The sequence below is a fragment of the Populus euphratica genome, unplaced genomic scaffold (assembly GCF_000495115.2).
Source record: "Populus euphratica unplaced genomic scaffold, PopEup_1.0 scaffold88.1, whole genome shotgun sequence".
Lineage (NCBI taxonomy): Eukaryota > Viridiplantae > Streptophyta > Magnoliopsida > Malpighiales > Salicaceae > Populus > Populus euphratica.
The window spans coordinates 78,987-188,980 of NW_011499956.1; the positions used below are offsets into that span (position 1 = coordinate 78,987).

Genomic DNA, 109,994 nt, shown 5'->3' on the forward strand with positions numbered 1-109,994 from the left:
ATTCCTTAATAGTGGCTCTTGTGGTGGTGATTCTCGACAAGATCAATGCGAATCATGATGGGGACGCGGCCCTTTACGGTTTTATCAATGGATTTGCTTCGTCGGAATAAAAAACATGCTGCGTTGGTAAAATTCACCGACAAAAACTGTCTATCGTCATTTAGATAGTCAATAATTTTTCTTTTTATTTCCAATTCTGTCATTAAAAAAAGTAAACACTGATAATCGTACAGATAGAAAAAGCATGTTAAAAACAAATTTTCATTAAAAATATACCGATGAAATAATTCGGTTTGTATTTCTAATTGTAACTCACTGACAAAAAAGTTGAGTCAATGAATATGACATAGATAGTAAATATTTTGCAACTCTATGTAAAATACCAATGATCTTTGGTCGTTGGTATAGACGTTAATGATAGTAGCATATACAGTAAATATTTTTCAACTCTCTATAAAATACCAATTATGCAAATAAAATTATATGAAACATTAAAATATAAAAATAAAACTAAATAATATTCATCCAAATATTCATTACAAATTTAATGTGTTTCCAAAAAAAAAATTAAACTAAAACAATGGCGGAGATGAAGGAGGAGGAGGAGGAGGAGGAGGAGGAAGCTGGTTTCTTCTGGGACCAAACGGCCAAAAAAGAGGCGCATATGTATCACCAATCTGTGATCTAATGTCCATGATCATTTGGTAGAGTTGTTCATAATAAGTCGAAAGTCGTTTGTATTGTTGTTTCAAGGCTATGAACTCCTCAGACTAGGTGCCTGATACTAATTTGAAGCTCCCAACGATTGAGACACTATAAGCCGCCCATAAGTTCTCAGCCATAGTGTTGGAGAGCCCGTACACTCTATTTTTATCAGGTTCACCAAACAATCCTACCTCCATCCACAAATCTGGATTGAAATCCAGATGGGTAGAAGAATTATCCCCATATCTCTCTCTCAACCAGCTATTATAGGTCTCCTGAAAATTAAAAAAGAAATCATCTTATTCAATTTAAGAAAATAATAACTTACGAAATAAAATGGTTGAACAAGCATACCATGAAGTGTTGAGCGCGATTGTCCTCGAACTGTTGCACCCCCTTTTGGCGGTCTTCACTTCGCACGTGCATCTTTACAAACAGCTTCATTGGGCTCGGCTCACATCCAAGAGACGTAGCCTATAAAAAAAAAAATGTTGCAAGTATACAAAATGGAGCCCCTAGTGTTTGTGGTCACCGAACCATGAATTTGTGGGTTCTAGTTGTCGACACTGGACTGTAAGTGTCGTGTGAACTGTTCAAGCGTCACATGCTCAATATATTACAACCATATATCCCCCGAGATGTATGGTTGTTTGAAATCCCTCCAAACCACCACATCATTTCAGCTTTGTAGACCATTATCTCTCGTATGTTTTCTAGCTTTTTTTGTATGTCATACCAAAAATCACACAACCTACTTCCATAGTGACAAAATAAATTTTAAAATAAAAAATTATATTTTTTTCGATGTTACCTATATGCCGCATGATTCTCCTATACCCTCTTCGCAACATTGTCATGTGCGCTATCCCACTCAAACTTGTGTTGTGTATAAATAATTTATTTAAAATAAAAATAGTACGAGATATAAGATTATAAAAATAATTTACTAAAGATAAGCTAGAAATTAGAAGTTAACATCTACCTATAATCTTCGAAACCATGCATCAATATAAGGTCTTCAATTGAGATGTTTGAAAAATTGGCTCTATTGAAATAATAGAATCTCCATTAACGATTTAAACGCCGATGTTATTACTCGGGTGGTCTCAATGTTTGTGAACTTGACAATAAATAAAACTAATAAAATATTAATTAGTTATTCATAAATTATGTTATAAGTATAAAAAAAACTAAAATCGAAACAAACTTACATTGAACGGTCATCCTTTCCATGTGCCTGGTACTTGCGAGTGAATTGACTCTATTGTGAAGGCACACTGCCTCTGCAATATGAAACTGTGCTAGAAGAGGCAACATTGCGAGTGAGTGCCCTCTTCTTGATCGCCACTTAAGGATAAGTCATCATCGCTGCTAGAAGAATTAGTTGCAACCATTTGCTGATGATGTGTTATTGATTTCATTCTATGCATTTACACAAATTTATACGAATAATTACATAATTAAATTTGATTATTTAAAAAAGTTCAGCAGCACCTCCCCTATACTGGAGACTACCTAAAGTTTTCAAACCTGTAAATATTGACAATAGCTACAAACCAATTGACTCCATTGAAAAATTTTATATATAACCTAGCATCTATATAAATTTAACAATAAAATAAAGCAAAAAATAACATTTAATTTTATATATTCAACTAACATCTATAGAAATTCATCAATAATAATTAAAATTAATGGAAATAATCAAACACATATCAAGCAATAATAGCGTAAAATTGAGATAAATTAATTAAATTTAATCTTATATTTTCAATTACTAACGACAAGTAAATTCAAGAATAACAATTAAAATTCAACAAGATAATCAATTACTATGGCAATAAAAATAATAAAATAGACAACAAATTAAAAAAAAACTATAGGCTTATTAATGAAAAATGGTTACTTTAATAGTGTATTTATTTCTAGACTTTATCTACATATAATAAAAGAAAACCAAAAAAAATATATTGTTATTTTTATATCTTTATATCGTTTTGATATCTTAATATCAAAAATAATTTTTAAAAAAATTATTATTTTAATATATTTATAAATTTAAAATATTTAAAAAACAATTATTATCTCAAAACAAATTATCCCGAGCGACAATCTCAATACAGGGGCTACAAAGGAAGGCTAACACATCATCACTTGCTAATTAATGAGATTAGTATATATAAATCATGGATTACAAAATCAAATGTTTATTAGGAAATGTTTGACAATACAATTTAAAATCCCCACTAGTCAGGGGGTCAATAATTCCATGAAGGAATACTAATAGAAAAATAAGAAATGATGTTCTTTCATGCCTCCATCATTGCCATTAACTAGTAAGAGTAGTCCGAAAAGAAACGAAGGTTATATAAAAACTTTGTCCACGCTTACTTTATATAATGTAAATTAAAAAATTATTCCAAATGGCGTCTTAGATTTTTTCTCATCCACTAAAAAACCATAAGGAAATCAACGCCTATGCGCAGCCTTAAGGTGAACATGGGTTTGGGTAAAATTATAAATGGAGTTTTTAAAAAATACTTTCTTATTTTTATATATATCTACTAAGTGAAGTCTTGAGCAATTTTTATTTTGTATTATTAAACAAGAGAAATCTTTATTTTATAAAATATAATTAATAAATATACTTTATTTATTTTTAAAAAAATTATTAAATAAAAATATTAAATTATTATCCGTGATATTCATATGTTCTAACTAGCTCTGCAAAAAAATAAGAGATTTTATATATATATATATTATGATTTTCAAAAATATTAAACCTATTCTATATCATAACTTTGGTTATAAATAATATGAATTAACTTGAATCAATTAAATTAATATTATTTTAAAAAAATAAAAATAAAGTTTTAATCAAGACAATAAAATTCTTAAATATGACTTAATTACTTTCCAATTTTTTTTAATTCATTGGATTGAAGTCCAAAAATTTTAATTATAAATGCATTGACAATTATTGTGCCAAAAATCAAGATGATAGATAATATTTTCTCAATCACATAATACTCTTTTTTGTCCGATCTACCATGACTTTTTATTTATTTTATAACTCATCACAGCCACCCTCTAGCCTCTACCCCTACCTTCAAATTATCCGAATAAAATTAAGAAAAAAAAAAGAACTCAAAAAGGCCATAAAAATAAAAATAAAAGATTTGCTCTCTACATTAAAAATTGAAAGAAAAATAGCAAAAGCCGGGACCAGATTCTCACTCTTCATTCCTATGTGCAAACCCATTTAATTTACTGTGTGATTGATAGTAAAGTTGAAAATACTTATTTAAAATCATTTTTATCTTAATTAATGTAGTTTTTATGATTTTAACATTAATTATATTTTAAGAATAAGTCTTTCGTATTCGCCTTTTAGGCATACTATTATCGTTACCAAACTAAGTTGTAGCTCTGATTTTTTAAAGTGGTTTTCTTTAAAAAAATAAATTAATTATTTTTAATTGTTATTGTGTAATGTAATTTAGGGGGGAAATCATTTTTAAAAGTATTTGGTGCATAATAATTTTTAAAAGTATTTTTTATTTAAAGAATATATTAAAATTATTTTTTTATTATTTTTATTTTTAATATCAGCACATCAAAATAACTTTAAAAGTATTAAAATAATTTTTTTAATTTTTAATATCAACACATCAAAATAATTAAAAAATACTAAAAAACATATAAATTTTATTTTTTTTTCAAGTAAAAGATACTTTTAAAATGCATCAAAAACATAGAAGTTTAGGCAAAATTAAATATAGTCACTTAATTAGAAACTATTGTATCATGGGTCTATTTGGGAGTTTGATGAATATTGATTTTCAAAGTATTTTTTATTCAAAATATATTAAAATAATATATTTTTATTTTAAAAAATGACATTAGCGCATTAAAATAATAAAAAAAAATTAAAATTTTTTAAAAACATAATTTGAGTTAAGTTTCAAGCACATCCTTAGACCTCTGGGACTGCATTTGTATTAGAGTTTCAATAAAATTTAAAAATGTTTTTATTTAAAATTAATTTTTTTATGTTTTTTAGTTTTTTTGATATGTTGATGTCCATAATTTTTTTTAAATAAAAAAATATTATTTTATACAATACTTAGAAACACCCCTTAACCATACATACATACATACATACATATATACATACATACATACATGTGTGTGTGTGTGTGTGTGTGTGTGTGTGTGTGTGAGAACGAAAAAATGAAAGAAAATGAAATTTCCAGGAAGAGAAGGGCTGGGAAAAAGGGGAAAGAGAAAAATCAGCGAGTCAAACTAAAACAAAATGCAAAGAAAAGTCAAGTAGAGGTGAGGTGAGAGATCCTCGAGATTAATGCACATCATATTTGTTTATTTTTATATTTTAAAAATACTTTTAAAAAAATTTAAAAATTTTATTAATATTAAATTAATATATTTTTAAATTATTTTAATATACTGATATAAAAATTAATTTTTAAAACATAAAAAAAATATTATTAACATATATTTTGATATAAAAATTCATTTGATTATATATTTTGATATAAAAATTTATTTGAAAAACAACTATTTCTTGATGGCATCAATTAATGTAGATCGCAGTGGCCAAGACTGTTTTATTAAGAGTGAAGCTGTAAAAAACATTTTATTGTTCTGATTTTTTTTAACTTGGAGGATAAATTAGTTATTTTATTGTTTTTAAAAAGTAAAAAGACACCTGTACCCCTAACAATTCTTTAATAACTAGTCAAACGATGGAAATGACTGTATTATCCCCCAACATCAACTCACCTCATTTTTCCTTAGAGAGCAAAATCATAATCTTACCATAGCAATGAATAGTGTTTTGTGTTAGAGGGACGTTTTTAGTTAATTATTTTGAAAGTAAATAGGGCGGTTGCCTTGTTTGAAACTAGAGACATTGGCTGCTAAAGGGATAGCTTAATAATTAATTAACACCATATTGCAACGGGAAGCTGTCCACTGCAACTGGAAGCGGATCAGACACTGTTTGCAATTTACTGTCATTATCTTTCTTTATCCATGTGGTGAAACGGACGAGGAAGGGATGAGATGAGACACGGTTCACCGTTTTGAAATGCAAAAGTTGCTCCAAGTTGCCTTATTTACGAATAAAACAGTGTTGCCATTGTTGATTTGCTTCTTGAAATGATTTACAGATGAGACACGGTTCACCATTTTTTTTTAGCAAAAAAGCAAGTGGGTTTTAAAGAAATGTGCAAACGCCAACAAACGAAGTAATCAAACCCAAATATAGAAGGGAGCGCTGTCATTATTTAGCAAATCCAGCGAAAGTAATCTTGTGACTCTACCAGTGACAAGTGAATTTAACTTGTAAAAGGAGTACCTATACTTGTTGGGGGGGGGGGGGGGGGGTGTGGGGTGACAAAAATATTCATAGCTCACATTACAAGTTGCATTATTTAAGAATAAAATTGTGTTGCCATTGTTGACTCGTTTCTTGAAATGATGTCCACTTGACTTTTTATTTATTTATTTAAAGACTCGACATGCCATGTAGGCTAATTGGCACTCTAAAATGCATGCACCATCAAGACCTGCATAATATAGAAATTTCGCTATTTTTCTTTCGGTTTATTTCTTCAAGTAATATTTTGTTTCTGTGATTATGGCTACTGGGCAAGCACCAGGCAACCCCATTCCAGCTATGAGAAAATACCAGCCGGTAGAGCATCCAGTGGTGGTAATAGGGCCACAGTACCTGGCACAGTACCCTGTTGAGCTCGCCGTCAACAGTGATTTTAAGGTGTCTGACATTAATGGCACCCTCATCTTCCAGGTCAAGATTAAACTATTAAGCCTTAATCGTCGTTTTCTGAAAGATGCAGCATTAATAAAATAATTAAAAATAATTATTATTAATATTAAAAAATATAATTTTTATATGATAAATTTTTAAAATAATTTTTATAAACCCACCGTGCAGGCGGGCATCCAACCTGTAAACTACAATAACAAATCAGCTTGAAAAAGAATCAACTGGGGTCTTTCTTGAGGGTAATTCATTGATTTCTGAACCACTCGAGTCGGAGCATGTGATGATGGGGCTAAGGCACAGCTTGGATATGTGAGTCAATTTCTTGCTTAATTTTCTCTCTGAGATTATTGTTTTCAGAAAAAAACAATAGTGAAAATGAAATCCTCATGAGTCTCTTATTTTAAAATGAATAGGAAAATTGTACTAAAAATATTTTAAAAATAGATTTATTTTTAAAATATAATTAATTCCTCGAATACACGCCATAAGATTTTTCCCAGTCCACCCAAAGACGCCACCCCCCCCTCCCCCCCTGCCAGAAAACAAAAATGTCTTTGTTTAAGCGTTCTATTTTCAAAATATAATTAATTCCTCGAACATACGCCATGAGATTTTTCCCGATCCAACCAAAGAATCCGCCCCCCACCTTCCCCCGCTGCCAAAAAAAATCAAAGATGTCTTTGTTTACGCACAAAAATGAACTTTCAAAGAAGGAAGAGGACAGTGTCAAGAAGAATAATTCATCTAATTAGAATTTAAATTTATTTTTTAATGATTATTTATTTGAGTTTTTATGGATTTTAGAATGACTTGATATTTATATAATTATTAATTTTAAATTTTATAAAATTAATTGAGATATACAGGGATAATATAAATATTCATATTAATAATAATAAAAAATCAAAGACTTTTTTTTTTGTTTTATTTAAGGACATGATATAGGGCTACTTGGCACTATAAAATACGTACATCATTCCTCCCACAGACTACTTCTATAACCATCATCAAGACTTGCATAATATAGAAATTTAGCTATTGTTCATTCTGTTTATTTCTTCTAGTAATATTTTGTTTCTGTGATTATGGCTACTGGGCAAGCACCATTCAACCCCGTTCCAGCTATGAGAACATACCCGCCAGTGGAGCATCCAGTGGTGGTAATAGGGCCACAGTACCTGGCACAGTACCCTGTTGAACTCGCCGTCAACAGTGATTTTAAGGTGTCTGACATTAATGGCACCCTCATCTTCCAGGCCAATAGTAAACTATTAAGCCTACATAATCGTCGTTTTCTGAAAGATGCAGCCGGTAACACCCTTGTCAATCTCAGGCAGAAGGTATGTTTTATTGCTCTTTGTCATTTGTTCTCTTCTTTTTCAATCTAACCATCACAACAACGATAAGAGTAAATCCGATATCAATTTCTTACCGCGGGTTTAATTTATCAATTTCTCCAGCTAAGGACCATGCATGGGAGGTGGGAGGCTTTTAGAGGAGAAAGCAAGGAGAAGAATGATTTGCTTTTCACAGCCAAGAAACCAAAGCTGTTCCAATTCAAGACTGAGTTAGACGTATTCTTGGGTAATAACAAAGGAGAGGACCCTGATTTCAAGGTCAAAGAAGGCTACAGCCAGAGTTCCTGCTCTATATTTCTTGGAGATTCCAATACCATGCTTGCACAAGTAACATTAACAAAACTTATTTCTGGATTATGACAATATTGAATAAATTTAACCAACATCATCTTCTCATATAGAACTATATGTCTGTGGCTGAGGCTGTCGTAGAAATACCCCAGATTTCATTACATCATTTACATTAAAACCGATTATTGTTTTAATCAAGAAAGTTGTCTTCATAATTAATATCTCATGCCAGTATTTTTCTTATTATGTGAACGCAGGTGCATGGAAGACATACTCTCGCGATTATGCCTAATGTTGATTATGCCTTCATAGTGGCTCTTGTGGTGGTAATTCTCGACGAGATCAATGCGGATGATGATGGGGACGCCATCTTGGAGGGTTTTGTCGATGGTATAGCTAGTGGAGTTATTCCATCGGCATAAAAAAACACATTTTGTTAGTAAAAGTCACAGATAGAAATTGCCTATGACATATAAATCGTCAGTAATTTCTTTTTATATAGTTAATTTTATCGGTAAAAAAAATAAATACTAACAGTTGTGCAGATAAAAGAAATAAACCAAAAAAATTTAACTGAAAATATTTTGACGAAATAATTCAGTTTATATTTCTAACAGTATCTCACTAAAAAAAGGGTTTTGTCGGTAAATATGATATATATAGTAAATATTTTGAAACTCTTTGTAAAATATTAATGGTCTTTAATTGTTGGTGTAGACATCAATGATAATAACATATACAGTAAATATTTTTCAATTCTATATAAAATACCGCGAACTATGTCTGTCTAAAAATCCATTGGTTGTGATTTAAAAAAAATAAAAAATTATTAAAAATAAATTATATAAATTAATAGTAAAAAAACAATTATGCAAATAAAATTGTATGAAACATTAAAAGTATAAAAATAAAGTTAAATAATATTCATCTAAATATTCATTATAAATTTAATATGTTTCAAAAAAAATTAAACTAATATAATGACGAAGCTGGAGAAGGAGAAGGAGGAGGCTTGGAAACAAACAACCAAAAAGATGGCGCATATGTATCACTTATCTATAATCTAATGAGTTGTTCATAATCCGTCGAGAGTCACTTATATTGTTGTTTCAAGGCCATAAACTCTTCAGAATGGGTGCTCGATGCTAATTGGAAGCTCCCAACGATGAAGACACTACAAGTTGTTTGTAAGTTTTCGATCATAGTATTAGAAAACTCATGGTAACTATACGTTATCGAACATAAAAGAAAACATTCTTTGCCAAAACAAATTAATAAAGCATGCAAAGTTAAAGTGATTTTGCATTTTTAAAATGTTTTTGAAAATATTCAAAAAATATATTTTATTTATTTATTTATTTTAAATTAATATTTTTTTATATTTTTAGGTCGTTTTAATATGATAATGTTAAAATAATTTTTTAAAATAAAAATTATTATTTTAATATATTAAAAAAACCTTTAAAAAATCATCATCATATTTCCAAAAACTTTATTTTATTGATGTTTTAATATTTAAGAGATGATATAGAAGTGGATGAAAAAAGGGAAGGAGAAAGAAAATGACATGTTGACCATATATTAACAATAAAATTAGCTAATTTTGGTGTCAATGTGTGTAATTTTATGAGAGGGGTGCAATTAAGGTGTTTTTTATCCTTTATTTTGTCATGAAAAGTAAATCAATGCTTGAGATTTTTTTTATTCAGGTTATTTTTTGTATTTTTTGATAGATTAAAAGGTGGTTTGAGATTAGAAACTAATTTATTAAGCCTTCTGAGATGTTTATTAGATATTTTCAAACAAAAATAGCTTTTTTATGTCAAATAAAAGGAATTTGATTTTCCAACCACCTCATACGATTAGAATTTGTGCGGGTAAATAATGTGTCATTCATTTGACATTATTGACGACATATTATCTACTTTGCTTTTAAGAAAAAGGATGGATGACTTATCATCCTCTTTGCAAGCAAGTTTTGCTTGAAATCTCACACATGGCTCATCTTTTTTAATAGAGTCAGCCAAATAGGCCCACCCAACTTAGTTGTTTTGGTTTTGTTTTAATATTTTTTAAATTTAATTAAAATCAATGATACTAATATAATTGATAAGATATTTAGGATGTTATTTCATTAAATACAATTTAATTTTAACTTTTTTTAAAATAATTGTTTATATATATAATTTCAAATAATTTTTTACATATATAAGGTTCGCAATGAATCTTTTTCACTCAATGTATTTTATGATAATTTTCTTCTCTTAAAGTTTAATCAAAATTCATTATAATTAAATTTACTGTCATTTATGATTATTTTCTCTTAAAATTTAGTCAAAATTCATTATAACATATAATTATATTATATTTAAAATATTTTTCTATTAAACATTTATTTTCAGACAAGATTATCACTTTTTTTATAATATTAGTGAACATTTCATTGATTATTATATAAGAACCTATAAATTTATCAAATATCTTTATTATTATTGAAACTTACTTTTCATATGATACTAAATCTTTAATTTTTTTATTAAAAAAACTTGATAAAAAATATTTTTATTTAAAAATACATATAATTTTCAATTTATTTTATTAAATATACTCATCAACTCTTCAATTCATAATTAGATTTTTTTTTCATGATATTAAAAAACCACATTAACAACACCTACCTCACATTTTTCTTCGTTAAAAATTAACTTTTAATCCTGCCGCGGCAGACAGCTACAAAAGTTGGCTAGTCTGAGAATCGAGAATAGATTTCTTTGTTTTTGTCCTTTTTCCCCTGAATCTGCACATTTTACTACAGTAACTGTGATACATGGATCCACAGATCATCAACTCCCTTCCTAACACAAGAAAAAGTAATGGAATCTCATGCAACTAAAACCATTCAACACTCCAAATGGACAAACTCTAACCCTTTCAGACAGTGAATTTCCAAGCCGTTCCACTAGCATACTGTCAGCTGTCCGTCAGCACATATTTCAAGCACATATTTAATTAACCCGTATCAGTTCAAAAGCCATGGTGTTGATACTGCACAAACCCAGCTTTTGTAGAGAGAAGTTACCTGGAACCCATTAAAGTCTGTCAATGATGGAGAACACAAATGTCTCGGACCATTTTTGCTTTATGAATTCCGGGACCAAAGAATCGTCCATGAAAGGATTCCATACAATTCCACCAGGACCACTGAGGACCCATTTTATTTTGGATGGAATGCTGGAGGGATCTAGCATTGAAGTTTCAACCTTCTTCCTAGAAACATGTTCCTTCTGAGAACTGGAGCTTTTGGAAGGCTGCAAATCACGAATGAACAACCAATGCTTATTTATATCACGAGTTCAGATTCTAAATTATAAGCTCTACAAAAAATGGAGAAGGTTTCAATGTCTTGGGCATGGTCTGATGGCTGTCAGTAAATTTATTAGATTCTCAGAACCAGAATTATGCCAGTCAAGCAAAACATGACAATCTCCAAAAGAATCTTCAACTTTCAGTGATACAACCACATTAATATCATCTGTAAAATAAGTCATACTTTACTCACAATAAAATTATCTCCGGCTTTTAGTGCTTCCAGTGTAGCTATGTGCTCTTTACCTTCAGTAAGGTATTTCTCAACAGAACTCGGGGAACGGAATCGCTTCCTAGTTTCCGGCTCAAAGTAGTGCTGCACAACAAAGTAGCATTTTTCATGATTCTTACTTCCACATGCAATTCAGAGGAAATACAGAACTCTGCAACTTCCACTGAGAAAAATCTCCTTCGCCATATCAATAGAAGAATTGACAAATACACAGGAACTCAACTTACGAAACTCTGTATTCAGACAGACAACCACCAACCAAAAGTACATCTCTATTGTGGACGGTGGTGTAATAAGATTGAATAGAGCATATTTAGTATTGGAGCAAGAAAACTACCTCTGCGCACTTGATAATTATTTAACACCTCAGTAGATATTTTTACTACATGCATCTGTGATCAAGAATCAAAAGGACCGAAGGTTCAAGAGAAGCAATCAATTAAACCAAGACGAGAAATTTAAGAGAACAAGACTATGAGAAACTGGGAATGTAGAGATAAGAAATCAATCTGTTTTATTCAACATCATACCTATTGTTACATCATGAATCAGCTTCGTACTCAGTATGAAGAACCAAATAACAAACTAAAAATATGGAACCCATAGAAGTAATGAGAATAACTGCCACATCATGATAACAATTTGTTATTCATCTTGCCAAAAAGCATCCAAACAGTTTCAGGAACTTCTTCCAAGTTTTCTTGTAACATTTAACTTTATTGGGTGGATATTGAAGTTCTGGAGCTTGGCTACCACCAATCATCAACAAAGATATTCAGTTTATGCACACTGTTTTAACCCGGAATTCACCAATAGCTTTAACATGCACATATCAAGATGCCCTTAGCAACAAAGATATGGACTGAAGAAGCAAAAGGTAGGGTCCAAACAGTACCTTGTCAATAATACCTGCATAATCCATGTTATCGTGTGGCTTTTTCTCAACAATCCAACCATTAGGCAGATCGATCAATGAGCAGCTTTTGAAAATGTATGGATCGATTTGTATCCTATTTATCTTTCTTGCTTATTTAATGCTAATGGTCCAATCTAATTCAGACTAAATAGGAAACAAAAAGTCCTCTGACATTCAAAAACAAAGTTCCTCTGAAATTTAAAAAACCTTAAGTCTTGAGTTGCTGATACTCCACAACAGTAAAACAAGGAAATATTAGAACTCACATTTTTTTTATTGCCAGGTTTAGCACTCTTGGATGTTTCTCCACTCAGGTGTTTCTGGATAGATATCAGCGAACAAAATCGCTGTCCAGCCCCAGGCTCATAGTGATACTGCATATTAAGATGAAAGTTACACTAGTTCAATGAAGATGTCTTGCCGCTAGAACAAAGTTCAATGAAGTAATCTTCTGTCATGACGAATACATGCATTTTAAGCAGTATTATAGCGGTAATAGCTAACAATTTAAGCAGCTTAGCTTCAAAAGTGAGAAATATATCAATGAAAGGAGACATAGCATAAGAAGTTTCATTGCAAACGACATTGAAATATAAGAACTTAATGATAAAAGACAGGACAGATCAGTCTGATGGAAAATTGAGTCCATTATGGATCAAAATGACCATGCAGGTGTCATATTATAATCAGGATTGCAAGGGCTGCAATTATCTGAAATCCAAGGTGCAATTTTAACAAGAGTTTTAGTTACCTAGTCACTGTGACCTCCAACAAATGTATGTATAATGCCTTGAGGTCAGCATTTAAATGAAGCAAGGTGGTGGTTAAGTGGTAAAAATTTAAAATTAAGGGGTTTCTTACTTTTATAGTCTCAAATTCGAGTTCTTGGTTGCTCATACGATGATTACTGGAAACTTACATGATTATTAACTTCAGAACTCATGGAATTAATCGTGATACGCGTAAACTAGTCCAGACACAAAAAAAATATATGTGTTAACAAAAATGGTGCACTGAATGAAGGCTGCCATTTCATCGACCCAACTAATCTGTGGGTGGCATAATCTGTGGGTGGCATTGTGTATATGGATTTAAGATTGATACATTCATTTGGTGCATTGATTTGAAAAGGGGTACTGTTGCTCTTGAATCATTTGTTTCATGGAGTTCTCTAAGATATGAGAGTATGAGACTATATAGTAATGAGGAACCGCATTGGCATTATTAAAAAGGCTTCATTTTGTGCCTTCATGCCAGAAAACAAGAAAAGCATCATCAGCATTTTGATGCTTTACTAATTTACCATTAGAAACTGCGGAAGATCCAAAAGGGTACTAATCGTTGTTTGGACTATGATGTTCGAGACCAGATACCGTGTTGCTCTCCACACCCCGGACCCCGAAACAGTACCCAAGTTTTCCCAACCTATACTCATCATTTTCAAGTTAACGAGAAACTCAAATCCTCGAAAAGTCCACATCGCAACCCGTATATCAATTCAAATACTGGCGCACACCAGGCAACACGGCACCACCATAACCACCCACGTTTGCTTAAACACTTCCTATTGGCGTGAAGTTAAAAATAATATATATATTTTTGAAATTTTCACTATGTTTGCTAATGCTACTTCGTCAGAAAAATTTTGGGTATAAAGGAGAAGTTCGAACCTAAGACAACTAGACCTCACAGGCGATGGGGAAATGGGTGGCGCTTGAAGACCGGATCACCAATGCATGCATTAGTGTAAACACAAATGTAGAAGTACTTCGTTCACACTATATCTATGGTAAGCAAAAGCACGGCAAAAGAGAAGGTCGGTATACTTTGAATTGGTGAAAGGAAAACAATCAATCACCTTGTCATTATGGCCACGGCGGTTGCCGCGTTTGCTGCGGCAGCGTCGCACGACGACCCAATCATTTGGGAGTTTGAATTGGTGGTAAAGGGTGGCTGATACCTGTAATTCGTTATTTTGATTTTGGGACGAGATTTTCGCGTCCATTGACTCTTGGTGGAAGCTATCTGATTTTGATAAGAAAAGCTTTTGAGGAAATATTTACTTGGGGCTTCAAGATTTTAAGATTGTGTGTGTGAGAGAGTGATTTTGAGTTACTCATAGATTTTGTCTTGAACTTTTCTATTTGTCACTTCTTCGAGCGGTTTCCACGTGTCTTTTATAGCACTGATCCATAGTATCATTGCGGTTGCTGCGTTGCGGGTCGAAGAAAAAATTCCAAGCATTACTATTACTAGTATATTTTCCAACAAAAAAAAATTATTCATAGATTTAAAATATAATATATATTACAAATATTTAAAAAAATACAATAATATTTTATTTACAGCTAGATCATGATATAATAATAATTTTATAAAAAAATAAATTATTAAAATTATTTTTAATTAATTCAATATTAAATAAAATAATAATAATTAATAAATAACAGAAAAAATACATGTGATAACTTGTCAAACCAGAAACTCAAATCATGAAATCAAGATAATACTATAAAAAATAAATAAATAAAAGCTACAAAACTCAATTTTTAAACAATTTAATATTTAAAGATGAAGTCGAAAAAAAACTCAATTAAAAAATAAAAAAATAATTTAGGTTAACTTACTAAACTTGTTATTTAAATCATGAGATGGGAATAATTTTGTAAAAATTAAATAAAAAGATTACAAAGTTTTATTTTCAACAAATTCAATATTGAAGATTGAAATCGAGAAAAATAAATAAATTCTTAAGACTCGAATAACTCCATATAATTCAAATTAAAAATAATTTGTGAAATTCAATTCTCCAAGAACTTTATATTGAAGGATGAGATTGAGAAAAAAAATTAAATAAAAAAATTGAGTATTTTAAGGGTGAAATTAAAAAAAAATCAATTAAAAAATCCAAAAAATAAATTGGATAAACTTGCAAACTCACGACTTGAATCATGAAATCGGAATAAACTTATAAAAAAAAATACAAAATCCAATTTAAAAATGATAAAAAAAAAAAAACAAAGTTAACTCAGGTTAATCTATTAAACCTGCGACCTCTGTTATGAAAATGAAATAACTCTATAAAAAGCAAATTAAAAAAATTACAAAACTCAACTTCTAACCAATCCAATATTAAATGATAAAATAAAAAAATTATTTAAAAAAATTACTCAAGTTAAACTGGATTAAATTGTTAAACTCATGATATAGATCATAAGATTTTACTAAAATTCATAAAAAAAAACATAAAATAAAATTATAAAACCTTAGTTCAAGCAATAATATTGAAAGCTAGAAGAAAGAAAAAAATAAAATTTATAAAACCAATATATACCCCAATAAAAAAAATCAAAAAAATTATAAAACACAATTTATAAAATAACTTAATATGAAAGGTGAAAAAAAAAACACAATAATATTTTGTGAATATAGTTTGGTTTAGCCACATCCTTTAATATTTTGTTAATCATCCTTCATCATTGTATTAATTAATTAGTTTTTTTTATAATGTAGTACTTATCAATTCATTTTCTCTATATAAATTTATAATTTTATATATTAGTTAAAATGTTTCTTTTATACTAATACTATACTAGTTGAAAATAATATATTTATGCTTAAATTAAAAGTAGAGTTCACTTTTATTTACATCATCTTATTTAAAAGTATTGTTTAATATAAATATTTTAATATGAAACATTAATATATATAAAATTAATTATGAATGAATTAAAAAATTAATTTTAAAAAATTATGCGGCGGCAAATTTTTCAAACCCAAAAAAAGTATTAATTCACATTGAAAGATAACATGTTTTTCAAGAGGCTCGTATAGTAATGCACTGTAAAGTCAAAATAAGGCTCGTAAAGCATAAAAGATTTCGAAGAGGAGAGGGCCTAAACAATGTGTGGGTTTTGTGTCAAAACCTCATCCACTTCTTTTGCTGGGCTTTGATTTGGGTTTAGTTTAATTGTAAAATGATTTTTTTAATTAATCTTTTTTTTCATCCAATGAACAATTACTTGTCCAAATTCAGTGAATTTATTAGGTTTCATATGTTGTATGATAAGTTTTTTCATAGTAGTTTTTGTTTAATTTTTTAAGAATTTTAACATTTGAATTAGTTTTAAATGTTTTTAACGTTTGGTTTAATGTTTAAACATTTAAAATGTCACGTTTTAATTTATTTTAAAATGCCAAAATTACTTCTTTTATTCTAAAATAATTCTGATAGTCTAGATCTCCTGTATAAATAAGAGTGAGAGGAGTCTTTAGAGTCTGTTTATTTTTATATTTAAAAAAAATATTTTTTATTTTATTTTTTATTTATTTAAAATTAGTTTTTTATTTGTGTTTTTATATATTGATATTAAAAATAAATTTTAAAAAATAAAAAAAATATTTTAATAATTACTATCACAATACTAAATGATTATTTGAAGCACATGAAACAAAAATGCTCTTTACCATCTCCCACTTTCCACTATCTTTTATTATATAATGTCTTTATTTTATTTTTAGGCTTGATTGTAATTGAGAGAAAATCGAGTCAATTTTGTAAGCTTGTATAACTTGATAGGTTATGCAATATTTTGAGATGATATTCTTGAAATGTAGAGGGGTTATTTTATGTTAAGACTATCTGTATTAAGAGATAAACCACATAGTCTTAAGAACAAATAATGTAATCATTGACAATAATTTTTTTTAATTTAAAGTTTTTCTAAATATTTTATTTACAAAGTTTAAAATCATACAAAAATCTAAAAAAGTTTAACAAAACATCATGGCCCAAAAAATAAAGAAATCACATATTAAAACAATGTTTCGATGTTTTGCCCTTGATTCTAAAAACAAAAACATCATATATTGAAACAATGTTTTGCCCTTGTTTTCGAAAACAACGAGGCTAGCTTACAGGGAGTGTTGTTATTTTTTCCACATAATCTATTAGTTATTATAAAAAACATTTGGACAAATTCATCTTATTATATTTTTTTTGTACATTAAAATTACTCAATCACCCTTCAAAACAAAAGAAGATTGATCTTGCATTTTTTTTTGGATTTTTTTCATAGTTAAATTACCAATTTCTGTTTAAAAAAAAGTTTTCATCCAAAGTTTTTTTTTGTTTATCATGCCTTGTTTGTAATAATAAAGTTCACCTAGGGGTTTCTTGGTAATTTAAAATTTTAAAAATTAGTAACAAAAAAAGTTAGAGATGTGTACATCCCCCGTGCTTTTTTGGCAGGACGTGCATTATTGTTTGATTGCGAAGCTCTACCTTTTACAAAGACATTTGAATTGTCTCAACAACCTTTTTATTATATGACGACGTGTGTGGCCAACAGGTCTGGTTTTTATGTTGAAGGCTTTTTTTCTTGCTTTCTTTCTTCTCACTCTCTACATCAAATTTCACGCCTGTTCCTTTAAAATTTCAAGACAACCTTTCAATTGTTTTCTTTTTCATATTTGATCTCTTTTCTTTTTATTCATATTTTTTTATATGAAATAATTTATCAAATTTATTTTTTTTCAATTTCATCATTCTTTAATTTTTTTTATATGTCAATTTGGTCTCTATTCTTTTAATTTATATTTATTTTTTAGGATAATTTTAAAATTGATTTTTTTTATGATTTCGTCCTCCAATAATTTTTTTAATGTAATCATTAACAAAAATATTCTTTATTTTTATTCTTTTAATCCAAATTTTGCTAAGCATTTTATTTACAAAGTTTTAAATCATACAAAAATCTAAAAGAGTTTAGCAAAACATCATGGCCCAAGAAACAAAAAAACCACATATTAAAACAATATTTTGATGTTTTGCCCTTAATTCTAAATAATGGCGGAGCCAGAGTATTTAAATGATGTGACAAATTATTAACAAATATTATAGTATATAGACATGCATTAGAAATAAATTAAAACATACATATTAATTCATATAAAGTAAAATTAATTTAAAAATATTTTTTTAAAAAAAAAAAACTTACATTATAATTGTTCTCTTTGAGTTTTCATATTTTTCATTATCAATCTTATCGAATATATCTTTTTCAATGTATACAACCAAACTATCATTCATCCACTTATCTCCCATCCTGTTCCACAATCTACTCTTGATAATATGCATAGCAGAAAAAACTCTCTCCACTGTAGCAATTGCAATTGGTATAAGTAATGATAATTTGATAAACATATATACTAATAGAAATATCAAATTCTTCTTTATTTTTATCATTTTCTCTGCAAAACTAGCTTAGATACTAGAAAACTCATCATCACCACGTAGATCAATAATATAAGTATCAAGTTGGTCACCAAGTACCATAAGGTCCACTATAGAGAATTCACTAGGATAAAAAAGAGCAAGGTGAATGAGTTTTTCTTTGTTGAAAGTAGATAAAGAGTTATTTAAGCTTAAACGTATCACACAAAGAAGTAACTCCATACTCATCTCGGTAAAATGATCATCCAACTCAATAAGTTGCATGTCAATGATATTGTTAAACAATTCATAACAGAAATGGTGTAAGTTTGTAATCCCTTGAGATTTTCGCCTTGAACACCCATGAAGCTTCAACATATCATTCATGTTTAAAATATCAATATCATGTTTGATACAAAAAGATGACACTTCTTCCAGTATAGATTCTCAATCATTCTCCCTCATCATTTTGAATCGTTTCTTTGATGTTTTCAATAAACTCATAATATTTTTTATGTCTTGATCTTTTTTTTGTAATGCTTGTGAGAACTCATTAGTAAATGCTAGTATCCTTCTCAAATAATGAAGCATGAACACAAAATTAAATGATTCCACAATACCTATTAAAATAACCGCTTTCGTTCTTTATTCTGAGTTCATCCCATTCTCCCTTATAATCTCAAGCACATCAAGAACTGATAAAATATTACAAGTAGAAGAATAATTGTAACATAGTGAGAGCCTTAACGGGTATCACCATACCTTTTAAAAGAAGTTTCTTTATTCAGGACTCGTCCACTAAAAATATCTCCATTTTCAAGTCCTTTAATAATTCTAGTATATTGTTTTTTCTCTAATCACCTACATTCTTTTACATGATGCTCCAATTATGTTTATAATGTTATAAATAAAATTGAAGCCATCTTCGACTTCATTATGCTTCTTTGTAACAGTTACAAGAGTTAATTGAAGTCTGTGAGCAAAACAATGTATATAATATGCACTTGGATTTTTGTTTAGAATAAGTGATTTCAAGCCATTGAATTCACCTCACATGTTAATAGCTCCATCATATCCCTGACCACGCAATCTTGATATGCTTAACTTATGTTTAGAAAAATAAAATTTCAATAACTGCCTTGAGTTAACTAGCAATTGTATCTGATACATGTTGAATGCCAAGAAAATATTCAATTATATGTTCATTGTTGTCTACATATCGTATAACAACTACCATTTGTTCCTTAATTGATATGTCACGTGACTCATCAATTAAAATTAAAAATAATGAGTCACCTAGATCAAAATACACGTCAATTCATCAAAATCAAAATCTATTTTAATTTATATCTATATGTATATAATAAGGATGTTGATTAAATTATACTTAATCATTTCTAGATATTTAATTAATAAACAATGATTAGTGTATGTGTAAGAGGAACAATACTTAAAAAACATGTTTTTTACTTGATATTTTACTTACAAACAAATCATGTGAAAATATTAAATTTCAATAAACTATTCTATCAATGCAAGAGGTGTCAAGAATAGTGGTTTTGCATGAATATTAATTTATTTCTTTATAATAAGAAAAGAAACACTTAATTGATTAAATTAATAGATTTAAACATTTATTTTGAACATATTTAAATATATTTATAACAAAACCCCTAAATTATCATAAACCCTAATATTTTTAATAATTAATTATAAAAAAAATAAAACTAAAATTATAAATGAAACAAATAAAAAAGATAAATAAAATTTACCTTAGGCATAAAGCAAAAGGCAAAAAAATTTAATTGATGAAAAATTTGGGGAATGACAGCCGAACAAAAAACCCTCTTTATTTTGTTAGACAAGGGAAGATAAAGAAACAAAAAGGAAAAGGGAAAAAATTGGGGAGCTGCAATCATATGATCTATTGGTCATTACCAAAACACTTGGAAAATTGTTCTTATCATAATTTTTTGCACATTGAAATTACTCAATCATCCTTAAAAACAAAAGAAGATTAAGCTTGCATCTTTTTTGTTGTTTCGGATTTTTTTGCATAGTTAAATGATCAAATTCCATTTTAAAATTTTTTTTCATCCAAAGGCCTTTTTTTCTTTTCATTACGGCTTGTTTTTAATATTAAAGTTCATTTAAGGATTTCTTGATAATTTAAAATTTTAAAAATTAGTAATAAAAAAAGTTAGACATGTGCACGTGAATGCCCCCTATGCTTTTTTGGCAGAACGTGCGGGGTTGTCCGATTGCGAAACTCCACCTTCTACAAAGGCATTTGAATTGTCTTGGCAACCCCTTCATTATATGGCGACACATGTGGTCAACATGTCTGGTTTTTGTATTGAAGGTTTTTTTTTTTTTTTTTGCCTTCTTCTCCCTCTCCATATCAAATTTCCATGCATGTTCCTTTAAAATTTCAAGACAACCTTTCAATTGTTTTCTTCTTCATAATTAGTTCATATTCTTTTTATTCCTATTTGTTTTATATGAAATAATTTATCAAATTGATTTTATTTTCAATTTCATCATCCTTTAATTTTTTTTATGTTTCAATTTGGTTTCTATTCTTTTAATTTATATTTATTTTGTTTGGGATAATTTTAAAATTGAATTTGTTTTGTGATTTCATCCTCCAACAATTTTTTTCTGTTAGATTTGATTCTTATTTTTTTTATTGTTAATTTTTTTTTACTTTGACAAGTTTTGAAATTTGATATTTGTTTCCTGATTTTATCCTTTAATAGTAAATTGGTTGAGAATTAAGTTTCTTAATTGAGTCCAGATCTGAGATTTAACAGATTGATAATTTAAAAAATTAACCTAAGTTTAGGAGATTCACCCAAGTTTTTTTTTAAGATCATGTTTTTTCAGTTTAATCCTTTATCATTTATTTAATTTAGACTGGACTCTATTATTAATTTTTATTTGCTTTCTATTATATTGTTCATTAATTTTAAAAATGATTCTGAAGATGTCACCCTTTAATATTAGATTGTTTGGTGATTGAACTTTATAGTTTTATTTAATTTGTTTTCACTAGAATTACTTTAGTTTATCAAAAAGGTTTGTCTTGTAAATTTTTTTTAGTTTATTTATTGTTGTTATGTTTTTTATTCATGTCGTTAAATTAATAAGACTTATTACACCTAGTTAAGTTTATAACCTGTGTCTAAAATCTTATTTTTTATTTTTAGCTTTTTTAAAAACACTTATATTATATTGTGTTAGAATTTTTGTTTTAAAAAAAAATTAAGCAGGCCTACCGAGTAACAATCTAGTTTTTACTATTGAAAGTTGTCACTTATCAATATGCTTATTATTCTACAAACAAAACAATTACGTTATTCTAAACAATTAATTTTCTTAACATAAAAGAAATGATAGGAAGCACTAATTAAATAAACACTATGTTGATTTTTCTAATAAATGAAGTTGTGGTTTTTCTTGGCTTTCAGTCTTTGTCAAAATCAAACAAACTTTGTAGAAGTTTTGCGACAATAACCCAGCAAGATGCTTCTGGTACGGCATCTTCCACGTTTGACTGCTGCTTATAGCACCGCCTCCTACAAGTTTGACCATGAATTGAAGTCAAAACAGAACTAACTCGAAGTCATAGCTGTTGGTCTCGAAACGACTACAGAAGTTATAATTTAACATGGTTAACCTCTAAATTAAATTAAATTTAGAGTTTAAATTATTTTTAAACTAGTTTTTTCAAAATATTTATCAATCCATTTTTTTTAGAAACCAAGAAGTAAAATGAAAATAATGAGAGTAATATAGAAAATAAAATGAATTGAATTATACCTTTTATAAATAAATAATAAATTCAATTTATTTATTAATTTAAATCAAATTAAATATTATAATTGAATTTAATTATAACAGGTATCGATTATTTTCAAATAGCATGTAAATGATTGCAATTATAAAGTTTTTTTTTTTGAAAATGGATAATAAAATTGTGTTTGTATTTATATTCCTTCTTTTATTTTATTTATAGGAAATATTAAAGGTACCTTTTATAAATTCATGATTTATTTTGCTACCTTGCTCTAGTTTTGTTTCTAGTTCGAATTTAAAAATATATTATAAAAAGAATTCTAATGAATACATTACTCCATTAAGGTTAGCTATATATGTGTGTGTATTTTTGAAGATTAACATTAAAAATATTCTTAAACTAGTTTTCATATATCAAAATAAAAGTTATTTTTAATCGAATCTTAAATAAACCATAGTGCATTTAAAACAAGATTTTTTTTCTGTGATCTCACGTGGGATTCGAATGATAGCATATCTTTAATATCTACAAGATCTCACACGGCCAAATCTCAAAGTCTTTGTAAATCTCGAGCAAATACACACACACACACACACACAGACACATATATACATATATATAATAAAATTTCAACCAACTCTTAGTTATGGTTGCATGAAGCTCGACGAAGACTGACAATTTATGACTTGCAGTGCATTTTCACAAAGGGTAATGCTTTTCGTTCTCTCATCCACACCTACCCTGATCCAGTAAACTACGCTGTGTTCTTCTTTAACGAGTTTAGTTGAATGATCATGAACCATGAACAGGGGTAGAATCGAGGAATTTGTCTAAGTTGTGAATGAGAAGCACAAAGCACGCCCACTTTAGATTTTACTTGGCAGGAAGGGTGTGTGAAACCAGGAAAGTTGACGCATACTGGTGATCAGCTTGATGAACCACCGCGTAGAATGGAGTATTCTACTAGGAAGACGCCGTTCCGCCTCCACGTTTTCTGATGTTCACTAGTAATTTACAAAATAACGCACCTTCTTGTCTTGTTCTTCACATTTCTGCTTTTCTCTGTCGCTTTTACACTGGAGTGGATCATTTGTTCACGCGCTTCGCAACCGTGGCTGACTCATCACCTGCTACAATATTTGATGCTTCTTTTTTCGGGATAAAAGTGTATTATTTATCAAAATGTAATTAATCCTTAATTAGGAATGATTAGTGCTTTTAGGGGATCTCTGGTATTCTATTGAAATGTAATGTTAAGAATGCGAAGTGTTGGTTTATATTAGAATATTCATGAAAAATTTAAAATGAATTTGTTATTTATATAATATCATGCCTTTTTTTAAATAATTGTATGCCTAAAATCACATGCATAATCATAACTACCGATTAAAATAATTTATTTACTAGCAAATTATATAAAATATGTACTCTATGACAAAACATCAAGTGTATATTATACTAAAGATTTTGACACTTATTATTATTATTACTAAAAGTCATGCAAGCCACTTTTATATCAATCGTGGAAGCATTTTAGTTAAGTAATCAAGGTTTCTATATTTCTCATTTAAAAAACTTAATTCCTCTCATTTTTTTTTATGAATATCACGCTCCTTAATTTGTAAGAAATGTAATGTTTTAAAACATAATAAATATCTTGTTAACTTGGTATATATTTTATACAAAAAAAAAAAATTCTCATCATCCCAATCTTAAGAACAAGAGAAATGGAGATTTTCTAATAAAAATTAGATTTATAACTGGATGGCATGTCGCTGCAACAGGCTAATGAAATAAATATAATTGAAGGTATTATGATTATAAATAAATATTAAAAAAATTAATAAATATAATTTTTTAAAAAATCATTAAAAAACAGGGGAAAAAACAATGTAGGGAAATATTATAACAATCTATAGTGTTTTGTGAGGAAAGCTATAATACTTACCTCATATAATTTAACCTTACTTGTAATTGTAATTTTCTACCAACTTAATATTAAAATAATAAAATTGATAAAGATAATTTAAAAAATATAAAAAACATGTGGTAAAAACAATGTAGGAAAATATTATAACAATCTATAGTGTTTTGTGAGGAAAGCTATAATACTTACCTCATATAATTTAACCTTACTTGTAATTGTAATTTTCTACCAACTCAATATTAAAACAATAAAATTGATAAAGATAATTTAAAAAATATAAAAAACATGTGGTAAAAACACTATAGTAATCCATAGTAATTTACGAGGAAAGCTAAAATGCTTTTTCCATAAATTGTAATTATAATTTTCAACCAGCTTAATATTAAAAAATAAAATTGATAAAGATAATTTTAAAACACTTATAAAAAAATAAAATCACTAAAACAATTAAAAAAATCATGTGAAGGAACACTGTAGTAATCCATAATTTTTTTAAAAAAATTATAAAGCTAAATTTTTAACCAACTCTATATTAAAAAAATAAAATTGACAACTAAAATTTTAAACAAAATCATAAAAAAAATAAGTGGGAAAATATTTTAGCAATCCATGATTTTTTGTGTGAGAAGCTATAGTTGTAATTCTTAACTAACTCAATATTAAATAAATAAAATTAACAAATAATTTTGAAAAACAAATCATAAGAAAAAAAATTATGCGGAGAAACATTGTAGCATTTCATAATGTTTTAAAAAAAATTATAAATTTAAATTCTTAACCAGCTCAATATTAAAAAAATAAAATCTACAAATACAATTTTGTGAAAAAAATAGGAAAACAATTAGGGGGGGACCAAAAAAATTATAAAAAAAACTATGTTGAGAAACACTGTAGCAATTCATAATGTTTTTTAAAAAAAATTACAAAGCTAAATTCTTAACCAACTCAATATTAAAAAAAAATAAAAAACATAATTTTGTGAAAAAAAGAAAAAAAACCAAAAATAAGGGAAAAAATCCAAAAAAAATAAAATGAAAGCATTGTAACAATCTACAGTAACATGTGAGAAAAGTGACAGTGTTTTCTCCATATATTTTACAATATTACTGAATATTAAAAAAATAAAATCAACAAACACACTTTTGTGATAAAAAAACCAAAAAAGATTAGAAAAAAATACTATAACAATCTACAGTAACATGTAAGAAAATATACAGTGCTTTTATCACACATTTTAGTGTATTATTTAAAAGCTTGTTTAGGAGTATAATTGCGATTGTTTTTCAAAAAATGTTTTTCATTCAGAAATGTATTAGAATTATTTTTTTATTTTTTTAAAATTATTTTTTATATCAGCACATTAAAATTATTTAAAAATATTTTAAAAATTAATTTAAAATAAAATAATTTCAAAACACAAGGCCTAATAATATACTGCAATATTAATTAATATTGTGTGAAACATATTTGAGTTGGCTACCGTGCACGCGTCTTCTAAGTGCGGTGGGGCTTGTTCTAAAAGACTCTAGAATTGTCAACAGAAGAGGATGATGTCCTTCAGGCAGGAAGATTCCTAGTGCTCACCATCAAGGACTCGACCTGAACCCCTCCTCAAGTATGCTAAACGCGGCATGTTGACGTATCAATCACGGCAGCTGCACGCTCACCATCTATTTCACTATAATTAATAGCCCACCACTCGCCCTCAATTTCCTTCGGGGCATAACCGCCATTCAATCCAAGACGTCAGTGCTTACTCGGCTGTGCTGCCAACTCGGACCAGCCTCGTATAAATACAAACCGATCTGTTTCCCCTTACTTCCATTCCATCCATCAAATATTCATACAAACACCACGTAGTGTAAACTTTGCTGCTCTTGCACACCATATATATTTTCACACACATCACGCAATTCAATCTATAAGCTATGAGCTCAATTACAATGAAGAGAGGGAGAGAAGAGGGAGAGTTAGACATGGGCAAATGCTTGATGCTACTTTATAAAGTTGGCAAAGCTGATGATCATGAGCTACCAACTAATTATAAATCATCATCACCATCCGGGGCCGGTCGTTTGTTTTCGTGCAAAACATGTAACAAGAATTTCTCTTCATTTCAAGCGTTAGGAGGCCACCGTGCAAGTCACAAGAAACCAAAACTCGTGGGATCAACTGGGAACTTGTTAATGAAGTTGCCCAATTCGCCTCAAAAGCCAAAGAATCACCAGTGCTCCATTTGCGGGCTTGAATTTCCTATCGGGCAAGCGCTTGGAGGTCATATGAGGAGGCATAGGGCTGATAATATTTATGCTACCAGTAACAGCACTGCTGATAATGAACTGGCTGTGACTTATCCACCTTTATTACCAGCCGTCCCAGTTTTGAAGAGATCGAATAGCAGCAAGAGAGTCCTGTGCTTGGATTTGAGCTTGGCACTGCCTATGGATCAGAATGAGTCGGAGTTGCAGTTAAGGAGGGCCAGCACGCAATCTGTGTTGAAATGTTTTATCTAGACTTTAATTTTGAATAGATTTTTTATTTTTTATTTTTTCTATTCATATACCACCTTCTAGTACGACTACGTAGTTGGGATTTTTTACTAATCAGATTCATTCAGTTCTTTTGTATACCGAGAGCATTAAATTTTATTTATTATAGTTTGAGATGGACAAATCTAGTTAGAAATTCTCACATAATAGTGTCTTGGTCCTTCAAAGCCATGGCCTCCTTGCTGTGCCAATATGGGTTTATTAAGCAATTGCGGCGATTGTTGTTCACATTCAAAGTAATCCGCATGAATTTGTTTTGCCTGTGGTGGATATTGTAAGTTCTGGTCTTGCCAACGGTGCTGCTCCTGCTGCTGCTCCTGCTCCTGCTGGGATATTGTAAGTTCTGGTCTTGCCAACGTTGCTGCTGCTGAGCTGCTGATGGATTTGTTCTCCGATCAAAGTTGGTGGTTTTTGTTTCTATTAGGATTTATGATTGTTTCCGTTTATCACGATGTTTCCTGCTCTGATCATGGCGTCCGAAATTAACTTCGCACAAGGGCTTTGATCAAGCACAAAAGAGCAACTAGGTGCAAGGTGGCGTCCTTCCGAGCCGAAACCTTCTTATAAATACTTGCATTTCTACTAGAGAATAGAGGACGCAACACGCTATGGGTCCGTTCCATGTTAGGCAAGAGACGGCATGTCTTTTTTTCCAATCTCACAAAGGATGAATGACATGTCGGTTCATTTGCCATGTCAAAAATATTATTTCTACTTCTATTCTATTATTTTAAAATTTCTCAAAATTACTTTCCAGGATATAAAAAGTTTCAATTTTATATCTTATGTTAAATAGGAAATAGCTAATGAATTTGATGAGTCCACTTTTTAGGATTTTATTATTTTAATATTTTTATATAGTATTTTACAGGATAATATCTTATTTAATTTGAGTATGATCCAATAATCTAATTAAAAACTATACATGTTTTTGGTGTACAAGTTATTTGACATGACCAAATTCTTTTTTAATTTGGACTTATCCATTTAATCCGTCTAATTAAAATAAATATATATATATATATATATATATATGACTACTTAGATTTTCTTGCCTCAAATGGTATCCATGAATCGAGTTTCGACGATTGAAATCGACACGTGGATGAATTATATAGAGAGCCAAAGACAGCTTGGGGAGAAACCAGCAAGATCTTAAGCATCATCGTTTGGTAACTATATAAGTCGGGGACTCATTTGTAGTTGTAAAAAACAAAGGAGGAGCAGCCTATGTGCGCTGACAGAGCAGCATAATTTTGGGGCGGCATGTGATCTGGCATGTGCATCGCCGATCCCACAAACAGTCCTACGAACCTTCATGTCTGGACCTGCCTGCTGGCCAAAATTAGGAAGCTCCTTCTTTTTACAGGACATTATCTTATTTATAGGATAAAATGAAAAAAAAATATTTTGAAGAATGTTTGTGTTGATTTTTAAAATATTTTTTATTTAAAAATATTTTTTTATTTTTTTTAAAAATATTTTTAATACCAGAGTGTTAAAATGATATAAAAACCCCATAAATATATTAATTGGAAGGAAAAAATAAAATAATTTTAAATTTTTTAAAATTATTTTTAAAACATAAAAATAAATAAGACTGTATGCAAAAATATGAAGAATAGTAATGCTAGCGACAGTGACGTGACCTAAACTAACTAAACTGAAATCAAGGAATATAAATATATAAAATTCACGAAAAAATGCCAAATAAAAACCTTGTTATTTAGTATCATAGTAGTGATAATTTTTAAAAATATTTTAATTTAAAAATATATAAAAATAATATTTTTTTTGTTTTTAATTTATTTTTTGGCAATAAAATATCAAAATATTAAAAAAATAATTTTACAAAAAACATGGTTGCACCGCGCGGACAAATAAGGACTAAATCAAATTCTTCTGCCGACATTTACCTCGTAAAAGAGTTTTATAATAGCTTGAATAGGTTTAACTCCAACCCCAATAAGAAATGAAAAGAATTCTAGACAATTAGGAGTTTCAAAAGCCAAAACTCGAAATTAAGTAGAAAAAAATATTATTTTTTAAAATATTATTTACTAATAAATATATTAATTTTTTTATTTTAAAAAAAATTATTTTTCATATAATATGTCTAAACTCTAAATAACTTAAAAAAATAAAAAAATAATTTAAAATAAAATAAAATCTCATGAAATGGCGGCTGCCCCCGTACACTAAGAAGTCTGCCCGTGCCCTGGTTCCTCGGAAAAAACAAAAACAAAAACCCGGTTTGCAAAAATATTTTACAACACTAACGGTGCATGCTCGATGCTCTCTGGCACACGTGTACGGATGATATAAATGTAACGGCGAATGCAGATGTTTCCCATTTGCAATTCCCTATCACGAGAAAAAATCGAGTGCTCCTCAGACACACATCTAATTTACTACTGTTATTTATATTCGATTTTCATCGCTGATTACTGTTTGTTAAGAAATTCAGGAGACCGGTAGTCAACATTCCGATCAGTTTCCCAACCATCTTAAAGATTTTGAGGTTTGTCAAAAACTTCAAGCTCTCCTTTTTTTAGGGTTAGGTTTTATATTATCTAATTGGGGTTTTCATATCTGTGACTTCGAGCTTGAAACAACCTCTTTTTTTTTTTTTGAAAATTTATTTTAAAGGATGGAAATGATCTGTTGAAGAAAGAAGGGTGAGACTTTGAAGAAGCAAAGCAAAATGGTATGTATGGAATACGGTAATCCTGTTACTAACTCGCTTGCTTGCATAAAAATGGGACTCATAGGTAGTTTATCTTAATGGCTCTTACTTTCATGCAAGTGAAGGAGGGTACCCGATAATTTCTCATGCAACGCTAGCAGTTGTGCTCGGCAAAGTAAATATTTTGTGAAAAGTGGTCGTGTTTTTATCTACTGTAATTAGCAAGTTTGGAGTATAGAGGGATTGCTTGACATATTAGTGAGGAAATTGCGTACATTTGTTGTTTAATAAGCCCAATTGGTTGCTTGATGATCCGAATAGAAACAAATAAGTTCCTAAATCTGCTGCTACCCGGAGGCATTTGTTGTAATCTCATTGGAGTTTGTAGTTCAAGTCTAGTTGCCTGCCACTTTATGTAAATTAAATTGTTGATAATTTCATCTTTCTCAGGAGTAAAATTTGCATGGGTGGACTGAGTTTTTTGTTGTATGATAATTGTTTTAAGCTGACAAAATTCCCAAATTGTGCATGGGGTTTATGGCTGTTGGTCGAAGATAATGGTATGGATACTTTGACAGTTGTAAAGATATGCTGGAATAATATTTTGGTGCTGAATATGAATTACTTTTCTTCTTGGAATAATTATTCCATTGTGGGTTTAGCAGAACAAGGGATTTTGGATGTCAAAGGGTACAGATGGAGATCCAGCATTTGAGAATCCATCCAGGCTTGAATCTAAACGATCTCATCAGTGGATTATAGATGATGCTGAGCCTGAGTTGTTCCCTAGCAAGAAGCAAGCAGTGCAAACTCCAAACAGCACCATGACTTCTGGAATTTCCAGTGCAAATGCTCCTTCCTGGGACAACACCCCTGGTTTTCAGTCTGTCCCAAACCAATTTATTCATCGGTTATTTGGGGCTGAAACTGCAAGATCTTACAATTTTGCTGAAAGGAATTTATATCCTGCTGGAACCGGTGACTCAAATGCATCTGTTAGCCTGTCTATATCTCATGGTATGGGAGATCCTGAAGCCTGTGTTAACTATGGTGGTTTTAGAAAAGTCAAAGTAAATCAGGTTAAGGACTCTGACAGTAGTATTTATGTCCCAAAGGGACATGGTTTCACAATTGAAAGTAATTTGGGACATGGTTTCACAGTTGAAAGTAACAGTAACAATTCCACTGGTCAGGGCTTCAACAGGGAAAGTGAAAGTAGCTTTATATCAATGGGGCAAGCATTTGATGAGGATAACAATGTCACAGTGAAAGGTCATACCTACAATAAAGAAGATGCACATGTTGGGTCAATGAGCTCCACTTACATCAAAGTTGACGACAGTGTCATTCCAATAAGTGACACATATAGAAAGGAGGACACCAATCTATTATCGTTTGGAGGATTTGAAGATGCGCATGATGTTATACCTATCTGTAGGCCAATCAACAATTATGACCACTCTTACGATCAATCTTCAGTTAAAACACGAGAAGCAGTTGATCAAAAAGAGCTGGGTGCCAAGGCAGTTGCAAGTAATACTCGGGCAACTAAATCCAAACCTGAACCTGTTTCTAAGAACAGACAAGGGTTGAAAACTACCAGAAAAGAAGCTCCAAACAGCTTTCCTTCGAATGTCAGAAGTTTGATCTCAACTGGTATGCTTGATGGAGTCCCCGTAAAGTATATTTCCTTGTCACGCAAGGTAAATCTCCTTAATATTTTAGTCCATTTTTTTCTCACTCTGTTTCTTATTTTCAATCTAGTGACCTTGTGGCTTGTACTCTGCATGTAACAAGGAGCTTCGTGGCATTATAAAAGGTTCTGGCTATCTTTGTGGGTGCCAATCATGTAATTATTCCAAGGTGAGCGTTTTATTGGCTTTAGTCTTTGTCTGGATGAATTCTTCAAACACTACTGATCCACTTTATAATTTGGGTGTAAGGTGCTCAATGCATATGAGTTTGAACGCCATGCTGGTTGCAAGACAAAACATCCAAACAATCATATATGCTTCGAAAATGGAAAAACTATCTATCAGATAGTACAAGAATTAAGGAACACTCCTGAAAGCATGTTATTTGACGCAATTCAAACTGTTTTTGGTGCACCTATTAATCAGAAATCCTTTCGCATCTGGAAAGGTAATGGAAATATTTGTTTTGACTTTTTACCTTGTATACAATTAGAATTATTTGTCTCTTATTCATTGTGCTTACAAGCACACTTGTAAAATATAAGTATCCATTTATTTAAGGTATTACCGAGTAAAGGAAATCTTGAGACAGCCATCCGCTACTAGATATTTTGCATGAAGGAAATCTTGAGACAGCCATCCGCTGCTAGATATTTTGCATGAAGTAACTTCAGTGAGTTTTGAACTTGCCATCTCTTGATTGCAAATGCAATGCATTTAGCTTTGCCTTGGTTGAATGCCCTTGGTGGAAGCACAACCACGCTTTTGCTCGGGCAATTTTAGCTGCCCTTGTTTTCTTAGAAAGAGAAGGGGGAGAGTTAAAATTTTAGACCATTTTGCATTCGATAATTTTGCTAGTAGTTGTGTTCTTACTCCCTTATATTTTCCCCTCTTTGCTTTTTCTCAGAATCGTTCAAAGCTGCAACTCGTGAGCTCCAGCGTATCTATGGGAAGGAAGAACTAATGCTGTAAAGCATTATTTTACTTGCAGCCTGCATAGAAACTAGCATGACTGGCTAGAGAATCATGCATGCACTGCAGGGAATGCTGTTCAGAGACAGGTCAAATGATGCTTTCTGTTATATGATGAACAGCTAGTTCATGTAGAACTGTATTTTGATATTGAATCAGTGAGATTGGGTGCCTAAGTACAATGTAAGAAACAAAGGGAAACTTCTGTGCGAATCACTTGGTGACACAGAATAACCTCAGTTGCTACCATGACTATTGAACTGGCATTCTTACTGGAAATTTGTGGTAAGAGTTGATCATTCTTATGCTTCACCCTTGTGCCACGATGCGGGAAACTTGTTCTTCATTGTGCTGTATTATTGTACATAACATCCTGGAATACTTGGAGGAATTTGGACACGAATGGGGGCACCATACGTTAGACCGATGGGTTAATTCTAATGGTCACGAGTTTAAGATCAGATTTATATGGTATGTTGGGTCGTTTCGACGGCAGGCAAGTTGTAATATTGTTGAGTGCTGTTGCTGTACTTCTGGCTTGTACTAAAAGCAGACAGATTCAAATTATATTTTATCAGTGAACAAGGGGGACGCTAAGCAGCTGGCTGCTTCTCGAAAAGCCAATTCTTCACGTTATGTTTGCTTACTGCTGTCCAATTACCGATCAAAATTTCCAATCGTGTACCGTGCTCGAATATCTTTACTTCCCAGAAGCTAGCTTTCACAATTTATCATCAGAAGCATGAATTTCCAATCTCAGAAAATCCCGGAGCTCGTATGAGTATATTCTCCTGAGTTTTTTATTTATCAAACCATCGAGGCTTGCCTTACTCCCGGTCATTTTTGTCTAAGTATTCTTGTCTGGAACTAGGTTTTCGAAGCCTTCGCCCAGACGAAAGACAGGGTAAGAAAACCTTGTTTGGAGCTGCAGGCGAACTGGTTTTTCATTAAATTTCAAGTTTTTTTTTTTGTTTCAAATTAAATTTTATTTAGTTTTTTAAAATTATTTTGACATCTTGATATTAAAAACAAATTTTAAAAAATAAAAAATTTCATTTTAATACATTTTTAAATTAAAAAAAAAACACATTAAAAAACAACTTTTAAAATATTCTAAAAACACATGCTGAACGCTCATGGTGCTTTGTCTTCTTCAGTGCAATTCCAGTACACCACCGGAAACCATTCAGAATTGTCTTTTTACATCGTAAACAACCCAACAGTAATGCCAGTACAAATCTCATAAGATGAAGAAAGGCAATGGATAAAAAAAAGAGGAAGAATATTTTCCACAAGCAACCCAACTGTTGACACGAATAATATTCTATAATGATAAACTGCAATTTAACACACTAAAACAAGATTGAAAAGAATGACAAATGAGATAAATTACAAGCCCCCTTTTTTTATCCGTTATCAGCACTAGTTCTTCTCCATCTCTTCCGTTTTTTCAACAAAAGCGCAACCCGTAATTCATGCCCCCACTAGGAAATGATTTGCTTTTAAGAACCGCAACAAGCTGATTTCTGGGCAGCTGGACCTGCTCCAGACGCCTGGTCTAGATGAATCTTTGATGTTGCAGGCTGCAATACACAACCCAAGCAAAATGTTCAAACAGTAACAGAGATTGAAAAGTCCCTCACTCTTGTCAAATCCAAAATAGGAGCTCATGAAATTCAAATACCTCAGCCTTGGTGTCAGTGTCAGAAAGCCTTTGCTTTATATCCCTTGCTATCGAAAAGAAAACTTGCTCCACGTTTTGATTCGTCTTTGCACTCTGTGATGCACATATTTTTCAATAAATACCAACACTATTTCAATTGGCTTCAAATTCTGCAGTGTTACTTACAGTTTCAAAGAATTTGATCCCGTACTCATCCGCGAGTGCTTGGCCCTTGGATGTTGGGACAGCCTACAGAAAAATAAGGGTTATCAATCATACAGTGATTTCACATTGATATGAGCATTAACGCCCAAGTGAAGGAAACAGAGATGAATTGCTAAAACCATAAATGAAATCACAGAACTGTAGTTTTTTCCTGTTATGAATACCCGAGTGAAAAAAACAAAAAATTCTATGTGCTAAAAACTGGGATCAATAAACGACCTTGGTAATGCAACTAAGATATAATCATATAAGCAAGACTTCCAAAATGGCAATCAAAAGCAATTTAACAGCTGGTATTAATTGATTGCAGAACTGACTAACATACCCTTTTGCTTTCATCCATGTCGGCCTTGTTCCCTACCAATATCTTGTTAACATTATCAGAAGCATGTTGCTCGATGTTGCGAATCCAATTCCTAATGTCTGAAAATGGTGATAAGCCAGGTTTATAAGAAAACCATCAAGAAAAGAATGGTGTGCGTAAATGAAAGGAAATAGTTTAGTAAAAGGTAATGCAACTTCCCAAATACTTGTCAGCACAAAAAAAAATGTCGATGAGAAGGTGCTGGTAGTGATGTAGGGAAATCAAACAGCACATTCAGAGAAGCGAAATTTCTTCCACTTAAAATCTGCACAGCAGTCTTAAGTTTTGATCAATTGAGAACAGAGAAACTTACTGTTGAAAGATGATTCATCAGTAACATCATAGACCAGCAAAATACCCATAGCTCCACGATAATAAGCTGACATGGAATGAATTTCCGGGGACATGAATTAGAAGTGAAGCACAAATCAACTTATAAGAGCAAGCTGACATGGAATGAATTTCCAGGGACATGAACTAGAAATGAAGCACAAATCAACTTATAACAATTGCATGAAAGACAACACAGATAACAATCCACAAACTTAGTTCTGTGAACTACAAAACTCCAAATGCCAGACATTGACGATAATGATCTAAGATCTAATGGTCTTGTCCTAGAGATTCCCAGAGTTAAAAGTTAGTCTGATGGTACAATTCTAACCATGTAAAGATCTTCACATACACGATGCAGTAGTCCAAGTGTCGTTAACTAGTAGGCATAAAACTTAGGCAATACCAAGCTGCAATTCATGCATCAGAACTTTAGGCTTCCCTGATGCCATTGTCAGCCATTCACATCAATACTAATTTGAGAGGATATTCCTCGAGGTGGACTGGAGCCTCTATGCAATCCTGGTAATCAACAAAACAAGCCTTAATCCCAAACTCTTTAGATTTAATTCATCCAGCCACAGCCAACCACAAATCTTCTCTCACATTGCCCCTGCTTCAAAAAGTGAACGCTCATATTTGGTTGCATAGTATGGCATTCAAAAGTTTGTTCAACCACACCCCCAGACCCACCCAAAAAAATGAAAACTGTAAGAATACCTCTCCCCCCATCACAGAAAACACTTCCCCGGAGAGTAATTAGGCTCATCAAATGGGCAGGTTCCGCATGGAAAATCTTCAAGTGGATAGCTTATGTCTCATACATGAACCCCCCCAGTTTGATGTTCTTTATGAGCAATATGAAATGTGACAAACCTAAGTAGAGCAGACTTCACAAATATCCTTTCCCTTTCTATCACTGAGAAAACAGTATCTACAAAAGAGAAAGATACCAGTTGTGATTGTTCGGAACCGCTCCTGCCCAGCTGTATCCCAAATTTGAAGCTTAATCCTTTTGCCATCAAGCTCAATGGTTCTTATCTTAAAGTCAATACTGCATGATAAAGAATGAGCTTGGGAAGGTCAGAGAAGTTCTTCAAGATAGAAAAACCAGTTAATGCGTTTTAAGCCCAAAATGCAAGGAATACACACCCAATGGTGGTGATAAAACTAGTTGTGAAGGAACCGTCAGAGAAACGCAAAAGAAGGCAACTCTTCCCCACACCTGCGACAGCAAGCAACAGGAAAGATTGAAATCTCAAGCACAATATTGTGTTGCAGAATAAACTTGAACTTTAGCAATTATGCAAAACCAGTGAAGCAGACAGCATTTCCAAGAAAAAAAAAAGCATAATAACATCAAACACAAGGAGAAAAAAACATGGCATCAAGTAGTCAACATATTTGGATCTATATCATTTTTTATAAGCTATTAGCAGCTATCATATCAATAAATGGAGAGATACGGAGGGGGAAGGGGAGGTAGACAAAGAGCTAAACTCCCGACAATCCAAATAGGTGGCAAGCACGTTCTCTCCCACCTCCTACATAGTACCGAATCCTGATAGTTACAAGATCCCAACAAGAAAAACCATCAGCTATGCAATTCATGTCAGATTGCATGTTGCTGTCTCACCGCTATCAGATATTCCAATTTTACATGAAAAACTAAAACATTTCCTATACTATAAATCAAGTGGGAGCATACATGAGTAGATAGGTTACCTGAATTGAAATCATGGGATCCTTAAAAAAACAAAAAACAAAAGATGAAAAACAGTAAACAACGACATAAAAGATCCATACCGCTATCGCCGATCAAGAGAAGCTTAATGAGATAGTCATAATCGGCTCGGGCTCTAGTTGGGGGAGCAGCCATCGAACGAAATCCAAAAAAGAAATAATAATAACAATAATAATATATAAACACTCTCTGCACAACGAAGACAATAAAAAGAAGAAGAGAAGCAGCAACTACAAAATCAATAACCAAAACGAGAAGGACATAAGAGTAGATCTGTGCGTTTGAAAGAAAGAAAGAAAGAAAGAAAAAACAAGGAAGGAGGAAGAGGAACCTTTGAGATCAGGATTCTTCGAAAATATGGAGAGAGAGAGAGAGAGAGAGAGAGAGAGAGAATGGGGGAGATAGGCGGGCAGGTCTCCGAGAGGTCAGATGTGGGAGGCCATGGGGAGTTCTACACGCATAGCTTTTTGCGACAAGGAGAGAGGGGGGTTTTTATATTTTTTTAGCAAATACTTGGAGGGACAACTTTTGTTTTCGTTTCCAAGTTTTTAAAAAATGTTTTTAATTTAAAAAATATTAAATTAATGTATTTTTTTAGTATTTTTTTGTAGTTTGGAATAAATTATGTTAATATTTTTTTATATATCTAACATTACACAAATCTCCAAGAGTTGTGCTCAGTTTGTTTTTTTCCTAGAGTTCGAATATATTGTAAGGGTCGAAAACCTTCCTCGTTAAACACAACACGTAAAAGTTAATATAGTAGATTGATGCAGAGCAGCGAAGGTAATTTATTTTTATGTGTTTTTGAATTGTTTTGATATATTAATATTAAAAATAATTTTTAATATTAATAAAATATTGTTTAATATATTAAAAAATGCACTCTCTGTCACCCCGGAGTATAATTGGTTCTGGGCCTTAGCGAGTCATCAATGATAAAAGCACATTTGGGGCGTCCATGACCTTGCATTAAAATAAAACAGATGGACAGAGAATCTAATTTTTCAGATAAATTGGACGGTGCGGAGTGCAATTGGACGCATGTTATGCGCGATGAATCATGCAACTCAAGTGGGTTTCTTATTTTATTATTATTATTGATACAACTACCTGAATTAATTTCCTTAATTTTATAATCTTTGAAATTAATAATTATATAAATAGAAACTGGATTATTAAAGAATAAATTTAAAATCTAACTAGTTAAATTATTCTTTATAATTAATAAGTTTTTTTATTTAATTTTTATTTATTGTTGTGGTTTCTTTTTTCAAGCCTGATTATTTTTAAATATTTAGAAATTTAAAAAAATAAAAAATTATTTTGTTTTTTATTTTAAATTTATTTTTTATATTTTTAGATCTTTCGATATGTTAATATAACTGATAATTTTAAAAATATTATTTTAATATATTTTTAAATAAAAACAATTGTTAATATAATTGGAGGCTTTGACCTGAGAAGGCTGTGCTTTGTAGGCTGACCAGTAAATTCCAAGAATCAGAACATGACATTCCGGTGAGTGAGGCCTCCTCATTTTCGCTTGCTTTTTAAGACAAACTAGTAATTAACAGCCTGTCTCTGCTTTGCATTACAAGGTTGTCTCGTTTTGTTTACTCCGTGGTGGAATCTGAAACTTCCATTTCAAGTCTTCTTCTTCTCCTTCTTCTGCCGTCAAATGATTGGTTTGATTAAATGGCAAGAAAAGGATGTGTTTAGCATAGGGTTTTATGGTAGTGTATTGCCTAATTTATCTGCGTCTTATTAATATAGTTAGTTAGGAGAGCGCAATATAGATATGGCGAAGAGTGAAAAAAACTGCAATGTTTCTTTCGGCTTTTTTATTTATATATAAACATCCCTTCCTCCATCTCGGTCTTATTGACCCTTTTGACTTATCAACTGGCTGGTGGGAAGGGGTCGCAACTACGTTCTTGCCAATTTTCTGCAATTTTACTTTTCAAGTGGAAACTTAATTTTTACATGTAAATATAGCATCTATGATGGTTATTAATTATCATTAATATTTTCTTTTATTTGAATATTATTATATTTAAAAAAAAAATTAAGTTCCATTCAAGATTTATAACTACCCTTCCCAACAAGTATGTTTCTTGAGAATCAAACTTATATTCTCATTTAATCAACTTGATTAATTTGATATAATTATATTAAAGATTTGTTTTTTAAAAAAATATTTAAAATAATATCATTTTAATTTTTTAAAATTGTTTTTTTCAAAATTATATATATAATGAGAGGCCATGTAGTACAGATTAAAATGAGACGGCGCAGTGTGACGGAAAACTGCCAGAAGTGTGAATCACACAAATTTCCACTCCACATTATTAATCGTAAAAATAACTAAAGTCGAACAAAAAAGATGGGGCAGCAAGTTAATGCTTCAAGCACATGCTTAGAAGCCCCCCCACAGACCTTTATTTTCGCTTCAAAACTCAGCAATCTCTCCTTCACTCATTCTCCTTGAGAAAACATTCGTGTCCTCCATTAAAATGTCATCTGCAAGACATCTATCTGATGATGATTGCAAACATTAGCGAGATCAGCCTCCGATGATGATGATGGTGGTGGTGGTGGTAGCTGAGGATCCTTCGGCAGTGCATCTGGAATGAGATGCTTATGGCTCAATCATAGTCTGGTTATGTGAAAGAGGATCCTCAGTTTTTGCAGTTTCTTTTTTTTTTTGTATTTAATGCCTGAATACCAGGCTATAATAATCACATTTTAGAAGTATACAGCTTGTTAGTTTATTTCTTATTTGTTTCTTCTTCTTCTTCTTTTGTTGTTATCTTGTATTTTTTTTAATCTCAAAATCATTTATTTATGTAATTATATACTGGGAACTTTGCATTAAATAATTAGATTTGCCTTTTTAGAGTCTATTTTGGTGTTTCAAAAATATTTTTAAATAAATTTATTTTTTTATTTTTTTATTTTAAATTAATTTTTTGTTCAAATAATTTAATATCCTAATATTAAAAATAAAATAAATGTTATAAACATGCTTTTAGTTAATATATTATGTCTCTTTTGAAATATAGATGCAGTTGTTTTTTAAAATAATTTTTACTTGAAAATATATTAAAATAATTTATTTTATTTTAAAAAAATTATTTTTAATATAAAAATATTAAAATGATATAAAAATATTAATTTAAAATAAATAAATAAATTAAAATTTAAAATTTTTAAAAAATATTTTTAAAATATAAAAACAAAAATATACTAGAAGAAGAAGGATGATTAATCTGGACGACGGCGCTACAGAGTAGAGGCTAAAATGCTATTGGTGTTCAGTGTAAATTGATAGCCGCAAATAAGGGACATTATTTATTTTGCAGCGGACTAAACACAAATAAAAACCAACATGGCATCATTGTGCGAATAGCATCTAGGCCCTCCCTAAGCCTTGGAAAGTTTAACATGTTTGACATTGAAACTCATGTAGTATCAAACTAGTTATTTAACACGTGATTTGGTAGCAGTTAGTTTTTCTTTTTTTTAGCAAAAATAAATAAATATGCAAGCTTAGGTCTTTTAGAACAAAAATTTTAATTATAAATCACAAAGTTTATACATGGATTTAATTAGATAAATTAAAAACTATATATATTAATAAATATAAAAAAAATATTGATGCATCTATTTGACAAGACTAGCTGCAGGTTGAATAATTTTTTTTAATGGAGATGAGTTAATATATAGATATTATTAACATATTTTTTGATCATAAATAAAAATATAATTGTGAATAAAAAAATCAATGCTTATTTATAATAAAATATAATGAAAACTATATACGTTAATAAAGACATATGAAATCTTGAACTTATTTTTAACATTGTGAAAAAATGGGACAATGTTGCAATTGCTACATTGAAACATCATTTTTGAGTTCCATATAAATAAAAAATATAAAAAAATAAACAAATAAAAAAAATATTATAATATAATAAAATATATATATATATATAAGCGAGAAGAATGTACCAGAACACCTAAGAAATTATCGAATACTGGTTGAGTAAGATCAAAATTTACAAGATTGAAAATTTTGAATGTGTGTTTTCGACTAATAAAGGCCTATTGATAAAAAAAATTAATTTAAGGAGGAAAATTTAAAATTAATGTTTAAGGACTTAATTGAAATTTTTTAAAATTAAATTTATTAAGGGTTTAATTGCAGCAAAAAATAATTTTTAAAGTTAATTTTGGCTTTAATTGAAAAAAATTAAAGCCTATTGGATGAATTGCAATTTTTAAGAGTTAATTTAGTCAAATCAGGGGCTTAATTGCATAAATATTAAAGTTTGATGGGTAATTAGGGACTTAATTGAAAAAATTCAAAATCAAAGACCTAACTAGAAAAGGCAAGTGAATGTAAGAGTTGAAATTGACCAAATTAGAAGCCAAACTGAAAAAATTAAAAATTTGTTAGTTAAATGAGGGTTAAAATACACAAATTCAATACCAAGAAATAAAAAGAAAATAGCGATCAACTTTAGGGATAGCAATTAAGTTTGAAAAGGATCAATTTGCATGAAATTAAAAGTTGGGAGGCAATTATGATTGCAATTAAAAGAAATTGAAACAACGGGGACTCAATTGAAAATTTTTAATCCTAAATGATATGGCATTCATATTTAATAAAAAAAAGGTGAGTGACACATCATTCATCACCTAAGCATCCCTATTTTGATAATTTTGGCTGATTGAGTTGACAACTTCAAACCAATAAATATGAAGTTACAGACCATCAAATTAAGTAAAGTTGGATCCAAACAAAAGATGTGTACCTTCTCTATTAATTTCAAGTGGTTTTAGGAGACGTTGATGTCAAAACTCCCTTAATGAGACCTTAAAAGTATGTAACTCGGTCAAACCTTATGTCGTATCCGAACATCATGGCGACCAATTAAAAAAATTTCTTTGAAAAAGAACAGGTATCTAACATCAAATTCTTTTTGGAAAAAGATATAGTTTAAAGAGTTGTCACCCAGTATTATGGTCACTATCATAACCTAATTTTGGACAACATAAAATTCAAAAAAGAAAATGAATGAAAAATTAAGGTTTGGATCAAGACAACATAAATAGGAAACTTTGAGTGGGTTTAATCAATGATATCAGGAATTTGATTGAAGAATGGATAAGTTTAAGAACTTAATTAGGCTTAGAATTAGTTAATTAATGAAATCATGTGCATAATTGAATAAATATTAAATTTCTGATTTAATTAAGAACAAAATTATAAATGATTAAGGTCTAGGCATCATTTTGAAAAAGAGGTTGAAATTTTGTTTAGGAGCTCAATTAAAAAGTGTTGAAACTTGGAGAACCAAATTGAGAGATTGCCATTTCCACCCAAAACAACATCATTCGTCAATTACTGTTCACTGTCTTCTTCCTTTGAGAAATAAAGGAAAGCTCCCTGCAAAAATGAAAAAAAAAATTATCACCAAACATATAGCAATACCCACAACTTTCATTATCAGCCTATCAGTTCACCCCCATGTCTATCATTGTCATGAGGTACCAACAACGTGGAAGAGATCACCACCAACAACCCAGTCGGGGTAGGATTGTCGGTGTCCAGTCCACCTATCCGAAGAAAAGGAACTCAAGTTCTCTGCCAACCGAAAGCTGCTGAAACAATTCTCAAATAGAAATGAGGAAAGTTCGATTTAAATATTTTTTTCATCTTAAAATTTCTTTAAAAATCAAATTTGAACTTGGAAAGAAGTTTTTTTTTCCGGATTGATTTTAAGTTATTTTTTTAAAAGGTTCTTCATGGTTTTTTCAAGGTGTTTTTGGATCAAAATTTAGTTAGAAAATAAGTTTTTAAGTAGAAAAAAGCATAGATCTTAGTTTCCAGGGCATTGCAATAGCTGAAATCTAGAAAATAGCGGGTGATACATTGTTTGAATTTTTTTTCAAAAAATATTGGGGCAAACAACCAATTGATTTTTTTTTAAATAAAACCCTTGCATAGGCTCTTTCTAAGTGCCTAACCATTTTTTATTTTTTTTCTTGAAAAATCATGCCTTTTCATGTATAATTTTTTTTAATTTATATCGAAAGTAATTCCTCTTCTTTGTTTTTTTAATTTTTGTATTAAGTATTTTTTTAATTTATTGATTTTTCTATTTATTGATATATATAATTTTTTAATTTATTTAATTAAATACATACATGAAGTTTTTTATATATATACTTATATTATTAATTTAAAAAATTATATTACACATATGTTTCTTTTTTGTTGATTAAAAAATATATCAAACATTTGACGGAGTATAGATGAAATAGCTAGTGATATATCAAATCTTCAACCCTATTTGGAAACCTGTGTTAACCTGTGTTTTTTAAAAATTTAATTTTTTTGTTAAGAATTAATTTTTTTATCTTCTCGGATTATTTTGATATGTTGATCTCAAAAATAATTTTTAAAAAATTAAAAAAATATATTATTTTGATGCATTTCTAAGAAAAAAGCATTTTGAACCACAATCATAATTATATTTCCAGACAGGCCTGAAACAACAGTCCACGTCACCAAACAAACTCGACTATATTCCACTATTTAGAGTTTGTTTAAAAGTATGGTTGCGGTTATTTTTTAAAGTATTTTTTCATTTAAAAATATATCAAAATAATATTTTTTTTATTTTTTAAAAATTATTTTTTATATTAGTATATTAAAATAATTTTAAAATACCAAAAAATATTAATGTGAGTTTAAAAAAATAAAAAAATATTAATTTTTTTAAAATTATTTTTAAAATATAAAAATAAACAGATTATATTTTTATTAAAAAACAATTCCTGAAAAATTACCAGACAAGAAATTTTATTTCTGGCCAAAATCTTGAAGGTCCATGCCAGATTTCATATTCTTTTTCTATCAAATCAATCAAGATAAGATAGGAAAAGTACATCACAAATCATCATCGTTGCCATGTTTGCAAGCAATGGAAGAAATTGTTACAAATTCTACTAAAGCCAACACCTAAAGAGATTCCATATTCCGATCTAGAAGATTTTGTATAGTATTTGACGCATGTTAGATACAAGATCCTTGTATTTCTTGACAACTAAGGTAAGGGGACTGATGATATGTCTTTGCCTAAATGGGAGGGATGGCTGCTGGCTACGCCATGGGAAAGACACTGTGATGATGGCTGCTGGCTACGCCATGGGAAAGATATTCTGATTGTTAAAATATTTTTTATTTAAAAAAATATATTAATAATATTTTTTATTTTTAAAAAATTATTTTTAAAATTAATATATTAAAATAATTTAAAAATATAAAAAATATATGCATTCAAAGCAAAAAAAAATAAATAATTTAAAAATATAAAAAATATATTCATTCAAAGCAAAAGGATTTAAATTTTTTTAGAAGTGTTTTTCAAACACAATCTCAAACGCTCTCTTCATATGAAAAGAGGTGTTGTCCAAAATTTTATAAGTAAAAAAAATATATTTAGTTTATAATTATGTAAGTATATAAAATATAGTAATAATGTAATTATTATAAAAAATTTAGTATGTATACGGTATACTAAATAAATATATAAACTTATAAAAAATATAAAAAAACAATCATAGCATGCAAACTAACTAAACAGGTATTAATTAGAGTATTAATTAAAGTTTTTATAAAATATCTAATCTAAAATTTTGTTATTTTTAATGATTAGTTATTTATTTTTAAATTTTTTTATCACTTTGTATAAAATAACTTTCTTCAACTAGTCTTTTAGGAAATTTTTTTATCACTTTGTATAAAATAATTTTCTAAAATTTAAGATTTTAATAACTCCTCCTTATTTTGGTGCTCTTGTATATAAAGTTTACCAAACTCAAGTGAATATTACTTAATATTTTTCTATAAATACCGAACAGGAGATCTGGAGTGAAAAGAAATAGTGGGAAAACAAGTTTTGAAAAAACCCAATGACAAAGAGAGAAAAAAACTCAGGAAATTTCTTGTATTTTTTTTCCACCCATCTAAAAAACTCTTATTCATAGGACTCGGAAATTAAAACATTAAAACACATTATTTATGAATATTTATGAAGGTTTATAGTTTATAAATTATTCATAATTCATGAATGTTCATGATTCATGAAATATTAATAATAATATTTATTTTCATCACATAATTAATATATTGATTCATTTACTGTTATGATATTTTAGAAACTAAAAAAAACACGGTTTTAATAACAATTATTTTTCATCATCCAAACTCAAACTCATGAGTTGACCATTGCTTGATCTAAAAAGTTATTTTAAGTTTAAAAGTTTTGTTATCTAAAAGTTTTTTTTAAGAATAATTTCTCATTCATGTTTAATTATTTTTTAAAAAAACATATTAATATTGTATGTTAAAATATTTATGCTAAATCACAAAATATAATATAATCTTAACCCAAATATAAATGAGTCTCAAAATATAATCTGGCCTTAAAAGTTTCACTATATATTTTATAAACCGATTTAAACAAGAAGGGAGAGGGTAATTGTGATCTTGACAGGAGAGAGTGGGGCGAGTGAACTGTGATTTTTGTAGGAGATTTTCATTACAGAGATGAAAAGGAGAGGGAAGATAATTTTCTTTATGTCACTAACATGATTTTTAATGACATAACATACTAATAAATAAGATAAACTATATCTAATAAAATATTATTAATTACAGTTTAAATACCATTAAAATTATCCTAAAACAAACCATTACAGTACACAAACTCGCTTCCCAAAAAACCCGGGGGGTATAATAAATAAGTGTTGGTGTTTTTTAAGGAATTTTTTATTTAAAAATGTATTAAAACTATTTAAAAATATTATTTTTTTAATTTAAAATATCTTTTTAAATTAAAAAATAAACACAATTTAGCTGCATAGATAAGCGATAGCTTGAAAACATAACAAAAACAACTAACAAAATACTTATAAATATAGTATTTTTTATAAGTAGAAAAAATGGTTATTTTACTACTTCTAATATATTCACTTGTTGTGGTTAGACTATTCTTTTTTTAAACATAAAAACATGAAGATGTTTTTAATAGTATCATTGAGTTCAATTAAGCAATTTGATCTTAAAACTTGCTAACTCGACTTTTTATATAGCTTAAATTTTAAATTAAATTGTGTGAAAGCTGATCTAAAATAAATTATTTAATTTAATAAATTAAAAAACAATATAAATTTACTGTAAAAACATGATATAACTTAAAAAAATTAAAATATTTTTTTTTATATTGAGATAATGTCAGATTTGATCGACTTTAGTCAACTGGTGACTTGAGCCATTGACTTCAATGAATTTAATAATTTTATTATTTTTATAAATTATTTTTATTTAATTTTATGATAATATTAAATATTTTCAAAATTGATCACTAATCTTGAAAAAACATTTATTTAACATTGTGATAACCTTATCGAAAATAGAAAACAACCATGAATTTCATTTTTTAACCAATATAATATTAAAAAATAAGTGAAATAAAAAAATAATTAGAAAAATTAAAGTAGTAGAAACTAAAAAATTAAATCAGATTTGATGGGTAACATGCTAACCTAGCGAATTGGGTAAGCCGAGTCAACATATTAAACCCGTAAATTGAGTAATAAACTTCATTGGAATTAATAATTTTTTTTCTTCTAAACTATTGTTTATTTAACTATATAATAAAAAAAAACAAACAATTATAAAATCAAGCATCAAACCAGCACCAAGACTTTTTTTAAAAAAGAAACTACGATAACCTCTCAAAAAGTAAAACAAAACAAATTATGAAACTTAACTTTCAATCAATATAATATTAAATAAAAAAATAAAAAAATAAATTAAAAAAAGTTAAACTCATCGTACCATCAACAAGCTCATGAATTTTCTAAAATTTAATAATTTATTTTTTCAAAACTATTCTTTTAACTATATGTTAAAAAAATAAATAATAACATAATCAAGTTAAATTAAAAAAAATAGAAGAAGATAAACTACAAAATGGGACAACTAAGATTGTTTCGCCAAACTTATAGTTTGGATCATTGATTCTAAAAAATTTAATAAACTAATTTTTTTAAATTATTTTTTATTTAACTAATTTTTTTTTAAAATAAACTATACTCCAAGGTTGAAATATTTTTTTGATATCAAATCAATATTAAAATATTTTTTTTGTTACTACCAAAATCATATAAAACTCAGGTTAAAATTTTTTTAACTTTAAATTATTATAAATATATTATATAAAAATTAAATTAAAAAAATAAAATAAAAAAGATAAAAAAACTATAAATTACTATTTCCCCATTCCTTTTTGTTTTATACTTCCTATCTCTAAGAATTCTTGCTAAAAAAACCGAATTGAAAAAAAAAGCATTATTTTTAGAATTTAGATTAAAAAATGGCAACCTTCGAAAAAGTAAACTCCCATTTTCTACTTTCTCAAAAAAGAACTCCCATTTTCTACTGTTCCGCGGCAAATGCCATCCTCACCATCCAACGCTCCAAAAACTCCACGTCGGCGATCCGTGTAAAATCTCAGTAACCAATCACACAACCACATCCTGTTTCTATAAACCATCCCTACCCAACTCTTTCCACAGAACGCAACCTCCCAAAAAAATCTCCTCCTCTTCCTCTAGACTCCTTGCAATCAAGCTCTCTCGAAATGGCACCAAAAGCCGAGAAGAAGCCCGCCGAGAAGAAGCCCGCTGAGGAGAAGAAGACGGTGGCAGAGAAAGCCCCGGCAGAGAAGAAGCCGAAGGCAGGGAAGAAGCTTCCCAAAGAAGGAGGCGGCGCTGCTGCCGGAGACAAGAAGAAGAAGCGGGTGAAGAAGAGCACGGAGACATACAAGATTTACATCTTCAAGGTCCTAAAACAAGTTCATCCAGACATAGGGATTTCCAGCAAGGCTATGGGTATCATGAATTCCTTCATTAATGATATTTTCGAGAAGCTAGCACAGGAATCCTCCAGGTTAGCCAGGTACAACAAAAAGCCCACTATTACCTCAAGGGAGATCCAGACGGCTGTGAGGTTGGTGTTGCCTGGAGAGTTGGCCAAGCATGCTGTTTCCGAGGGTACCAAGGCTGTTACTAAGTTTACGAGCTCTTGAATTGTTGTTGTGATAAAGTTGGGTTTTCCCTAACCATGCGTGTTAGTGTTAGGGTTTATAAATTGTAAGCGGGGGAGTTTGGATCTGCGTATTTACTCAAATCCTTATTCATTGCTTGGAGGCATAGCAACTCCTTCCTCTGTTTCTTCATGTATCTGCAAGAACAAAACAAAGCATAACCAAAGAAATTCCTTCCGTTTACCAATTCTATAGATGAAAAGCCAAAAAGAAAATTGATATGCACCTTTGTCACAAATTTCAATCATGCCATCTCCTCACCATATTTGGTAAAACGTGCTTTTCAATCTGATTATATGACTATCAACATCTGTAACTTCGCAGACTCCCCAAGGAATAGCAACCATGAATTAAGACGGGAGAGATTTTTTACCCAAAAAGAATAATAATAGCTGGGAAAATGGTTATGCGATCTGGTAGGTTTAGCTCGAAACTCCAAAGCTTGGCAGTGATTTCCATGGACACGCACCTCATTTATGGTAAATATGGTTTCCATTGTACAGGTCTGTTGATAGGATTAAGAGCAATGCCAATTCTAAAATGAATTCTATGCGTGCAAGGATAGGTTACTAGATTATGAAGAAAGCAGGGTTGACTGGATGGAGATTGGTTATGCGATATTTAGACTTCAGAGGACATCAGAAGAGATAACTGCCAAACAAATCTGATCATTAAATTTGCCAAGTTGAAATAAAAAGAAAAGGACAAAAAGAACTCAAATAAAAACATTTTTTTTTGTTTTAAATTAATTTTTTAATATTATATTAAAATCACCGCTCATATTCTGGCAAACACATATCAATTTACCCAAAGTATTTGTATTATTATTAGTAAAAGTAAGGTATGCTAATTAATTTAATATGAAAAATAAAGGTATTCAAATAAAAAAATATTAAATACATTAACATCTCAAATTCCCTTAATTTGAAAGGAAAATCACAATTCTAGGTTTGTCTTTGTGATAATGTCCTAAGACAGTCGATATTTATGAGGATTCAAACTTACCGAGTAAAAGAATGTTTTACATCTTAAATTACTTCCACAAGTAATCTTTATTTGAAAAGCATGAGCAAATTCCTCAAGTAAAGCTGTTTTTATTTTTTATTTTTTAAATCTATTTTTATTTATTATAGTAGGTAAGCTTGGAAAAATTTGATCACAAATACAAATGGTTACCTAATTTTTTTATTTATTAAAATCACGAATCAAATAATAATCCACTTGTTTTTTAAGCTACATGTCGTCTACTGTTCAATTACTGGCCTGTACTGAAGGAACGCCGTTTGCTGGTTCCCCGCTGGCTCCGCAGCAGTTTCACTTTGTCTGGACTTTGAAGAAGAAGATTGCAAAATGAATGGGCTTCCAGCTTTTTGTCAGTTGATCATCATCGTACACAGCAAATCATGAGTTCAAAAGTTTGTTTTTTTCACCCTTTGGTCTTGTTAAAGATGGTAAGAGCATCTACAATTGAGAAGCCACGTGGATAGTCAAAAATAAAAAAATTAATATTTTAGTATTTTTTTGTTTGTTTTGCACACTCTAATGGAAAAGTCAAACAAAATGCTAAAATGCCTCTTCTCTCCTACAAATGTTATTTCTACATATCTCTTTAAAGAGCCAAAACTAACAAAGTGGAACCACTAAAAAAATAGATCAATTAAATGTAGACATGTGAAAAAAAAATAGCATTAAACAATATTAAGAAATAATAAAATACTTATTTTTTTCACTCTAATATAAATGGCTCTTCAAATAGCTTTTTTCTATTGGAATAAATATGATAAGATAAATTATATTTATACTATTCAAAATCCTATTTTATTAATTTAGCTTTTCAAAATAGTATTTTGGACTGGAGATGCTGTGAGAGATTTTCCTTGCTAAGACAGCACCTGAAATCGTTTACTCATTCTTCATGTTTTTTCTTGTTATAAAACAAATTTGATTGTTTGTGCAGCTAGGCTAGTTGTATACCCAACAACTCAAAAGCCAAAAGGGTTTGGTTTTGTTACGGTTCGAGTCGGAGACTGATGCGCACAAGGCATTGGAGGCCATGAATGGCAGGGTATTTCTTTCTTTCTTCTCCATTTTTTCTATGTTTAACTAATAGTAGTTTATTAGATATTCGATAAAGGAAATTCTTCTCCATTTTTTTTTTAATGTTTATCTGGTAGTAGTTTATTCGATATTGGAAAAAGGAAATTGGGTTTCTCCAGCAATGGATAGGCTCTCCAGTTTTTCACTTTACTTTTGTATCCAAGTTGGATGCAAGAACTTCCACTCTTTTTTTAAGCTTTTTATAGTGGAATAAGCCTATACTTCCTCAGTTCTCTGTTTTCAAGGTGTATTTCCCTCGTTTTCTTCTGTTGATGCCTTAACATTAGTTAATGTTATGTAATGAAAGTCTTCATTGAAATATACTACCTACTTGCAGTCTACTTGCTAGGTTGAAGTAGTTGCAAATCAGTTGTTGGAAATTAGGCAACGGAGAAAAGACTGTAGATTTTGCCAGAACTATTTGGTTCTAGGATGTTGATTTTCCTCCTCTGCTCATTTATGGCGGTGAGGTTGCAGGCCTGCTAAAATGGAGATGGGTCTTGGTCCTCTAAGAAAGCCTTTATTCTAGACGCTTTAAAGCAAATATAGCATTGTTTAAGCATCTTAGATGATAATTCTTGTGAAGCCTGTAATATGGATACACATGCATACATATAGAAGAAGAGACTATTATGTTTGGGAACCTGATTAAGTAGGCTGCTATTACTGTAGATAATTTAGCAGCAAAAGATACATCAAGATCCATTAAAATGGTTTCAATCTTGACCACCGTAATGGTTATCGAATTAACTTGATGCCCTTTTCGTCTTTCATGCATTTATATATTTTTGTTAATGGTTATCGAATTAACTTGATGCGCTTTTCATCTTTCATGCGTTTATATATTTTTGTTATGTTTTTCACAGTGTGGTGTTTCAGCCTCAGATTTCTTGTTTGAACTTCTTATTGTTTGATTTCTGGAAACTGAAATGATGGAAAGCTTAAGTGTTCCCTCTGTCTCTCTCAGACTTCTTTCAGTTCTTGGATTTAAGTCCACTTTAATTTTCCTCAAGTTGCATACAAAAAATTGAAACATCAGCACCAATCTTATTCTGTCAAAACTCATCATATTACTGCTTTTTATGCATGATTAAGTTGAAATGGTCATTGCTCTTGTGAAGTATGCGACTTAAAGCATTGACAACACTTGTTTACCTGATTTTTCACTCCTGCCATTTTGGTAATTTTTCATCTGTTATTCTTTTTTTTTTCTTTTTTTTTTTTCTGTTTTGGCATACAGATTGTTATGGAAGGCTGATCTTTGTTGAAGTGGCAAAAAACATGGAGTGATCGAGTACGATTCTCTTTTATTTCCCCAATTTTGTTGGGTGGTTAGGAAACCAAAAGGGTGAGCATGACCAAATGTTGCTACAAGCGTATTGCAAGACAAATTAGGACTCTTGTAGAGAGAAGAATTTGTAAAAGGAGAAAGTTAATGCATTTGATTTTATACTTTGCCTAAGCACTTGATTGTATTCATGCTTTTGCCTGAACGAGCAACTTGACTTAATGATTGTAAAAGGAGAAGTTACATTATTGTAAAGTTTGCTCAGGTGCCAGGGTTCGTGATCTTAGTTTAAAGTTTTATCCCCAGTATTACCAATAAAACGAAATTGAGTGGATTCCAGTTAACAGAATCTCAAAAGGTGAGGGCCCTCGGCGATGGCGCCGCTCTTCATCTTCATCTGCTGCAAGGCAATTCTGCATTTATCAACAATGAAATGTTACCAAATGAAGAGAACTGTTTATTTCAGTGGGCAGAGGCTGAGAACTGTGATAATATGCTACCTCATAGACTGTGTAATGGATTGCATTATTAGAGGACCAATTTGATAGATTTTAACTTTCACCACAGAATACAAGATTCGAACCCTTTCTTGGCTTGAGAAACGGTTACTGTCACACGCTGCGTTTCTTGCATTTCAAGTGTTTCCTTTGCCCCAGCCAAGATGCCTTGTTTAGTCGACTGTGTATCCATTTTACACTCCATGTTTTGCCTCAAGATCTTTCTCCTCATGCATCATTTTTTAAAAAAACTTTGTTTTCTTCCTTGTCTTTCTTTGGTACCCAAATAATTTTTTCCTCCCAGCAAGATGATAGCAAAACTTGCTACACATTTAAACTCATAATTATTACAGTGCCTGCGGCCGTCTCTTCCAGTTTCTGTCGCCAGTATGATTACCAGCGTTGTCATTGTCATTGCGGGTACATTCAAGGGAAATTCCTCGAATAGTTGAGAACCATCTTGATGTTTGGGTACTGTGCAATTAGTGGGAGGTTTTGGAATCTCAAGTGTAAAGAAGGCCGATTCTGAGTGTTTGCATTTTGGAGCTTTTAGGTTATGAAGTAGCCAGCAATTGAAGTACCAAGAGGTCAAATGGCTTTACCAATATAATGGAAATTTCGAGAACAGATTACGGGAAAAGTAGAAGATGTTAAATAAAGAAGAGTTAGATTGCGTGAGAGATTGCGGAGAAACGGAAGGCTTTGAAATTATATGAGCTAATCATTTAGGATTCTGCTAATCCTAGAAGGAGAAGCTGCTGAGCATTTCAAGTCTGAATCCATCCATTTGTTAAGACCCGCCACATCAGGTTTCTGGTAAAGGGAAATGGATAGAGTGTCACCAATACACACCGTTCCAATTCTCATCCATTCTTTTACCTGTGATTTGTTTAACATGCAGTATACCAGAACTGATGGCTTAGGGCAAGGCTTGCAGTGTTTAGAGTCCTTGCCAGCCTACTTTCTTCAGGCAAACAGCGTTCAAATAGGAGAGGGAACCACCACCAGCACTGCTCTTAGTAGCGTGCTGGTTTTCAAGTTTTATCAGTCACACCAGGCATGGTAGTTGGTACACTACTGGGCATTTGAATTTTGAACACATCTGAAAGTGAACACAGGTCTCAAATTGCAGCACGCCCTCCCCCCTTAGAGTACAATAACCAGGGAACTCCAGACTAGTTTCCTACAGGGTAAAACAATCTGCTCCATCTCAACCACCCTGAAAACTCCATTAAGAACCTGACTAATTTTCCACTCAAAGAAACCGAGTCCCATCTGACCAGAGCTTCAAACAACATCAAACTGGGTAAGAAAGAAAGAATGAGAGACATATAGAAGTAATAAAAACGTTTCTTTCTTTCTTGACATGTTTGAGGAACCATTTCAAGGGAGGATGATCATATAGTTTCTAGTTCTGGAAGATGATCAAGAACATGTTCTTGTTATCTTGACACGCAGTAAAGTAGTTAAAAAGTAAAAGAACACATGATGATTGGGTTTTCATGGCAGAAATGTTGCTTGTACAAGCACACTGATTTTAAGGTTATGTTTATCGGGAGAAAAGTTATTTTTTAAAAAAAAAAAAATTTTGGAGAAAATGAATTTTTGGAAAGTGAATTCTGGAAAAAATAAATTCCTGAAAAGTAAATTATTTTCTGATATTTGGTAGTGCTATGGAAAATAAACTGGAAAACACTTTTCAGTATTTGGTTATGTTATGGAAAATAAACTGAAAAATAATTTATTAATATTTTATTTTTCTCAAGTTTATTAAAATAATGAGGAACAAATCTTACAAATTAAAAAGTTGAATAATAATGAAATTGAAAATTTTTTTTCATAAATTATCTCAAATAAAATAAATAATAATCAAATCTAAAAAAAGAGATGAAGAAATTAAAATAATAATAATTAACATTTCATAAAGTATTTCAAATAAAATAAATAACAATTAAAAGAATGAGGACCAAATTTGATAGATAAAAAATTTCAATAAAAAAATAATAGGAGAAAAGCAAATAACAATTATAAAAATGAGGACCAAAGTTAATATAAAAATTAAATTTTAAGAAATGAAATTGAAAAATAAATATTCAAAACAAAATATATATAGCAATCAAAAGTTTGAGAATCAAATTTGATATAATAAGCAAATAATGACATTTCTAAATTTTTCACAACTTCCAGAAAGTGTTTTCCTCCAAATTTTTTAGGAAAACACTTTTATGAAAATCAAGCCAAATTTTCCTTTGACTGGAAAGTGTTTTCCGTTTACTAACTTTCCTAACAGCAAACAAACACAAGAAAGTTTGGAAAGTATTTTCCCGGAAACTACTTTCCGGTTTCCGGGAAAACAAACACAGCTAAAAAGGAAAACACTTTTCTGAAAACCAAGTCAAATTTTTCTTTGACTGAAAAATATTTTTCGTTGACTAAGTGTTTTTCATTGACCGGAAAGTGTTTTCCGTTGACCGAAAAATGTTTTTCGTTGACCAACTTTTCTAATAGCAAACAAACACAGAAAAATTTAAAAAGTGGTTTCCCGGAAACTATTTTCCGAGAAACAAACATGGCCTAAACAAACACCAGTAGTACTGCTCTAATACCTTGACCCAGACACAAGGTTATAGCTTGAGTATTATAGATTTTAAAATTATTAAAAATTTATATAATTATTAATTTTAAAATTTATAAAATTAAAATTAATTAAGATATATATAAACTAATTCAAATATTTACCTTAATAAAAAAATATAAAAATAATTTGCATTCTATGAAACGGATCGAACGCAACACACGCGCCTCCTCGTCACCCCTTATGTGCATAATGTACACGGATATTTTTTTTTAGATTAACGTAGGTGTCCGGGTTAGCTTGCGTGTACCACGACTAATCCCACGGGCCCTGAAGTTAACGACCATGTAAACTTTCAGTGACCATCATATGAGCAACCAAGGACTCGAACATAAGGTACACGGATATTTCTGTCATCCAGCAAACTGGAATGGACCGTGGAACAAAACATTAAACAAGCAGGATAATAGTTATTAAACATGATAATTAAAGGGATCATGCCTGACCATCCATTTCTTTCATACCCGTTCTGGCTGCAGCTTCATAAGAGGACTGCACAAAGCCGTAGCCCTTGGATTCACCATCGACTCGATCAAGCATAATTTTCCCTGCTAAAAACATATATAGAAAGGCTATACAATTTCCATAAAGATATAGAAAATTACAAGAACACAGTTTTTTTTATTAATATAAATATTCCGGTTAGCTTATTTATATTTTAATTAATTCTATAAATTCTAAAATTAATAACTATATAAATCTTCAACAACCTTAAAATTTATAAAACTTAAATTCATAATCTCTAAAAAATAAATTCAAGTCTAACTAATTACAATATCATCACTTTAAACAGCTTCGTTGGTGTCATATAAGAAAGCCTGCATGCATCAACACAGAATAATTTGATAGTATTGGTAGCATGGGAAAATGCACGCAGAGATGAAGACGGAAAAAGAAAATTACATATATTTTTTTATTTATATATCTATCTATAATATATGTGTGTGTATATATAATTAATGTATTTATTGGTTTAATTTATACATTATTTAAAAGGCTAAATTTACATAATAACTTTCTTTTCGTAAAATATCATTTTCACGAAGACATCATGTGTCTAATAATAATAATTGGATGTCGGTACGATGTCCTGTTGTCATGCATGAGCACAATCATGACGATAATTACGGGGTGTTTTAATAGGAGTTTTTAAAAAATTTCATTTTTTATTTTTATTTTTGGAATATATTAATATTAAAAATAAGTTTTGAAAAATATTATTTAAATAAATATATTTGAAAAACAACGCTACCGCTTACCTATTTTGAATTCTTATCGGAAAAAAAAATAAAAAATTGGGCACGCCACCCTGTTCTCTATTTAGCTCACAATTTGAGCAAACCCCAACTCCCTCCCCTCTCTTTCTCTCTCCCTCTATAAATCTCTCTCTATATTTCCGTGTGCGATATTTATCCAACTCATTCGTAGACAACCTCCGTTCCTCCTATAACCATGGTCAGTCTCTTCTTTCTCACTCTTTACTTTATTGCATCGAACAAATTCTTGGTTTTGATCTATGATTTGCAACTACAGGCGATCAAGTTAAATTTTATAGATCTGATTTTACCTTACTTTATTTTGATTCTCAGATCTTTCGACTTAATATCTTCTGGTTTGGAGACTTGATTTTTTTTTTTTAATGTCTGATCCATTGATCTTGATTTGTTTTTTTAATTTGATCTATATATGTCGGGTGCTATTTGCATCAAATTCCATCTTGTCTTTGCTTACCAACAACGAATGAGGAATTATAGCCCACGATCCTGCAAAATTCTTGTTAGCGCGCAATCGAGTGGAAAATAGTACGTACATGGATTGGAAACTGGAAAAACCATTAACATGGCGAGAACAAGTTAGATTAGGGTATTCGGCTTATTCTGCTTTATATCTTAGTTTGGTTCCAAGATGATGATTCAGACATGATACCATCTTTTATCTGAAACTCTTTTTTTTTTTCTTTTTTTTGTTCTTAATGGAATCCTTGTCTGTACAATTGTAGTCTAAAATGGCTGATTTTGATCCCTTATTTTTTTTTTAATCTTAATTTATTATTAACATTTTGCTAATATTGCTAGAGCTTCACTTAGCTATATACATCTGTCTCATTTTTATGTAAAAATAATAATAATAATAATAATAAAAATCTATTTTTCCCTTGGCAAACGCCCCGGTTAAGTGTTTGTTTTTTACAAAGTGGCTTTGTTTTTTTACTTAGTCTTGTCAAACATCAACTAGTAGGTTACGAATTGCCACAAAATCCTATGTGCTGCAACTTCACTTCTTTTTTCTGTTCTCTATTTCTTGATAACAAACAGAGTTAAAGTGTTCAGCTTTCTTAGAAACCTAATGCCTTCAGTGATTTTATCCTTATCGTCTGAATGCCTTCTACTTTGCCTCATAGGATAGGATGTTTGTTCCAGTCATTTATGTGAGTGGAATGGCTGTGAGAAGATGCATGGTCCATTACTGAATCCGTAATGTGTTGGTAGGGAGAAAATGTGTGCTTTTCAATAAAGGTCGGTCCAGCGTGTTCATAAATTTTAAAAATCCTGGTCAATGTGGTGCTGTTATCTTTCAATCTTCTTGAATGTTTAAGATTTCCAGTCTGTAACTTCTTTCTTTCTATTCTCTTAAAAACTTTGATGACCGATGTCACAACTTTGGATATTATGTGTAGCAATTTGTTATCCATTTTGCATTAATTAATACCATAAATGTAGAAGCTCTGCTGTTTATGTTGTTTCTCCACCCCTAAGCTTATCATGTTAATAAAGTATGGATCAATCAAATAATAAGAGAGGTTCTTGTTAAAACATGTCATGAGTGGTTTCATCGCTTCTCTGTCTTACCATATATTATATCTCTTTCAATGTACAGGCCAATGCAGCATCTGGTATGGCAGTGCATGATGAATGCAAGCTGAAGTTTTTGGAGCTCAAGGCTAAAAGAACTTACCGCTTCATAGTTTACAAGATCGAGGAAGAGCAAAAGCAGGTTATTGTGGAAAAGCTTGGCGAGCCTGCCCAAAGCTATGAAGATTTTACTGCAAGCCTCCCTGCTGATGAGTGTCGCTATGCTGTTTATGATTTTGATTTTGTGACTGAAGAGAATGTCCAAAAGAGCAGAATCTTCTTCATTGCATGGTAGTGAAATCTAACATTGTTTATATGCGCACACACACACATGTGCGTTTATTGTTTTTGGGCTCTCACTTTTAACGGACGCTCATAATTTTCTGTGTGGCTTACAAAGGTGTCCCGACACATCAAGGGTGAGAAGCAAGATGATTTATGCTAGTTCTAAGGACAGGTTCAAGAGAGAACTAGATGGTATTCAGGTAGAGTTGCAGGCAACTGATCCAACTGAAATGGGTCTCGATGTCATTAGAAGCCGTGCCAGCTAAATACAAGTATACCATTTTCACGGTGGAGGGTTCTATGCACTCTACATATAAGCGGGATGTTCATAGCTTGTGGCGGTGAACCTGACTGGATTATGATACTGGTTTGTTTGTTTGAGTTTTATCTTAGAGTCCTCTTCTGGAACCAAACCAGTGTCTTTGATTATGCTTTTATGATCGATCTTGTAATGAACCTCTGCGATGTGTTTCTTTATAGCTGTGCTTACAATCTCTGGTGTATCATCATCTGATGGTAGATAAAACCTGGATTTGTTTTATACAATTCGAAAATGAATGCTTTGACACTTCCTCATGTTTGCATCAGAAGTCTTGCTCTTCTTTAATCCTAGCCAATTGGCCTTTCACAATTTTAGTTGTTCTATTTTATTTAGTCATTTTGAAAGTTTTAAGTTTTATATATACCAAATTTCTGTCCTTTATAATTATATAATACAAGAATTAGCAAATATAGAGGTAGAAAAGGAATAACCTCCTAGAATCAAAACTTTTTTTTTTAAGAAAAAAACCTGGATCCCTCTATAGCTGATCTTAAAAATGCACTCCCTATATCAATCTTGTGCATTAAAAGAAATTTAAGGAGTGTTTCTAGATACTGGTTCAAAGTCAACATCAATTAATGAATAATTTGTGTTTTTTTTTTAAATTGTGGTTTTTCTGCAAAAATAGTCAACAATGATAATGAAGGGGGTAGTTATTTCTGAAAAATTATTATAAAATGGAGAGTAAACGAGAGTTTTTTTAAAATTAACATCCACCGTAAAACATAATATTAACTGGAAATCAATTTATTAATCAAGGTAGCACTGCAATGAACTAGCAGCTCTTACCCTACCATTACCTCGACCCAGGCCCATTTTTATGCAGTCTCTGACATTGTTTCTGTTAAATATATGAGTTATAGATTCTATATGGCCCTCTGGCGCGTCAAGTAATCGATAGTATTCTCCGGGATCAGAATTTCTTGTTTCATAAGGCGAATCCATCAAACTCAATCAACCATTAACAAGTAATTTTAATATAGGCGGATTTAGTTAGGGAGACGCAAAAATAGTGCTTTAAGACCTATTACATGTACAAGGCCTTTTGTTCTTCTTGGCATCTGTTATTTTAGCATAAATCTTTTTAGTTCTTAAAAATAAATAATTTAAGAAAGTTTAATTATCCAAAATAAATTTCTAGATTATAAATTTATCAACATTAAGTTCTTATCTTTTCTTGATTTCTTAAAAAACAGAAAATTTTTGTTAGAAATTCCGTATAATAAAAAAATTGCGAAAAGACTTTTGTTTTGCTTTTGTTTGTATTGTTTTAATACCAAATTAGAGGAATTACTTATACCACATTTCTATATTTAGTATATATATTGGTAAGAAGACTATTTGACTTTATTCCCTCTTATCTAATCTAAATTAGAGTAATGCAATTATATCACTATTCATAAATTTAGTATTCATAACTTTTTTTCTATTCTAATAAAATTAAATTCGATTAAATATTGATACTAAACATAAAATAACTAAACGGAAAAGAAAATGTTAAATGAGGGAAACAAAATGTTACAGAGATATTCTTCTATTTGTCTTTTTATTCTTCACATGTAAAGGATTTTTCCACCCCCCTTTACTTGTGTCGAAATAATAATGATTCTTTATACCATTCATTAAAGATTTCTATTCTTTAAAGAAAGGAAAATTTTTTGAGCAAATAGAACTTCATATTGGATCGACAAAAAAAAAAAGAAATATATATATATATATATGTCATCTAGAAAAAGAAAATTTAGCAATTTCTTCTTTCTTCTAATAGTATTGATAGATAAGATATTACCGAGAAAAAATATTCTGAATCAATCAATGAAGTTACTTTTTTACAGGCACCACCCAGAAAAAAGTATAATGGAATTTTTTGAAATATTTAAAATATCAGAAGAATATAATTCATAAAATAGAATTTATTTTGTCATTTATACAAATAAAATATTATAATTATTAAAAACTCAGCAACACCCTTTTTTTTTTTCTATCTGATTCAACAAGGATGTTGTTGAGTTTTTACATTTTCATGTCTACAACTCAATTCATCATATTACTATAGGATAAACTTAAACTGAAATAGAAGTTATAAAAGAAAATACCTATTAAACTGATCACAATAATACGAGGTATAGTACCTATTATCCAAAGAGGAATCCTTTCACTAGTATGGTCATTTACCCCACTTCCCTTTACGTTAATCAAGTAGTTCTACTAGAGATATGAACAATCATAGATAATTATGTGTGATATGAACAATCATAGATAATTATGTGATGATATTCTTCTGACAAGATAAGAAAATTTCTCCTCTTATTTATTATTCTAATATTATCTTTTTTTTAAAAAAAATTTAAATTATTAATGATTAAGGAAGTTCCTTTATTATTTAATTTTCTATATTAAAATTGGTCAACATTTAAAAAAATTATTAAATTCTTTTAAATACATCAAATCAATATAAGATTACATTTTATATAATTTTGAAAAAAATCTTAATTATATATAAACTGATTTGAAAATACTCTTAACGTGTAATTTTTTTTATATTTTTTGAAACATCCAAAATTCACATTAAAAAGAAAAATATTAAAGAAAGTTTAATGGCTCGGCCCAGCCATAACAAGAGCTTTCTTCTCAAAAAAACCTTCGGCTCATCGAAAGCATCGTAACTTGATTGATTTTGTTGATTTTGTGATAATAATTTTTTTTAAAATATTTTTTTATTTAAAAATATATTAAAATAATATTTTTTTTAAAAAATATTTTTAATATCAATACATTAAAATAATTTTAAAACACAAAAGAAATTTCATTTAAAGTAAAGAAATTTTTTTTTTAATTTTTTTAAAAGTACTTTTAACACTAAAAACAAATAAGGTTAGAGTTAAAAAGATGAGTTGAGTTTGGTAACGTGACTTGCTATATATTAAAAAAATAATTTTAATATTTTAATATTTTAATGTTTTTTGATAGGTTGTATTAGAAATAAATTTTAAAAAATTTTAAAAATATTATTTTAATATATTTCTAAATAAAAAATATTTTTAAAAAACAACTATAATAGGAATACCACATATTAGTTAATTTTCAAAAAGAAATAACAAGTGTCTGAATACCAAATATTAATTAATTTTCAAAAAGAAATAACAAGTGTCTGGTTGTCATTGGTTATGCATACTTTATCCTTGTTGTGGCGCTGGAGCATCATGTTATCGATTTACTTGCATCAGAGGAATATAAATTAATGGAGCCACCAGAAATATCCCAAAGTTATTACTTAATTATAGCTTAGTCCCTTAATATTATCAACAATGATTGATCGATCCTCATCTTTTCATAGATTTTAGATCTCATCCTTATAGTCTCAATCTAATTATATTCCGATCAGATAACTATTGTATTATTTCTGAATTCTGATGCTATATAAATTAATTAGTTCTAGTATGGGGACTAAGTTATATTAACTCCTAAATTTATTAGTAAGACGTAAAATGAGTAAATTATAATCTAGTCCCTGTATGTTTCTAAAACAAATAATTTAATTTGTCTAGGTTAAAAAATAATTAATTAATAACCATGAAGAAAAGAAAATAACAGAAAGATCAGTGCCAACTCTACATTTCACCGATGAAAATAAACAACGGCACCAAGTTATAAGAAAAAAGGTATAAAAAGTAGAGGGAGTAGTTAATTATTTGCAAGCATATAAGAACTACATTGTTTATATATTAAAAATATAAGAACCAAATTATAATTTAATAAAATTTTCAATTCTGAATTCCATTTACTGAGAAATAAAGAAAAAGAAACCAGCAAGAGGGAGAGATACATAGGGGAGAACCTCCATTATCTCTCAAAAAGTAAAAGCTTGTGTTGAATCGAAGAAAGCAAAACCCTATAAACTGTGTCTCTGTCTCTGTGAATCTGGTGTTTTCCTTGCCTTGTTATTGTTGCCTCTGATCCCTATAAGAAGCAAAATCATGGTGAGTGTATTTTTTATTACTTTACATGTTTTGATCTCTATTATTCTTTGTCTGTTTTTAAGTGACGACTGAAGACCGATGATGCTTTAGATCTGAGATTTTATCTCTAATTTCTTTTGTCGTTGTGCTTCCACTACTACTACATGGTTAAAAATGATAGATCTTATGCTACTTCGTACTAGTTGATGCTCTTAATTTTGACCCATCGTGTCTCGTGTATTTTCTGTAAGTAAGCGTGATGTTGAATTCATAAATAAATAGTTGCTGATTTTTGTCTCATCTTGATTTGTAAATTGTTTTTTGTTTTTTGTTTTTTGTTGGCTGTGAGATGTGAGGATTAGGGTATGGTTCGGTTCATTACTAATGTACTAAAACTTCAAAATTTGAAATCTTTTTGCAATCAATGTGGTCCCTTTATCAGTATTTGCAAGATTTGATAGACTAATGTCGTAACTTTGAATATTATTATGTCTTGGTACATTAACTAATTAATTAGTTCTGTTAATTTAGAAGCTTGTGTGGTATCGATCTCGCCTACTGGGTTAATAAAGAAAGAATCAAAGAGATGATAATAGAGGGTCTTTGCTTTTTAGGAACGTTCAGGAATCGCTCACCTAAGTGAGCGCTTCCATTCTTTGTTTCCCCATCTCACCGTGTGATGTGTATCTCTTTCTGTGTACAGGCCAACGCAGCATCTGGTATGGCAGTGCATGATGACTGCAAGCTGAAATTTTTGGAGCTGAAGGCTAAAAGAACTTACCGCTTCATAGTTTATAAGATTGAGGAAAAGCAGAAGCAGGTTATTGTGGAGAAGCTTGGTGAGCCTGCCCAAAGCTATGAAGATTTTACTGCAAGCCTCCCTGCTGATGAGTGTCGCTTTGCTGTTTATGATTTTGATTTTGTGACTGCAGAGAATGTCCAGAAGAGCAGAATTTTCTTCATTGCATGGTAATGAAATCTAACATTGTTTATATTTGTGTGTGCTTGCGCTTTTATTGTTTTTGGGCTCTCACTTTTAACTGACTCTCATAATTTTCTTTGTGGTTTACAAAGGTCTCCCGACACATCAAGGGTGAGAAGCAACATGATTTATGCTAGTTCTAAGGACAGGTTCAAGAGAGAACTAGATGGTATTCAGGTAGAGTTGCAGGCAACTGATCCAACTGAAATGGGTCTCGATGTCATTAGAAGCCGTGCCAGCTAAATACAAGTCTCCCAATTTCGCGGTGGAGTTTGATGCACTCTACATCTGAGCGAAATGCTTATGGCTTGTGGCAATGAAGCCGACTGAATTATGAGATTGGTTTGTTTGTTTGAGTTTTACCCTTCAGTCCTCTTCTAGAACCGATTTGGTGATTCTGGTTCTATTCCTATGATCCGTCATGTAATGAACTTATGGGATGTGTGTTTCCTTATAGCTATGTTTGCAATCTATGGTGTATCATCATATGATGGTAGAGAAACCAGGATTTGTTTCTACAACTCTGCAAATGGATGTTTGACTCTTTCTTAGATTTGTTCTTACAACCCTGTTCTATTTCCAGTCTTGGCATTGTCATTGAAGTGTTGGTGTGGATAATTCATTTTATACATGGACTTGCTAACGAAAAGCTAGTCTGCCTTCTATAATAATTTCTTTTCCCATATGCGTGCAACTGATTGTTTCTAAATTATTTTATACGAGAATAATTGCTGGAGCGTTGGTTCTTTTCTCCTGGTGGCGGCATCAGCATCCTGATAAGTTTAAATTTACAAGTATTCTGGCGTCGCTGTTGTTGTTTGTGCTGAAAACACTGGTTCCCTGATCATAAAATGCACTTGTTGACGGCTGAATCATATCAGCATCCTCTTTCTTACCTTCAAAAGAGGAAGATTCTGAGAAAATACACTTCCATGAAAAATTATCTGCTACTTCTATCTATTCTACTTGTTGACGGCTTCCCAGGTGAGAAATTTCAAATTTCTATCCCTTGGTTTCATACACCAACAACAAATGAAAAAACGCCATTTGGAAATCAGTTTAATTATCAATTTTCCAGACCAGTGTTATGATTCAAGGTCGTGAGAAACAGTAGATTAAAAATGGAAAATAACGCTTATAAAAATCTTTCAAGCAGAGAATGTTGCTAGCCCATTTCTTATAACTCCAATTTAATTTTGTAATAGCAAATATCATATCTGAATATCGATTCTCTACAACATGATTGCTGCGAAAAATTCAAACAAAAAACAAATCAAAGTGGCACATTAATTGATCGCAAAAACATGGAAATGATTGGAACTAAATAATTTCAAGAAAATAAAAGCTTGCACCGAGAATCAGTGCTAGTTACAACAGGCAATTTAAAAAATACAGTCTAAAGGAGCCTTCAAGACACTTCCTTATGCTCTCCTCCATTTTCCTTTAGCGTAAACGACGTCACACTCGCATGAGTATATGACTGTTGACGTCGTTATGAAATTTATGTGTGTATGTATATATATATATCCACATTTATGTCGAATGATGAGCACACGGGTCCATAGCTCAGTGGTAGAGCAATTGACTGCAGATCAATAGGTCACCGGTTCGAACCCGGTTGGGCCCTTTTTATGTATTTATTTTATTATAAATTATTGTGACAGGCTTTCTTGAAAACAGTATAGTATTTTCCCTTACCATGCACTGAATTTATTTAAATATAATTAATGTAAACAAAAAGTAATTTTACCTCATCGCTCAGAATTGTTTCAGCAGCATGTTGATATTTAGATACAGAATAATGTTTGATTACTATTTTCAAAGGGATAAGAGGAAAATATGATAGAAGATGAGATGAAGATGTAACTGTATTCGGTGGTCATGCTAATGCTGTATAAGATAAAATCATTTTTTGTATTATATTTGATTATAGTGGATAAAATAAAATATAAAAAATATTTTACCTTTAATGTAATTTATAAATTTACCATTTTTTTAATCCATAACGATTAAATATATTTATTGGCTTAACAATTTTATTTTTTAATGATAGTTCAACTATGATTTCTTTGTTTGGAATATGTGCAAAGCGCGCATCAGATATGATAGAAGAAGGGAAGAGCATAGATTGATTTGGATCCATAAAAGTTGTTGTTATAGTGGAACACTGATACCAAGTTAAGGTTTTTGAATATAATAGGAGGCTGTAACTCTCCTCTTGTATTGGTATAGTCTCCTCAGAGCCCTAACACAAAAAAGTAAAAAATAAAAATAAAAATATAAATGAAGAAGTGGAAAGCCATTAAGTAATTCATTTTTCATCAAAACAAGGTAATTGATTATTCAAATTTAAAATCTATTTTTATTTTGTTTTGAGATATTTGTTCAGAGTTTTATAAAGTTTTTTTTTTTTTTTTATAATTTTGTCTTTTTTACTTTTCCCCTAGCTTCTAGTTTTATTTATTTTTTTAAATTCTTGTTATAATGAATGTTTTTTTTTCTAATTAATTGGATATATTTTATAGGTTTGTTTTAATTATATTTGAATTTTTTTATGTTTTGTTTCTAGAGAGCCACCAAAATTACTAATTTTTTCCCTTATACGACACCGGATCCAATAAACAATTAGACATAATCCTTCTAGCTAAATTGAATTCTTTGAAGAGTGCATATCCAACTTTGATTTAATGTAAGTTTTTTTCTTTAGGAAGCAATAATCCCATTTTTATGTCAGATTTGCTTTTATATATCAGTTTTTTTTAATATGTTAATTTTGCTTTTATATATGTGGTTTACATGTAAAAATTTATTTTCGGTTCTAATTATTGTTTCAACACATTGTCATTTGTCTTCATTTTTAAAATAGAAAACAATAAAAATTTATAGCGTTTTGATTTTAGGTTGAACCATAAACAAAATAAGAAAAAATGTTTTTTTTTAGAAAAAAAATATTGATAACTCACTGTCTAGTGAACTGACTCTGATGTGTAATGTTGAAGTTATAGTTGAGTAGCCCCAATGTACTTTAGTTTACGAAGAACTTGTATTGATTAGTGAGCAACCTCCTGCTAGAATCAATATTGCTAATTGAATTTGAGATCTAAACAATCACCCTCAAATTTAGAAATACCTGATTAATCAACTAGATGAAATTTAAAAGGCATACATTAATTTGGGGCCATATCATCCTTTGATGTCTGAATATTAGTTGACTGATGAAAAACATCCCTGTCGATTTTAGTCTTATTGGTTCAAAAGTTATCCATGGCTTGAATATTCAGAGAAATATACTATATTTTGTTTTCGTTTCTATCTATTTCTAAGTTAGCTATCTAGAAAGCCAGGATCAAAACATTTATTGTTAAATGATTCATTTGTTGGAAGAAAGTTAATAATGAGGAATGATGTGTTTTTTTGAATCATATGAGAAAATGTTCAAATTTAGTTTATAAATTTACTACCAGGTGCTTGGAAAATTTGAAAGATAAGTCATGTTATATTGAAAAAGGTAGTTAAGAGGCAAACTACTCAAGAAATTCTAAATAATCAATTGCGTTTTAAAGCTTTAATAGATATTATTCATTGACTCACATTTCATACATATGCTTTTAGAAGGCATGGTAAACATTCTAAATAAAAAAAAAAAACCAAAGTAATTTCTTAAAATGGTGGAACTTTTAGCACCATACAATAAACAAGTAGGTACTTTTGTTTTGGGTAATGCTCCACAAAATATTAAATACACCTCACATTAAACTAAAAAAAAATAAATTATGTCTTTGCCAGAAATGTTCATTCTTCAATTTATCATGAGATTGGTGATGCAAGATTTTGTTTAATTATTGATGAAACTCAAGATGAATCCAGAAGAGAGCAAATGACCCTTGTTATTAAATTTGTTGATAGAAATGGATTTATATGAGAATAATTTTTGGATATAGTTTATGTCAAAGATACAACTATTTTAACTTTTAAGGAAGAGATTTTCTTTGTTTTATCTCATCATAATCTTGATGTTCAAAATATTAGGGGCCAATGGTATGATGGTGCTAGTAATATGCGTGAAGAGTAGAATAGTTTGCAAGCTTTATTCATTAATGATTGCCTTTATACATATTACGTACATTGCTTAGCTCATCAATTATAATTGACTCTTAATACTGCAGCTAGAGAAATATCTGATGTTCATACTTTCTTTTAGAATTTGATTTTTATTGTTAACATTGTTAATACTTCTTGCAAGCATATAATGAATTACGGGCTTTCCAAGCAATTAAAATTGAAAGTTTAGTCAATATTAATGAGATTGAAATGAGTAAAAAAGTCAATCAAATAGGTGGTTTGCAATGATCTGGAGATAATAGATGGAGTTTGTATGTCAAATTAATTTGCAGTTTGATAAAAATATATGGGGCAACTTGCTTGACTCTTGAAAACACTACTTTAGATAGATTTACTTATTCTCTATATGGTGATGTGGTTTTTTTATTTAAGTTGTTAATGTCATTTGATTTTGCATTTATCTTACATGTAATGAAGAATATTATGAGAATTATTGATGTGCTTTACCATGCGTTGCAACAAAAATCTCAAGACATTTTAAATGTTATGCATTTGGTAACTATCATAAAGACTTTAATTTAAAAGTTAAGAGATGGTGATTGAGAAACTCTTTTAGAAGAAGTGACATCACTATTAGAAAATTGATAAATACAAATAAAAATACCGAGAGAATATTTTTGTTGGTAAATTGTCGATGAATTTTACCGATGGACATATTCCCTTGGTATTTATCGAGGGAATTACAATGAAAAACAAAATTAAAACAAAGCTAAAAAAATGATGATGTGCCATTTTTACCAATGGAATTACCGACGAAGTTTATTTCATTGGTAATTCCGTTAGTAAAATCCTTGGTAAATTATCAACATTATTCATCATGTTAATTACAAAGAAAATTGTCGATGAAACATTCCATCGGTATTTTACAGAGAGTTTTGGAATTATTCACTTTCCAATTACATTGTTAATTACGGTTCTTTACATATAAAATTACCGACGGATTGAAAATTCATCGATGTTATTTGACTGTTTTCTGAAAAATTTAAATTAAATATTACAGATGAAATCATCAACGGATTGAAAAGTCATTGGTGATATTTGGAGGTTTCTGAAAATTTTTGATTAAATTCAAAATTTAAATTAAATATTACGGATAAAATCATCGATATAATGATTAAAAATATTAATATTTAATTATTCATTGGTAAAATTATCAGTAAAATGCCCAATAAAAGTCTAGAATCCCTAATTTCACAACAGACCCGTTCCCTTTCCTTTTCTCTTCTCTCCTAAACTCCTTCTTTTCTTCTCCATGCTCATATATGTCTTTTTTTCCTTTCTTATTTTTTCTTCTCAGTTTTTTTAATTACTATACTTTACATTTTTTTTTCTCTTCTTGGCTTCACTTGCAGTTTAAGGTAAAGAAAAAAATTTCTTTTTTTTTTGTGTTTTTTCACTATATTTATTTTTTATTGTTTTTGTTTTTAATAATTTTATGAATGTTGTTATAGGATTGTTTTTATATGATATCAATTTTTAGTTGATTTCTTTATAGGATATTTAAATTTTTTTCATATGAATTTTTTTAGTTGAATTTATTTTTTTGTGTTATTTATTTGTTGCAAATTTTTTTGAGTTGATTTTCTTCTTTTTTTTCCAAGCATTTCGAGTATTATAAAGTGTTGATTAATATTAATTTAATTATTTTTATAGTTTTATAGAATATTTTTTTAAATATTTTTAAATAATTACCAGCAAAATTACGTACAGTTTTTTTCCGAGAGAATTATTGATGGAATGAAATTTTTTTTGCTCACCTTTTCTATTAGTATATCCATCAACAATATTTTTTTTTATTACCAACGGACTTATCGATTGACAAAAAATTACTGATGAAAGATTCACCGATGAAGACTTTTCGTTAGTAATTTTTTTATTAACAAAATAGTAGTACAAATATCGATGAAAAATTCCATCGGTAAATCTAAAGATTGTGGTAGTACATTATTTTGTAAGTATCAAGACATTGAAATTCCTGATATACTTGTTTTTCTAGTGTGGAACGTTCTTGCTGTAAAACAAATCAGTAAAAGTGGAACATCACTACCGAGTTGATATATTTATAGCTATCATTAATTAATAATTGCAAGAGATAAATAATAGATTCGATTAGCAGGCGATTGAGCTTCTTAAGTTGAGTATAAATTTAGATCTTAAAAATATCTATAAATTATTCAATAGTGAAAATATATGCTTAGTTGTTGACAAGTTCTATCTTGAAGATTTTTTCGACAAAGAAAAAATTCATTTGAGATTTTAGTTGCAGCATTATGAACTTGATGTGCCCAATCATCCAAAGTTAAGGAATATGTCATTGGGTGTTGATTTATGTCAAGGATTGGTTGAAATGAAAAAATCAATAATTTATCCATTTATTAACAGTTTGATTCAGCTTATTTCGATTTTTTTTTATTTCAACGACAACTATTGAAAAAGTTTTTTCAGCGATGAAGATTGTTAAAACAAGACTTTATAATTAGATGAAGAATAATTTTCTTGAATATTATTTGATTATTAATATAGAAAAAAATTATTGAAAGATCCATAATAAAAGAACGATGAGTACAATTAAAATAAATTAATAAAAATCATTTTTATGTTATTTCAAAGTTTATCAAACATAAATAATACTTTGCTTTACCTAATATTTTTTATATATTTTGTATGTTTGTATTTAATAAATATAAATACTAACAAAATTAAAATAATAACTATATTATAAAGATAAAAATAACTCCATAACGTTTAGCCGCCCCTCAGGAATAATCCTACCTACACTCCTGCACAAAATCTTTCAAACATAAAATACAATAGTGTAAGGGTGGGCAACCAGCTAGCTAGATGTTCATACGAAAACATGCATGCATCCTTTTTATCCTTATCGCTGCCAAAGCAATCAACTTGCGAACTTAATTACTAGTTTATTGGCTGGCTGCTAGAATAAAAGTCAATGATTACCAACCAATGGCCATCAATTATGAATGCTACGCTATAAATATGCTCACCTCAATCTCAACAAAACTAAATCAGAACAAGCTAGCTGGAAACAATACTTAAAGGTGACAAGGAGAAGAAATGACATCTATCTGTCAAGGTAATGGATATTCTTTCTCTCTGAAATTAAGCAGTAATTGAAAACGTCATGTCCATAGTTTGTCTTGACAAACATTTAACTTGTGTACAATACAGGTAAGAGTTCATGGCCGGAGCTTCTTGGAGTAGACGGGAAGTGCGCTGTCGAAACGATCGAGAGAGAGAACTCTCTGGTTGAAGCTATAATTGCGCCAGAAGGATCATCAATCATCGAGAATTTTCGGTGCGATAGGGTTTGGGTTTGGGTTGATAAACATGGCATTGTTTATCTAGTCCCTGTAATTGGTTAAGATCCAAAAACTGCGATATATTCTCGTGATAATTGTTTAAGGAATGCTGTGGAACTGTGGACTGTACCTAGAATAAAAGAATAAAATGGAGTAAGGAGCCATGATCCAATCTCCATGCGTGTATTGCAATCTTCATAAAAGTTGTATTTCTCAATGCATTTTCATAGAACTTAATTATAAATATAAACCACAGAGTTATATGTGATTAATTATATTTTACCAATATCTATGATCACCATGCATGAACGGCACCCTGAGTTCAATGCTATCTTTTCTACGTGTAAAGGTTTTAGATGTATTTGACCTTTTCTTGTATATGATATGTTGTATAAATAATAAATATTTTAATAAAAAAAATTGCCAAAAAAAATAAAGCGCTTTAGTGAGACAGATGTGTTTTCACTAGAAAGATACTTTTTTATTATTATTTCAAATCATTTAGTTTCATTTTTTATATTTGTTTTGATTGCTTATGAATTTTAATAAATAAAAAACATAAATTAAAAAAGATTAATAAGAAAATGAGGAATTTCCTAGCAAATTATTTTGTTTCAATTAAATTTAAATTATTACTATTCTTATAATATTTTTATTCTCATATAATTAAATAAAAAATTAAAACTCTTAGTCACACCATATCATATATTTTAACTTGTATCTATTTCTTAATTTTTAAATTTATCTTGTTAATAACTCTTTTTAATATTTTTTTATGCATATTTTTTTAAAAAATTTTAGGAATGAAAAGAAAAAAAACAGAAATTGTTTTAAAAAAACCACCTAGAGGAGTGAGATTCAAATTTTTAGGTGAGGCAAACAAAATTGCATAGAAGATGGAAAAGAGAATCCCAAAGCAGCTATAAAAGCTATGAAACTGGCGTCGCCCGGACTCGAACCGGAGACCTTCAGTGCGTTAGACTGACGCGATAACCAACTACACCACGACACCTTTATGCCAATCTTTATACTTTATTTTAATGTTTACATAGAGATATGAAAAAGAGCGTGGAAGTACGCGCCAATGACCTCCAACACTTTAAACATTTTGGGCATTCTCTGAAGCACACTCTCTTACTTCGAGGAAACACTCCTCCTCCTCCTCGTAAATCAATTTCCTCCTCTCTTGCTTTCTCCATCTTATTTTTCTGATTTTAAGTTAAAAGAAAAATAAAATGTCAAGCACTTTGGACATGTCCCTTGATGACATCATAAAAAATAGCAAAAAAATCCGGATTCTGTATGTCCCGGGCCGTGGACGAGACCGCCCTTCCGGAACCGGTCCTGCTCGCCGCTTCCCCATCCATTGATAGATGAGTAAACTATGTGCAGGGATTTTATTCCGAAGTGGGTGAACTGAAAAGGTATTCAATCCATCACGACCGGGGCGGCAGATCGATGGTATCTCACTCATGCTTGGCATACCCTACGTACTTCTGATGGATTCTTTGTGTCCTGTTGTAGTTCAGAATGCCTTTTTTTTTTTCTCAGGGAACGCAGAAGTTGTCTTCATACGGCCAGCTGAAGCTGTGGTTGCTGTTAAGAGGTACAGCAAGGTTCAGCTTGATGGGAAACCTATGAAGATAGAGATCGTGGGAACAAATTTTGCACCTCCTCTTGCTAATGCCGCTTTTGGAAATTCTAATGGACTTTCTGGACGGTAAGCCTCCCCTCCTGTTCTTCTCTGTCTTGCTTGGCTGCTGTAACATTTCTCTTTATTGTTTGCCTGTTGTCAGTTGTGTTGTTCATTATTCCTATGATCTTGGTTGTCGTCTTCTGGCAAAATATGTTGAGAACTTGTGTTTTGATACTGTCATTGGTTGCTAATTTCGTGCCATTGTGTCTCGTTGCTGCCAAATTGTTTTCAGAATTTTTGTTCCATCATTTAATTCTCTTGTTATAGGTAAGTCTTGAACTTTGTTGGCCAATTACAGTACATTATGTGCAGAATTTCACAAGGATGATTATCTGCTGCTCAATTAAGTTTTAGCATCTAAGGGCCTTTTCATTTTTCCTTATGCATATGATCTTGAAATCTTGTGTTGTGCGTGATTTTGGTGGGCTTCGCTGTACATCGGTTGTTTAGAACTTAAAAGCTAGTCTGACTGACATTCGTGTATGGTAGATGCTTTTTCTGCCTTTGAGGTCTTGGATTTGGTGGTGCCTGCTGTACTATGTCAAAATATCATAATGACCTCAATTTGTTATAAGTAAGGGTGTATCTTCCCCATCAAATAATTGAACTTTGTATTTGATTTGGTGAGATAATAAAAAATAACTGTGTGAAGAAGGTTGAAAGAGAGTTGAGTAACTAGAGAGAGAAAGAAGGAAAAAAAGAAGTTAACTGAGCATGAGTCTCAATGTACTACTACTACATTACTAGAAGTTGGAATTGCTTCTTTTGTGTGGAATCTTGGAAATAAGAACAAACGGAAGTCAACCAAAACTATCAAGAACTTTTTTTTTTTTTTAAATAATGGGTTGTATCTTCAAATAACAGCCATAACAGCTGTTACTGTTATATAATGCTGTTAGGGCTGATTTTTATATGAATCGTTGTTGCATCCTCTGTAATGGCAGAAAATTGAAGGAGGTTGTCCGAATTCATCAAATAGTGACTGTTATGTTATATAACTGCCTGTTTTTAAAACTTCTATCTGCCTTGCGCATTCATCCATATTTCAGTTTACAAACCTCATATCCTTTGCTTTGATGGAAACCCTAAAATCTCCAATTTTCCAAACTCAAAACCACCATAAATCACTTGTAGGACAATCAAATATGTCCTGCATCATGCAGATCCTCTTTTAATCATCTCTTTGTTAGTATTTGTTCTTTAATTTGGTTGAGTCATGGAATTCAGAGTTTCAAAACAAACTGTGCCTGAATCACACAATTAATATCCATATCCAGGTCACCCAGCAATTCATACTGTTTTGTGTGATTGAGTTCATGGTTGATTTTCAGATTCATAACATGAATTGTAAGATTCTTACATCTACATCTGTATGCGAGTGGAATGCAATTTCATTTATCATCCGAGCATATTTTTCTTTTAAACTAAGGAAAAAAGACCTCAACATATTATTAATGCAACTATTATTTGGTACCAAGACTGGAATATGCTGGTATGTGTCCTCACCCAGAGAAATGTACTAGAATTGTTATTGTTCTTGTTCATTCATGGGTTTCCATTTGATTATTCTGCAGTGTATGAAGTAGGGGTGGTGCATTGGGACAACTACGTGGTGGCGGCGGCGGACTTGGAAGGGGCCTTGATGTGGAAGGGGCTGTGGTGAAAAGGTATCTGCTGAAGATCTTGATGCATATTTAGAGAAGTATCGTTCAGAATCAATGCAGATAAATTGAAGTCATTTCTGGTGTCTTGGTGGTAGTGCCTACATCTTTCGTGCATTGCTTTTGTGTGCTTGATCATGCAGCAATGGAGCTATCTTCTATGTCTCATCCAAGTTGTATTAGTGATTTCGTAAATACTTGTTAGAGAAAACTATTAGAATCTTTATTGTGGAAGTTTGGGCTTTTATTGCGTATTGTTCTTTGATGTGGGTTGATGGGCAGCTATCTCTATATAATGCACCTTTTGCTTTTTGTTTAGCTTCGTGATTTTATAGGTTGGGGTCGGAAGAACTATTTTCTTTGACAGAAAATTTTGTCTACAAAGGTCAGAGAATCAAACTTTGTCACGAGCTGCGCCATGCTGTGATGTCAATTGGTTCCCTCTTCATAGTAAAATCAGGGAGATATGGAGGTAGATTTCTTCATATTTCTTCCATCGCTTTTAACTGTTCGTGCTGGCCCCTTGTTAATGTTGGTTTTTTAATGTTCAGGTTCTCGAGTAAGCTGCATCTATTCTGTCCGGTGAAATATCAGTTCCCTGATTGTTTGATGAATCATGACTGCTGATGCAGCTCATAATAGGGACTGCAACTTGCATCTCTGCTTCATTCAACCTGATGATGTTGAAAACGTAGGTGGATATAGAGCTTGGAATATGGTTTGCAGCTGGAATGTCTGGGTGCTGGTTAAACTACACTGACGAGTGAGAGCTTTGCACTGCCTTCTGCATTCTTCGAAGCTCCTGCTTTTGGGTCAGAATGCAGCTGGTTGACCCTTGATAGTCATTATGCTTGCGCAAATCATCTTGGGCACGAGAGGGTAAATCCAACACTTCTTGAATTGCAATTTGAAAGCTGCAATTGCATCCAGACCACTGCTCTTGCTAAGTCCACTATATTCCTAACCAACAATTGTATGTCATTTCGTGGAGTTAGTTTGGTGCTGTTGAGAAATATAGCAGTATTCCAATTTTTTTGGAAAGAAAAACAAATTTGAAGACTATTTCTCATATTTTCTAAATTTGTACTAAGTTTGAAAAATATATTTTTGAAGTTCGATACGATTTTCTTTTGGATGCTTGTCATTGTTTTTCAAATTAAAAAAAAATCAAAATAATGAATAATATGGTATTCTTCTTTTATATGCAAGCATATTTAATGAGTGTTATAAATTTACTTTTTTTTAATTAGAAATATAATATAAAATATTTATTTTCTTAAGCTGATAATTATAATTTCTTCTTGATAATTTTTAATTTAAATAAAATAAAAAATTTATAATTAGATTACCATAAATATGAATATTAGTTGGTAGTTTTTTGATATACATGAAATAGTTATTATCTTGACTTATTTCCTTATTTTTTGATAGGATAGAATTTTTTTGTTTTTTAACTGTTGTTCCCATAAACCTTGCAAAGGTTGTTTGATGGCTTATTTATTTATTTATCTATCTTGACAATCCATTTAACATGTAAAAATATTATTTTTATGTTTTAAAAATAAGTTTTTTTTTATTTTTTACGACAAATTAATTTTTTTATATTATTTTGATGTATTGATTTAAAAATAATTTATAAAAAAATATTATTTTAATATATTTATAAATAAAAAATACTTTATAAAATAATTATAATTACATTCTCAAAACCGGTCCATATGCTAATCGTGCAGAATTCCTTGGGTGTTCGAGGGAGAGATTTGACACGTGCACCTCAAATAAATTTGACCAAGAAGAATGATGTCAAAGAATCCAATTTATTTATGCATCCAATTATAATATATAAATGTTTTTTTTTCAAACGGGTAAGAACATATGGACAATACCCTCATAGGCTACAATGAGAGGGTAGCTAAGGCAAAAGAATAGCACTTATACAACACAAAATAACATGGAATGTTATACATCTCAAGCTGAAATTGCAAGTTCAGGCTTCAGGGGAGCCAAGACACCGGATATTTTGTCATCACCATTCAGTAGTTCTTTGGCGCTCTCAGCTTATACCAGCTAGAAAACAACAGCCCCAACAGAGAATAGAATACCGCCTTAATGCAAGATATTATGAAACTCCAACATGAAGAGGGCCAGCACCATGGATACAGGAGTCGAAAAAAGAGGCTTATGAGATGTCGAGGATACTGCCCGACCTGTGGCAGGCAATTAATATTATTGCCAACGACATGAAAGGCATGTACTAGGAATGTGGAATCATGGATCCACTGAAGTTCCTTTTCTAAATATAAATATTATCCAGGCATGATCGTTAAAGAATGCACCTAATCATCTTAAGCAGTGCATCATTTATTACAGCTCCGGCATTGCTTAAAGAGTATGGCTTATTGATTGTAAAGTTGATACCAAAATATGCACTTTCATGACATTTACTTGATGAAATTTGATTAGGAACCGTGTCGATGATGCTAACAACCAGGGATAAAAGCACTCACAGGGAAAAGCAAATCCAAAGAATCCCAGGCGGCATGACGGACAGCTCTTGTGGGATACATTGGACCACCAGGAGAAGTGAAGCTATACAAACATGCCTTCAATCTTGTACTTGTGGTCATTCTCAATTCCAAGCCTGAAGAAATTAATTACATTACCCTATTCAGAATAACCTGCAATTGTTTATATCAGGTCAATTCAATGTTAGACACTTTGATTTTGGAAAGTGACGGATAATACCACCTTGGAGAACTTTAATGTGTGAAAGGTAATGCAATAGAACTGGTTCCACCTTTAACTTTTGAAGCTGGCAGGCAAAAGAATTTGGAAACCGTATGAATACACAAATGAATTCTCTACAGGTATAAAATAACCAACTCTTCAGAAAATAAATGCCCTAAGATTGAATACACAGAATATACCTGGTCTGCAACTTCAATAACAAAGAAGTCTGCAGGGCCACCAACCAAGAAAGCATTTAGAAAAACAGGAAACTGTTTTAAGAAGCTCTCGTGCTTGTCAACTGCATAGATCATATTATAAAATGATAACCCGTTTGTTGTTCAATATTGAATCTATACAAGTTAGAAAGCTTGCCTGAGTTGTAAAAGAGGGTGAACCTTGATAGCAAAAGAAACAGTTCTCGCTGGGCCTGATTTAATGAAAGATGACATATTATTTTCAAACGCAAATGCGTTCATGGAAATTTTGAAGTCCACACCATATTTTTCTGGAAGTAAAATTGAAGGCAAGCATACATAAAAACAATTGGCATGTAAGATAAAAAAGAGTGCATCAATGCCAGACCTGCACCGGAATTTTATTCAACCGCATAGGCGCCAAGGCAACTTCATCAAGGAGATACTGAAATCAACAAGGAAAAAAGTAAAGAAAGGAGGAAGAATAGAATAATTATACAGAGACCAAGATTTTACCCATGTATATCCAGTTGAAGGGGTTAAATTACTATGTTGGAAGGACACTTGCCTGAAATAGGGACTGGAAATGCCTTTTGTTTGTTTGGATGTCAATCCTGCAAAGTTTTACCACAAAGGTTCAAGTCATTGTTGCATGGATGGAATGGTAGAAGAGAGCAGTGAGATATCTTCAAACCAAAAACATGGAAAGGGAAAATATAATGTTTGTTAAATCCTAGTTTATGATTCTACCGAATGGTGTTTGTACAGTAATCAACTGGACACGCAACTTTTATTGACAGCACTCAATAACATGTAAAAGTTCAATTGAAACTAATGATATTAAAGTACTTCCATACTTCGGTTTGCTATGACTCCCTTTGAAAAAATAGATTTTCAGTGGCGGCACCAAATTTCAGATGCAAGGGATCCAGAAATTTGGTTGGAGAGGAAAAAAAGGAAGAAGCAAGGATGCTCTCTGTTAATGCAACAATAAGACACTTTGAAATTGATTAAACTCCCATGGAGCAAAGGTTATAATAACAGCAGGATATCAGGAATCAATCATAGCACAATGAAACAGCTACAGAGGTTGATAGAAACGCCAGAAGTTAAATGAATATCAAAGTTCCTTTTTTTGTCTTCACTTCTTTTTTCTTTAACTTTTCCTCAATGAATAATGAAAAACCTTATCCTCGTTTCTTCTTGAAAAGAAAAACCCCTTCACAGAATGGTACAAGCCACAGACTCTAAGCAGTTTGAATTTTAATTAGTTATGATCCACTAGTCAAAATACTGTTTCCATGCATTGAATTGATTTCATAGATCAACCCAAATCCATCTGGAAAGAAAACAAAAAGGAAGTAACATATGGAGCAAATAGAATTTTGAATCTTGAGAGTGTCCTTCACAATTAACAATATGTCCCAGTCCATATTAAGAAAAAAAAAAAGCACAACGAAGAATGAAACTCATTTTCTTTAATAGTTTTGTGTATTGATCAGCATGATCCACAAAATTTCCAACACTCATTAGTATTTAGCAGCACTAAATGACTACCAATCTGAGCTCACTGATATTCATACCAGAAAACATCTGTAGCACCTTGAACAAGAGCAGATGAGAAACGTAGAAGTACTTCAGTATTATCCAGCTGGGCTTCAAAAAGCTGCAGAAAACATACAAGTGCAACACAGCATTATATGGCCACAACTGATGGAATATAGCATTATACTTTCCCAATAAATTTTAATGTTTCAAATAAATTTGGATGGTTAACATAAAAAAAAAAACTTTCAAATTGTATTCATGCAAAGCAACCCATTTGATAACCTTTAACTACACCTGCATCTGAATCTTATTGGAGCACATAAACCAGAACCAGTATTCACATAGATTCAGCAAACCAAATGAAACGAAAGTTTTGAATCAGGAAATATACATAACTAAGTTATGACTCAAATTTAAAACCACTCATTTTTTTCTTAATAGCAACAGCTTCCCAAAACAAGTGAAAATAAAGTGGTATTTCATTTAAGCCCAAACTTGAATTTAATAACTTCTATTTTGATCTACAACACAAAAAGTGATGAAAACAAGGCCTAATATAACCTTAGAAGCCACAAAACATAGTTTGCACATGTTAGGAGTCACTGCTGGAGATTTAAGACAGGTCAAATGTGAAAATAGGGTCTACTCTGGGATACAAGACTGTATTGGTATCTCATAAATCGAAAATTTATGTGAATTCTGGTAATAATAGCAGTCATGCACCTTAAGAACAAAACTTTTGGAAATGTAAAGAAAACTAGCATAGATTGAGAACCTAGCATTTTCTTTTTCTTTTTCCTATAGAGCTAAAAAAACAAGTTCAACCATTTTCATTTCCACCCTTGCTATTGCAAACGATTCTAGAATATATTTTCGACCAGTTTGGAACAGTCAGACTTACAACCCACCAGAGCCTAAACTGTTTTTTCTTTTTTGTTTTTTCTGATATCATGGACGCGACCCATGGGCGGACAGCCACTCCCAAGAGCCAAATCACGGGAGAGAGCCCGCCAACTCGAGGTCTCCAATCGATTACACACTTACATGTGGATTGAGAGATGCAAGTGGTAGAGTTCGAACTAGGAATGTCCTCTCCCTCTAGTAAACTGCTTACCACTTGACTATTGCCAGCTGAGCTACTAGCTCACTTGCAGCCTATACTGTTTTATCAGTGGAGCAGTTCAAATAAGTTGCATTACAAAAGGAATAGCAAACAGCAGGTCAATTCGACTATCTACTTCTGAAACGAATACAGCAGCAAAGAAGCAATCTTGACAGGGCTTCCTTGCTGCCATTCAACAAGCAATCAGGCAAGGAAAATATGGGTTTATATCGAGTTCTCAAAAGACCAATGCGAGAACTGTATTGCTATATTAAAGATCAGTAACAAATGTGATTCTTCATGAATAGAAAAGAGAGAAAAAAATTACTGGAACAGAGCCAAGCTGCATACCCATTTATGGAACAAAAGAAAGAAAATATGTGATGCAAATGACTGGCTCCAGAGTTGGAGAATCAGATGAAGGATTTGTTTTCCACTCTCAGGTACCCTAACATAATAATCAGCGAGCAAGTTGAAAAAGCACAGTTGGCCATCAGCATCATCTTCCACAGGAGAAATTGCATCTTCTTCCCTGCTGAAAATTATACCTATGTTCAATGCAAGAAAAAATCAAAATGTGCATAATATAAAAGCCAACAATGAGAAATAACAACAGACCATTAACACAGATTGATATCATCATGCAATTATAACAGACCTCGAGAGCGATCATCAACTTCCAAAGCATTGTCAGCAAACAACTCTTGTAACAAGTTACGTCTCTGAGTTGGAGAAGCTAGTGCCTGTCCTTGTCATTAAAAACATCACGTAATTTTTAGCAAAAAAAATAAAATTATCAATTCTTGATTTGGGAACACCTAAAAATCAGAAAACATATAGTTTCCTTAATCCTTTTAGTGAACAAAAGAATCCCAAGAAAAAGGAAAGGAAATTGAAAGGAAGAGGAAAGGAACGAACCCTTTGCAGCTTTTTCTCGATTTCAAGAGTGAGAGCGTTCAGATAAGCTGTGCTGCCAGTTCCAGGCGTGGGTGAACTTGTCTTTTCCATATCTTTATATAATTACACTATTTTAACAACAACAATCTTCAGCCATCTCATTTGATTTGATCCAAAAATCGCCGACCCTCCCTCCCTCCCTCCCAAGCCTGATGAATAAATTCCGATCCAAGCAAGCGACCATACAAATTCTAATGGCTTAAAATTAAAGAAGAAGCGTCTTCCTCCTGTTGTCGACAATTAAATTCAATAACGTACACCAGAGGAGTTTCTTCTTTTTATTTGGTTTTTTTAAATAGAAATATAAATATTGGCTGTGTCATTGTTTCGGTCTTACCGAGACCGTCACTAAGTTACGATAATGATGATATTAGAAGGATAAATAGAGTAGCGTATAAGATTAGTCCTCTTAATTTGTTAGCTAAATCATTTAGATCACTAACTTTTTCTCCTTTTGCTATAGATTACGAGAAGGCAATAATGTTACTGAATAAGCAAAATTTGAAAATAAATAAGGATTATATAGCTTGGATGCAATTTATTTTTTTAATAAACTGTGTACTCTGTAGCCACTGAAGTACTAAGTTATGGACTGATTTAAGAATATAAGGGTTAACATATAATTTGTAAGAGAATAATGACTAGTTAAGTTACTATTTGAGGACAAAATTGTAATTAACTTTACATGCTGGGGCGAATCTGGATCAGAACTTTAGACTTATTTTATTTCTTAAAGGAAAAGGCATGTGCAGTAGCCTGTGGTTGGCTGGAGATGGCGGCGGAATCTTGCATTTCTTACACGTGTTTTACACTTGCCATTTTTGCACAAGCAAATCAGAACAAGACCTTACTCAAGGCGACAAATGGTCGGAGAAGGGCAGGAGGGGACACAATTATTTCTTTTTTTTTTTTTTAATTAGCACAGTGAACTTATAATCTTGACAAATAAACACAATTATTTTGTTTTTTTTCACTTAATTTATCTAAAACAAGGGACTAAGTGTCGGTGGTATTTTTAGGATTGGATCCAAATAAAAGATGCATCAATAAATCAAATCTAACTGATTTAATTTTTTAAAATAGCCAACAATCTTTCACATCTGGTTGTTTATAGAGAAACCCTTTATCAAAGTACAGTGAAACAGTACTTTAGAGATCTCGTACGAATTGGACCGTGGCAGAGCAAGCCAACAAGCGTCATGAACAAGCAGCAAGTTTAAGGAAACTACTAGCTTATTAGAACAGTGAAAATGCAAGTAAATTGGTTTGGAACAATGACTGAACATACCAATTGGATTAAAATTGGCCCAGGAGCTCTCAGTTTGAGGATCACCACACACACACACACACACACCTCTGAAGTAGATGTAAGCAAAATCCTGCTCTCTGGTATCACAAATGAGTGAATCCATTCAGTGACCGTTCTAAAAATAAGAGTACAAATCCAAGATAAGCCCATCACACTTGTTTTTATTGCCTGAAAGATATCACATTTTTCCGAGTTAAAATGTCCCTTAACAATTTAATACGAAGAACATGTTCCTTGTAACGTTACCTATTCTACATCATGAGGCTAGAAAGCACCAAGCTAGTGGGATCAGGAATAGGGCTCGCTAAGAAATTCATTTTCCCAGGGATTGAAACAGCTAGCGAGACACAGGCAGGCAATGCAATTACCTAGCAAAGGGATTTTTGGACCCAAGAGGAACCGTAACTTTTAAATCCACAGGAGCTATACACCACTGCGTTGCATCATGTATTAGGAAGGAAAAGATTGGTGTCAAATATTAAGATCTGAAAACCGAAAGACAAGAATATACCATGACGAATAAGCTCAAATAATGGATGTCCATTGCGTTTCCTGAGGTTGTCTTTACATCCAGTAAAGTAGTTATCAGCAACAATATAGCCTGATGAGTACGAGGTGCCAGACATGTAAATCAAATCGGACAACAATTATTGTGTGTCAAAAACTAATTCATACTGAGCCAGAAATTAGAAAAGGGAACATGCATGCTGGGTCACCTCATTTTCCTAATTTCCCTTCGGTTTGTCTAGCAACTAAACTTTTTTGGGTGTATTATTAGAATTGTTTTTTAAATAAGTTTTTGTGTAAAATATATTTTAATGATTTTTTTATTTTTAAAAATTATTTTTAATAGCAGTGCATCAAAATAATTTGAAAACACTAAGAATACGCATCAAAATAATTTGAAAATACTAAAAATATATTAATTTAAAATAAATAAATAAATTTAATTTGTTTTAAAAATATTTTTAAAATATAAAATTAAACAGGATGGAATCATCTTATTTAATGAACAAAGCTTGAATGGAAATATCTTGATCCTAGCTTAGGTTTTATGAATTTAGACAAATTAAAATAAATTATCAATTCTAATCTGAATTAAATTAATAAAAAATAAATAACTAAAGTAATAAAAAAAAATCAATCTTTTAATTTCAACTGTTGTTACCTATCATCCGCATATTTTGTTGATCGGAGATAAAAGTTGTTTTATGATTTCCTTTTATTCCGTTTTGGCCTATCTAATAAATCACAGTTGCACTGTTTACTTCGAAGCTTTACCCATAAAAGTATTGTTGTTTTTATATTTTAAAATATTTTTTAAAATATTTTAATTTTTTATTTGTTTTAAATTAATTATTTTTTATTATTTTTATATTATTTTGATATATTAATATTAAAAATAAATTTTTTAAAATAAAAAGTATTATTTCAATAAATTTCCAAACAAAAAGTAATTACTGTCATATTATTAAACTTTACATTTCTTATCTAGTTGAACAATGCAATAAATGATTTCCGTTTTATTTTATAATTTTGATTTTAAATACAAAGAGATGTGAAAAATTAAAACATATCTTATACATGCAATTGTTATAATGTTTTTGTTTATAGACCGACGGGGATGGAAATTTCACTAATTTTCTAGCTACCCAACCAACTGGGTTAGGCAATTTTGCCAATTTATTGAGTATCTAACATCACTCAAATCCTATATATAAAAAATCAATTTAAGTTTCTATCTTTACTTTGTAATTGAAGTTTAATATGCTATTACGAGCATGTGATAGTACTGATAATTAATTGTTATTAATCAATAACGTGTAAAATTAATATGTTAATGTCCTCTAACATCGTATAATATCTATTTATCATGTACTATAAGTTAGGTAGACATTGATGTATTCTTTTTAAATTACATAATATAAATAAATTTAACAAATAATTAATAAGCACATAATTTAACATCTTATACATGATTTTTATATATAAAAGAGATCTTGAATGATTTATATATATAATCTTACTAATCATTAACAATTTACTAATTAGATTATATCACTAATGATGTTTGATGATATGATTTTATACTTTTAAATCGCATCTTCTATTAATATTTTAAATATATATGACTTAAAAATAAAATTATTGAACATGTGAGATTCTTTATATAATTTTATTAGGATATTATTATGTCAGGCATTAAAAAAAAAAATGTGGAAGAGAAATTCTTTTGAAAATATGAAAAAGAAATTAGGTCAAGTCAAGTGGGGTCCCGACAGAAAAGATCCGTCGCCAGCCTTCACTCAAGAGGGGTTGATGGGAGGAGGTCTTATCTCTATTTTGTTTTTATATTTAAAAAATATTTTTAGAAAAAGTTAAATATTTTTTATTTTTTATTTTAAATTATTTTTTTAAAATTTTTTAATGTGTTGGTATTAAAAATAAAAAAATTATTTTAATATATTTCTAATTAAAAACTATTTAAAAAATAATAAGAAGATTTCCTAACATGATTAAAAGTTTAGCATATAAAAACAACCACCTTAGGCAAAAACATCAAAAGAGGACAGCTGCAAGAGTACTGCAGATCCGAGGAGCCATCTTTCTGGTATTCTGTTTTAAAGCAAGATGAACGGCTGGATATTCAAATCTCGTCTGAAAATCAACCTGGCGAGCTGCTAGGATGATGCCGAGATTCTATCCCTTTAAAGATCATCACCTGGGGAAGGGATTTTTGGACCCATAAGAGCTATACATTATTGCAAGATCTCAATGACCTAATAGAATCTATTTTGTCTTTGTCATGGGCGGAGCCAGAAATAGATGAATAAGAAAATAATCGATTTTTGGATGGAAAACATGTAAAGTAGAAGGATATAAACGCAAACTCTTAAAGTTCTAGGACTAAAAATGTTTTTCAAATCCTTGGGGAGCCGTGACCCTCCACCAATCGACGTGGTTCCACCGCTCGTCTTTGTAGACCTCCACGCACCATCATTTTTAAAAGTAATATCAAAACTAATTAACTTCTTGAAAAAGACGTATTTATCTATTTTTTTAGAGACACTTGAAAAGAATAAGAGAAAAGCGATGAGATTATAGAAAACAAAATTATTTTTTTTATATTTTTTAAATATGTAAATTTTATTTATTTATTAAATTTAAATACTGTACACAATTGAATGAAAAGAGTAACTTCCAAAATAAATCAAAAAGATTCAATTATTGTACATTTTTAAACAATAAGACAACAGCTCAAAATCACATGGACTTCCATAGCATTACGCAAACTACAATTTCTCTGCCAAGTGGATCCTTGATGCCAGGTGCTCCCAGCTGAAACCGTGCAATTTATTTAGGCATTTTTATTTTTAAGTTTTAAAAATATTTTTGAGAATATTTAATTTTTTTATTTTTTATTTACTTTAAATTAAGATATTTTTAATGTTTATAAATCTGTTAATATAAAAAATAATTTTAAAAAAATAAAAAAATTATTTAAAAATAAATATAATTATACTGCCAAACAAACTCAAGCTCGAAATCTACTTTCATTTTATTCTTAGTGGCTTGATTTATAAGTTTGGTATTTTTTTAATTCTAATTTAATTTTTTATACTTTATATATATATAGAGAGAGAGAGAGAGAGTTAATTTTTTTTTTTAAAAAACATACTATTAACCTTTATAAAATAACAAATATTAAAAGATATATAAAAATCACATTTCACCGATTTACATTGCAATTATAATAGTCAACATTATTTAAAAATAAAGAAAAAAACTACAACCCATAACAGACCGGAGGCCAGATGAGAGAAAGATAACCCAGAAGCCCCAATATTTTAATATTTTACTCTTTTTCTCCGAGCAAGCCTTGATTTACAAATGCCGAGAAACAAGAGACTGGTATTTATAATAAGACTACAATAATAAGAGTCCGAAACTTCAAAACTTCTTCCTCCAAATATAATATAGCAAATAAATAAAATAATTTGAGCCTCCAGATTCACGTCGCCTTCCTCCCACCCAAAAAAACATGATAGCTCCTCGACAATAAAATTGAAACCACAGCACACCAACCAAATACAACAAAAGCTACGTTAGTTTTTGTTCGCAGGATTTAAATAGTACTAGGTTAATAACTTATTCAATTTATGAATTGATGCTCGAACATAAACGAAATTAAAGATTTAATTTTTCAAAATATTATACCCGAAAAAAACATGGGGCTTTTGCATTAAAATTGTAAATTGGTACAATATTGTTCAATTGTATAGAGCACGGATTTTACATGAGATTTCGTACAAATTTATGTGTTTTGAAGGGTTTTCCCATTGAAGAATTTCAATGATTCCCTTCTCAATCTTTTTGGTCTCTTTTATTAAATTGTTCATGCAAAAACCTAGAGCACTCATGCACAAGACCACCTGACTCTTCAGTTCTCTTTCCCCTTCATCATCTGCGTGAAACTTGTCTACCATTTCCTTTGAATGTTGGAGATAAGAACTGGTGACGCTATCTATCTTGTCTTCATCTAAGCCGGAAACTTTAAAAATGTTCCTGTTTGAAGATTTTCCCATTTCAAGATCATGAGAGATGTTTTTGTTTTCAAGTTCCTTTTCAAGAAATTCTAAGGATAACAACATCGTGACATCCTCAAAACATTTAACCAAGGAACCAGCCATTTCCTTGAAAATTTCAAGGTCACCATCTAGCTTAGTTACGTACTCCTTCCACGAAGCTCCAAATTTTTGTGATTCATGTTCAAGGAGTCCCACTGCATCAGCACTAAAAATCAAGAGATCCACCAGCCTTGACAAAGACCCCAAGAGATTAAAATAGCAAGGACTAGGAAAAGGCAAAAACCAGAAGTTGGGCTCCACCTCAGCTTCTCCAATGAACTTCCCTAGTTCACTAACATCCAATTTTAGTCTCCTCTGGTTCTCTAGCAAGTTGGTTTTGTTGTTGGCTGCTAGGCTTATTGAGCCAATGCAAGCTGACAATGTCTCGAAACATTTAGAAAGCTGTGTTTTGGCTAGAGAAGAAGCTCTGGTGGGTTGCAAGAGAAGGTCTACCATGATTGAGCAAGATAATCCAATAAAGGTTTCCACAATTCTTGCTATAGCAAATTCGCTTGGTGGGCCAAAATTTTTCCTGCCCAGTACTAGCACAGCTCCAATCACTGCAGAAATTCCACCTGCCTGGCCATACGTCTTGCTATGCCTCAGAAAACTAGTAACAACGAACCAAGGAAGGAGAGAGATGAACCTTATTGACAAGTGCCTTTCGAACACAAAGCAGCCAAATACTCCATATACAGTCCCTAATACTGTCCCCTGTGCTTTGGCATTGGCAACTTTGAATGTTGCCTCCCTTGCAGCAGCTAAGCTAATCGCTACAGGGAGGCCTGACCAATAACCATCATTCTTGCTATATATCAAACCAAACAGGACAGCGAGACCCAAGGAGAGAGAGCATTTGAATGCTGGCATAAGCCTTTTGCTGCTTACACTTGTAGACCAGTTGCTCATCCACGTGCTCTTGGAGAACCCAGTTTGCTTACATGGAGTGCTCGATCCTTTTTGTTGTGTGGGGGTAATTGGTTTCCCCAGTGATTTGCAGAGGAGGAGTTTCATGCAAAATAAGAAGAAAAAAGAAGGCAAATCTTGGTGCCTTGTTGAGATTGTCTGAAGTGTTTGGTGGGATTCGACAATATTATCAGCATTTGATTCTGGAACAGTTAAAGAATCTCTAGACAAACAATTCTTGATCTGTTTTTGGGCGAGGCTAACATTCTCCACTAGTTGAACTAGACCATGTTTGGTCTCTCCATCTAGAATTCTTACAGGTAATGAGGTGGTACAGCTGGTTAAAGCCATTTCCATCCCTCTTAATGGTATCTCGAGCTCTTGCAATCTCTCTCCCGGATTCAAGTACAAGTTTCTCAAAAATCTCAATGGAAGTCTCTCCCATTTCACGCTTTCCTGTACACAATCCACAAAAGAAATGGTGCATGCATGGAAGTTAATTATAAGCAACTCAACAATACTGTAACTGAAAGCTAGCCCGCCACTAGTGCGTGGTAGACACCATACAGAATCGATGGCGTTGTGTAATGTTACAAAGTTGCTTACTTGGTAGCGTGTAATACACTGAAGAAGTTTGGCTCCAGCAACAGCCAATGACCTGGCTTGAGAGATAGATGTCAACGCCAAAGCGTTGTCTTCCGCACAGAAAGCTTTTACATAAAGGTTCAGCCTCTCAGAAACATTTTCTGCTAGCCTTTCACAATTCAGTTTCAGCTGCAAAGTGATTTTTACAGGATTAACAATATTTATCTTCCACTCATCACAATTTTTTTTTTAAATATGATTATAATGCATGTTTATGCAAGGAGAATTAAGGATAATTATCAGTTACCTCCCAACAAGCCAGTCTTGGATACGGTAACAGCAAGGCAAGAACACAAGCTAAGACTCCAATAGCAGTACTAGCGGCTACATGCAAAGCATGCATAATAGCCTCGGTATGCACACCATTGATAAAAGCTACAACGTACACGATAACAATCTGACCCAATGCAATTCGCTTTGCAACTAAATGAGTCCCCTCAGGAAAAACCACCACAAATGCACCCACAGCCACTGCTAATGATATGGTGCCACCAGTAAGCATAGCTGGACCAATCAGCCAAAGGCTGAGCAGAGCCGGCCCCACGCTCTGGACCGTGGCATAGAGTGCTAGCCAGCAACCATGAAGAGCGTCACCTAAGGTTGCATCAGTGACTATGAGTATTACAGTCGCATAAGAGAATGCAGGGAAGGCTATATGGTGACGGATAGAAGCTGGACCGTAGAGGGTGGTGCAACCCACTATAGTACATGCCAGGGCAGTCCTGAACGCCGAGGCCAGGCATCGGAGCCACACAGCTCGAGCTCGGTCTGTTGCGGCTGACATAATTACAGGGATTGGTCTAGGCTCTGCAGATAATATTGCTCAGCGCAATGCTTGAAGGTGTGGGATTTGGATTGATAAGAGCTGAGATTATATAGCACAATAGTCCTACAGAGGTTGACAGTCAGAAGAGGGGATGTGGGAGCTGATGTGAGACTTCGGCGTGCTGCAAATACTCGGTGTTGGAACAGCATTGAATTGCAGTCAGTCAGGTTAAAGTTAGAGTGGCCAACTAGGCATGACTCATCAGCTTAATTAATTAATATAGAATAATAGCCGATTAATTTGTATATATAAAACCATAACCAAAATTAAAATAAAATAGTATACTATAAACTATTAGTTAAATTAATTAGATTTTGAGTTTATTTTTCTAGAATTTATTCTATAAATTTTAAAATTATTAAAGATTTATATAATTATTAATTTTAAAATTTATAAAATTAGTTAAAATATGTATCAACGATATTTATATTAATAAAAAAAATATAACTAATGATAATATAAAAAATACAATAGGTTCAAGTAGGTATAAGCCCTAATCTCCAAGACGAGACATTTTTGCTTTATGACCTCCCTTCGAAACATTCTTATTTTCCCCCTTTTCCTTTATGAATAAGGTCTGCTATCATAATATGTTACCAGTTCATTGCGCCGAAAGAGTGCTAACATGCGGAACTTTCATGTCAACAAATATATGTACATACATGTGGCTTTTAGGCGAGGCCCTATAATTAAATTCATTATATTGTATGTTGTAAATAAAAAATATAATTTGATGATCGATACATTTTAAATTTTAGCGTAAGTTTTGAAATGTGTTTTTAGTTCAAGTAATGGAGTATAAGTTCTCGGTTTATGTGAGCTAAAAAATTCAAGTTTCCATTCATTATATTTAATGTTTTAGGAAAGAAAACAAAAAAACAATCGGTGATAAATACATTCAAACTTAAATGTAAATCTTGAGATGTGTTTTTAGTACAAGTTCAAACTTTAAGGTAAGTTCTGAAATATAATATTTTTGGCTCAAAGCAATGGAGCACATTATAGGAATTTTATTTGTTTTTTCTTTAAAATTTATTTGATCATTTCTTTTAATATTTTTTATAATAAAAAAGCATCAGTGATTTGATATGTGTTTAAGTGGGAGTTGAATAATTATTTCTAAAAAAAAATAAAATATACAAGCTTTTCAAATATGTTTATTTAATTAAATATATTAAGAATCATCTATGCTAATAAAAACAAAAGATGAAGTGTTAACAGGTTTATTTAACTGGCATTTTCATAAGTTGAATAATTTTTTTAATATAAAATAATTATTATATAGGTGTTAAAGTGTTTTTTGACATCAAATAAAAAATATAATTATGAATAAAAAGTTAATACTTATATATAATAAAAATCATATATGTAATAAAAATATATAAGATTTTAAACTAATTTTTAATATAGCACAAAAATAAACCAATGTTATAATTGATACAGGGAAACATTTCTTTAGTTTTTATATAATAATTTCTCAAACTAAAAGGTGTAAAGAAAAAAATTACAAAAAAATAAAGATAAAAACAAAAAAAAGGTATAAATAGGTCAAATTTAAAGTGATAAATATTCAAGTTGTAAAAAGTAAAAAATAATATTTTTCTTTTCAAAAGAAATGTAAAGAAAAAAAAAGGAAAAACTAAGAAAATATTAAAAAATTAACATAACAAAAAAATAATGATAACTAAAACAAGTATAAAATGATAAAAATATCAAGTATAAAATGAAAAAATATGAGAAAAACATGTTATCTAAAAAAACCAAATATTATAAATTTTCCAGGCAATAGTACTGCTACAATTAAAAAAATTGACAAAATTTATAATTATATCATTTCAAATAAAACTAAAAATTATAACTTTACTAGTACTGTTATAATAAAATAAATTCATAAAATTTATAATTATATCATTTCTACATGAAAACACCATTTGCTTTGAGTAAATGTATAATCTTCCTTTCAACTTTTCATCTAATTAAATACACACATTTTTCCTTTCAAGTTTTATACTTTACCTTTACTTTTATTCTTTCTTAGTTTTCTTAGATTTTTCAACAACAAAAACAAACATCCTAAGGATTTTTATATTTTTTTATATTGAAACCTTAATCTTTTTTCTCATGTTAAATCTATTAGCTTGTTTGGATTTTTTTTAAAATTTCAATATTTTTTTTAATTTTTTTTTATCTAATTCTTATTTGGATTATATGTTTGTAATTCAGGATTATAAAACTTAATTTAGTTTAATAGATTAATTTAAGATTCAACTCAAGTTAGATCAATAAAAATCTTAATATTTTAAAATTAAAATAACATTGTTTAATAAAAACTTGGATTGAATCGAGTAAACTTATCTAATTTGAAATATAGTGATTGTGCTGGTTGAATTTTCATGCTGAATCTTATAACCATGTGTAAAACATGTATTTGTTTAATCCTAGGTAGTTACCATCTTTTTGACAATTTAAATACTAGATGTTGTTTTTAATACGTTCTTCCAAGAAGATAAGATATAATTGGTAACAACATCTTAGAAACAATCATATTTGTTTTTATTTGGATTTTATTAATGTAGAATGGCACTTAGAGATGCAAAGTGAGATATAATTAGTTCACACGTCAAGTAGGTACGTTGTCTCGATAAACTATATAAATTAAGAAATGAAAGAAAAATTATAAGTGCTTTGTAGTGCTAACATTCACCAAAGGAGTTTGGAATTGGGCTGGGTTTCGATTTTATTCATTATTATTATTATTCTAATCTCTTCCGCCTAGCTAAATCTTATCCCTTGAGTTGAGACCTCCAAAATGATACCTCAAGTCTCCTTAACTTGCCCACTTGGAGTATATATTATATAGTTTCTAAATAACGGCATGAATGTTTGGTTAATGAGAAATCAGGATAAGGGTTTCCAGTAATGGCTGAGAGCCCAAGACTTTAACTAAAACAGACAAGCCGACTCATTGGAAGATGAAGAGCCTACAGCTCTCCAACAGGAGGAGGGAAATTAACTTTATTACAGTCCCACGAAGCATCCAGAACATTCAAGCATGGCAATTTAATAGAAATCACGGCAAATACATTACACTTTAAGTGGGGTTTCTATCGATGTCCACTTAACATGTTTTCGGCAGGCCATCTTGTTCTAGTTTGTGTTCTTTGAGAAGGAAGGGTCCGGAGGGTCATCGCTGATGTCCTCATCAAATACTCCATGTATTAGTGCTTCAAGTTAGTTAAAGCAGAGTTGCTGCTGCTGCTGCATGCATACTATCCCTCGTCCAATCTCTCTCTCTCTCTCTCGCTTATTAGGTAAAGTGCCCATGGAGCTCATCACATGCTTATGCCACAAGTCTTAGTCGAAGGAGCATGGAGAGACAGTCACACTACCAGGCCCCCACTACCCATGCACCCAATTAGTGCGTTTTTGGTAGTAAGATGGAGTGAGTTTTTGTAAAAATATTAGGTAACACACACACACACATATATATATATGAACAAATTAATTAGTTATAATAAATTAATGGCAGCAGTAGATGGAGAAAAACGATATGGAAGATTGAGATACAGGTGGAAGTTTTTTTTTGATGATATGAGCACCAAAATTAATGAGCATCCAAAAATTGAAACAAGTCAAGTGAGTGATAACATATGGAATCCTTTTTGTCACGACGTCGCATGCCCCGACTGTTCCGAATCCGAAAGGCCACATTTACTTGTCTTCCTTCCACATACAGAAAGAAATCCAAATAAATAAAAGGGAAAGTTCTAAAGGATAAAAAAGAGAGGTGATGAACAACTTTTAAGTTATAAATAAATAAAAGGGAAAGTTCTAAAGGAGAAAAAAGAGAGGTGATGAACAACTTTTAAGTGCACGGGCATGTTGGAGCAGCCCAGGCAATTGAATATTCTTTGACAAATCACCAAAGTAGAAGACTTCATGTCTTACCTTAATAATCTATACAAAGAGTAACAAATATATATATAATTAACCAAATTAAACATAGGATTTAGGAAATGCATATGTCAGTAATCTAAAGCATTCATCACTTCCATGTCACTAAGTATAAAAAAATTCCTTTAAAATTTTGAGTTCATAAAAAAATATGATTATTTAAATTATTATATTGATTTGACGCAATCAATCCTCCTCATGAATCTAGTTTTGTTTTCTTAATCCATAAAAATATCTATTAAATTATTCACATGATTTATTTAAAATAGATCCTCGTGTAACTTCATCACTTGTCTATTCTAAAACTTTAATTTGAGGTAATTCAATAACTTTACTAGGATTAGAAAAAAAAACCATGAATAATCATCTTGAAGGATGAACATATTAAACTTTTTTCCCTCTTTTTTGCTCTTAAGATATGAAACAAGTAAATATTTTATAGGGAAAAGATTGAATTTAGATTTCTCGTGAAATTAAAACATCAATATTGATCATGTTCATTAAAAAACCATGGATAATCATCTTAAAGGGATGAACATATTAAACTTTCTTTCCCTTTTTTGCTCTTAAGATATGCAATGAGTAAACATTTTATAAGGAAAGATTGGATTTAGATTTTCTCATGACATTAAAACATCATTGTTGATCATGTTTAAAAAGAATAAGAAGAGAGGTGAATAATGGAAATGTTTTCCTCAATTATTTTTGGAGGATCACATGTTGTTTTATTTATAAATATTTTTGGATGAGAACAACTCTATTACAAGATACATTTGAAAATATTTGAATTTATAGAGAATTTGTTATTTCCTGATTTTGCTTCCTTGAACGTGATCTTTCTTAGTTGTTTTGAATTTAAGCTTTATTTGGTACGTGAGGCTTATCTATTTGTTGAGATTTAGTTGCTCCATTACACCCCACTCAATCCCAATAGGAGCTCGTGAATATTGAGATTGTCGCGGATATTGTAGAACCGTGCAACTGGAAGTGCCTTTATGAATGAATCAGTGATCTGATCTGTACTGGAGATGACATTGCGCAACCTAATCATGCACGAAGTGAATGTACAATTCAATGTGCTTCGTGCATGAGTGATAGAGAGGATTTGCAGTTAGATACGTGGCCCCTATATTGTCGCACCAGATTTTAGATGAAGTTGCACTCAAAATGCCGAGTTAGTGAGGAGAGATCAGAGCCACATAACTTCAGCCGTTGTATTGGTAACGCAAGATATTCTACCTCAGCGCTTGAACATAATACTATTGGTTGTTTGCATGAGCTCCATGAGATTAAATTAGAATCAAGGTATACACAGTAGCCATTGACAGATCATTTGTCATCAGGACAGCTAGCCTTGTCAATGTCAGAGAAGGCATGTATGTCTATGGATAAAGTGCGGTGAATGAGAATGTCGTGATGGATGGTTTGTTAGAGATAATGAAGAATTTATTTGATAGTGATCTAGTGGTCTGTTGTGGGATGCTGCATGAACTGACACACTTTGCTGACAGCAAATGTGAGGTTGGGTCTAGTAAATGAGAGATATTGGAGAGAGCTAATTGTGCTGCGATAAAGTGTTGGATCATTGAAGGGATCACCTTTGAAGAGTTATATATTGGTTATTGGGGATATGAGGGAGTTCACCAGCTTGGCATATAACATATTTATCTTCTTGAGCAGGTCAAAAATATACTTTTGTTGCGAGAAAAAGAGACCACGGTCATCCTGTAGAGCTTCAATACCAATAAAATAGTGAAGGTGCCTAAGATCTTTGATAGGGAAATCTTGTTGCAGATTTGTAATGATGGAGTGTATAAGAGATTTGTTAAGGTCAGTGATGATGATATCATCAACATATATAAGGAAATAGATGACAGTCTATTATGAATTTAAAATGAATAATAAAATGTCAGCTTTGAAAGCGGTAAAGCCCATTGCTACTAGTTTATTGCTAAGTTTTGAGAACCAGGTCTGAAGTGCCTGTTTGAGCCTATAAAGAGATTTTTAAAGGTGAAACACATACTCAGGATATGATGGATCAAAAAATCCAAGAGGCTAGGTCATGTAAACTTTTTCTTGTAGGGTCTATATAAAAAGGTATTTTTGATATTTAATTGTTGAATAGGCTAATTTTATAATACTTTAAAAGAGATAACATTTTGAATGGTAGTGGGTTTTACTAATAGACTGAAAGTATCATTATAATCAATATCTAGTAATTGGTGAAAGCCTTTTGCAACTAAACTAGCTTTGTAACGTTCTATAAACCCATCAGCCAGTTTCTTAATTTGATAGACCACTTACAACTCACAAGATTTGTGTTGGGCTTTGAAGGGACTATGACCCATGTGCTATTGTCAAGTAAGGCTTGAAATTCCTTATTCATGGCTTGTCTCTAATGTGGACCTTTTGAGGCTATAGTGAAGGAAGTAGGCTCAATAGATTGGATCTCAGTCAGCAAGGCCAGTGGTAAGGGTGGGCAAAAAAACTGATTAAACTGAGAAAACAGGAAAAAAATAATCAAAAAAATCAAATCATAAAAAAACCAATTAAAATTTTGAAAAAACTGACAGGTTCGGTCCAGTTCTGTTTTACAAGCTTGAAACTGAAAAAACCAAACCAAACTGAATCCAAACCGAAAAAATTAGAAAAAAACCTAGCCAAACCAAAAACATCAAGCCAAACTGGAAAAAACTAAGCCAAAACCAAGCCAAATCGGTTTGAATGGATTTTTATCCTAAAAAACCAAACCGAATCGAACCGAAATTGGTCATTTTAAATCGATTTTGGTTTTTTATTTAAATTTCAGTTTGATTACTTTTTTTTATAAAAACCAAACCGAACTGAAAATGATCATCTCTAGCCTGTGGAGTAGGAGCCATATCAGGTTTCTAGCCTGTGGAGTAGGAGCCATATCAGGTGGTATATTCTTGGCCTATGTATGTTGTTTTTGGATCATGTGATTTTGAAGTGTGAGTTTTGTTGCTCTAAATTGGGCTCTAGTAGGGAGCTTGAGGATGAAGGAGGGCACGATTTAAGTGCTGGTTAGATTAGAGCAAAAGAGAGGTTATTTGGCAATGGATTTATTTGCAAGATGCAAAGGGATAAAGGCAGTGTTGGGGGAGGGGTTTGGGAATCAGGAGAGGGAGGATGCTTTTACTGGAATGAAAAACGGGTTTTATCGAAGACGACATGCCTAGAGATAAAGATTTTGCTAGTGGATTGTTGCAGGCATCGATATACTCAATGGGTGGGGCTATAGCCAAGAAAAACACAGAGATCTAAATGGTAATCCATTTTGTGGGAGTTATATAGTCGAAGGTAGGGCCAACAGACGCACCCAAAGGTATGAAGAAGAGTGTAATCTTGAGTTTGTTTGAATATAAGATGAATGATAGGAGATGGAAGACGGTTTAGGAGTTTAAGTAGGGTTTTGTGATGAATGATAGGAGATGGAAGACGGTTTATAAGATAGGTGGCAGTGAGAAAAGCATCATTTCAGTATTGTTGTAGGATAGATGCATTGGCCATTAGTGTGATGCTAGTCTTGGTGATATGGCGATGACGGCGCTCGACTAACCCATTTTATTCGTAAGTGTATGGGTAGGATAGACAATGAGCGTTGCTAGAGTTAAAAAGATGTGATTTTAAGGCTTGAAATTAGCCTCCAAAATCAGTTTGGACGATTTTGATTTTGCAATCAAAGTAGCGTTCAATTTAAAGTTGGAAATTTATGAAGGTATGGGCAACCTGTTATTTGGCATTAAAAGGAAATAGCCATATAAATTTAGAGAAATCACCAATGATGTTTAAGTAATATTTATTTCCACGAACAAATTCAATGGGTGATGGCCCCCATATATCCATAAATAGTAATTGAAAAGGAGAAGATAAAATAGAAATGGATAAATAAAAAGGTAATTTATGTTTTTTCCCTATTTGACAAGCATGACAAACTAGAAAATGTTTATTATTGGTGATTGCTAGGTGAAACTTGAAGAAATTAACTTTGACTGTACGTAAAGTAGGGTGTCTGAGGCTTGCACACCATTGTGGAACCAAAGTTTTTTCACTAAGGTAAGAAGTTGGACCGGTGGATGGAGAAATGAAAGCATGTAGAGAATAAAAGTCATTTTTACTCGGTTCTTGAAGAAGGATAGCACCTGAGGACGAATTCTTAACACAGAAAAAGGAAGGGTGAAGTTTAAAATATACGTTATTATCATTTGTGAATTTATGAAATGACATTAAATTCTTTTTTTATTTCAGGAGCATATAAGATGTTGTTAAAAAAGAAAGATGTGGAAGTAAAATAAACAAGAGAAGAACCAGTGTGAAGAATTTTCAAACCTTGGCCATTGCCTACCTGAATTTGATTAGGTCTAGTGTAGAGGTCGGCAATGAGTGACAGGTTGCTGAGATTGGAGGTAATGTGATTGGTGGCACCAGTGTCAGGGTACTAGTTTTGATAATAGGAGGGTGCAGGAGAGTGCATTATGTTTGCTTAAGTAGTGGATGGAGAAGGAAAGTGATGTTGCTGATTAAATCGATACCAACAATTTGTTGTTGTATGGCCTATTTTGGAGCATATCGAACATTAAGGTTTGTTGGAGAGTGATTGTTGTTGAGGGAAAGAATTTTGGATTCCACGCCCCCTGCCTCTAGACCGATTGTCGTAGTGAGAGCCACCTTTATATAAAGGTGGACCATGATGACCTCGATAGAAGGTGACAATGTTAACCGCGGGTAGGCTGAATCAAGTAGAGGTGTTTTGTTGGTTAAGGTGATTTTCATGAGTAAGAAGGCAATCATACAAGTCATCAAGAAAGATGTGTTTCGAGTCTGATGGTAATAAAGGTGACAAGAGAGTTATAGGAGGGGGGAGACCAGCAAGAAGATATGAGGTGATTCCTGAGGAGTCAAGAGGATGATTAATAATAGAGAAAGTATCTGATAATTGTTTGACTTTTGTAAAGTAATCAGTGATTGTGAAGGAAGCTTTTTTAAGGATGGAGAGTTGGAAATGCATGCTGAGAATATGAGTAAATGAGATAAAAAAAAGAATGTTTTCTCTAATGCGAGCCAAACATCTCGTGAAGATGTGAGACCTACAACTTGTGTAAGAAGGGATTCGGTGAGGAAATAGAGGAGAGCACTAGAATGATATGATCTTATTGGGACAAGTGAATGTATTCAGGATTACGAATATGAGTAAAAGAGGAGGGAATTGTAATAGGTGGGCAGGGAACAGAGTCATCTAGGTAACTAAAAATATTTTGACCATAAAAATACAGGATTAGCTGATATTGCCAAAAAAAATAATTATCTTGGGTGAGTTTAATTAAGGTGAAAAGATGGAATTAACTAGTTTTTCAATAACATTATTTATGTTTGTAAAATTAAAGCCATATTAACAATAAACTAAAACTACTCAGTGTTTCACTATGCAAGTCCACAGTGAAATGCTGAGCAATCTTCTCATTTTTATTTTTTTTCTTTTTTTTTGTTTTTATTTTTTTATTTTTTGTCTATTTTTTTCATGCTGAGCAATCTTCTCCTTTTTATTTTTTTCTTTTTTTTCTTATTTTTTTTGTTTTTATTTTTTTATTTTTTGTCTATTTTTTTCATTTTCTATGCCTTTATGGGTTTTTTTTTTTTGCTTTTTTCTTTGTGTAGTTTTCTTTTAATGAATTTATTTTATTTTATTTTATTTGTTAATGTTAATTTTTTTATTTAGTTATCAATTTTTCATAACATAGATCCCAGGTTTGACGGGTTAACCTAATTTGACGAGTTAGATCCCGGGTTTGACGGATTAACCTAATTTGATGAGTTAATCCAAATTTCTTTTCTTTTTAATTAATAACATATACTAAAATTGTTTGGTGTTTCACTGTGCAGTTCACAGTGAAACGCTAAGCTGTTTTTTTTTAATTATTTTTGTTTTTTTTGCTTTTTATGTCTTTATGGGTTTTTTTTGTGTTTTTTTTTCTTTTAATGAATTTTTTTATTTTAGTTTGTTAATGTTAATTTTTTTTTTGTTGTCAGACTTTCATGACACGGATCCCGGGTTTGACGAGTTAACTTAGATTTTTTTTTTGCTTTTTTAAAAATTTGATGAGTTAACGCAATTTTTTTTTTTTGCTTTTTTTCTTTTTAATTAATTTTTTTTGTTTAGTTTAGTTTTGTTTTTTTATGTTAAATTTCTTTCTATTTAATTATCAGACTTTCATGACATGTATCCCGGGCTTGACGGGTTAACCCGTCAATTTGTTTTCTATTTAGTTATCAAACTTTCATAACGCGAATCCCAGGTATGACGGGTTAATCTGGTTTGAAGGGTTAACCCAATTAATTCAAATTTTTTTTCTTCATTAGTCTTTTTCTTCCTGTTGGTTTTTTTCTTTTTTTTTTAATTAATCTATTTAATTATTACACTTTTATGACACGACCTTATAGTCAGACCCACATTCAAAACTCTTGGATTCAGTGTTGTAGCCAGACTCCCTTAAACTTGAGTTATGTAAGTTTAATATTATTATTAATATTATAAATATTACTCTTGGGTCAAGCGTTGCAGCTAAACCAAAGGCTCTTGGGTATATCTTTGCAAAAGGAACCAATACTTTTAGATCTTAGCATTTTTTGATATTTTTTATGTAAGAAAAAAAATTAACTTGTGGCGTGTATCTTTGTTTTTTTTTTCTCTTTTTCTTTTTAAGCCTTTTACTGTGAATTGCACAATACAGTTCACAGTAAAAAAGCTGATACTTTTAGTTTTTTTTTGTCTTTTTTTAATTATTTTTTTTTAATTTAGTTTCTTAATATTAAATTTTTTCTATTTAATTATCAGATTTTCATGACATGGATCCCATGTTTGACGGGTTAATCCAGTTTATTCATATTGTTTTCTTTTTCTTCATTAGTTTTTTTTCTTTCTGTAGGTTTTTTTCTCTTTGCTTTTTTTCTTTTTAATTAATCTTTTTTTTTAATTTTTTATTAATAATAAATCATTTTTCTATTTAGTTATCACACTTTCATGACACGAATTTCAGGTTTGATGGGTTAACTGGATTTGGTATTTAGTTATCACACTTTCATGACACGAATTTCAAGTTTGATGGGTTAACTGGATTTGGCGGGTTAACTAGGTTGATTCAGATTTTTTTCTTTTTCCTCAATAGTTTTGTTTTTTTAATTTTATCTTTTAATATTTTATGCAGTTCACAGTGAAAAGGTAGCCTTTAGTTTTTTTTTTTTTGCTTTTTTTTATGACTTTCACAGTGATGGGTTAACTGGATTTGGCGGGTTAACTAGGCTGATGCTTTTTTTTTTAATTAATTTTTTAATTTAGTTTGGTGATATTAAATTTTTTTCTATTTAGTTATTAGACTTTCATGACACGGATCTCAGGTTTGACGGGTTAACCCAGTTAATTTAAATTTTATTTTCTTTTTCTTCATTAGTTTTTTTTTTCTTATAAGTTTTTTTCTTTTATTGTTTCTTTTTTTTTAATATTTTTTTTTTTATTGTTTCTTTTTATTTAATATTTTTTTTATTTAATTTAGTTCATCAATATTAATTTTTTTTTCTATTTAGTTATCGACTGATGCCTTTAGTTTTTCGTTTTTTTTTTTTGCTGTTTTTATACCTTTAACTGTAGATTACACACTGTAGTCCACAGTGAAAAAATTGATGTCTTTTCGTTTATTTTTTTGTTTAATTTAGTTTGTTAATGTTCAAATTTTTTTCTATTTTGTTATCAAATTTTCATGACACGGATCCTGAGTTTGATGGGTTAGCTCAGTTAATTTTGTGTTAACCCGTCAAATTTTTCTTTCTATTTAGTTATCAAACTTTCACAACATGAATCCAAGGTTTGATGAGTTAACCTAGTTTGAAGGGTTAATTCAGTTAATTCAGTTTTTTTTTCTCATTATTTTTTTTCTTTCTTTTGGTTTTTTTAATTAATCTATTTAATTATCACACTTTTATGACATGACCTTACAGCCAGACCCATATCCAAGACTATTGAGTTTGGTATTACAGTCAAACCCACTTAAACTTGGATCATATAAGTTTAATATTATTATTAATATTATAAATATTACTTTTGGGTTAGGCATTGGAGCCACACCCAAAACTCCTGGGTATAGCTTTGTAAAAAGATTTAATATTTTTAAATCTTAATTTTTTTTAATTTTTTTTATACAAAAATTATTGACTTACGACACCGCTAGTTCCAATCTCAATCAAGAGTGTAGAATTTGTCCATGAAACGAAATAGCAAAAATTATTCACTTATGACACCGCTAGTTCAATCTCAATCACGAGTGTAGAATTTGTCCATGAAACGAAATAACCACTCATTCATTTTAATGCACTAAGAACATGTCAGTCACCTACCCCTTTGAATTGGTAAAATTGTGACTGTTTTTCCTGCAATTCAAATATTTTTAAAATTTTCAAATTGTTTCGGCAGAGCCCTTTAACTATAATTTGATTCGGTAAAGTTTTGTAATTTGATTCGGTGAAGTTCTTGTACACTATGCATATTATCATACATGCAATGTCTCGGCTATATCATGTTTTGATTTAGTAAAAATAAAATAAAATATGTCCACTTGGGTTGAAACAAAAACAATAAATATAAGATATTCAATTCCAGAGTTTTTTAGTTAGGATTATCTAGGATTTTTTTTTTAATTCAATAGTAAGGGTATTAATTTCAAAGGCATATTTTTCAAATCGACCTGTATATATTTTAAATATTGATCTTAAATATAAATTTAAAATGATAAAAAAATAAAAATACATCTTTTAATTATCAAGTGAACTCGTTAAAAATTATTATCTTATAATGGAGCATGCCACTTTTAAATCTCCGCCCCACCTTTTATTGAAATTCTCTAATTTTAACAAGGTAACCCGTTCTTACATTTTTTTTTTTTTATCAATATGCTAAAACACAATTCACCCTATACCATGATCACGTTCACAAATCACAATTTCTTCTATGTATATATTTTTTTGTAATTTTTCACTTTAATCCTAGTAGTTTTTAATATTTATAATTTGATCATGAAACTTTATTTTTATTATATTTTAATTTTTTGTATCATTTAAAAAAAAATCAAATGAACAACATGTCATTTTGCATGATTTTGAAAAAAAGAAAAAAACAAGAAAAAACAATTTGATTTTTCTATATTTTTCAAATAATTTTAAAGCTTTTAAGGTAATATTGTCAATTACTTTACAAAAAAATTTATATATAAATCTAATATGCTCAATTGTTTTTTCAAAAAAATTTCATGAGAATATACTATCTTTTTTATTTATTTTTTAATATAAATTTTTTAATATAATTTTCTTAAATGACTTATTCTTCTTTTTTTTCATCCTACTAAGTAAAAGTCATCACGACTTGATTTTTTTTTTTTTGTGATTGGAATTTCCTTTTTAAATTATTATAAGCTTTTATTTAAAAAATACGTGCTTCTAATAAAAAAAAACATTTCATCAAAGCAAGAAAATAAGGAGGGTTTAGACAAAAGCAATACAATTCTTTTTTTATTAGTTTAAATCATTTGAACTCATGCAATTACCGGTAGAAAAGACATGTTTCGTTAAACACGAGAGAAATATACTGATAAGAAAAAAGGAATTGGATTAAAAAAATACATTTTTTCTCAACAGTTTAAATCATTCTTATTCTTACAAACATTTATTTTGGCCACCGTAGGAATAGGATTCGCAGGGATAAGCAACCTGAAAATTACGAAAACAGAAGGTCTGCTTTACTCTGCCTTGAGAAGACTAAAAGGGACGGCTCTCGGGATCATATATTCCAGCTATGAGTGCTATAACAAGCCACACCATAAGAATGCCAATTACAAGAGTTCTCAACAAGTGGTTCCAGTTATCACTCACGTGAACATCAGCCTGACTAGTCTGTCGAGGTGAAGGAAGATCCTCACCATCACTAAAATAAGGCCTAGCCATGTCGATCTCATTTATAGATCGAGGCTGCTGCCTAACGTGAATGTCTGAGCATATCTGACAAGTGCAATTGCCTCCAAAACATGATGGGATTGTTTTAAGGTACTTAGAGAGAACCCTGTGGTTCATGTTCCCATCAATTCTCAGCTTCTTCCTCGTGACAGGTTTCAGAACCTGAACAGAACCAGAGATCCATGTTTACACATGTAAAGAGAGAGAATACATGCATAGATTTTACTTGAAATGATGACTAGGACTTCAAAAAAGAGAAAATCCCTTCCTTTCTACAGTCCAAAACAACAAAAATGGAAAATGTAATGCAGGAAGATCAACCGTTCAGATTCTAATGGGAGATTATGCTTACTTGAATTAAGGTTTGTGCAATTACTCGAACTACTGGAGGAAGCCGTATAACAAGCAAATGGCCAAGACAATTGGGGAAGTTATCTTGCAGAAGTGTAGAACAGGATCTCATTATTTGCATGGGGATTTTCAATGGAGATATGCCATCACAATCCACAATAACTGTAATCTGTGGACTATCTTCATCAACTAAATGCTGGACTCCATGCTCTACCTGAGATACTGGAGCATATCCATTCCATTGGTATTGACATAACACATAGAAAATGTCAAAATAGACAAACAAATAGAGCAGACATACCAAAAGGTTAACAGCTTATATTGAAACTCAAACTAATACAAGCAATTGAAAAGAGATATTCCATCAGTTCAAAATTCATCCTTACATCATCAGAAAAATAACATTTTATAGCATAGCAAGTAACCAGCTACTATTTTTGAACTTGCAGGATAATGCCTTCAGTATAGACAATAAACGAAAGCATCAATGGTCAGGATTACACAATTCTATCTATGTTCACAGGTTCATCCATAAAGACCTGTTTATGGGTAGGATTTGGGCAGTTTTAGCTAACAGCCAGCTTGCAAAACTTCAGATGGTGAGAAACATAATTGATTTGCCTCCAATGCAGAATTTAAAAGTGAGGTACTGCTTATATGGAATGGCAGTTATACTTTGTTATCCATGGTGAGGAAAACCTTATTATCCATATGCCAGCATCCAATGGCCTATATGGCAATAAGCAAAATAACATAGTCTAAGAAATGGAACTTACTGATTGCTTGAGCAAATCGAGGTCTCTCATGAGATGGCAAGTTGGAACAAGCTAGACCAAGCCGCACAATGAGGCAAGGTCGGTTCAGCATATCAAGATCATGCCAGAAGACCATATTTGACCACATTTCAAGCTCTTGTTGTGAAAGAATTCTGTAAGTCTCCCTCCAACGGATTGTCTTCTTAATTGACAATAAAAAGCATGAAAAGTCCCCATTTGCAGCAGTATAAAATCTACGGAGCTCGTTCTCATTAATTCTGCATAAACATCTATGTCATGATCTGCTGCAACAATAAAAGCCAAGAAGTTCAAAGTATTTAAGATTATGAAATGAGTTTCCGAATAAGTTACGTTTTTGAGAAAAATAGCAAAATGGACAGGTGATTGGTGACATATACGAGATTTTTTGGAGACTTAATACATCAGAGGAAAAAGAATAGTGCTAGAAGTTCATTCTCAGTACTGGAGAATAGGACATTTTTCTTAGACATCAACTTGAAGCGTAAAGCCAGGAAGCAGATAGGGATCCGAACTTGCTTAGAACTTGTCAATTTTGGAAGACAAGTTTATGATGAACTCAAAAACAGTTTCCAGAACAGAAATAAGTATGGAATAAATGAACATGTTGAGGTCTTCAGAACAGAGCCTGGTCACATTTCATTTGATAAATTAGTATGCAGAATGATCCAGAACTAATTTTCTGTAAAGTTATTAAAAAAGATCACAATACTAGAATCCAGAACATGAAAACCACTCGGCTCATCTTTCCACATTATTGATGCATTAGAAGTAAAAGACCACCTTTCTGGTAATGTGATTCCTTGATTTTCTAGTTCTGTAAGCAGTTGTATCAACCAATTTTCAGATGCTAGACTTTGAGAGGCCCCACTAGAAGTTCTGCAGATTAGATGAAAGCCATAAGCCATAAACTTGTAAAAAACCTCCAGAAGTAGTTCAAGGTCCGAAACAAATTTCTTTAGTAAAATATCATAACCAAAAAAAAAGTATAAAAGAAATAAAAACAATACACCCAGCAGACCTTATTCAAGAGAGACAATAAGATCGTAAGCTTAAACCTCATTGAACAATGACTGACCCTCATTGAACAATGACTGACCAAGAAAAAACAATACACCCAGCAGACCATATTCAAGAGAGACAATAAGATCGTAAGCTTAAACCTCAATGAACAATGACTGACCAAGAAAAAACATCAACAGCAAAGCCAGGTAAATATCCAGCTAGCAAGCATACCAAAGACATCCAAAACAAATACCCATGTCACAGAAAGCACTAAAACAGATTTCTTGTGGACGTACTGAGCCCATATAAAATAGAGCCCCAAGCCATCAATTGCCAAATCCAGCTCAAAAACCCAGCCTCTTCCATGAAGTTTTTGTGCAGATATCCTTTACCCAAAACTTGAAACTGTGTTTGTTTCAGACAGTAAACTCATATTTTTGTCAAAACTAAGATTCAAGAATCGAGGTTGCAGGCTCGCAGATAATTCTGAAGTCAACCAATTCCTTCATGGATAAGTTGAAGGATGAAAATGCCACATACAGATGCAAGGAAGAAAACATACAGAAATTTGAAAGGTACGATAAATTTATTATCTATGTGTCTAAACAGTCACAATATAGCCATCTTTTATCAGCAATTACCGATTCCAGCAAGGCACAATTCAGTCTGTTTGTTTAGATGTAACACCCCATAAACCCAAAACTGAACATTAAAAAAAATCAAATTACAATCATAAACTACCCAGCATTTGATTTTAAAGTCATGAACTCACAACTATCTCTCACGTAATAATAAACCGAACAATAAAAACATGCAATACAAGCTTTACCAATGATTAAATTGCTTATTTAAACTATTTTTATAAGAATCCAATGGTTTGATTTTAAGATTTCAGTTCAACAAGTGAGAAGATGTTTAAATGTAAAAGTTTCACATAAAAGTGGGGAAAATTAACTACAAAAGAACTAAATAAAAAAAAATCTTATGATCTCCACCATTATAATATTTAAATCATTGCAAATGTTATCATCTATTTACCTAGTTTCAAAAGAAGAATGTGCAGAGAGCGACTCAGAACATGTTTCTGAATCAGCATGAGAATTACTAGTGCCATTTGAGTTTTCACCGCTGCGGTTTGATTGATCAGATATAGCCGTTGCAACCGAAAGGACTAATAATGGCCTTGAAAACATCTATAAGCAAGGAAGGAAAGCAACTAAAATTATCTCCAGGAAATCATATTTAAATATAAACATCATGTAGATCACAAGAAGAGAATAGAAAATTATTCACTGTGACCTCAACCAACCATAACAAGAAAGTGCAGAGAAAAGATAATTACAGGTTAAACAATTTTAGTTTGTGCGGAGAGAAGATAATTACATTTTAAGCAATTTTAGTTTGTGAAAATAGCTGAAGGGAGAAAGAGCCCCTGGAGTTTCTCTATTATGATGCTTTTCTAGTTTTTTTTCCTATTTAAAGGGTATATTTTTCCTAGTTTATTTTTTTCCATCCAATATTATTAGGGTGTTCTAATTTTTGCTGTAATAATATTTTGATAAGTGGAGACATGAATTAATAAAATTAAGTATTTTGAGAGTCTCCCTATGCTTATTGTGTTTCTGATTTTTGAGGGTTTTGACATGTAACAAACCTCATTACCCTTTCCTCCTATTTGCATCACTTTGTTATTTGTGAAAGTACTTGTCTTCAATATAACCACAAGATCATTTGGAAATGAATAGATCCTTGGCTCATTCTAAACACATTGAACTCTCTCTGAATTCTCTCACCAAGGGTCAATACCCTCACCATCACATCATCCATGAAACCACCACCTAATCCTAACCAGTTATCACTCTACAATTACACCTGCTCACTCAATTCTTCATCCTTTCCATGGATCCCTTGGCATTTTCACATGCAGAAAACTTCAACTCCCAAAGCATTTGCCTGATTCTACTCTCTCAAACCTCTCCATCTCCATCACATTACTTATATACAAGTGCTTCTTTTCATACCATGTTTACTAATCTGTAATTCATTAAAAGAACCACATACATAAAAGGCAAACACGGCTTTAACACTGCTAGTGCACTCTGTAAATATTTCCTCGCATCCATAATTTGAACTACACATTACTTAAAAACAAAAAATTAATATAAGAATCCTCAGTATAAATGCAAACATGTATGCCTTCAGTTATTGCCAAGGATGTAAATAACTAGTGCGTGTGTGAAACAATTGACAAAAGATTAGCAATTTTATTTGATTCCGATGACGGAGAATAAGGAGTAAGAAACCTGTACGCCTTTAACCAAGCCCTTGAAGGGAGCCCATCTTTGAATCCACTTAAAAGGTGGATAGCAAAGAAGTTGCAAAGCCTGAAGACCATTCCACACATGGGGACATTTACACCTCGAAACCCTTCGCACTGTCTCTAACGCAGCAACTTTTAGTAAAAATATTGCTACCTGACCGACTGGGCCATTACCATGACTTGAAGAAACTATATGCTTGTAAGCACTCAGAGGACATGCTTTAAGACTAGAAGCAATTATTTTTCTCTTATAAACAGCAGTCTGCCCTTGCCCTTGATTTTTACCAAAATTATGCAGTGGGTCTTCCATCCCATGGGAGAGGGTTCACCCAATTTATTTCCCTTATTTAAACTGGTGGCATTTCATCAAATGGGTTTTGCGCAAAATCCAATCTGAAAATAGCATGGCCGTGTGATCAGAACATTTTTTGTGGCAATACTTGCTAATTATTGACATCAAATCAAACTATTCCTAAATTCAAACTCATTATCTATAATGTATTAAATCCTACCTGATAAAACAAAAGAAAAAGAAAAAAGGTTACCGGAAAATCTTCATATGGATCTAATCAAACGACGTCAAGACGATTCAAAAGGGAGACAGAGAAGGAAAGGCACAGTTTTTTGGTTCCATCTTTTACCGTGAGGAAAGGGAAACAAGAAAAAGACAGATTTCTTGTGTAATGTTTTGATTGCCTTGTGTTTTTCCTTGTAGCTGTAAAGTTTCCATCTCAAGCCTATAATCTATCAATGTTCAAATTCTACTCCAATGGTTTGGAATACTTCAATATTACCCTTCTAGTTTCCAATGCTACCCAACCATTAAATTAAATAGCGGGCTTATTAAATTTGTTAGATGTTTGTGTGAGATGCTATATATATATATATATATTTGAAAGGAAAATGAGTGATGGTTAAGAAAAAATAAAATAAAAGTAATACAAAAGTAGTTTTTTTTGTTGTTGATATTAGACAGAAAAAGAGATAAAACTGAAACTTCATAGGAGCTAAAAGTGATATTGATAAATCTTAAACTATGAAATCAAAAATAAAAAAATGATGAATTTAACAAGTAAGAGTATAGGTTACTTTAAAATCCAAAAACTGAAAAGGTAAGAGAAAATGAAGGATTAGATTGTGAATATTAAGCTATTTATAGCTTTTTTTATAACACAACACATGTGTGATAAAAAATGGTGTTCCCATCAAATTAGTAGTTTATACGATGACCGAATTCTTTCTAAAATCCAGAAACTAAAAAGGTAAGAGAAAATGAAGGATTAAATTGTGAATATTAAACTATTTATAGCTTTTTTGATAACATAACACATGTGTGATCAAAAATGGTGTTCCCATCGAATTAGTAGTTTATACGATGACCGAATTCTATGTGAGAAGAACAATAGTTTTATTATAAACAAAAAGTAAATGGTTTGGAAAAATTACTGGTGAAGGTATTTTTAATTTTATATTTTTATAATATATTTTTTTGGTTGTTTGTATTTTTTTAATAACTAAGCTAGTTAATTATTTTTTATTTATTTGTTATTTATTTGGGTCAGACAAGGATTGTTAGATCCAAACATTTTGAATCTAACATTTTTTTATACTCATATTTTTTTGGGTTCAGTAGGTAGTTGAACCCAAGTAAGTTGAGTCTGACATTTTGTTAAACTTATGTATTCTTTGGGTTTCACTAATAGGTAACCCAAATATATTGGGTTTGATATCTCACCAAGCCAATGTTTACCTAGGTTCAACTAATTGTTGGACCCAAGTTCATTGGATTTGGCATTTCATCAACCCCAAGTTACATTTCACCTAACTTGTATTGTCTTGGATTTAACACATTATCAAACCTAATTTACATTGAGTTTGGATGATTGATGAACCCAAATGTTTTCAAGTTTAGCATATTATCAGACCCGCTTTATTCTATACCTTTTCTAGTCTAAAAAAACACACAAAAAATAATTATCTTACTAGTTATCCCCCAAGCTTTTAATGTGTATCACACGTAAAAGTTTAAGAGATGTCTTGGGAGACTACCATTTAGGATACATCTTGTCTTTCCTTGGAAAAAAAGGTATTTAAACCTTGGTGATTTGAAAAGATTTCCTAAGAAAGATGAAGCAAATATCTTGGGAATATCACCTGATAGTATGTTATGAATATTTGTTGGCTTTTAGCCTTTCTATAGTATAATGAGATGCCATATATTCTTTATTTATTGCTAAAAAAAAGGGTGGCTCATGTAAAAACCTTCATTCACTTTAAATTGTGTATTTTATTTTTGCTAAAAAAAATTCTTGTTTTCTTAACTTAGAAGTTTCAAGTCCTTAGAACAAGACAATTTTATTATAGAAGGAGTTTTGTTGTTTAGGTAAACCAAATATCCATCCTTTTCTTTTCTTATTAACCTCTTGTTTTAATTTATCATCTCTTCATTAAAAGATTTTAAATGACTTCTAAAAAAAAAAGAAAAAAATGCCTCTGAAAGGGATTTTACCTTTAGGTTAAAAATTGATGGTGCTCACCATAAATCAATAACCATTAGGATTGGCCCAAGGTCTAGAATTGATACTTCCCCACCTCCTTAGAAGAAAGGAAGACAAGAGTCCTCAACAGGGTTTAAACCTCAAAGGGAAAGAATGAGTGCCAGAACCCTTTTAGATAATATTTAGAGCATAATAACTCCTAACCAAGTGGATAAAGTCAATCTTCAACAACTAGAAGATTATGTGGTCTTATTACCAGAACCTGGTGACCATGTTTCAGAGATCACTGATTAGTACTTAAAAGTGCATTTTTATCATGGTTTTATATCATCATTTTGCACTTGAAGTATCAAGAACTCCTTAACTAAAGCATGTTTTATAATAATATATCTAATAATATAAGATACCTTTAATTTGTGGTAAATATTCATTTTAAATGCAGGCCTATCACATAAATAAAA

At 31.0% G+C, this 109,994-nt stretch overlaps 10 protein-coding genes, 3 long non-coding RNA genes and 2 other non-coding genes across 25 annotated transcripts; 9 read left to right on the forward strand and 6 right to left on the reverse strand.

Moving 5' to 3' along the window:
- Nucleotides 1-6,169: 6,169 nt before the first annotated feature.
- Nucleotides 6,170-8,668, forward strand: LOC105138314 (protein LURP-one-related 15-like). Of its 3 annotated transcripts, XM_011044362.1 has the most exons (4): nucleotides 6,170-6,581; nucleotides 7,820-7,857; nucleotides 7,978-8,202; nucleotides 8,424-8,635. In XM_011044362.1, the coding sequence occupies exons 1-4, from the start codon at nucleotides 6,368-6,370 to the stop codon at nucleotides 8,586-8,588; spliced, it is 642 nt and encodes a 213-aa protein (XP_011042664.1). In that variant the 5' UTR covers nucleotides 6,170-6,367; the 3' UTR covers nucleotides 8,589-8,635. The 3 variants fall into 3 exon arrangements, with proteins under 3 accessions (XP_011042664.1, XP_011042665.1, XP_011042663.1); XM_011044363.1 differs by lacking the exon at nucleotides 6,170-6,581 and having other exon boundaries at nucleotides 7,508-7,857; nucleotides 7,978-8,133; nucleotides 8,424-8,668; XM_011044361.1 differs by lacking the exon at nucleotides 6,170-6,581 and having other exon boundaries at nucleotides 7,508-7,857.
- A 2,192-nt stretch (nucleotides 8,669-10,860) lies between these two features.
- LOC105138312 (methyl-CpG-binding domain-containing protein 7-like) lies at nucleotides 10,861-14,835 on the reverse strand. Of its 3 annotated transcripts, XM_011044359.1 has the most exons (6): nucleotides 14,539-14,835; nucleotides 12,947-13,054; nucleotides 12,660-12,773; nucleotides 11,726-11,848; nucleotides 11,246-11,474; nucleotides 10,861-11,140 (listed from the first exon to the last, which is right to left on the reverse strand). In XM_011044359.1, the coding sequence occupies exons 1-5, from the start codon at nucleotides 14,683-14,685 to the stop codon at nucleotides 11,256-11,258; spliced, it is 711 nt and encodes a 236-aa protein (XP_011042661.1). In that variant the 5' UTR covers nucleotides 14,686-14,835; the 3' UTR covers nucleotides 10,861-11,140; nucleotides 11,246-11,255. The 3 variants fall into 3 exon arrangements, with proteins under 3 accessions (XP_011042661.1, XP_011042662.1, XP_011042660.1); XM_011044358.1 differs by having other exon boundaries at nucleotides 10,911-11,474; nucleotides 14,539-14,834; XM_011044360.1 differs by lacking the exon at nucleotides 12,660-12,773 and having other exon boundaries at nucleotides 10,861-11,474.
- An 11,534-nt stretch (nucleotides 14,836-26,369) lies between these two features.
- LOC105138315 (zinc finger protein ZAT12-like) lies at nucleotides 26,370-27,283 on the forward strand. Its single transcript, XM_011044364.1, has one exon. It carries the CDS (start codon nucleotides 26,549-26,551, stop codon nucleotides 27,131-27,133), a length of 585 nt encoding a protein of 194 aa, XP_011042666.1. The 5' UTR covers nucleotides 26,370-26,548; the 3' UTR covers nucleotides 27,134-27,283.
- A 2,156-nt stretch (nucleotides 27,284-29,439) lies between these two features.
- LOC105138316 (uncharacterized) lies at nucleotides 29,440-32,924 on the forward strand. Of its 5 annotated transcripts, none has more exons than XM_011044368.1 (7): nucleotides 29,440-29,690; nucleotides 29,819-29,876; nucleotides 30,306-30,415; nucleotides 30,521-31,558; nucleotides 31,653-31,718; nucleotides 31,799-31,997; nucleotides 32,457-32,924. In XM_011044368.1, exons 3-7 carry the CDS (start codon nucleotides 30,413-30,415, stop codon nucleotides 32,519-32,521), a joined length of 1,371 nt encoding a protein of 456 aa, XP_011042670.1. In that variant the 5' UTR covers nucleotides 29,440-29,690; nucleotides 29,819-29,876; nucleotides 30,306-30,412; the 3' UTR covers nucleotides 32,522-32,924. The 5 variants fall into 5 exon arrangements, with proteins under 5 accessions (XP_011042670.1, XP_011042669.1, XP_011042667.1 ...); XM_011044369.1 differs by lacking the exon at nucleotides 30,306-30,415 and having other exon boundaries at nucleotides 29,441-29,690; nucleotides 30,518-30,986; nucleotides 31,017-31,558; XM_011044367.1 differs by having other exon boundaries at nucleotides 29,819-30,415.
- A 753-nt stretch (nucleotides 32,925-33,677) lies between these two features.
- On the reverse strand, nucleotides 33,678-37,365 carry LOC105138317 (ras-related protein RABE1c-like). Its single transcript, XM_011044370.1, has 9 exons — nucleotides 37,182-37,365; nucleotides 36,913-37,039; nucleotides 36,259-36,331; nucleotides 36,060-36,160; nucleotides 35,087-35,152; nucleotides 34,735-34,832; nucleotides 34,371-34,433; nucleotides 34,206-34,298; nucleotides 33,678-34,104 (listed from the first exon to the last, which is right to left on the reverse strand). The coding sequence occupies exons 2-9, from the start codon at nucleotides 36,983-36,985 to the stop codon at nucleotides 34,024-34,026; spliced, it is 648 nt and encodes a 215-aa protein (XP_011042672.1). The 5' UTR covers nucleotides 36,986-37,039; nucleotides 37,182-37,365; the 3' UTR covers nucleotides 33,678-34,023.
- A 10,121-nt stretch (nucleotides 37,366-47,486) lies between these two features.
- Nucleotides 47,487-48,259, forward strand: LOC105138318 (histone H2B-like). Its single transcript, XM_011044371.1, has one exon. The coding sequence runs from the start codon at nucleotides 47,572-47,574 to the stop codon at nucleotides 48,016-48,018; it is 447 nt and encodes a 148-aa protein (XP_011042673.1). The 5' UTR covers nucleotides 47,487-47,571; the 3' UTR covers nucleotides 48,019-48,259.
- Nucleotides 48,260-48,977: 718 nt separating this feature from the next.
- LOC105138320 (uncharacterized) lies at nucleotides 48,978-51,765 on the forward strand. Its single transcript, XR_844745.1, has 4 exons — nucleotides 48,978-49,487; nucleotides 49,994-50,101; nucleotides 51,374-51,686; nucleotides 51,728-51,765. It is a non-coding gene; the product is annotated as an uncharacterized LOC105138320 (long non-coding RNA).
- Nucleotides 51,766-55,864: 4,099 nt separating this feature from the next.
- On the forward strand, nucleotides 55,865-63,535 carry LOC105138321 (actin-depolymerizing factor 2-like). 2 transcript variants are annotated; one of them, XM_011044373.1, is made up of 3 exons: nucleotides 55,865-56,008; nucleotides 62,675-62,940; nucleotides 63,046-63,535. In XM_011044373.1, exons 1-3 carry the CDS (start codon nucleotides 56,006-56,008, stop codon nucleotides 63,194-63,196), a joined length of 420 nt encoding a protein of 139 aa, XP_011042675.1. In that variant the 5' UTR covers nucleotides 55,865-56,005; the 3' UTR covers nucleotides 63,197-63,535. The 2 variants fall into 2 exon arrangements, with proteins under 2 accessions (XP_011042675.1, XP_011042674.1); XM_011044372.1 differs by lacking the exon at nucleotides 55,865-56,008 and adding an exon at nucleotides 61,796-61,992.
- A 973-nt stretch (nucleotides 63,536-64,508) lies between these two features.
- On the forward strand, nucleotides 64,509-64,580 carry TRNAC-GCA (transfer RNA cysteine (anticodon GCA)). Its single transcript has one exon. It is a non-coding gene; the product is annotated as a tRNA-Cys (tRNA).
- A 5,481-nt stretch (nucleotides 64,581-70,061) lies between these two features.
- Nucleotides 70,062-70,624, forward strand: LOC105138323 (uncharacterized). The gene is made up of 2 exons (XR_844747.1): nucleotides 70,062-70,169; nucleotides 70,265-70,624. It is a non-coding gene; the product is annotated as an uncharacterized LOC105138323 (long non-coding RNA).
- Nucleotides 70,625-71,333: 709 nt separating this feature from the next.
- On the reverse strand, nucleotides 71,334-71,407 carry TRNAV-AAC (transfer RNA valine (anticodon AAC)). Its single transcript has one exon. It is a non-coding gene; the product is annotated as a tRNA-Val (tRNA).
- Nucleotides 71,408-71,765: 358 nt separating this feature from the next.
- Nucleotides 71,766-74,805, forward strand: LOC105138322 (uncharacterized). Its single transcript, XR_844746.1, has 4 exons — nucleotides 71,766-71,856; nucleotides 71,947-72,115; nucleotides 73,666-74,224; nucleotides 74,304-74,805. It is a non-coding gene; the product is annotated as an uncharacterized LOC105138322 (long non-coding RNA).
- Nucleotides 74,806-75,552: 747 nt separating this feature from the next.
- LOC105138324 (uncharacterized) lies at nucleotides 75,553-80,621 on the reverse strand. 2 transcript variants are annotated; one of them, XM_011044375.1, is made up of 11 exons: nucleotides 80,245-80,621; nucleotides 79,985-80,069; nucleotides 79,678-79,874; nucleotides 78,260-78,342; nucleotides 77,245-77,290; nucleotides 77,065-77,121; nucleotides 76,855-76,909; nucleotides 76,680-76,780; nucleotides 76,501-76,564; nucleotides 76,260-76,393; nucleotides 75,553-75,959 (listed from the first exon to the last, which is right to left on the reverse strand). In XM_011044375.1, exons 1-11 carry the CDS (start codon nucleotides 80,332-80,334, stop codon nucleotides 75,786-75,788), a joined length of 1,086 nt encoding a protein of 361 aa, XP_011042677.1. In that variant the 5' UTR covers nucleotides 80,335-80,621; the 3' UTR covers nucleotides 75,553-75,785. The 2 variants fall into 2 exon arrangements, with proteins under 2 accessions (XP_011042677.1, XP_011042676.1); XM_011044374.1 differs by having other exon boundaries at nucleotides 76,498-76,564.
- Nucleotides 80,622-85,792: 5,171 nt separating this feature from the next.
- Nucleotides 85,793-88,597, reverse strand: LOC105138325 (uncharacterized). The gene is made up of 3 exons (XM_011044376.1): nucleotides 88,019-88,597; nucleotides 87,733-87,900; nucleotides 85,793-87,582 (listed from the first exon to the last, which is right to left on the reverse strand). The coding sequence occupies exons 1-3, from the start codon at nucleotides 88,553-88,555 to the stop codon at nucleotides 85,864-85,866; spliced, it is 2,424 nt and encodes an 807-aa protein (XP_011042678.1). The 5' UTR covers nucleotides 88,556-88,597; the 3' UTR covers nucleotides 85,793-85,863.
- A 13,604-nt stretch (nucleotides 88,598-102,201) lies between these two features.
- On the reverse strand, nucleotides 102,202-107,767 carry LOC105138326 (SEC14 cytosolic factor family protein / phosphoglyceride transfer family protein). Its single transcript, XM_011044377.1, has 7 exons — nucleotides 107,581-107,767; nucleotides 107,019-107,428; nucleotides 105,754-105,908; nucleotides 104,494-104,589; nucleotides 103,693-103,949; nucleotides 102,918-103,138; nucleotides 102,202-102,727 (listed from the first exon to the last, which is right to left on the reverse strand). The coding sequence occupies exons 2-7, from the start codon at nucleotides 107,343-107,345 to the stop codon at nucleotides 102,371-102,373; spliced, it is 1,413 nt and encodes a 470-aa protein (XP_011042679.1). The 5' UTR covers nucleotides 107,346-107,428; nucleotides 107,581-107,767; the 3' UTR covers nucleotides 102,202-102,370.
- Nucleotides 107,768-109,994: the final 2,227 nt, after the last annotated feature.

Excerpts from the sequence above, each read along its gene's own strand:
- LOC105138314 (XM_011044361.1), top strand. The coding sequence starts at position 7,603 with ATGGCTACTGGGCAAGCACCATTCAACCCCGTTCCAGCTATGAGAACA. Across the intron at positions 7,858-7,977 it reads TTGTCAATCTCAGGCAGAAG|CTAAGGACCATGCATGGGAG; the intron begins GTATGTTTTATT and ends CAATTTCTCCAG. Across the intron at positions 8,203-8,423 it reads CCAATACCATGCTTGCACAA|GTGCATGGAAGACATACTCT; the intron begins GTAACATTAACA and ends ATGTGAACGCAG.
- LOC105138312 (XM_011044359.1), bottom strand. The coding sequence starts at position 14,685 with ATGGACGCGAAAATCTCGTCCCAAAATCAAAATAACGAATTACAGGTA. Across the intron at positions 11,849-12,659 it reads ATGCAGGTATTATTGACAAG|CACTACTTTGAGCCGGAAAC; the intron begins GTACTGTTTGGA and ends TTTGTTGTGCAG. Across the intron at positions 11,475-11,725 it reads AAGCCGGAGATAATTTTATT|CCTTCCAAAAGCTCCAGTTC; the intron begins GTGAGTAAAGTA and ends CGTGATTTGCAG.
- LOC105138315 (XM_011044364.1), top strand. The coding sequence starts at position 26,549 with ATGAGCTCAATTACAATGAAGAGAGGGAGAGAAGAGGGAGAGTTAGAC.
- LOC105138316 (XM_011044365.1), top strand. Across the intron at positions 31,559-31,652 it reads ATATTTCCTTGTCACGCAAG|GAGCTTCGTGGCATTATAAA; the intron begins GTAAATCTCCTT and ends GCATGTAACAAG. Across the intron at positions 31,719-31,798 it reads AATCATGTAATTATTCCAAG|GTGCTCAATGCATATGAGTT; the intron begins GTGAGCGTTTTA and ends TTTGGGTGTAAG.
- LOC105138317 (XM_011044370.1), bottom strand. The coding sequence starts at position 36,985 with ATGGCTGCTCCCCCAACTAGAGCCCGAGCCGATTATGACTATCTCATT. Across the intron at positions 34,299-34,370 it reads GGATCAAATTCTTTGAAACT|AGTGCAAAGACGAATCAAAA; the intron begins GTAAGTAACACT and ends TGTGCATCACAG. Across the intron at positions 34,105-34,205 it reads ACACTGACACCAAGGCTGAG|CCTGCAACATCAAAGATTCA; the intron begins GTATTTGAATTT and ends TGTGTATTGCAG.
- LOC105138318 (XM_011044371.1), top strand. The coding sequence starts at position 47,572 with ATGGCACCAAAAGCCGAGAAGAAGCCCGCCGAGAAGAAGCCCGCTGAG.
- LOC105138321 (XM_011044373.1), top strand. Across the intron at positions 62,941-63,045 it reads AGAATTTTCTTCATTGCATG|GTCTCCCGACACATCAAGGG; the intron begins GTAATGAAATCT and ends TGGTTTACAAAG.
- LOC105138324 (XM_011044374.1), bottom strand. The coding sequence starts at position 80,334 with ATGGAAAAGACAAGTTCACCCACGCCTGGAACTGGCAGCACAGCTTAT. Across the intron at positions 80,070-80,244 it reads TCGAGAAAAAGCTGCAAAGG|GCACTAGCTTCTCCAACTCA; the intron begins GTTCGTTCCTTT and ends TGACAAGGACAG. Across the intron at positions 76,565-76,679 it reads TTATTGAAGTTGCAGACCAG|CTTCAAAAGTTAAAGGTGGA; the intron begins GTATATTCTGTG and ends TTTGCCTGCCAG.
- LOC105138325 (XM_011044376.1), bottom strand. The coding sequence starts at position 88,555 with ATGTCAGCCGCAACAGACCGAGCTCGAGCTGTGTGGCTCCGATGCCTG. Across the intron at positions 87,901-88,018 it reads CAAGACTGGCTTGTTGGGAG|CTGAAACTGAATTGTGAAAG; the intron begins GTAACTGATAAT and ends ATCACTTTGCAG. Across the intron at positions 87,583-87,732 it reads AGTGTATTACACGCTACCAA|GAAAGCGTGAAATGGGAGAG; the intron begins GTAAGCAACTTT and ends GATTGTGTACAG.
- LOC105138326 (XM_011044377.1), bottom strand. The coding sequence starts at position 107,345 with ATGGAAGACCCACTGCATAATTTTGGTAAAAATCAAGGGCAAGGGCAG. Across the intron at positions 103,950-104,493 it reads GGAATCACATTACCAGAAAG|AATTAATGAGAACGAGCTCC; the intron begins GTGGTCTTTTAC and ends ATGTTTATGCAG. Across the intron at positions 102,728-102,917 it reads TTGCACAAACCTTAATTCAA|GTTCTGAAACCTGTCACGAG; the intron begins GTAAGCATAATC and ends GGTTCTGTTCAG.